This window comes from Phyllostomus hastatus, unplaced genomic scaffold (assembly GCF_019186645.2).
Source record: "Phyllostomus hastatus isolate PE091 unplaced genomic scaffold, TTU_PhHast_1.1 phas_contig_137, whole genome shotgun sequence".
In the NCBI taxonomy this organism is placed as follows: domain Eukaryota; kingdom Metazoa; phylum Chordata; class Mammalia; order Chiroptera; family Phyllostomidae; genus Phyllostomus; species Phyllostomus hastatus.
In genome coordinates, this window is record NW_025333583.1 from 10,342,923 (window position 1) to 10,464,818 (window position 121,896).

The 121,896-nt window shown below is 45.7% G+C and overlaps 1 protein-coding gene across 1 annotated transcript; it reads left to right on the forward strand.

Moving 5' to 3' along the window:
* Positions 1-31,634: 31,634 nt before the first annotated feature.
* MARCHF4 (membrane associated ring-CH-type finger 4) lies at positions 31,635-118,981 on the forward strand. Its single transcript, XM_045852318.1, has 4 exons — positions 31,635-32,156; positions 97,516-97,671; positions 102,662-102,854; positions 118,586-118,981. The coding sequence occupies exons 1-4, from the start codon at positions 31,635-31,637 to the stop codon at positions 118,951-118,953; spliced, it is 1,239 nt and encodes a 412-aa protein (XP_045708274.1). The 3' UTR covers positions 118,954-118,981.
* The last annotated feature ends 2,915 nt before the right edge of the window (positions 118,982-121,896 follow it).

Below are 121,896 nucleotides of genomic sequence, written 5' to 3' on the forward strand. Positions count from 1 at the left end.
TAGTTTTTAATGTTTAACTGGCTTTTCTTTAGTAAAGTGATGAGGGCTATAAATGCCTTCATTTACCAAAATGAAAAGTTGTTTTTCCCTCCAAAAAACCCAATAATGTTTAGTCTATGAATCCAAAAATCTGGCAGACACCATTGTAAGGGATTCCAGAGATGACTAAGATCCAGTTCCCATCTCTTCAAAAAGTTATAGTATTTGGAGGACAGAAGACAAATAGCTAACATTGTCAGATTTAGCAAATGTCCCAAATATTGCATGGCACATGTTTATCCTAAAAAAATATTTGTTTTCTTTGAAATTCAAATTTAACTGGATGTCCTCTATATTTTTTCTGACAACTATAAAAATAGTTTGCTCCTACTATCAGTGGCTCGGGACTTAGTTGAGCAGCAAACAAATATACGTTGCTAGCTAAATGACTCACGGATATATGGATACATGGAATTTTAAAGCTAAGAAGAGACTTTAGGGCCTATCTGGTTTCACAGGTGAGGCAACAGAGGCCAAATCAGCTGCCAGTCCATGTACCGCTACTCTGTGTTATAAAAACCCCGAGAAGTTAGCAGTGCCTGATGTCACAGACCAGGCAGAGGCCAGGCTGAAAGAGGGAACCTCAGTCCCAATGGCAGCTCCTTCTGGACACTAATTAAACAGACAAATAGTTATTGCAGGCTTGCTTTGCCCAATGGTATATCTGGGATTTCATGTCCTTCTCCTTGGAGCTCACATTCAAGTGATGTAGATGCTAAGTTTCCCTCTTTCCATTTCCGATCCCCTAGAGAGGGCTTGGCAGGCCTTTCAGGAGGGAGATTTGACAGCCACTTCAAGGGCATGCCATCACTCAGGTTAATTACACCTAGAGCTGATTGGGGAGCAGATGCAAGACTTTGGGTGGAAAAGGAGGCTGTTCCCTCCTTGACACTGTCAGTCGGCAAATGCATTTGCATATCCAAAGCACAGAGGAGCAATGAGAAGGTTTATAAGCCAAGAAATTCACCTTCCTGAGCACTTGTTCCATTCTGATGGACTTAATAGCTTTGAGTCCGACAGTTCAGTTTTTCTCCCTCCTCTCATCTGCCTGGCCTAGCCTTCCTCCCCTAGAAGGCAGAAACTCCAGTATCATTTCTACACGGTGTATTGCATAATTTGGTGTAAGGTTTCTCCAAATGTCTTAACTTCTCAAACTGTGTGGTCTTGTTGGCTGTGATTACTTCACAAGCTTCTCTCAAATCTGGCACATTTTCTGCTAAGGTGGCTTGTATGTCCTTTGCCAAAAGCATCCCCTTTGATGCCTTGCTCCTGTTTCCTTAGACTTGTACGTTTTCATTTTTTCTATTCCTCCAATATGTCAATTCCACTTGATGCACCCATTCATGCATATATTCATTGAACAACAATCCAAGGATCTACTAGGGGCCACATACTGTGCAAAGGCACTGGGGTTGCAACAGTAACTAAGAACCCAGAGATGTTACCCTTTCTTCATAAAGCTTACAGTCTGGTTGGAGCCAGATAAACTAAATAATGTAAACAGAGGGCCCAGATAGAGCCTAAAGAGGGGACTATTTTGGAGTGGTCAGGAATGGTCTCCTGAAGGGGAAGCATTGAAGCTGAGACCTGAACTGGGAGAGGAGGCAGCCGCAGAAACGTCAGATGGAGGAGGGTTCTCAGCCAGAGGTAAAGACAGCACACTGCACCCAGGCAGGAAAGACCTGGGTGTGTTTGAGGAGCTGAAAGCAAGCCAGCGTGGCTGCAGGGTGGTTGAGAGGAGGAGGGGGACATGAGGTGAGACTGGGGAAGCAAGGAGGACAGATAATTTCAGGGTCCTGCGGGCCATGAGCAGAAGTTTGGGTTTTGTTCCGAGAGCAGCGGGGAACCCCTGAATGGGTTCACGCTGGAACAGTGTGCTCTCACATGTGTCTTAAGAAGATTGCTCTTGCTGCTGAGTGGAGCCTGCTCTGGACGAAGGCAAGCGGATCAACAGGAAGGCCTTGGGGGAAGCCGAGGCAGGAGTCTGAAGAATTGGATGGTGGCCTGTCTAGATGGTTGCTTTGGAAAGCTGCCTGGAGGGGAGATGCCAGCACCAGGCCTTCTTCTCAAAGAGCCGCGATGTCTGAGCCCAGCGCGCCTGCGCACGCGCACACTCACACTCTGAGCCGCATTGCGATGGACCTGAAGTTCGCTCGGAAAGTTAAGGTAGTAAACTGATCTTTCTTATGAACTACTAATCATTTTTCTGCACAGTAAGCAGCTTCTTTACAGGAGTATGAGTTGGAACAATTATGTTCTTTCACAATTGTTCATGGAAAGTAGGGAGAAAGAGTTGCTCAGTAGAGTGTTCAAGGATATAAGGTATTTTGTCATGTATAATGCTCAATTTTTGCACAAATTTTTTAAGGAAAAGCAAGGATGCACATTATACATGCATATAATGATTACATACCATGGGTATAATAATGGGCTAATCCCGTGTGTAATGTGGTGTGCATTATATACAGCAAAATACAGATAACACTGGAGCCCAAACTCCATCTCAGATGTCCTACTTCCTGCTCCTCCGTCCTGTGCTGCTCCATAGGTCCTGTTGCAAGCGGACAGCCACCAGACTTTGCTCAATATTCTACTCTTCATATAGTTTTATCCATCCCACGGGAAATTGCCCAAGTGGTGACGCCCCATTTGTGTCTACAGATGTGATAACGGAAGGTTGGATTGTCATTGACTTGGTGCAATATCCCTGAGGGCCACCAGGGGGCAAATAATAGTCCCCGGAAGCCAGCCAGTGTCCGTTCCCATCCTCCTGTCTGGGCCCCTCTTGACCTCTTGGTTTTCTATAGGTATGCTTTGTCACTTCTTTTGCCGTTCTTTTTGATTTATGTTACATTTATTACTTTTTTATTATTCTTTTTTTCCCTCTCTGCTCCTGTAACCCCATATCCAGCCTGTGCACATCATGGAACTAAAGCTGTTTTTAGTAGCTTTTTGGCTGTGTTGAACAGCTCCTGGTTTTCCACTGTGAAAAAGCACAAGGGAAACACTTTCTATTTCTCTCCCTAACCTTTCCCCACTCTCATTTGTTTGATTTTTACTTATGTGGCCTTCCCTGCTTCAACAGAAAAAGAAAGGGGATCCGCTCCTGCCCCCGCCCTCCCAAAACATTGCACAAACAAAAGGCCATTCAGTTGCTAAGGGATTTCAAGAGTAGGGGAAGATTTAAGAGGCCTTGATGGCTGCATCCTGTCTAAATAACCCTCCAAAGTGTGGGGTTCCTGTGGGTCCAGGGGAAAGGCCACTCCTTCCTTCCCTGACTCCAGTATCTCACATTTCTTGCTGTCAGAAGGTTCTCCTTAGTGTCCACTCCAGATTGTCTGCAAGCTCAGATTTGTTCTGTCCAGGGGAGACAGATATATGGAGGGAGCTGCTAGGTGTTTTATGTTTCTGTTGAGCTGAGGGTCTTGTGATCAATTCCTTCCACGGAGCCATGCTGCAAGCTGACGGTTCAGGCATCAGTGTGCTGAGGACACAGGGCTGGCCATCTGCTTCCAACAGAGCTATTTGTATCTGAATTAGGTGGAGGCACGCTCTGACTAAATCAGACAGAAGAACCAGTCCCATTCATCACGAGGGTAAATTATCCTAATTGAGCGGTTAGGGGAATGAATGCTTTCTAGGTAGTTTACAGTAAGGGGCCCCCTACTCCTGCATGCAATAATGGAAAACCACGGCCGTCAGCTCCATTTGGGAAAGAGCATTAGCCTCCAGTCCGCTCACCTCCTTGGTCCTCCAGCACTTGTTTCCTGGAAATCAGCTCCCTCTTAGCAATCAGTTCAATATTCCTTGAGTTTTTGTTTTCTTTTTCTCTTGTAAGCTTCTGAAAGAGCAGGGACTCCTTCTTAACTCTACTTGTACAGCAAGTGATGTGTAGTCCAGTAAGTGGTACATACTCAAGGCTTTTAGACTTCCAGCTTGAGGCTCTAATTCCATATACTAGAAGGAAACCCACCTTCCACTGCTCAGCGTCCATGAAACAGATAACTCCAGCACTCCTTCCCAGCACCCCTCCAGCTTGCTACAGGCACATCTGTCTCTGCTGGAACAAAAAGTCATTTGCCTTTTGGAAAAGTTTAGAATTCTTTTTTAGGTCGTGTCAGTTGGAGAGATGGCATATAAATATATTAATTTTAGAAACTATGTATTTTTGAACAGGCAATGCATTCACAGGATTCAAACTCCATACGCGTAAGAGCACAACACTTGAAACGTTTTATGCCAGACAGAAGCAGATTTAACATGAAGTTTCTAAGCTTTGACTTTAGGAATCCTTGCTTGTGTAGGCCTGTTTTAAGGTCCTGTGTCTAATTCTGTATTATTTTTTCCTTAAAAGCACCCCATCCCCAAACTGAATGAGCTTTGGTGTCTCCCAGACCTGAATCTGCCCCAGGCCCCATCCCTGTCACTTAGCCACCGCACTCCCTTCCCAACAGACAACCAATACCATCGGGTTTGGGGGTTTTTTTGGCATATTTTTCTGGATATATTTCATGCACATTTAAGTGAAAGTACAGTTATCTCTCCATCCTTTTATAAAAGTGGTGACATGCTGTACACACTGTTCTGCACTTTGTTGTTTGTGTTTGTCTGGAAGTAAGTTGATTTCTTCATAGTTTGGTTTCCTCATCTATAAAACAGAAATAATTGTACCTATCCCAGAAACTTCCTATTAGAATTAAATTTGCCCTGGCTTTTGTGGCTCAGTGGATTGGGTGCCGGCCTGTGAACCGGAAAGTCACAGGTCCAATTCCCCTTAGGGCACATGCCTAAATTCTGGGGCAGGTCTGCAGTTGGGGGTGAGTGAGAGGCAACCGATTAATATTTCCCTCCCTCCCTTCCCCTCTCTCTAAAAATAAAACAGTAAAATATTTTTTTTAAAAAAAGACTTAAACAAAATCACATAAAGCACTGAGCCCACTGCCTGGAACATAGTAAGTTGTCAATAGCTGTAAGTTGTGATTCCATTGTCAATACTTAAAATATGCTACAAAGCTGCAGCAATGAAAACAATGTGGTTGCAATAAGTAATAGGAGACGAACAGAACAAAATAAGAAGCCTCTGCAGCTCAGTCTTTATTATTCGTGCGCAAGATGCCGTCGTCCATGGGTGGAATACAAACACTAACAAGAAGAAGTTTGTCCCAGGGATCTCTGGGTCTAGGGGAAGAAAGCAGACGCGTGACAGGAATGCGGTGCAGAAGGAACGCATTGCTGTGAGGGCCAGGAGCTCCTGGCCGGCCGGTGCGGCCGTGGCACGCAAGGAGCCCTGCACGAGGAAGGCTGAGTTACCCGAAGGCGGGGGGCTTCTGAACTGGCCTTGAGGATAAGTGGGGATTTGGCATCCAAAAATAACAAGGGAGATGCTGGTTACAAGGATGATCTGACAGAATCACAAATGCTAAGGAAACTTTGGTTAATTAAAAGAAATAAAGTTTAAGAGAAAGAGAGAGAGTTAGTGATGGACAGGCTGTTTTTCTGAATAACATGCTCTTCGGGGTCCTCTTGAGAAGTCTGCATGTGGAAGAGGGAGTCAGGAGTCCCTAGGTGGGGTTGTCACGTGGACCCAGGTTGAATTTGATGTGTCAGCCCAACCCTCAACTGCAATGAAAGGCAGGGATATCAATACTAACAAAACCAGTCCCTCGAGAACAAACTCAAAGTCTAAATCTTCAGCTAAGACTTCATCAATAACACGTCCTAATTACATGTGAGGCTTTGAAAAGATGCCTCTGTATGGTAATTTCTATAAAGCAGATTTCAGTCCCAGGGACTGAATTGCACAGAAGAAACAGCTTATTGAAGAGTATCATTTGGATGCAACTGCAGATCTTGGCAATGCTTCGAACACTAGGCACCCCAACTCCCCTTCTGCCACCGCCCCTGTACAACAAGTATATTAGTAACAGTACCTGGGCAAGGTGACCCACAGGCCATCCATCCACTCCCAAGGCTAAATGGGGCTTTGGGATAACTGAGTTTCAAGCCACATATTAAATTAAGTGGAGCTTATATCTTGATCCCAGAAATTCAAAAGTCTTGTGTTAGCTTACAGACAAACACAGGGCCCAGGAAAGAACCAGTACCTTAAGGCTCATTAGACTGAACACATTTCAGACCTGAAGACTGAACCCCTGCACATGGCCCACCTGGCATGTATAGGGTGGGCTGCTTCGGCCCCTCTGGCACCTCTGCATCTAACTCCTCCTCTCAGTCTAGATTCCCCTCGGTCCCCCCATCCATGCTCAGCTCGTGTGTGTTGCTTGTGTGATCAGCAAGTCATTTAGGGAAAAGCCTTTTAATTAAGAGGAGAGCAACACATTATTAAATCAGATGTATTTATTACCCTGCCATCTGGCCGGAACTCCTCCCAGCCCCCTTCTCCTCCGAGGCTGCACAGGCACAAAAAAGGACAAAGAGGATGGAAAGAGAGGAGACCTGCATTTGCTTGACCTTGGGATGGAGGCTCCGCCCCTTCCTGGAAGCAGAGTGAGGGTGTAGAACACGGGTGGCAAACACAAGGCCCTCCGCCTTGTTTTATCCACCTGGCACCTTGTTTCTACCCAGCAGCAGCGCCCAGCTCTTGCTTAACTGTTAAGGAGTATTTACATTTATACAGTCCTAAAATTACATTCGGCCCTTTGAAGGCACTTGTGAGGCTGATGTGCCGCGCCACCCACCCCCCCCCCCCCGCCCCCCGGCCCCGTGAAAATGAGTTTGACACCCCTGGCTCTAGGAGGACTTGGGAGCTTTTCCATGTAGTAGAAACAGAGTCTCAGTTTTCTTGCCTGTGAAATGGGATGACACTGCCTGCCTCGATGCCCATGAGACGTGGGGCACAATAGCTGGCACAGGGGAGACGCTGGGGAGGTGCAAGTTAAACCCGAAGCCTGTAAATAAGCACCTTTGTTCTAAGGTGGGTGGTGATGATGGTGGTAGCAACGGGTGGCAGTGGGGGCAGGAGTTAGACGATCAAGTTTCCTCCCTGCAAGTCCCCCCTGGTTCTCTTTCTGCTGTGACCCGTAGGGCCCTCCCTCATTCTCTCCCCAGAGATGTGCAGGGAGCGCAGGAAATCCAGCTCCAGTGCTTGCCTGTCCCCACTCCCAGCCTGGCTGTCCTGTGCCATTCTAAGGGAAATGCCACTGGAGATGTCGCATCGGCTTTGGGCATGGTAAGAAGAGGGGCTGAGAGAGTATTGCTGTTGCCCTCAGGGAGGGCTGCACTGGGAGACATAATGAAACGGATGCTAGTTCCCAGAAGTACAGTCACCACGGATGTGACAGCGGTCAATGAAGACGAACCCGGGGACATTGGAGACTCGGCTACCACGAGCAGCTTTGCTGTCAGTGATGTGAGTTTCCGCCATAGTGAGCCACTCCTGGAAAGCAGGCGTGTCCAACCTTTGGGCGTCTCTGGGCCACACTGGAAGAAGAAGACTTGTCTTGGGCCACGCGTTAAATATATCCTGACACGTGATCACAAACAAATGTCATAAGGTTTTAGGTAAATTTACAACTTTGTGTTGGGCTGCATTCATAGCCACCCTGAACTGCACGAGGCCCGTGGGCCGCAGGTTGGACGCTGAGCAAACTGGAGCATAATCTTCCTGTAGATTGCATGGTACTGTCATTCTTCGTGTATATTAAAAAGCATTTACAAGTCACTTCTGTTTATATACAAAACCAAATTACATTCTAAAGCTCAGATTATAAACAAGTTTCCGGCCCCATAAGTGTCTAGTGGGGCATGTTAAAGTTGTGTGGTGCACAGGGGAAGGCATTCGCAGGATTGTCACACAGGTTGCAAAAGGTCAAGGTGCCCGGGTCCCAGCCTCTACTTGTCAGGGATGGGACCTCTATCCGCCACTGGGACCACCCATAACACTCCACACGTTCCGAAGTGCTCCTGAAGGGGCTGGTCCTGTGCTAGACGAAAAATTAAAATGTGGATCAAATTAAATTAAATGTAAAAAATTTGAAAGACAACCAAGAAATATTAAATGTAAAAACATTCCCTGAGACAATCAAGAGCTTTTACACTGGATATGAGAGGATATGAAAGAATTTTGGTTAATTTTGCTTGGCATGATAAAATAATTTTATGTAAAAACACAGACAAACACGCATACAAGAATGCAGAAGATAAACCTCAGTAGTGACCATGTTAGTACAACACGTCTACAAGCTTTGCACAAAATACTCCCGGAGCCGACTGCTCCGCTCACAAAGACTCGCTCTTCTCTGGGACCTTCCTCCACACAGCACTCAGGGCAAGCCCTCCGTTGTGGGCTGTGTATCACGTACCCCTCTCCCCAGGGGATTGGTCTAGGCAGAGTGGGGGGCATATCTGTCCTACTCAAGCCCGTCAGGTGCCCTTTCAATGGGCATTTTGAACTTTGCATGGGGCCCGGGGTGTGAGAGAGCTGAGTCCCAGGAGCCGCACTCCTAGGAAAGGCACTCCTAGGAAAGCCGTGCAGCAGGGCAGAGGTCTGCAGATGCACCCTGCTTCCTGCCCTTCCTGGGGTTCCATAATTCAGTCCTTTCACGGTTTCTACAAGACACCACAGGGTCCTCCCCCAAATTTCCATTTCTTTGTGCTCAAGCCAGCTAAAGTTGAGGGCTGTTATTTACAACTAAGGAATTTCAGTAAGATGCTTTCATTCTGGAGACAGATAACATGTCGGGAGAGGATTTACTGATTAAAGATTGACTGCCATAGATGAGGTCTCTTGGAAATGAGAACTGGAGATTTATTTGGTTCCTCAGTGTGGTTGTATTTAGATAAATCCTATGGGGAAGGGGGGTGGGTAGGGTTGAACTGGGCAAATGTCTGTCTTTGCACATTTTGGAAATTGTATTTAAGTGGGATAACTGTGGTAGCCAGTTTGCAGACGGCTCCTGATGATGCTTGCTGCTTGATATTCACATTCTCGTTCAGTCTTCTCCCATACTCAATAGGGCTGACTTGTGTAACCAATAAAATATTGTGAAATACTGTGTGTGGAATAGGACTTCTAAGGCCAGGCCATAAGAAGACATCGAGGTTTTCACCTTCCTCTGTCTTGGATCAGGAAGGGGGGGGCTAGTCCTAACAGAGAGGGGCTAGTCCCTATGTCATGAGGACCATCAAGCAGCCTTAGGGAGAGGTGAGCAGCTGAGGCCTCCTACCACTGTAACCAGAAAAGACACCGGCATTTGGGCTGCCTGTCACTACTAAATCCAATAAGCAATGACAGTGATTGAATCTTTTATAGGCGCTTTATTCAGATGGCTGGCGATCCGGTGATCCAAGAAGATAGTGGGTTCATACCCTAACAAACCATCTTACTCTTTCTTTCCCCGGCCAGATCTTTTATAAGGGGGTTGGGGGAGGGCAAGGTGTCAGCGAAAGCCTTTGAAATTCAACAGTTGCCTCCAAGGGGGAAGGGTAGTCGCTTGCTTCTTCCTGGTACAGATGTCTCCAGACAAGGTAATCTCCAGCCAGTGCCCCAGGAGGTCAACTGCTTATTTTCAGGCACCAGGATGGGCCTTATCTGTAGTTACTGAAACAAAAACTTAACATACACATTACTTGCTAGATTTATGACTATTTACCTTAAGCTAAATTTTCCCAAGTCTTGAGCCCCTATCACCACCAGCCAGCCCCACAGTCCCACCGTGTGAGTGGCCAGCTTTGAAGTGAGTCCTCCGGCTCTTCTCAAACCCTAGATGGGTACAACCCCGGCTCACATCTTGACTGCAAACTCAAGCCTCAACAACTGAAACTGTGAGGTAATGTTTGCTGTTGTTTTAAGCCAGTATGGTTTATGGTAATTTGTTGTATCTCTGTTGGTAAATAATCCAAGAAAACATGAAACTCCCCACACAGAGGTGACTTACACAGGGCTGTCAAACTCATTTTCACCAGGGGCCACATCAGCCTCACGGTTGCCTTCAGAGGGCCGAATGTAATGTTAGGGCTGTGTAAATGTAACTACTCCTTAACTAGGGGCAAGGAGCTCGGCGCTGCTGCCAGGTAGAAACAAGGTGCCAGACGGCTTAAACAAGGTGGAGGGCCGGATTCGGCCCGCAGGCCTTGTGTTTGCCACCTGTGACTTACAAGACCCTAGAGAGTGTACCTTCCCCTCTCCAGTTACATCTTTGACCTCACCTCCTTGTCTTTGCCCTCCCTTTCATCCTGCTGCAGATGCACTGGCCACCCTGGTTTTTCTGGGACATCTCAGGCACACTCCTGCCTCAGATACTTTGCATTTGTTGCCTCAGTCACCCTTTGTAGGAGACCATTCTGTGAGGTGTGGGCCCAGCTCTCACTTGGAGATACACAGGACCCACGCCCATGGATACCTTCTCTCGTGGGGAATTAGGCCTGCAATGTACCTAGGCCGCTTTGAGTCTTGCTCTTGCTGAAAAACTCCTTCTCCCTGAATTGAGGAAATTTACTGCAAAGGAACTTCCTAAAATCCATGCTAAACCTTCCAAGGATGAGTGTAACTGGTTCAACCACTTTTGCCTTTTCATTTGCAAATATCCCTTTTCTGTGATGTGATTAGCAGCAGTGGCTCCTTGGTTTCCTATAAAAGGTAACCACCCAAAGCGAATCTGTGCGTAGTAAATGAGGACCATAATGTAATGTGCTAAGAAACCCAATAAGGGCCTGTCATGGCAGAGGGAGCAGCTTTTGCTCCTCTTGAGAGAAAAGCCATGCTGTCCCTTTTCCTCCACCAGACAACGGTAGTCCGGTAGTCCATGTGAATGTCTCATTTCATCGATAATGACGCCGACACTGTGGACCGGTGTCTGCATCAACCCTTTTCCCAGACACACAAATCACCTGTTCCTCTTACCTCCTTCAAGTCTTGGTTCAAACTTAACTTCTCAATGCAACCTTGCCCGATAACCGTGTTTTAAATTAAAACCCTTTGCCTTACTTGACAATTTCATCTCATTCTTTTACTTTATTTTCTCCATAATGCTTGTCACTATTCAACATACTATCTATTTTATTTATCCATCTTCTTTGGCTTTGCCTCCACAAGGGCAAGGGTTTTTGTGAATTTGTTCATTACATCCTTAGGGCCTCGAACAGTGCCTAGCACATGTGCACAGGACGCTCTCAACAACTGTTCAGTGGATGAATAAATGAATTGATTTAGTTAGCTCAACAGAGTGAAACATGTTATATGGGTTTCTTGTAGAAAAATTAGAAACTATGATAAGCCTGAGGAAGGAAGTCAGAACCACCATCTGGAAGCATCAGGTACTGACATTCGCGATGTATCCTTCTTGACTGCTCCCATCAATGTCCCTTGAGTGGTGAGGAATGGAAGTCTACTCTAGCTGACCTAAACACAGGGATAGTATCAAAGGTTGCAGTGGACTCCAGGGAAAACTGCAGGGCACTGGTTATCCCTGGGCCTCAGGGGAACCAAGCTCCAACTGACCCCAAAGCTGCTCCTCCTGGCTCCACAGGGCCTTAAGATCCACCCCCACCCCCACCCCGTGGCATCTCTGCTTCATCTCTTCACTTGCCCTGATCTCTCTCCAAAGACCACTTTCCTTTGCTTACTCATTAGTTCACATGTGGTCCTCCTGTATGCTCTGGAGCTCCCATGGTTTTTCAGTCTTACCCGTTGAGTCTTTCACTGTCCCAGTGTATAGTTCCAGGAAGACTGATTGTTCTAACTTGGGCCAGGTGGGCTCCCCTGGTAGACAGGGTGACAAATCTGTGTTAGTTTGCTAGGGCTATCATAATAAAGTACCACGAACTGGGTGGCTTAACCAACAGAAATCCATTGTCTACAGTTCTGGAGGCCAAAGTCTAAGATCAAGGTGTCAGTAGGGCTGATTGCTTCTGAGGGCTGTGTCTCTCCCCCAGCTTCTGGTGGTTTGGGAGAATCTTTCTTTTGGGCTTCTACTGCATCACCCCAATCTCTGTCTTCCTTTGCACGTAGCATTCTCTCCGTGTGTACGTGTTTGTGTCCAAATTCCTCTTGTATTGAGTCAGGGTCCACAGTAATGACCTCATCTTAACTTCATCATCTGCAAAGATCCTATTTCCAAATAATGTCACAATCAAAGGCGTGAGGGTTAGGATTTCAACATCTTTTGGGGTGACACAATCTCACCCATGACAGTCACATTGAAATAGCCAATAGACTTACACCTGTAAGCAGCTATGAGTAGTTGAAGCAATTATATTTATCTGGCACCAATGTTGTTTTCTGTGTAAATAAATACAATTTTTCTTCCAAAAATGGAATCATACTGCATAGTTTTCCCTTAACAATATATTGTGAAATTTTCCTAATGTCAATAGCAGATTTTACTTTGTTCTTAATGGCTACATAGTATTATATTATGCAAATATATTATAATTTATTTAAGCAATGCCTTGTTATATTTTTCTGTTTTTTTTTTTTATTTTGTACATTACTGCAATGAGTATCTTTGTCTCTAAATCTTTGAGCACACTAATAATGATTTCTTTATGATAAATTCCTGGAAGCAGAGTTAGTGGTTCAAAGAATATGACATTTTAAAAGCTTTTGATATATACATATTATCAAGCTGATTTTCAGGAAGTTGTTGAGATGCCTGTCTCCCAATATCTTTGCTTGTATCCAACAGAGTATTTTTGGTGAGCCAAAAATCTCTAAGATGCAAGTCAAAGAGATCACAAAATATCTTTGACTACTATTTTTGGACTGAGATTGAATGTTTTCCACAGTTATTAGTCACACAACATTTCTTGTTTGGGGGAATTGCCCATTCATTTACTTTGCTTAATTTACTAGTGGATTTATTTTTCTTGTTGATTTGTATCAATTTTCTACCTTAGAGATATTAACTTATTATTTGTTGTAGCTATTTTTCTACAGCTTTATTTTGTTTACAATGCTTCTGAAATACAGAAGTTTGAACACTATCAAAATCTTCTTTTGTGTTTTTTTTTCAATATTTTTAAGCTTAGAGAGTTTCCTCATCCATTGAAGGAATAAACAATTGTGTTTATTTCTTCTCCCCCTGCCAAATGATTTCTATATTTACATTAAAAATGTTGCTTTGTATGCTCTCATTCCTTCCGGTAAATTAAGTATGGCTGCAAATTCCTTGCTACTCTTACACTTGAGAAGAAGAGTCTAATTCTCCTCTTCTTGAATCTGGCTTTAGTGACTTGCTTAAACATGGTAGACATAATGTCCTGGAATTTGAAGCTACTCGGAGTATACAGTCTCCATGTAAGAGGTCTGACTACCTTAAGCCACCGCATCGGAGAGGTTACATGTAAGCACTGGACCATTCCAGCTGAGCCCAGAATTCTGGCCATTTGCACCCATGCAAACACTATCAGCAGGTAACCTCTGTCGACACTAAATGGGGCAGGAGATGAATGGAGCCCTACCCAAGATCTTGATCCATAAATTCATGATATATAACACATACAGTTGTTTTAAGCCACTAACTTCTGGGGTAGCTTGTTATGTAACAATAAATAACCAGAACATTACCTCTTGCCTAGAGTATTATAACAGAAGCTGTGAGAATCAGGAAAAAGCACTAGAGTTGCAGGAAAAATGGAAGAGTCAGAGCTTCAACAAGAATATCCTCATTAATTGGTAATGACTGATGATATTAAGTAGCAAGTTTTACAGTTGACATGTACTTGAAGCAGGAAAAAAAAAAAGGCAAATCCATCCCACTAGCACATTTTGAGAAAAAGCTCTTTTAAATAACTGAAATCCATGGGGCATTTTTAATGTACTGTTCACAGCACTAAGCCCTTGACACAGATTCTCCTCATTTAATCCTCAACACACTCCATGTGGATAGCTGTCATTATTGTCCCCATTTACAGAGGAGAAAATGAAGGCTTTGAGAGATTCAGAAACGTGCCCGTGGCCACAGAGTCAGCACTAGAATTGAATCCTTGTGTCTGAGCCTGCACGCTTGGCCACAAGACTCACCTCCTTTTCAGGGCGATGCTCTGATACTACTTGCAGAAAGTATCCTTTTGTCTAGGGACAGGTCTGGATGACGTCGTCCCCACCAGATATTACCATTTAGATGCCTCCAAGTCTATAACATCAAAGAATTTAACTAGTCACTCTCCAGTCTCTCTTTCAGATCTTGCAAGCCTGTGGTCCCTAAAATTGAGCCAAGGGCCTGGAGACATGGACAATGGAAATGAAAACAAGTGGTCCCTCTGAGTCCAGGATTCAGATGCCTTTTCCTACCTGGGGCTAGACACTCTGGTCTTGACACTGGGAAGGACAGGGTCAAGTCATGGAGGCAAGAGGGTCCTGGGCGAGGGGATCATGTCTAATTCATCCCTGTGTCCCTAGGTCCCGGCACGATGCTGGAACCCTCAGGATGGTTTGGCGTTATAAAGGGAAGTGCTTCAAACCACAGTGGCCTGAGCTGAGATCCCTGCCTTCTAAGACTCTCAAACCACTTCAGAGAGCTTCCCATATCCAAGAACAAATCTGTGGGTTTATTTCACTCTGCCTTGTCCTGAGCCACTGCCTTGGCCGTGGGCCCTCATGCTATTCCTACTGGGCACAGCTGTCTAGTGATGGCCACTCACTATATATTCTCTGGCCTGGAAGAGGGGATCGTGGTCACTGACCTGTTGCTGGACACCAAACAAGTACTAGCCTTTTCCTTCAGCCACAATAGCATCACTGAGACAGGCTAAAACTCTTAAGGAGACTTTTCTCTAAGTCTGAGATTAAGGAAAGAAATTATGAAAACACGAAAATATTAAAAACTCTTTCTCTGTCTCAGACTCATCCCCTGAGTCTGTTTACTTGCTTGGTTCCTGGCTTGCTGAAGCTGGAAAGGGCAGCCCGCCCCCTTTCCCAGCAGGCATTCATGCTGGAAATATCCGAGGGCCATTCCTGGCTTTGGGCTACCAGCAGAACAGATACGCTACTCCAGGCAAAACAGATATTTTTTTATTCCCCAATGTATATTCCTCTTCCTTAAGGCCTTATATCCAATTAAATTCGTGCCAGGATGATTGACAATGGGAGTATCCATTTGCTTCAAGGACAAGCCCTTTCCCTTCCCCTGCTAGGTGTGTCTGGCCCAGATAAGACAATCACAGAATGGTGGAACGTGAATCCATTACTTCAATTACGTGCTTTAGTTCTAGCCATGTGCACTTTGCTAATGAATGAATACATTATCTGAGCCCGTTGAAGTACCCACCTTGATTCCAACCAATAAGTCCTACACAAAGCATCTTAGGTATTCAGACAGCTTCCCCTTCGTGCCAGAGCCTATAAATTCTTAGCACAACTCCCAACTGCATGAATGCCATCCTCCCCTCCTTTGGCTGTTGTGTGCTCCCCACGCCCAGGATCATTAATCACTCTGCCGCCTGGCAGGCTCTTCCTGTCAGCAGTGGTTCCCTCTGACCCTCCTGTCCATCTCTCTCCCTCACCCCAGCCTCCGACAGAGCAGAGTGAAGGCTCACACCTGTGGGAATGGGGTAGACAGAATCAATCAGCGGGGTCATGAATCTCTCCCACTGCCCCTCCCTGCACACCACCATTTCATCCCAATACTTCTCCAGAGCATGGCAGGATTTTTAATTTCCTTCTGGGACTGGCCAAGGGGAAGTGTTGGCAAAAAGAAATGGGAAATGATTTAGGGGACAGCAACAGCAATCATTGGAGAGCCCTGTTGAGCTTGGAAGCATTCTGATGTCGGGCTGAAGCAAGCACAAGGAAAAAAGTTCTCCAACTTGTGATGCTGACTTTCTGGGAATCCAAGGACTAGAAGGTCCGTGACCCACTGTGGGTTCTTGCCTTCACAATGGAAAGAATTAAAACATGAGCCAGCATAGAGTTTAAAGTGAAAGAGAGGTTATAGTGAAGCAGTAGGACAGAAAGAAGGCCATTCCACACACAATGGAGTCCCCCCCCCCAGTGGGATTTACTTCTTTTATTGAGGTTCATTCAGTTGGGGGTTAAGGTATTCAGTAAGGGGGAGTAATAATCGGGATCTTTTTGAGAAAGAGGTAGCAACTTTCTGAAGAGCTCCAGTGGCTATTTCCTGTCCTTATATGGGCTTTGCCTTTTTGATCATGGTGGTGTGGGGTATGTCATTGAGGATGCTGATGTGTTACAATGAGCACATAATGAGGCTGGGGTTACTGCAAGATGAAATTAGTCACTATGTTGGGTCGAGCTGGTCTTCTGCTGGTTCTAAGCAATGAATCCAATGGCAGTTGTTCTTCTGAGCTCCTTGGTAGTCCTTGTAGCCCTTATTAGTTACAGCTATTTTGCCACATACCATATCTCACTTAGACCCAGATTACTACTGGAAAAAAATCTAAATAGGGATGCAAAGAAGGCAGACTATGATGCTTTGCTTGTAGGCCTCTTTGTCTTATTTTTGTCAAAGCCTGATGCCTAATATCTTCAAAGCCCTGGTCATATGGGCATGAATGAATTGAGTGTCTGGTGTCTCAGTAGGAGGCAAAATTGCAAAGTAGGCCACTCTTGTCTTCTCTCAGCTCCCAGCAGCATTAGGTCTTTGTGCTAAAAGGAGCAAACACAGGGGCCTCCCTTCCATTCCTAGGAAACCTGCTTTAACAGTGACCTGCTGGGAAAACTGCTCCATCCTTTGTCAGCTAAAACCTTCGGGACTCTAATGGCAGGAACTGCAGGCCTGATAAGAAGGGAGGGTGTCCTAGCCAGGTGGGTAGAGAAGATATTTTTAGGCAACCAGAACCTCAGAGAACCCATCAAATCACAGAGGCCCGCCCACTCCACCTGTGTGTCAGCTTTAAATTTGGATTCAATTTTATGGTGGCACAAAAGATTCTGTGCCTCCTGCCACTGGGAGGGCCCATCCTCCCACTCTGCCATCTCCAGTTATTCCACCCTTCAGCATCCAGCTGGCTGTGACTCAGCCTGAAGGAGTGCAGGTGGCCAGACCAGCCTCGCCAGACTGGCCATCTGTCCCAACCGAGGGTGAGGGTCCCTCCAGCCTGTCTCAGAGCTTCCTGGGGCCACCAAGACAGCTTTCCAGAAAGTAGATTGTAAAGAGTGTATTGTCATGGGTGCCACTAATAAGATCTTGATTCTGGGAAAGTCAAGCCAAATGCTCAATTCCTGCATGGACTGTTTCAGGAAATGGAATCTGGGTAGGTAAGGCGAGGATGAATGAATAGGGGTAGAATAGTCAAGACACATGCCTTCTGGTCTTGGTTCTGCTAGTTCATAATTGTGTGACCTTGGAAATCATTTCCCCTCTCTGGGCCTCAGTTTGCTTCCCTATAAAATGAGAAAGTACGATAGGATGTATCTAAGTTTCCTTTTTAACTTTTTCCTCTTATAGATCTAATATCGTCTAATTTGACCAAATATCTGTATGGAGCATATAGCCAAATCCGCACTGAGTCAGCAGAATGTTTTATTGTGACAAGTATTTATATTTTAGGTCCATACATTCCTTAATTTCATTAGTATTTTAGGCAGAAGTGTTTTGTTGTATTTGGGAAGGTGGGCTGGGAGAGGTTGAGTGGTGCTTCATTTACCTTATTTGCTGTTGTAGCCATAGCCCAAGGGGTCAGATTAATTTGAGTGAACTGACATCCAAAGCACCTATGTCTTTTGTCTGTTCTGAGGTAAATTTCTAATGCTGGGGGCTCTATTCCTATTCAATCTGTATCAGTTAGATCACATTTTATTGCAGGGGACAGAAAACCCAACTCTAATGGACGAAATCCAAGCAAAGAAAATGTATCATCTCATATGTCTGAACCATTGCCACTAAAATGCATTTCTTCTCTCTCCTCTCAGCTTTGCATCCTCTGTATTTTCTCGCATTAGGTAGGATTTCCCTTTGTGACCACAAGAGAACATCCAGAAACTCCCAGGGATATATACATTCATGATGAAGTCTATGTCAGAGAATTCAAGCTGCAAATAACAAAAAATCTGACTCAAGTTAGCTTAATCAATAAGGAAACTTTTTACCTCGCATAAGAAGAAATGCAAAGACATAGATCCAGCTTGGTTAATTAAGTGCCTCAACAATGTCATCAAGGACCCAAGTTTTTTCTACTCCTTCATTTTCAATATCAGTTCTTTTTTTGGAATGGCTTCCCTCATAGTGACATAATGGCTATTAAATTTCAGTGTCATGTATAAACATTGCAATGTGCAGGGGAAAACTACCTCTTCTTCCAGGGCTTTCTTTGGAGAAAGGAAATGTTTCCCAGAACTTCCTAGAAGACTACTCATGTCTTACGGAACAGAATTGCCCACTTATTCATTCCTCAACCAGCCACTGGTTGGAATAAAATTACCCTGGTTAGCTTAGACCACTGGTTTTCAACCAGGAAAATATTGTCCCATGGGGCCATTTGACAATATCTAAAAACATTTTGCTTGTCACAAATGTAGTGGGGAATGCTACTGGCATCTAGTGGGTAGATTACAGGGACCCCGCTCAACATCCTAGAGTGCCTGGGACAGCCCCTGACAGCAAAGAACGATCTGGTCCAAAATTTCAGTAGTGCTAAGGTTAAAAACCCCTTGCCTAGATCATCACCTAGGGTGGAATGACTAGTGAAGGGTCAACCATAATGTCTTCTACAATGTTCTATCTGGGAAGTAGCAATAGTTTTAGCAAACTCTCACTATATTTTATGGGTCTGACTGCGTCACATATCCATCCCTGAACTAATTACTGTGTATAGGACAATGAGAGACAATGATTGGTTTAAGCCCAGGTCACATGTTCCACATCTGAGACAGGAATGAGTCAACTCTACCCGAAGACATGAAATGAGAGTGGAGGAGGAAAAGATGATATCCCAGATAGAACTGGAAATCAAGGTAAGGTGAGCAGTGCCGGGCAACAGAAACAGCAGATGCCTACCATTCCATTCCTTTCCACCCCAAGAGAGTACAGAGCAAAAACTGTGTTTGTATTTGGACTCAAAATAGCAGCAGCAGCAGTGGGAGGTCAATGGGACTGTCTAGGAACACTCTGAGCTGGCGCCTGTGAATTGCTCATTCCACATGGTGAGTAGAAGTTCTGTGGCTTTAATTACCTCTATCCAGGCAGCACTTCCCACCTAAAGAGATGCTCAGTCAACCTGGCAAAGTGAAATCAGAAGGAACAGAGGTGAGGGAGGAGGGGGAGCAGGTGGCTAAGAACAGTGGAGAGAGAGAGGGGGAGAGAGAGAGAGAGAGAGAGCACTCGAGCTGGGCTACAGACAGGTGTGCTATGTGTCCCCAACCCTACTTGACTTCTGTGCCCTGCAGCTGAACTCTTGGGACTGCATCACCCAGGCCCCCTTGTCCTCTTGCTTCTGATTGACTTTAGTTAATAGCTGGCATCATCAGGAGATGAAAGGGAAGGAGAGATTCGGATATTTATTCCTCCTGATTCCTCCTTGCTTTGTCATGATTCTGGCAGTGTCTACGTCCCGCTATGCCTAGCACTTCTGTTGGGTGTTTCCCCCACCCCAAGGTGCCACTTTCATTTAAGTTCCATATCTCTATCTCCTCCTTTTTCCCCTTTTAGGCCTAAGGATGACATTAACCCTTGGTGTTACCTTTTTGGGAGGCTCAACACTCCTCCTTGGTTCCCTTAATCTTACTTATACAGAACCTTCATTAGAAAGTCTATGAATGTGTTGTCTGATATACCAAATAATCCTGACTGGTACAGCAGGCAGATGGTAGGTTCAAGATTCATTCATATCGGCCTGCCATACCAGGGTATCAGAGCCTCAATCACACCCAAGTTTCCATAAGCCTTAAGAATAGCCAGTCATACCTGTTCCTTAGGGCTTAGATTTCATGGGAAGCCTAATAGTTAAAATGAGGGATTCAAGGGTTATTCTCTCTTTCTCCTTCCAATTCCTGTCAACCTCTTTGCTCTATTATTTAAGCAAGTAGAAAGAGTGCCTACCATGCTGTATTTGACAATGATGACTGCCACTTCTTGATACTTGTAATATGGATAAACTGTGCCATGCACTTTATATCCTTTATCTCTTTTAATCGACATGAGGAACATATGGGTTCGATATTACTGTTTTCCCCCTTTTATAGAAGAAGCAATTGAGGCTCACCGAGTTAAGTGACTTGGCCAACATAAAACAACTGGTATGTAGCTATGGTGGTTAATACCAGTGGCCACCAATATTTCTGATCCTCTTCTCCTTCCTGGATATATGGAAAACTATACTTCTCATCTCTCTTGTAATTCGAGAGGGTGTTGTGACTAATGTTGCCAATGGGTTGTGGACTTCAAGTGACAAGGTACTCCTAGGCTGACACATCTCAGAGCTGGCATGTGATCTTTAATGTTTGTGTCCTCTGTCATTGCAGTCACATGAATGGGTGTGGAGGGTTGAGTGTGGTGGTGGAGGGCTCCATAAGATGTAAGCAGCCTGGACTTCTGAGCCACTATAGGAAGGCAGCTGCCCCACAGAGTCAAAGTTCTATTGTGTTAAGAATAGAAAATATGGTGCTGTTTGTTACTGCAACTTAACCTAACCTATCCTAGCTGAAATAGTGGAGGAGCTGGGATCAAAACCAAATCTTTTTTGAAACAAAAGTCATTGTTCTTAGGCACTGAGCAATAAGTTCTCTCTGGCCTATTATCCAAGAAGATTTCTCAGAAATAGGGTTGTGGCCTTGAAAAGATGAGATAAGGGGGGCCTAAGAAAGAAATGTGATATTCCTGAGAACTCTTACTAAAGGAATAAAAGATTTAGGAAAGAGATTAGCAGAAAATCATACCTATCTTTCCTTTGCTCATCATATCGATAAAAAGAAAGAAAGAAAATTAAACAATGGATTCCTTAGAGAACCTTATAGTTAGGGCCTTCAGAATTTTTTGCTTGTGGCCAGGGAATTAATCATAGCTGCTATTCATTGAAAATAATTTTTTTCCCTGGCTGGTGTGGCTCAGTTGACTGAGTGTTGGCCTGCTAATTAAAGGATCACTGGTTCAATTTCCAGTCAGAGCACATACCTGGGTAGCAGGCCAGGTCCCCAGTACGGGGAGAGTAAGAGGCAACCACACATTGATATTTCCCTCTCTCTCTCTTTTTCCCTCCCTTCCCTTCTCTAAAATTAAACAAATAAAATTTTTAAAAATATAAAGAAAATAATTTTGCAACCCATCTCTAAGGAAGCATGCATGAAAATACTCTCTGCACTGGGAGAAATGTTCTATATGGCCCTTCTTCAGGCAAGCAGCACGGGATCTTCATTTGGGTCACTGTCTCCCTATGTGGTTTATCTCTTTCAAGTTTCAATAAAAAAAAATTATTCATTTAAGGCTATTTGTTCATCTTAACCACCTTCTCCTCTCAGCCTTCTATCGCCCATCACTCCCAAATCCCAAGGATCAACAGGCTGTGTTTTTGTATCTAAGTCTGGAAAGAACTCAGGTAATGAGGCTGGTGTCCCCAAATCAGAAGACATTTTGTGTAATAAATCACCATCCCTCAAGGTTACTAGGAAACCCGAATTTAAAGGAATTACATCATAAATCTGGGTGCTAAAATAACCTCATTTTCTTGACTGAAGAAGATAATATTTTCTAATAAAAGAAGATTTACAAAGTAGGTGGCCTTAGTGCTCATATATTCACATACCTATGGATGAGAACGCAGCACCCAGTCTTACCCACGTTCCCAAGCATGTGCTCATGGGTCCCCAAAGTGGGAATGGCTATGAGAGGATTTGCTAATTAGCATCATGTTTACACATTTATTGTCAACTATAATTACTTGTTTATTAGAACAGAAGCTTTCCTGTTTATTACAGTCATTATGGTCTGTCAGTAAGAGATAATATTCTTGAATTTCACAAGTATGTGTGAATTGCACAAATCTTGCCAGCCTTAGCCAGGACCAACTCTCAATGAAAATGTTCAGAGAAGGTAATTCTCAAGAAGGCGTGGGATTTTATTTCAGTTAATAAAGAGTTATTCTGCCCAACAGAACTACAAACATTCTCCTACGCAATGGAATTGGCAACAAACTCCTTCTTAGTTTTCCGATAGCCCATGCTTCTCTTCAGCGGTGTTAATGCCAGTCATTGTGCTGGACACTTGCTTGGCATGTGTGCTGTCTGTCCATTCCACCACAACCCTCTAAGGGTCTCATCTTCTAGGTAAGGAAACTAAGGCTCAGAGAGGTCAAGTGACTTGCACTGAGGGACATGCCTCAGATCCATATCCGGGCCCTTTTTTATGACAAAGCCCTTGCTTTGTTCATTCTACACAAACACCCTCACACGTCTGACTGCCACACATGTTTCCCACATAAGTGAATTGGAAGAAATGCTGGCTGGGCTGGTTTTTCTGGGGAAAACACCTGCAGGGGTGTCCATAAAGGGGAACATCTGGGAGACAGGGCAAGGACCAGGAAATAGAGGCTTGAGATTAGGAGAGTAGCGTGTTAGGCAGGGGTACTAGTGATGGGAAGAGGTCGTGTTTGGTGAGGAAGTTGAAAAACTCAATGCCTGGCTCGGGATTTGGGAAACCGAAATTTATTTGTTTTGCTGTTTTGGATTGGATTGGATAAACAGGACATTAAAATTATTAGTTAAGTCTCTGAATATATATTTGCCTTTGCAGATGCTTGGAGGGGGCAGAGTTTGTCCACATAAATGATGCTGTGTCACATAAATGATGCTGTGCCATATAAATGACCCACAAGAAGGAGGTGGGGGTTGCTGCCATCATAATGGGAATACTCAATTGTGATTGAGCATTGACTATGGGCCAGACACCATGTGAAGGGCTGTCCACAATTTTCTTCTTTAGTGTTTATGTCACTGTATAACGTTGGTTCTATTTTGCTTGCAGACAAGGAAACAGGCACAGAGACATTGAGTGAAGTGGCCAAGTTCACACAACCATGAACTACTCAATCAGGACTCAGTGTCCCACCCTATCCGCACAAAGAAAATTCTGAGACATGCCCATGTACTAAGCACCCTTTACTCTCTGGGCTCTGTTCATGAGAATGCATCTTGGGTTTCAAGAGGCAACTTTGTGTTGGTATTTCATTATATGGAGCAAAGGGCACAAAATCTTAAGTGAATAGCTTAATGGATTCTCACACAATTATATACTCATGTATCAGCTCTCTATATCCATAACTATATGAATCTGAAATGGTAGAAATGACAAACACTGTAGAAATGTAGGCACAATAAAAAAATCTTCAGGTAAAATTACTTAGAACATAGCGGTACAGCATGCACATGGATGATATTATAGTCACCTTGTTATAATTCACAGAACCCAAATCTTCCTTATTTTAGAGGGTTATGAATTCAGATGCTCAGGGTGTCTGAGGTATAAGGTGGCATAAACTGGGATGCCATGGGGCTTTCTTTGCGTTTATATCCATTCCGCTTCACATCGCATGCACAGATAAACTTTGGTGTTCTCCCTATAGGGAAGACTTGACATGTCCTGTAAATTTCTCAGGAGAAAAAGGATGTATAAATTCAAGGTTTTATTATTGCTATGCATGTATCTAAAAATCAATATTTCTATCTGTCTGGCTATCGACCTACATGTGCACATTGGGCAGCCATTTCAAACAGGCTCTTTTTTAAAGTCGCACTGCACTGAGTGGGCTCTCTATTAAAACGGGTTCTGTGTACATGGTTAAAGTTCACGGGGTGTGAGCATCAATGCACACACATGAACTGAGGAAGTCTGTGGTATAAATACAGATTATATTTCTGTATAGAACGATGTATGTATGTATACACATGCATTGTAAACACCTAGAATTCTATGATTAGTCACATATCACTAATGGAACAAGATGGTATGTTACCAAGGGGGCAGGTCAGTGGAGAGCTTTCCCCCATGATGCTCTGGGACCAGACTGGGATGGACACCCCGCAGAGGCACACCCAAAGGAGCCTAGGGTATCTTTGGCTGAGACCACCTCCCCCTTCATCCCAGCCTGACTCTGAGCAGGCAAGTGCCCTCTCAGCACAATTGAGAAGCAGCTGCTGTCTTTCATGTCCACTGCCTCCTTGCAAGCTTTTTGAATATTTAATAATACCATTTGCCTTCCCAGAAAGAGCTCGGAGAAGCCTGCACAGTCATTGGTACGGGAGATGGGCAGCAAGGCTGTGGCTGACAGTCTTTCCCTTCCAGGAGCATCCTCAGCTGAAAGGTACAGATGGCTCTGGGCTGAGGCTGTGCCAGCCAGAGCGGGCCATGCAGGTGGTCTCAGGCACCCGTCAGCAGCGATAGAGAGGAAGAGGAAGTGCTGAGCGGGTATCAAGTGACCAGGGCATGAAGTGAGAAGGAAACCAGAGACTTATTTTCTACTCACATCTGAGAGTTTGGCTTGAATTCAGGTTACTGCTGTGTATTTCATAAAATGATAAAGCTGGACTGAACCACATTGCTCTTCTGATCCCAAGAGAACATTTTATAAATTGAGAAACTGAGGCCCAGATTGTAGCCAGTCCTGAAGTCACAGAACTGATCAGTGGCCAAGCTGTTTCTACAACCCAAGGCTCTGTTCCTATTCTTGGAATGAAACAGCATAGAAGTTTATTTGGCCTTTTCTCACTACTTATTTCTGCCAGCCAACCCACATGCCAGTGGGTCATTCCCTCTCATATCACCTCTGTTATAGCACCTGTCACTGTATGAAATTAACTTACTTGTTGGTCTGCTTATCTGTTTTCCACATGGGGATCTGAACTTTGTGAGAGCAAAGTGGAAATGTAGGCACAATAAAAAAAATCCTCACAAAGTCTGTCTTGCTCCCTGATGAATCTCTATCATCAGGAATGGTCCAGAGTCCAGCGATGAGCACATAAATATCTTCTCCGCACCTTTTCCATGTCACTTATCTTGCCTCTTTTTCATATTGATTTGGAACTTGCTCTTTACTCACTCCTGTCTGGAGGAGAATATCAGCTCTTAGCAGGGGAGTGGCCAGTCCTGGTTCTGTGGTGCCTGAAAACTGGAGGGTAAGATCCTGGCTTTGAAATTCATCTTCTAAGCCAGTGCTCTCCACGGTGGAGCTCAAGTGCCACCTGTTTCAGAATTGCCCAACGAACTGGACAAAAAAAATATGTCCCAAGTCCCATGCTAGATAAATAAGTCAGAATCTCTGGAGGTAAGATTCTACCCAGGAATCTGCACTTTTTTTTTTGTATTACAACTTCACAAGCACCCAAGGTGATCTTTAAGACACACAGGCTTGAAAAGAGCTCTCTAAGGCCTTAAATTCAGCTCACCAATGAAGCATACTACAATATTTATTTTTTCCTGTGAGCACTCACATTCACACTTGCACTGTCTTGTGCATGACCAAACTTGGTGTAAGGTCAGAGTAGAGGGCCCTGAGGCACAGCAAGCATGGGCACAGTGACTGGTGTGACCAGATCTCTGAAGGGACAGACCATCAGTTTGGCTGTGTTCTATTTGTTGGAAACAAGCCACTAGGTCCAGGCTATACTCAAGGGCCTGAGTACCAGGAGGTGGGCATCACTGAGAGCTCTTTTAGAGGCTGCCCACCACACCTTAACCTGAATTTTGAACTATCTTTTGACATGGAGTAGTGTGGCAGAGAGATAATAACTGTATGGGGTACTGTATCTTGTACCTGGAAATTTAATTTAAAAGGCAGCCTTGCTTCCTAAGAACAGCATAGGCTTCAGCTCGAGAGAGACTTCTGTTAGAATATAAACTTCGGTGGCCACCGACTATATAACCTTAGACTTGGTTTCTCTGAGCTTCTATTTTCTATTTATCCAAAAACATGTGGGAAATACTTACTACCTAAGTAGTTCTGAGGACCAAAAAAATCATCTGGGCAAGGCACATGCAAAATGCAGGTTTCTAGGGTGCCCCCCCCAATTCTTATTCAGCAAACTTGGGGTGACACCTTAACAATTTCTATTTTTAGTAAGTGTCCAAATATTTCTAAGTACATGTATATGGTAGCTGTTAATATTTTGCATTTATTTTTGAGGAACTTTACATTTGAAGAGAGTCAACTATAACAGAATGGAAAGCAAACTGCATTGAGGATTAGAAGATGTCTCAGTTTTAGCCCTTGTCTGACACTGGCTTTGCTGTAGGATCCTAGGCACAGAGCCACCTAATCTTTCTGGACCTCTTTTTTTTCCCCCCCCAGTCCCTGTAAAAAGCCTTCTAGCCTGAATACTCTCTGTCTAGGTGAAGGAGAGACAACAGCTGCTAGCATCAGATCCTTTTAGGGCTTTCCTGGTTGGAGAAGCTAAAGCAGTGGCCGCCATAAGAAGTCTTCTAGTAACTCCGTGTCTCTTCATATTTCTTCCTGAAGACTATCCCTTGGAGGCACTCATTCCTCTGTCTTCCTAATTCACATGACCCCAGCGTCTCCGTATGTAATGAAATATATCTGAAAACAACCTAATTTAAAAGAATAAATCTATTAAGGAGCTGAGAACTTTCTGGCGTGAAATGAAAAATATTGATTGCTTCTCACCTGTTAGCAGTGAAATCCCATCCAGTTAATTAACCTGCTCAGAGATAAAGTTTATTTCTGCCCTTCACCTTCAGCTCCAAATCTTTAAAACTATTAAAACAAGTACCTGGTCAATACATAAATCCTCTCCCAGAGTGGTGTTCAGGACCTTCTGTGGTCTGGCTCCAGCCTCCCTTTTTGACTTTACTTCCAGCTACTTACCTTCAAGTCCCTTCCACTCCAGCCAAACGGGAGAACTAATGTTTTCAGCATTCCCACTGACGCAAATATGCTTCCCGCCTCTGAATTTTACATATTTTAACTCAGTTCAGGTGTCACTTCTTGAAAAGGGCTTTCCTGAAGCTCTGGCATCTTAACCTTCCACCACCTCTCCTAATTGCTGCCAAGTTGCAAGCATTAATTACCATCTTATTCTAAACACTCCCAAAACTTTGTATGCCTTGGTAGTACTTATTATTTTGTACCTTCCCTTACGATTATGTAAACATTTAGAGTACTACACCCTTGAGGATGCAGTTCCAATTCATTTTTGTGTTTCCTACCTCTTCCAACACAATGCCTTGCCTATGATTAGTGTTCAGTAAATATTTTTTGAATGCTTAAATGGAGACTCATTGATTTAACATTTTCTTTATTGTGGCTTTTACTCTTGGGGCTCACAACCGCTGTTTCATCATCAGCACAAGGAAACTCTAACTCAGTGAACTGCTTTTCAGGATTTACATTGTATTTAAAGTAGCCTTCTCAAGCCTTTCAGTCTTTCTGAAGGCAGACCTGTTGTTGCTTCTTACCCTTAGCAGCTTTCCGCTTCCAGAAATCCTTTTGCTTTTGGTGGAAGGGTTGGGAAAGACAGTCCTCTTATGGATATCGTCCTTTTCTATAGTTCTGAATGCAGGCCTTATGTGGCTTTTCTAGCTTCTGTTCCAATTTACTTGCATGCCACACTTGGAACTAGTATTTCACCAGCACAAAAATCAGATATTCAATTTTAGGTAAAGCAGATATTCAGTCATGTATGAGAACCCTCACATGTATGTGTCTAGCTTGAAGGGAAGAAATATGACAGCTTCATTAAATAATAAGGCCATCATTCATTCATTCAGTGTTCATTTTTTTGACCACCCACCAGAACTCAGGCGTTATATTATATGCTGATGATATAAGTATAAACACTGGTCGTTGCCTTCAAGGAGTTCTAAGTCTTGTACAGAAAGAATGTATGATGAGACCGTTATTATAGAGTGTGATTTGCATAATGTCAGAGGGAGGAGCAGGGTGACGTGGAGCACAGAGAATTTTCTTGGAGAGCATATGGGCTCTTTTTAAACAAAGAACTTACCATTTGCAGCACAGTAGTCATGCTGATATCAATAATATACACATTATTTTGTACTTATTAATAGCATCGGCATCATCTTCAAACCACTCCCTCTGGGCCAGGTGTCAAAAGCCTCAGTGGGTGCTGAGGCATGATGCAAACAAGCAGCCACACTGGGTTAACCAAGACAGAGACTTAAGTCCTTGTTCCTTAGAACTTAGAAGAATGAATTGTTCAAGGAGATGGCAGCAAAGGGGTAATTTTCTTTGATTCAAAGGGCTGAACTTCATGCCAATGATATTTTGGTGCAGTAATTTTGAATGCTATTCTGTCTATGGTTCCTCTATTTCTAAAGACATTACCACAGCTGTGCAAATGACTCATTGGGATAGTTTGTCCAAGCCTATGGCTCTGCAGGGCTGTGTGTGTGTGTGTGTGTGTGAGAGAGAGAGAGAGAGAGAGAGAGAGAGAGATGTGTGTTTATAAGGAAAGGCAAGAAAGCAGTACAGCAAACATTGAATATTTTTACAGACCACTTTAAGTTTTTCTTTCTTTCCTTTCTTTCTTTCTTTCTTTCTTCTTTCTTTTTTTCCCTCTTCACATTCAGGGACTATTTCTCTACTAACTTTTTCCTTTTCTGCTCACTAGAAACTTCTTAGGAAGAATGAGGTAGGGTGACATGGGTCAGATGCAGAAATAAGAAAAGAAATTCAAATCTTTTTCAAATTACCATTTGCCAGCAGCTCAGTGAAAAGCTGGAGATACTGGTGAGGATGAAGCTGTAATATTTCTTTAGATGCTTATGCACTGCATTGAAAGAGGTCTATGGCTTGGAGTTATTAATGATAACTGTCGGGGTGGTGGTAGTGGTCATAATCCATTCAACAAATATGTATTGAGCACCTACTGCATGTCATCGCTGACCTGGACACGTGGGATAGAAATAGACCCCTCTAAACTATTTCTGCCATTTAGATCTTAAATTCTAGAAGAAATTGGCAAAGATTGTGCTAGCATTTCTCTGCTTGTTTGAAATATTTCCTTCACATCAGTCCCTAGTCATGAACGGCTTGTTCTCCATTAAGTCCCAGCATCGACACGAGAGTCACAAAAACTTTATCTCTTCCAAAACTTGCACACTGATTATCTGCTTAAATTTTTTTATGTGAGCAGGGAAATGGACTCTGGTTCAGACGTAGAAGCCTCTACATCTGTGTAGATGTATATGTGTGTTGAGCGGGGCAGTGATAGTGTACAGTGAGGAGAAATTCTACAGCCACGCTACCTACTGACACTTTCCAGCTGGGAAAAAATGCACGTTAATACCTGAATTGCTCTCCTCCACCTCGCTTGCCTTTCCCCTCTTCCTCCATTTCACTCCCTCCGCCCTTCCTTTCTAAACCCCTCCCTCTCCTCTTTCCTTTCTTTTCCCTTGGTCCCTCCCCACCCCTTCCCTCGCTCACTTCTCCTCTTCTCTGGCTTCCTCCCTCTTTAGCCTCTTTCCCTCTCACACCCTTTCCCTCCTCCATCCTCCCCCCCACTCCGTGGCGGCTGCGTCAGGCAGGTGGGGGCCTGACGCGCCGGGTCTGGGCGGGAGCTGTCCACTCGCCCGGGGTGCTGAATGCAGCAGCAGCGGCGGCCTCGGCGGCTGCGGCGGCCAAGACAGCTGAGAGCTCTCTTCGCTCCAAGCACATTGTTTCCAGTCCTCGGACGCTCAACTCACAGCCCACGCCACCTCCCTTCCAGCACCACCCCTTTGGGGACTGAGCCAAGGGGGCAGCATTCGCGGCGGCGGGTGCCGAGCAACGGCGGAAGACGAGACAACACCTGGCAGCAGCCTGGAATCGGATTTGCTTCCTCTCGCCTTTTATAAGAGATATATTTATACACGGTTTTGGGGAGTCGCGGAAACCAAGCCGGAGCCAAGTGCTGACTGCATCTTACCTCGGCCACACTGCTTCGTTTCCCTCTGCCCACCTTCAACTGGCCCCGCAAACAACCCTTACCTCGTTGCATCTGCGAGAAGAGGTAGCAAGAGCAAGCCCAGCCAGCCGGAGGCCGTGGAGAGGACGGGGTGGCGGCGTGGAGGGGGTCGGGGGGAGCGGGCCGAGGCCGCCCTTGGTGGGGGCGGGGGGGCAGGGCTGCCGTGAAGATCCGGCAGCCGCCCTCCTGCGCCCCCACCCCTCCAGAAGCGCTCTTTCCCGACTATTTGAGGACAGAATTGTTCTTCTTTCACTAGTATCATTTCATTTTTTATTACCCCCTTTCCCACTCCTCAGCCGCCCCCACCCCTGCGCCTGCCTCGCCTCTGGTTGCATGGCCGCGCTGCCCCGGTGCGGGGGCGCAGGGCCAGCCCCCCGGGAAGGAGGAGGAGGCGGAGGAGGATCATGAAGCCTGAAGTCGTGGCCGCGCCGGACGGCGAGCAGCAGCAGCCCGAGGACGAGCCAGAGCAGCCCCCGCCCCGGAGACGCCCGGACGTCGTCGACCAGCAGCCGCCACCGCCTCCCCAGAAGCAGCATCGCTGGCCGCGGGCAGACCTGGAGCCCGACGGCGAGGGTGACCACCGCCCCGCGGAGGAAGAGGAGCAGAACACGAGGCCACTCACCCACCCGGACCTGCCCTTCTCCTGGCCCTTGGCCCTCGCCGGAAGGGACCTTTGATGGGGCCAAGGGGAGGGGGCCTTGGATTTACAGACTGCCGCAGGGGTGGGTTGGGGGCTGAGGTCATGTAACTGCTCCTTCCTTCGGTCCCTTCTTACACGCCCCTCGTCTCTACTCCTTTTCTCTGCTCCACTGCCTCCCGCCCCCGTACACACCCTTCTTCCAGCCGGGGTCTTAGTGCTCAGGAAGAAGGCGTTCTGCAAGGGTTAAGAGATCTTTTCTTTTCTCCCCCTTTTCCCCTTTCCCACTCCCTTACTTTCCCACCTCTATTCTCCTAATTGGCTTCCCCCCTTTCTGTGCAGTCTTTTGGCTGCAGAAGCAAAGCACAAGCTCCTGGCCCAGGTTCACCTGCAAACCCTCCCCTGACTCCAACCACTCTCTTAAAAAGCAACGCTGGTGCTTCTGGGGTTAATTGCCTCCGTTTTCTGTCCAGAGATTTAAAACTAGTCCCAACCTCCTTCTTTCCCATCTTACCCCCTAGTCCCCTTGCCCCACCAACACACACACAAACCAATCTCTTGCTACCTGAGGAAAAACAATCTTTTCTCTCTCCCATATGCTGGCCCTCAATTCTTCACTGAGCTAGTTTGCCCCAGTTGCAGCTCGATTCACTCTAAATTTAATTTAAAATTGTACCCACGTTTTTATATACAAGAAAAAAGATTTCCCACTGCCCAGGAATTTGAAAACAACCTAATAATCCTCTCCTGGGGAATTTCATAACAATTAGATTTTTATCCCAAGGCCCTAACAGCCTATCCTCAACATCTTTTATTCCCCTGCTCCTACCAGTGCCCTCAGGTCATAGGCACAGAGGAGGCACCCTGAGCAAAGCCTAAGGTTGGGGTGAGGTAGGTGCGAAGGGCAAGACAAACTTTTTTTGTTGTTGGATTTTCCAGGTAAAGTTCAGAATCAGTGACTTGCAGTCATAAGTCCTGAGGGTAATTTATTTGCTTCTTGGAGGGGGTATTAGAGGAGCCAGTGAGAAAGCAGACTCCTGCATAACACAGCTACACTGTGGACCCCCCAAAATCATTCTATCTTCGGCAAAGACTCCAGCTGCCCCTCCCGGGTTCTCTGCTTCCACTGGGCACATGCTGATGCCCCTGAGCGGGCTGCTCTGGTGGTGGTGCTGCTGCTACTGCTGTGCCTGGTACCGCTGTGGACTGTGCATCCCGGCTCCCCAGATGTTGCGCCACCAGGGTCTCCTCAAGTGCCGCTGCCGCATGCTCTTCAATGACCTGAAGGTTTTCCTGCTGCGGCGCCCCCCTCCAGCGCCCCTGCCCATGCACGGCGACCCCCAGCCCCCTGGTTTGACAGCCAACAACAACACCCTTCCAGCTCTTGGTGCCGGAGGGTGGACAGGCTGGAGGGGCCCTAGAGAAGGGGTGGGCAGGGAGACCCCTCCTCTGCCACCTCCACCACTTTTGCCACCGTCTTCTGTGGAAGATGACTGGGGTGGCCCAGCCACAGAGCCACCTGCCTCACTGCTCAGCAGTGCCTCCTCAGATGACTTCTGTAAGGGGAAGGCTGAGGATCGCTACTCACTGGGCAGCAGCCTGGACAGTGGCATGAGGACCCCGCTGTGCCGCATCTGCTTCCAGGGGCCAGAACAGGTGAGACTGCTTTTCCCTCTTCCTGCTTCCTTGTGATATCTGCAGATCTTGCAGACTGCTGCTTCCTACTGGCCCTGGGGAACCGTTGTGTCATGTCTAATGTGAGGACTGTAAGTTTTAAGGGCTCCTCAATGATGTTTCTTCTGGTTAAGTTTTCCCAAAAGGTGTCTGGTTCCTGGTGCAGCCTGTTTGGTGGCTCAGTTGTATCTCAGTTTTTGCATTTTCCTTCCAATGCTAGTGTCTTCAGTTTCCTGCAAAAATTCTGTAAGTGTCCTCAAAATAGAAGATCCCGAAGTCAGAAGCAATGCAATGAAGGAACCTGGTGGTCCATTCATACTTGTTGTGAAGATATCCTTTGACCTGATGTGTTGTTAGTGGCCTTTTCTCCAGCCTGCCTTCAGTTCCAGATTCAAACTTCTTCCCTCCATGAGAGTGTGTAGAGATCTTGTCCTCTTTCCCTGTTCTCATGGACTAAAACCTAACAAGCCTGTGTCTGATCTTTCATTTTGAGACTGCCCCCTTCCATATGATATTGTATCCTCAGCAGTGTGTTTTAGTCACTGCAGAGGAATCAGAGAAGGATTCTAGGTCTGAGAAGACCACAGCTTGTTAAGACACTTCTTGGCAGATTCAAATTTTTCTTAGGTTGAAAGCAGGTAGGTAAGTGGGGTGAGAGCGAGTATAAGGTAAATAGAGAAGCTAGTAGGAAATCTTGTCATATCTATTCCCCTTCTCCAGCCTGAAGCACATCAACTTAGATGGTCCTGTCAACTCTCCCCATCTAGGATAGGGGGTGGCAAGTGCCTCATGGACCAGAGTCTGAGGGTTCTCACTACCATTCATTCAGATTTTCACAGATGTACTTACCCCACCCTCTCTGAGCTCCACTTCCAATCTAGTGTCTGCAGTGCTGGATAGCACATGCACACGCTTCTAGAGTCACATTGTGGCAACATTTTCCACAGAATCCCAGATCTTAAAATCTGATCTAGTTGATCATGCTGGAGAAAGAATATCCACTTGTACCCTGGGCAGGAATATGTGGCCACATCAGCTGCTTCTTCACTGATTTCCAAGAAGTGGAGGGAAGACTTCCGGGTGCTCCCTGAACAAATGCAATGCATTAGAATGCCATGCCAGTGTTCCTGAGCGGTCCTGATTCTTGCTGAGGGCTTGCCTTGTGAGAGGAGGGCTTAGCTGACATTTTCATTCATTTTTTTCTTTGCTCTGAATGGAGAAAGCACTTCAGGGACAGATAATGACTGAGGCCACAGCCTGGGTGTTATGAAAGGAAGTGATGTAGATCTTGGGGTAAATAAATATCTCTGAGATGTGGTGGGCTGGATTCTGCCTTCTTATGATGAGGACTGCCTGAAGTCCCAAATGAAGTATTGCCCAGAGTTGAGGGCTCCTGTTAAGGGAGCAGGTCTGGGATCCCTGCTCAGTGCCTTTCTTTCTGCCCTTCTCTTCACTCCCAGCGCTGGGACTCCAGCAGACACAAGGTGGAGTGGCTTGGCCGAGCAGAAGGGGTGCCTCACTTTGGAATACACCTGATCAGGATCTCGCCCCAGTAAGGAGCCTCACCTATTCCAAAAGAAGGAATTATTTCATTTATTAACTTCTTAAGCTATTTCTTTCTTCTTCCATATGGGCTTGCTCAGATCTGTATGTCACAAGGGCTGCTGGGAGTGTGGCTTTTGGTAAGAGCACCCTTGCCCATAGAGAACTGCAAGACTTGCAGCTTGGTTTCAATGGTATTTCACCTGCTGTGTGAGCTTGATATTGCTTTAATACCTCGGCGCCCCTTTCCCAACTTCTGTGATTTGAAGATACCTTGTTCAGTTCCCCCTCCTTTTCTTATATGTATTGGGAAGATCCAGGAGATAACGAGCATGAAAATGCCTTAAGAGGAATTGATATATAATAGAATGTATTTTCATCATGAAAAAGCAGTCAGTATTTTGTGGAGAAAAGGAAAATAATGAGATCATAAGAATATTGTGAAACACCTTCATATGCTACAGGGTTGGGTCACAGATTAGGAGGTCTTCTTTCTTGTTTATTATGTTTATTATGTGTCATAAAGAAAGCATGGACTAAAAAAGCTAACACTAAGAAAGAAATGGGCTCTATTGTTATGTAGGAGAAATAGGATATCATGTCGGCATTAACATGGGATCAAATCAAGTAGTTCTTGCATATTATTCTTATATTTGGGGGATTTGTTTTATCTGTGCAGGAACCAGGAGATTAAAATGAGGCTCTATGTTAAAGAAATATTAAGAGCAATGTGGGTTAGATGTGGGGAACACATTTTCCCACTTGTTGTTCATCTTTCTCCACAGCATTTCAGTGAGGAAGGGAGACAAAAGAGAAAGAGATGAGAAAAACTTTCTTGAGAAAGGAAAGAAAGAGGGAGAGAGAGAGAGTGGGCGTGGGGAGAGAAGCTGAGATTTCAGTATCTCAGTTTCTGTTCAGGGAGAGAGCAATTGTCCACAAGTGGCCCTGAAAGGAGTGCCGACAGTCTGTAATTTCAAGGCTGAATGTTTTAGTCTTTTTTTCTGCCCAAACAAAGGAACCGAACAGCTCCCCAGTCATTTGCCACCACTCTAAGGGCTAAAGACTGCCAAGAATGAAGATGTGGTCTCTTCCTGCTAGGGACTTATAATGTATGTGGTGAGGGGCAACTGAAGGATCTAGCTAGTACCACATATCTTTGATGCGTGTTTAAGGACATTGCATCATTCATTCATACATGTATTTAATACATATGGACTGGGTATCTATAGCGTGCCAGATGCTGTTCCAGGCACTGAGGGTCCAGGAGTGGACCAAACAGATGAGAACAAGGGGAAATGAGTTAGACAATAATGAAAGGGAGGGCTTGCAAAAGATGCGGCTACATTAGATACAGTGATCGGGAACAGCCTTCCTAAGAATGTGCCCTCTGAGCTGACACCTACACCATGAGAAGGACCCCCTGAGGTAAAGGTCTGGGGAAGAGCACTGCAGGTGGAGGAACAGCAGGTTCAAAAGCCTCAGTATGAACAAGCTGAGCAGGTTTGAGAAACAGAAGAGAGGACAGGAGGAGGCAGGGGGACAGGTGTGAACCAATGCCTTGAGAGACAGCTTGGCTTCATGCCAGAAAGCCAGCTGAGTACCCACTTTCCCCCTCTCAGCCATTCATTCAGGTGGGTCAGGGGTCAAGGACCCATGACAGTGTGAGAAAGAGCCCAGTCACCAACTCCTCACCCTCCATTTCTAGTTCACTTTGAGGGACCATGCACCTTGGTGGGTAAGCCAAGGTGTCTAAAGCCAGGTGGCCCCAGTTTGAGGTCTGAACACATGGCATAGCCTCTCTGTGACTCGGGAACCTCATTTGTAAAACTGAGATAATGATGATAGTCCCAATTCATAAGGTCATTCTGAGAATCAGATGAGGCAACACAGTTAAAGCAGTGCCATCACAGTGTTGTTGTGGTCGTCGTCGTTGTCATCATTGCCATCATCTCAGTACCATGAGGGTACTCCTCTTGCCTTACTTAAAAGGAAAAATGTGCCGTGGCTTCCAGTCTGGCAGGAGGGGTGCTGTGATCGTGGTCTGTGTCAGGAGACTGTTTCCCATGAGCTCACAATGCTCTCAGTGCTGGCCTGTTTCCTCCATCAAAAGTCTCTACGAAGTGCCCACCTACGCCTGCTGTCCTGCTGGGCAGGGTCTAAAGACACAGGGCTGATGTGGCCCTGCCCTCTGGGAGTTTGACAATCCAACCCAGACATCACAGAGGCTGATAGAGATCAAGAACACAAAGACAGTGAGTCACAGGTGAATTACAGTGATATCGGGCACAAGAAAGGGATGCATGTTTAAAAGCAGCTAGTGTGTGGGGTGCCTATTCAGAGAGGCAGGTGGGAGAATTTGCTACCTTTTCTCCAACTAGGCAGAGAAGGCTTCTTCTCTGTGGCTGCTGAAGACCGAGTGAGATGAAATAGACTTAGGGCTGAGTTTAGGAACCCTGAAGCAGTAGAGATGTGAGACACAAGGGTAGTTTGACAAAGAGGTAGGGCTGCTTCGGAGCACCTGGAGGTGGGTACAAAGATAAAACCCACATGGCAGTGGTAGTGGCAGGGCACCTGTCCTGAACTTAATGGAAAGCAGGAAATGAGTCTGAAAGAGATTGATAGGCTTTGTCTACCTCTCTTATTCTTCCTGGGGTCAGCTTCCCTGGAGCTCTGTGTTCAGAAGGGGCAAGAGTAGTGTGAAATATTTTTTAAACATTTATTTATTTATTCTTAAAGAAAAGGGAAAAATGGAGAGAAACATTGATGTGAGAAAGAAATATCAACTAGTTGCCTCTCATAAGTGCCCCAACAGGGGACTAGCCCACAACCCAGGTATGTGGCCTGGCCCAGTATCGAGCCTATAGCCTTTTGTTCTATGGGACAATGCCCAACCAACTGAGCCTTCACCAGTCAAGGCTAGCATGGAATATTTTAGTCAGTGTTTTGGATTCTTGGGGAGTAAGAGAAGGGCTTTGCAGAGCTTAAGCAAACCTGGAGGCCCCAAGATGCAATTAGAATCTTGGGAATGGAGATGAGATATACAGCATTTTAGAAGTGAGTCAAAAGTGCATTATTTTCTTAGCACTGTGATCCAGTTTTACATTTCTTTGCATGATTGTTTAATTAATATCTGTCTCCATAAGGAACAGATCTATCCCTAACATTCATGGAACCTCAGGCAAGAGTATAGAGGATCACATGGCATAGACCAAGATATTTATTTAAAAGTAATAAATCCAGCAAGTGAATTACAGCAACAAAATGCATTTTATCCTTCTATTCTTACAAATATACCTGCAGATCATTCTGGAAGACAGGTTTGAATTTAGAACTGTAGACCTGGCTATTGTGGCTCAGTGGATTGAGTGTTGGCCTGTGAGCCAAAGTGTCACTGGTTTGATTCCCAGGGTACATGCCTGGGTTGTGGGTCAGGTCCCTAGTGCGGTATGCTTGAAAGGCAACCACACATTGATGTTTCTCTCCCTCTCTTCTCCCTCCCTTTCTCTCTAAAAATAAATAAATAAAATTAAGAAATTAGAATTTCTAGATTCTTCTTAATTCTGTGCCAGCCAAATGGGGATATCTAGCCCTTGGACTGCCGGCTACTCAGATTCCCTTTCCACTGCTGGCTCCATCCTGCACCATGATGAACCTTGTCGATAGGCATGTAGACACTCCAGTTGGCTTGTCCAAGCTCCATCCATGCTGTTCCTTGTCTTGTCCCATTTGAATAAAAGAAACCTGAGGCTTCTGGGAGCAAACTCATGGCACAATAGGCTGAAATTCCAGACTGGCATGTCTCCTTGACCCTGCAGACTCTTCACCCTCTGGGCGGGGTGCAGCTGAAAAAGGGCCAGAGTGGGGTCCTCTACAGCATGGGGCTCTTTTGCCTGGGCCTCAGAGAGGAACTGCAGAGGGACTGTAAAATCTCTGGAAGCAGCGACTTGTGTATTTATTCATCATTGGGTCATCAGCTCCCAATCCACTGCCTTGCACCTGCTTCATATTCTAAAGTATTTGTTGAATGAATAAGTCTCTAGAGCAGGGGTCCCTAACCTGCGGGCCACATATCAGTACTGTTCTAGGCCTGTTAAGAACTGGGCCACACAGCAGGAGGTGAGCTTGAATATAATGTGTTTGAGTCATCCTGAAACCATCCCCCACTCTGCCCTTCCATGGAAACTGCTCCTTGCTTCCAAAAAGGTTGGAGACTGCTACCTAGAGCTCATCCAGTGGGCAGCACCATGGGAGGGGGGGCTGGGGAGAAGAGACTACAAGGGAGAAAAGTACTCACTGGTATCAAAGGCTGGATGTGTGCTGTGCAGAAGAGGGGCAGATCTGCTCTGTGGGATCTCCAAGGGCAGTGCCTTGGCTAGCGATGGGATCTCTAGAAAATATAACTTGGGTTTTAATATTAGAAAGCACTTTCTACCAAAACTGTCCCAAGATAGTATAGGCTGCCTTAGAAGGTGGCTCAAATGAGTGACTTGGACTAGTGACCCTCAAGATCCCTTCTGAGCTTGAGAGTTGGGGTTCATTACAGTGACATGGCTTGGGTGGGTGGTCCAGAGAAAGTGTTAATCCAAGCAGAAAGAGATGAGCCTGCACCCTTTTCCAATTCAAGGGGTTATCTTATTGTAGGGTATTTAGTCCCAGTGTCTTCAGCAAAGATCACAAAGAACAGTCTCCATCCTGTGTTCATAGAAATCCCAAGTTGTTGGTAATCACATGATTGCTGCGATCATGAATTTACACCATGCACATACCACAGGAGGATAGCAAGGATTTCATGAACAATAGGCAACAGATACCATCATAGACCTAAGGATGCAGAACATCCCTTAGGTCTATGATGGTCAAAGGGGAAGCCCCAGTGACCCTACCCCAGAGTCATGAGTGAGCGGTTTTCGTTTTCCCATCTGGGTTCTTCCACTATAGTGTTTCAGTCCCTGCTTCAACCAGTCCAGTCCCTGTAATGTGGAAGCTCCGAGGACCCTTTGGTCACTCCAAATTCTCACCAGTGCTGTAGTTCTTTATTGGGAGATGATATAAGAATCTTAAACCCCACCATTGAGTTCCTGGCTATTTCCCAGATTTAGCTATCTATTATGAACACACATACACATGCAAACACACAGATAAAACGTTGAAAGCATCAGTCTCACTACCATAGACCAGATCAGAGATTGGAGCAGGGCAGATGCCTTGTGTCTTGACAGTTGTGGAGTGATTCTCACCTCAGTTGTCTGAAGATCCTCTAACAGTGTGCATCTTGGGATAATCCTTCTTCCCTTGCCAGCCTGCCTCTCCTTGTGGTGGGCTGGCTCATTTATTGGGTGTGGCTTCTAGCTGAGTCCCCCATACAGAGTTACTTAATAAAGCTGGTAGGGCAGGCGTGAAATATGCATTTTCAAAAGAGCCTTGGAGAAGAAAGGAGAGATATTGGAAATCTCAATAGTTTTCTCTCTCTCCTTGCACCCCGCCCTTCTCTCTTTTCCAGCTGGTATGTTGAAGGAGCCCAGTTGTGGCCTCTGAATTGGGGGAGGGAGAGTAGGTTTGAAGGGGAGAAGATACTAGAAGGAATATGGGAATGAGCAAGCTGCTTCTTGTTTGCTGGGAAGGAAGCCAACTTGGAAGCGAGCCCGGATAGAAAGGAGCTGGCCAGTGAATACTGTGTGGCCTGAGCTGCACAACATTCCCCTCTGAGGTGTATCAGAGGCAAGATAGAGTCTACCTGTACAACTATATGTAGTACACATGTGATACCACCCCCTGCATATGCAAAAAGTAAAATCAGGGTGCACATGAGATTGACTGCCTCATGCCAAAATAGGCAAAATGGAACAAGTTACAATTTGAGTTTCAGGTAGGTGCAAACTGTCAGAAAAAAAGAGGAGATCAGTAGATATGGGCTCTGTCCCACTCTGTGATCCAAGCCCGCAAGGGGGACACACTAGCCCCAATCTTGGACCCAGCTCATCACTTCCATGAAGATCAATCCAGGACTCACACTCAGAGACACTGAAGAGCATAGATCAAATCAGTTTCCTTCTTTATGCAAAGGTTACTTTGGATGTGGTTGAAGAAAATTAACATCAGTTTCTCCAAAAGAAGCCTCTTAAAACTACCTTAACAGCTAGCATAGGGCTCTGCGTACAGTAAGGGCTGAGTATTTGTTGATCCTTTCCCCTCCCTCCTGGCCCACGTTCACTCCAGACTGATAGTGCTATATTTGACCTCTAGTGCACACATGGGAGAAGGTATATTTGTGTGTGCACATGTGTGTGTGTAAATTAAAGTGCCAGACAAAGGGAATATGGATAATCCCTGAGACCCCTTCTACCCTGTCCAGCCTCATTTTCTGATTCTATAAGGACAAGTAGTGATGATTCTTGTCCTGGTCATCACAGTGATCATTATCCTGACCGGAGGCTACCTAGCCCAGAGCAGAGCTTTGCTTACTCTATTGCAGGATGATGGGAAGAACAGAGGCTTTAAAGTCAGAAAGGAATGGATTTAAATCCCAGTTTGGGCCCTTCCCAGCTGGGTGATCTCGGGCAACTTGTTTCAACTCCTTAGTCCTAGATTTCCTTGCCTTCAAAACAGAAATGACATTCTTAACTTGCACACTCGTAAGGAATAGACGTGCTTTGTGAAGGTTCTAGGTGCACGGCAGCTGTTCATTCAGTGGGAGTGATATTTATCCCATTGTCTTAGTGGGGCTTAGAGGCTTGGAGTAGGGCCCCTAGATCCCACTGCTGCCTTTCCCACTCCCCTCTCTTACTAAAGCCTTAAAAATTCAGACATTGTAAGGAAAGCTGTGCTTCACCCATGGTAAATCCCCAGCTGTTTTTGTGCCTGATATCAGAGATGCACATATAGATCCACTGTCTCTGTTCGGCAGACTTTTGCCTCTGTAGTAAGGACTCAGCTGAACCTCTGCCCTCTCCTGCCTAGGTCCCTCATTCCCTACATACCTAGTTGTCTTTATCCATCTCCATCACCACCATGTTCTTGACAGGTCTTTATTAAGTGGCACTCTCTTCTTGGCAGGAGCTGTGCAGAAAGACACTTTCCTGGGCTCTGAGTCCCTAGAGGGCAGGAGCAGGCTGTGCACTGGGAGGAACATATAGAGAAAGTGGCAGAGAAAAACACTTCTTGCTCACAGTGTGACAGCAAGATGTTTGCATTTGGGCCCATCCCCAGATGAGTGTTGCTGAAAGCCTGGGATGGGTTGGGTACCCCAGACAGACATGTTAAATAACGTTGATTCTCAAGTGAGAACATTGTTCTTTTCAGTTTGCTCTCATGCCTTATGATTATGTCCAGGATAGAAATAAACTTCACTGGAGTGATAATATGTCTTTAGCACCTTTCTAACACTTGTCACTCTCCTTAGTAAACAAAGAGAGAAGGCGTCGGGCTCGGAGCCTTCAGATGCACAGTAATAGCTAGCCGGAATCTGTTAATCTTGTTTTGCTTGTGTTCATGTATGTTTCTTCTTCTTTTTTTTTTAAAATTAATAGACTTGATTGTTTTAGAGCAGTTTTAGGGTCAAAGTGAAACTAAGCTGAAAGTACAGAGTTCCCATATACTCACCTGCCCCCCACTCCTCCCACCCACTCCCCAGCTGTCAACACCTGCTCCAGAGTGGTGCATTCGTTACAACAGGTGAACCACCACTGACGCATTATCACCCAAAGTCCACAGTTTACCTTGGGGTTCACTCTCGGTGTTGTATATACTAAGGGTTTTGACAAATGCATGATGGCCTGGATCTATCATTATATACAGTATTATACATAGTAGTTTCAGTGCCTTAAAAATCCATCCATTCATCCTTCTGCTCTGACCTAGAACTCTTGGCAATACAGCCCAGGCTTTTCCAGATTGTCATGTAGTTGGAATCACACAGTATGTAGCCTTTTCAGATTGGCTTCTTTCACTTAGTAATAGACATTTATACTTCTTCCATGTCTTTTCATGGCTCGATAGCACATTTCTTTTTAGCTCTGAATAATATTCTATGATATGGGGGAACTTGTCTATTTTTTTCTTTTTAAATGATTCCAGTTTTTTACTTATGGCAGTGACAAAAAAAATCTCCTTTATAAATAAATTTATTGAAGTAGAAATGCAAGCCACTTAGAGAAAAATGTTAAGTATAAAGAAAATGATAGTATATAGATGGCACATGAACACATTGAAAAGCAGAAGTGACTGAAGTGTGGATAACACTGACCTGAGATGCACACTTCACAGTAATAGTTCTGAAACATCCATGGGGCACCAAGAAGTGCTTCGGGAAGAGGGAAAGTGCAGATTCTCAGTCCCAGGTTGGTGCTCCAGAATCTGCACTCACAATCCAGCTTGACGATTCCGAAGTAGGTCATTGCTTTAGGAATACAGTATACGAGGCTGGAGTTTGAGAAGACAGTAAATGGGAAGAAGAAATGCCTACGCCAGACTTGAGGTTCCTGGGCACACAAGGAACAGGAGTGTGGGCACTGGATGAGGAGGGAGGGCACAGGACCATGTGACTAGGAAGGCAGTGACAATGTGTCCCTCAGGACAGAAGTAGGAAGGAATGCCTCTTTATCTCTCTGTTCCACCTCAGTGATTTGAGAGCTACAGGTTTCAGGTGGGACAGCCACAAGATGGAAAAGCCTAACCCACACAGGAGTGTGCCATGGGAGAGATAAAACTTGTGTTAGACACCGTGAACTGCAGGTTTGCCTGTTGCCCTGCTCATGTTAATTTCCCTGGCTAATAAAACCACCAATTCCACTCCTGAATTATGTTCAGAAGGTATTCCTGAGCAAAGTCAAATCCAGGGCCACCTTGGGGAAGCCCCAGAGCCTCAGAGTCCCAGAACATGACCACGGATAGTGCACAGCTCGCTCCCTCACAGCTCACTGAGAACAAACAATGAAGCACGTTAGCTCAGGAATGACATCACTTTTGCCTCAAACTCATTGGCTGGATCTAAAACATAAGTCTGCCTAATGGCAATGGGGCTGGGGAGGGTCATCATCCTCTTCGGTGCCTGGACAGAGAGTAATCCAGGCATGAGTGAACTCTACAGGTCTCTCCCTCAACAGGGCTGTTGTGAGAATTAATGAGCTAACACACTCCCTGATCCACAGGAAGCACTCAATAAATAGTTTTGTTACTATTTCCTCATTTATAAAAGGAGGAGGTTGTACTCAGGAATGTCCAGTTCCTTCTGGTTCTGCTGTCCACTTTTATGCCACATCAGGTGGAGGAGCCATACCTGGGGCTGGTATGAATCCCACTCCCCACTCTGCTGATAAAGTCTCTCTGGAAGAATGGACTTAGAACTGGGCCTTAAAGACAGATCAGGGTGAGAACTTGGAAAACAGGAAATGAAGACAGCATATGTTCTAGGCATAGGAACAATGGAAGCGAAGAATCAGAAATGTTTTTGGAGAAAATTAGCACAGTGGTTAAGAACATAGGCTTTCATAGCCAAGTAGAACTGCTTTCCAGTTCCAGCATTGCTATGCAGATGTGTGACGTTGAGCAAGTCACTAACAGACTTGAATCCTCACTTCCTCCATTGTAGAATGGGAATGATAGTAATAGTACCTGTCTCAGAGGTTGTTGTGAGACTCAAGTGGCTCAAATGATATAATAATGCATGCAAAAATCTTGGCATAGTGTGGAATACGAACATACAATAAGTTCACAATTGATGTTATTGAACCTCACCAGCTTTCTATTGTTTTCAAACATTTTTTTCAAACTTTCTGGAGCATTTCTGCCTCAGTGTGTGTATAACTCTGGTCTAACCTCAGAAGGAGCTGCCAAGATATCACAGGAGTAGATGAAACTAAATGTACCCAAGCATTGCTGATAGCTTAAATACAAATTCCCTTACAGCTCTGCATACTATTTTTAAATTGCATGGGGAAGCCATTGCGATGAACAAAATCAAAAGCACCTGTCTGCTCTGACTGATGTGTCTCAGATGGTTGAATATTGTACCACAAGGCAAAAGGTCTCCAGTTCAATTCCCAGTCAGGGCACAGGACTGGGTGGTGGGCCAGGTCCCCAGTGGGGGGCCTGAGGGAGGCACATTGCTGTTTGTCTCTCTCTCTTCCTCCCTTTCCCCTCTCTAAAAATAAATAAATAAAATCTTTAAAAAAATTTTTAAAAAAGCATTCTTCACTTGTGTAGCATCTTGTTAATAAGTGTTGTATTCTCAATCAACAGATACTTAAAGTACAACCAAGGACTGCTGGGACTTGGACCTAACCTTTCTGCCCAGCCTCCAGCCTCATTGCTCCCACCTCCCATCAGATGATCCAGCTGATCCCCACTGACTGCCATTCCCCACGTATATCCTGCGACCCTCTGCATTTTGACTTCTATTAAAAGACTTTCTTCCTCCCAAGACATCCTTCCCATCATCTTTTACCAGCCCAAACCCTATCCTCCTCCAAGCCCGACCTCTCATGTCACCTCCGCATCCCACAACTCATCTCGTTCTGGCTGTGCTTCTGTAGCACTTATTCACCCCAGGCTGTTGGCTCTGCTATCCCCTTTGACCCCATTTTCTTCTCTTCAGTAGACACGAGCTCAAGGGATCGTGGCCCACATGTCTAGTTCACCTTTGTATTACCCACCATACCTGGCAGTTGTAGGGGCTCAAAAAGGGAGTATAGTTAATGAAATCAAAATCTGTTAGATATTTGAATACTTTTATGAATACACTAAAAAGAAAAGCAGTTTTTCCCTTCTAACCAACATCCTCCTATTTCTGCTAAGGGAGGTGCTATGCATGGAATGGTTTCCCCCCCCAAATTCCTGTGTTGAAGCTCTAACTCTCAACATGATGACAATTTGGAGATGGGGTTTTGGGAAGCTAATTAGGTTTTGATGAGGTCTGGAGGGTAGAACCTTCATGATGGGATTTGTGTCCTTGTAAGAAAAGACATCAGAGAGCTTGCTGGGTCTCTCACTGCCATGTGAGGACACAGTAAGAGGGTAGCCACCTGCAAACCAGGAAAAGCTCCCACCAGAACCCAACCATGCTGGCACCCTGGTCTTGGACCTGTAGCTTCCAGAACTGTGAGAAATAAATCTCCGTTGTTTCAGCCACCCGGTATGGCAGCCAAGGAGACTAATACAGTGGGGAGGGCGGATCTTATGTTTTTAGCCATCTCAGTGGCTGGCACATTCTCCCACCCCGCAGTCATTTGTTGAGCACACTAAGCACCTACATACTGTGAGTCCTTTACTGGTCCTGGCATGGGGAGTCTGTTGGTGAGCAGCCAGCATCCCTGCCCTCAAGGAGCTTACCTTCTTGATGTCAGCAGCAGAAACCTGAAGACATCAGACAGGCCAGAATTGAGGGACATCCAGCAAACAACCCATCAGTAGTCTTTGGGAGTGTCAAGGTTGTGCAAAACAAGGACTATTGCAGACTGTAAAGACCAGGGAGAAATAACAACAAAATGCAATGTGGGCTCCTGTAACAGCAACAACAAAAGGGTGTTAGTGGGAAAACTAAGTTTGAATGGGATCTTTTGTTTGGTTATGGTATTGTAGCATAATTTCCTGGTTCTGACAGTTGTATGGTGAATATGTATGATGTTAACATTGGAAGAAACTCAAGAAGGGATATACAGAAACTACTATTTTTGCAACTTTTCTGTAAGTCTAGACGCAGTTGAAAATGAAAAGCTAAAAAGAACAAACATGAACATAATCCTCAATTCCTCTATTTGTTTCCCTTTACCCTTTCTCCATCATGAGTGTGTTTCAATCAACATCTTCTTCCATTTCTTTTAATTCCTAAACATCTCTCCAATCCAGCCATTTCCCAGGAACTAAGCTGCCACCATGTCAGTCCAAGCTCCCCTCATTTCTCCCTTGGATTACTAAGCCTCTACTTTGACTCCCTGCTTTCATTTTTATATTCTCCATTCTTTCCTCTACAGAATTGTAGAGTGACTCTTCACTCAAGTCAGGTTCTTAAAATTACTTTCAATTCTGTGGGTCTGCTTCTTTCAGACCATGCCCAGTTCCTTGCCTTGTTTTACAAGGCCATTGATGGGCTAGCCTCCTCTTACCTCTCCAGACTTGATTACTGCCTGCCCTCACTTTTCACCTCCCACTGTATCTTCCTAGAGATATCGACCTCCTTTCAAGTTCAAAGGAACCATGCTCTCTTTTATCCTAGCCTGTGGAACTCCAGTCTCTCTGCTTGGGAGGTTCTCTGCCCTGTCACGTATATACTTTGTGTCTCACTCCATTAACTTCTCTCATCCTTCAGAAGTCCCTGGCCCCATGTATGGGTTGGGCGCTGCTCCTGTAAGTTGCTGTATGTCCCTACATTCATCCTGGTGATTACAGCACTCATCCCACTGCACTGTCATCGCTCCTGTGTTCCCCTCTAAACTATAATCCCCAAGATGGCAAGTGTCCTATCTGCTTTGTGCTGTTGTTTCCCAGCACCTTGCACAGGGGCCCACCTACTAGGGACACTGAATGGATTTTTGTTAAATGAAGGAACCAATATCTCTAAGCACTAACTATATATACAAAAAACACTGTAGCTTCTAACTATATGTGTTTATTGAGAGTGTTGGGTGCTAGAGAAGTAGACGATCTTATTTTGATGGTATGTGTGTATATGTGTGTGGGGGGAAAGGGTAAAATCAGTTTTAAGTGTTACTTAACATAAGGTGGCCAACCATTCTAGTTTGCTGGGGGGATGACGAACTTTCCGAGATGTGGGACATCTAGTGCTAAAACTGGGACAGTTCCAGACAAACTAGGACAGTTGGTCATCCCACAGGAATGCTCCAACTAGCTATACTATAGACTGCTAAACACAGGACAACAGTCCCCGATACTCAGTGTCTGCTTGCTGTAAGTTGGGAAGCACCTGTTGATTGATTGGCTGACAGGTGCCTGTTTGCACACTCTAGGAGAAAGCAGCCATTAGCTGTTTGCCAGACCGCTTAGAGTCAAGGAGGTGTGATCTCTGAGGCACTCCTCTTTGATCTTTCAGAGGGCAGCAGGGAGGGCTTATGATGTTAGATTTCTAGCATGGAGCTTTTCAGACTTGAATGTACATATGAACTGCCTGGACTCCTTGTTGAACTGCAGGGTCTGGACTGGAGCCGGAGGTTCTGCATTTCTACAGGTGCCCAGGTCAATGCTGGTGCTCCTGGTCCCTAGATCACACTGAGTAGCAAGGGGCTCAGTGGTTCTCATCCTTAGCTGGCATATTAAAATTAACTGGGGGCATTCTACAATTACCCGGCCACAAATCCAGACCATGTAAGTCAGTCTCTAGGATAGGACCAGCCATCAGTATTTTTAACTCTTCTATGCAATTCCAATGTGCAGACAGGGCTGTGAATCACAGGGAGGGGAAGGAGAGAAAAATACTGCTTGATGATAAGGACTGATTGATTGGTCCAGATGGGCTAGGCTGTGCTGTCAAGAGCTTTATTGGAAGTAGATTCAGAAACCTAAAGGAACGCTTATTTTGGAAAGCCCACAGGCAAGATTCTTTTTTTAAAAAATCAGGACATAATGGTTTATGTTCTTTGGCTGTTTAGTAGGCAACCAACAACATTCCTTGACCCCTCTGGGTGAACGGGGGAAAGGGAGCCACTGCTCTGGAAGTATCTGAGAGGAGAGAACAGGGGTCTCCAAAACCAGCAAATCACAGGTTTCGCAGACCAGATCATCTAGACTGGGCCTCCAACTACTGCGGATGTCTCTTATTTCCTTGCTTATTGATGCTTCCTGGCAGCTGTTCCAAACATTTCCCATTCTCATTGTGTCAACCTCATTCTCAGCACATGACTTTGCTCCCTACTTTACCGAGGAAATTGGGGTCAGCAACTCACACTGCATCATCCCCCCTTCCACCTGTCATTACTCCCTCTTCACTTCTGCAAGTGTCTGTCTTTCCCTAGTCTCTCCCCTTCTCTCCTGTTTGACTCCTTCCCAAAGGGACTACACCAGTGCTCTCTGTCCTGGTCCACCCTAGCATCTTCCATCACCACGGGGACTTCACTCCACCCATTGCCACTCTTCTCCTGCACTCACACGCATCCTTCCTGAACACTTTGCATAATTTATTCTTCCCTGGCTCTCTCTCCTCTGCATCCAGGCATGCTCAGATCTTCAACACCACTTGCAGGCACAGTGCTCTGTCTTTCGTCTCCCTGTGCCCACTCCACCTCCACCAGTGACTGAAAATAATCCTTGAGAGGTCCCCGATGACCTAATTTAAGAACAAGTGGCCTTTTAGAAGCCTTCCCTTCTTGATTCCTTTGCATACGAGACACTCTTGATGCTTCCCTCCTTGTGTACGTTTTCCTCTTTTGGTTCTGTCCTTGGTGGATGTCCATGTGCAGTGACTGTGCAGACTGGCTGTTCAACACCCATTCCGCCTGCTTCTGGTGAAGTCTTGTCCAGACTTTGGGCCATTCCCCATTTGAGGGTCATGAAATCAAATGTATCATTGAACTGCAACCAGCCATCTCTTTTTCCACCATTTGCCCTACCATGAAATAGACTAGAATAGAATAGGGGAAAATTTGAGTACATTACTTGTCACAACATTAAGCATCATGAAATGTATGTTTTTTTTGCTACAGATTAGTAAAAAGAAAAAAAGAATGGAGAAACTTCTGTTCTAGTTTGCCTTCCTGTACTGCCAAACTGGGAAGTAAAAAGGACACTTCCCATACTTCTGCGACATTTCTAAAATCACAGTTAAGACTGTCTTCTGAAAACTGAGCCCTCCTTCCTCACCACCTGTATGGTTACAATTTCTCCAGCATTCCCATCCCTCACCCAGGTCCTGTGTGACTTCTCCCTCCCACTCCATTTGTACCTAATCAGCCATAGGTCCCATTCTGAGGGCTGCAGTATCCATCCCCTCTTACATGTCTATTTGCTTCATTTGCTGATTTTACTATTCATGCCCAGAATATTACAATAGGCTTCTAACTAATCTCCCAACCACCCAATCAGTGACAATCTCGAACTGTCATTTATGAACTCTATGATCTTGGACATGTTGTTTAGCATTTCTGAACTTCAATATCATTACCTGCAAAGCAGAAATAGTACTTTTCTCACAAGGCTGTTTTCAGGATTAGCTAAAAGATATAGAGAGAATATACATAAGGCTAGGTAAAGGATATAGAAAAGAGGCCAGCACAAGTTAGGAGCTCAGATTTACCCTCTAGCCTCTTAATTCATCAGCTACCCTGCTACCAAACCTTCTATGGCTCCTTATTGCCTGCTGAGTAAAATATTTCAACTCTGGTGCTAGGGCTCTACGGGTCCTTCTACTTGGCCCCAGACTTCCGTTTAAGCCTCCACTGTCCACAATTCCCTGTCCTTATGGACGGTGGTATAACTTGCCATTCCTTTCCCACACACACTTGTTCTTGTCACTGCTCTTTTCCTTGTTGGTGCCTTCTGCCTGGCTGGCCCTTCCCTCTTGTTATTGTCATTACAACACAGCCTTGAAGAAGGAGATCACAAAAGTCCACCCACCAGGAGACCTATGGAAGCAGATAGTTTCAAGCCCAGACACAGCAGACACCTTCAAGGGCAGGGTGTACCCTTACGGATGGTCACTGGCATGCACCTGGGATCCAGTGTAGAGAAGAAAATGGCATGTGGACCTTTTCTGCAAGCATGTAGAAAAAAATAAAACCTCAGTCTACCCCCAACTCTCTCTGTAGGTCCCCGACTTCCCCACCATGACCCAAATTTGCTCCAGACTCTCTCTAGAATACCTACCCCATTCCCACTTCTACTTAATTATACCCCCTTTCTCACAACCCCATGGCCATCCCAGGCCAGTCCCAGCCACCTCCAGCTCCTGTGCTGGTCCCTCTGCAGATCTGCCTTTAGCCTCAGCCCATCTGGCAATGGGACGGGTGCCAAATGGAGCATCAGAAGATTGTTACATCCAAAGGGGGCTTTCTCCCCTTGGAGATAGGCAGTCCTTTGTTCAACCAGCCGCCCTCTCTTGTACCAGAGAGGTGCCCTTCTAGCTCCTGCTCAGAAAACTCATCCCTGGTTTTTCTTATCTGTTAGCCAGAGGGAATAGCCTGAACCTTATGGGCGGTTGTGAGACTAAACTATAGTTCAACCTATAAAATCATCCAGCACAGCTTTTGGTGTCCTAAGGCTAGAGGGCTCAGACTGGGGGTTCTTAGGGGTTGTGTGTGCAAAGATACACTTTCTACATTTTCTTTGACCTGAGTTGGGGATATCATTTATTTTTAATCAAAAGAACAGCCCTGGCCAGTGCAGCTCAGTTGGTTGGAGCATGGTCCTGCAACTGAAAGGTTGCAGGTTGGATCCCTGGTCTGGGTGCATACAGGAAGCAACCAATCAATGCTTTTCCCTCTCTCTCTCTCTCTCTCTCTCTCTCTAAAAGCAATGAAAAAAATGTCCTCAGGTGAGGATAAAAAAAGAAAGAAAGAACACACACACGTACATGCATGCATTCAACTGTTGAATGCACTGTTGAAATTTGGAAGATCTAGGCAGAATCTTTGGGGCCCTTCCTCCCAAAAGACAATTGTGAGCTGTTGCCACTAATTATGGGCAGTTTGCTAATGTCCCTCCCCAGCCCTCTGACGCGACCCTCTGTGTGTATGGTGGGTATTCAGTATCGCTGTAATACTGCAATTCTGTGCCGGCTGGTGAGCAGCTGCTATCTGGGGCTGCACCACCCAGCACCCTGGCTTCTCCCTTGGGACTCCTCCTCTGACCTCGCCAAAAGGCAGCAACAATAGGGGGTTTCTGAGACCCTTCTCAGGGCTACAAGGCAACTGACTGGTTGGTATTTGGGCAGGTCCAGTTGCTAAATGTCTCAAAAAACGTTGATTCCCAGATGTAGTGGAGTTTGTGCCCATGTTCACTTCTGAGTCCCCAGCATTCGAAGCAGGGTCTGGAGCAGAGTAGGTGTTGTTTGTTGACTGACTAACGGACTGACTCTGCTCTTCCACTCTCACCCTGGATCCCGCCCTGTTACTCTGCTCTCCCTCCACCCGTCAGTTCACACCTGCTCAGTGGGGTGGGGTGGGGTCTGGTGGGGTACCCGGCGGAGCTCCTCAGCAGCACACAGGCCTCTTCCAGAAGCCGGTGGCAGAGGAATACAGATGGAGCCTCCCGCCTCATGGGCAGCCCAAACGCAGTCATGCACGAGAGACTGCGGGTGTAATCAGAACCACTTTATTTCTCAGACAATAGAAACAAACAGAACAGCAATCTCAGTCAGGACATGGAAGGACCAGCAGGGAGCAGGCAGATTGGAGGAGCTGCGAAATGGTATAAATTAATGAAAATGACTCTGCCGCCACTTCTCACTGCCTGCCCGCCTCCTTGGAATGGTTCTAGCAACTGCTTTCCCCACGCCCCAGGCACTTGGGGGGCCTGACACTTGGGGAGGACAAAAACTTGGAGATTTAATAGCAGAAGGGAGGGCATTAATTCTTTGAGAAGCTGAGTGATTCAGCGGAGAAGGAGGGGGAGGAAGAGGGAACTGGCAACTGGGGAGCCTGGACAGAAACGTGCAGACGGCCAATCTGAGAAACCAGAAGGCCTCCACGTGAGTGCGGAGCTGCTGCCGGCTCAGTGACCTTGGGCACGTCGCCTCAGCTCGCGGGGCCTGTGTTCCCTGTCACTGGCTGGACTGAGACAGTGCGGCTTCCGAGGTCCCGCCAGCCCCAGTATTTGGTGCCCCGGCACACTCCTTTGTGCACACCTTCACCTCTTTTTCTTCTCTTGAAATTATTTGGATTCTGTATCTCTTTTCTACAGCCAGGAGCTCTCCCCGAGGTCCAAGAATAATTGTCTTTCCCTTTTTTGGCCATGGGGATCCTCGGAGCTGAGTCTGTGCTGGCGTGAAGGACCGAGGGAGGGACAGAGGGACGGCCGAGACTGGCGCAGGCGGCTGCCAGGTGGGCTACTCACAAAGGAAGGGTGGGAGGGGTCAGCTGGAATCTCGGGCTTTGACGGGATCCAGGTGGGGTTCCTGGCGTTCACGTTCACACGGAGACGCGCCCAGAAGGCCCCTCTGCCTCTCCCTCCCCCAGAGACACACTATCGGGATGAAGGAAGGCGACGAGGGCATCACGTGTGAGTTCCTGACAGTTGAACCTGCACTGCCAGCAGTTCGAAATCATTTTGGGTTTTATATTCCTGTATCACCCTAGATTAAAACAAACAACGCAAATGGGAAAGCCCCGCCCCGCCTCCCACCCCCACCCTCCATCCCCCGCCCCGCCCCGCCCCGCCCCGCCGCCGCCACGCCCAGCTCCCTGGCTCACCCAGCGGCCCCTCAGTTGGGCTGTGAAAACAAAGCTGCTTCCCGGAGCCCGGGCTGTAAAAGCCATCTGGCTCCGGGATGCTCCGGGGAGCGACCGCTCTGAGCAGCCGGCCTCACCCTCTCGACTTCCCGTTTACTGGGTTTGGGGCTCGGGGTCTGAGGTGTGGGAAGGAGGGAGGTGGCTCCCGCTGGAAATTCAGCGTCTTCACGGGTGGCTGCGGGGGGCGGAGCCCGTGAGCCAGCTGCTGCTGCATTTAAGGAGTTAAGAATTACCCCAGCGGGACCCCAGAGAAAGGGTGGACATTAAATGCACAATTCCTCCGGAGCTCCGTGGTCCCCATTCACCTGGGCGGAGTTTTGGGTGATAATGGGGTCCCCTGGAGGGTCTCCATGGGGACCACTCCTGATGCCAGCTTTGTACTTGAGAGACCCCGGTAAAACCCAGCACCCCTGCCGGTGCCTGCCCCACAGGGGGCAGATGAATGAACAAATAAGCAGGTGGATGAATGACCAGGAGGGCAGATGAGGATTTGAAAAGGGCTGCAAAACTGCCAGACTCTGTTCATGCCACTTACGCTCTTGCTGAAGAAAAAACACTCCCTGACAGCGCAGCTCCCAGGGAAGAGTGTGTCTTAAAGGAGAAGAGTGGGGTGTGTGTGTGAAAGAATGAATGGGTTTTGTGTTTTGACATGTTTACGAAGAAATGTGGAAGCTGCTTAGCACCTGCTATTAGACTCAGAGCAACCTCAATTCCCTGCAACGTGCCAGTGGCAAGGGAGCAAGAGCTGGGAGGATGGGCGGAAGGTCTGGAAGGGGTCGTGGGCTTTTCCCGATCGAAGATGGAGGAGCAGAGAAGGCGGGAAGGCGGAGAGGGCAGGGTCAGTTAACACTGCTCCAGAGATTTCTTGGCACCTTCTCTTCCCTCGCAAGCCACGCACTTTCTTCTCTCACAGATGCCTGCATGGTGGAGCTTCCGCTGGGGCCACCTGGGAGGGTCGTGGTCTGTCCTCTTTAACTGTAGCTCAGGAACTGCCATACCGAAGGTCAAAGACCGGTCCACGGGCACTCAGGTGTTCTTTCTTTGTGCTAAAGTCTCTCCTCTCTTGAGACTCTCCCCCTCCCTCCTCTCTGCTGTCCAAGCAGAGGACAGCAGAGAGGTTAGGGACAGAGGCCCTGGACTCAGACTACCTGAGCCCACCTCTTCCTGTCTCCAGTTGGTGGCTGTGTCTTTGGGGAAGTTACAGCTCTGTGCTCAGCTTCTCGAATCGTCAGTGGGAGATAAAGATAGCCCCCACTTTAGGGGTTGTTGCGAGAATGAAGCAGATGATCCCTTTAAAGACCTTGACACTTAGCAGATGCCCGACAGAGGTGGACTATCCTGTTTGCAGACTTTGGAGTCCAAGAGCCCAACTCTGATGATGACTGGCTGTGTGACTATGTGGATGAGGGTGTGTTTGGGACAGCAGAGCCCACACCCAGTAGTAGTTCACGGGGGAACTGGTTATGGAGGTGCTGGTGGAGCTGCCAGTCCAAACAGGGGAATTGAGGGCAGAACCGAGAAGCCATGTGGTGAGGCAGCACCATCCCTAAGCTGGAGGGACAGAGGGAGGAGGAGGGTTACTGCAGCCTGAGCATCAGCCTCCTGGTGGGATCTGGGACCACTGAGGAGGGCTGGGGGTGGGGGTGCGGAGAAGGCTACATGACTACTGCTGATGTTGCTACCTGAGGCTGGGAGGGGATGCGGAACTGCCCTGGCTTCTCCCTAATTCCCACCTCCAACCTCCCACTTGGCCGAACCAGCTGGCAGTGGAGCCTGAGGAGCATAGTTTCCAGGGGTCAGTGCCCCATGACATAAAGCAGAACAGGGCAAGGCCAGGAATGACCCCCATAGGGACCTGGGGTACACTCCTTACCCTCTTAAGCTTCAGGGTTCTCAACTGCTTAAGAAAGAGAGGGGAGGAGGTGTCTCATGACTGACCTGGTGGGACTGTTATGAGGCGGATGAGAGGTAATGTGGTGAATATTCCGTCACTGCCAGCTTCAGCTTTTCCTCCCTTCAGGACCCGACTCATGTCTCACCTCTTCTCAGAGTCCCCTCTGACCTCTGGGATCTTACACCACCTTGCTCATACTCTTAGTACAACGATGTTCGAATTTCAGTGCCGTGGGGATCAAACATCTGTCTCTTCCACTGGAGTATGGGCTCCCAGGAGCGGCGGCCTCCTCTTGCTCCCCTTGTTGCCGAGTGCCTGTCGCTCAGCATTAGTGGGTGAGAGCTCTGCAGGACAACATACAACATGTGATTGTTCAGTACAATATGCAGGCAATGCCAGAGTTCTTGAGGTATGAATTCCTAGAAGCAGAGACGCACTAACAGAATTGTAGCAGAGGTAAAGGAAAGACCAGGAGAGAGAGAGAGAGGTGTGAAGTTCAAAGAAAATTAGAAGTATGAAGGTTTGGAGAGAAGCATAGGGGCTTATTCAAGGTCATATTCATGGTAAGGAATGTCAGATCTCCTGGTTTCTAAGAGAGTGGGTGAATAAAACCTTCTTTCTTTCTTTCTTTCTTTTTAGAGAGAGGGTAAGGGAGAGAGAAGGAGGGAGACAAACATCAATGCATAGTTGCCTCTCACATGCCCCCACCAGGGACCTGGCCCACAACCCAGGCGTGTGCCCTGACTGGGAACCGGCAGCCCTTTGCCTCACAGGCCTGCACTCAATCCACTCAGCTACACCAGCCAGGGCTTTTTTCTTTATTAAAGAAACATATTCAGTGTGGAAATTTTAGAAAACTCAGGTAAGCAGAAAGAAGAAAATAAAACTATCCATCATGCCAACCCCACAGATAACCACAGTAAATATTTTGGAGTTTATCCATTCACTCACACACATATGGCATTTTTTTTCTCACTACAGAAGTGTCAGTCTATTTCATAACCTATTTTTAAAAATGTAACAATAATACTTGTGCAACTTTCCAAGACATTAGTCTTTTACAACACAAATTATAAAGCTCCATTGTATACACTCACTGATTTATTTAAATAACCCTCCTGATATGTAAATGTTTAGCTTGTCTTTGATATTTTACTGCACCAGAAAAATTTATTACTATGAAATCTGAGTAGCCTAACCTTTTTGTACCTTCTCATTGTTTCCTTAATTTCCTAGAAGTAAAATTATTGGTCAAAGAACATGCACAGTTCACAGCTTTTAACAAGGATTGGCAAATTCCTCTTTTTTTTTTAAAGATTTTATTTATTTGTTTTTAGAGAAGGAAGGGAGGGAGAAAGAGAGAGAGAAACATCAATGTGCGGTTGCTGGGGGCCGTGGCCTGCAACCCAGACATATACCCTGACTGGGAACCGAACCTGCTACACTTTGGTTCACAGCCCGCGGCTCAATCCACTGAGCTACACCAGCCAGGGCTCAAATTCCTCTTTAAAAAAAAAAATTGCACTCCCCACTTGCTATAGAGAAAATGGTTCCAGGTAAACTTACCAACATTGAATTGATCTAATGCCATTTTACTGAAAATCAGTTCATCAAATGACCAGTTCACCAAATGGTCAGTAAGGAAGACAGATAGATGAGGATAGGTAGGGAGATGGATGGATGGATAGATGGATAGATAGATAGATAGTGAAAGCCAAAGCCAATTCACTAAATGAGCAATTAACAGAATAACTAATTTAACAAATCTGCTGCTTAACATTGCTGTAAAGGCACTTCTGTTGCACGAGGAAGGCTCTCACGCAGCTTTGGAGGAGCACCCCAAGTGTGCGCGGGCCAGCTGTCCCTTGGTCCTGACGGCAGGAGCTGAAGAATTACCCAGTTGGTTGAAATGGTGAGGTTTTGTGTGTGAGTAGCTTTAACAATAAAAAAACTGTATTTCCTCATTAGAAACCACAATGTTGGCATTTTAAGTGGGCACCTTTCTGTTTTGATGGATTTCTTTTGAATTCTTTTTTATACCCATTTCTGTTGTCCCACTTTCAGCATTGTTATGAGTTTTCAGCTAATTTCTCAATAGTCCCTTTGATTTATTTCTAGCAATTAGAAAAGAAAACTTCATATGTGATAGGGGTGCTATCTTAGCTTAAAATTGTCCAGCATTTTTAGGGTCAGTAACCAGTTTACTTTTTATCCTCCCTCAGTCATTGTACATTGATGGTTAATGTCCTTCCAATGTGAATACTCATCATTCTGCTCATTTCTCTCTTCTGGCTTCTTGGGGGTTTTCCCTGCTGCCTGCTCCTTCCTGTCACGTCTTCTACTCACTTCTCCCAAGTCGTCATATCCCTGTCACCCCTTTCTAGCAACTACAATGTCAAGATTTTATAGTAGATGGGACTGTATCCTCCGATTTCTTTAGTGTGCTGGTGAATATTTTTCACATTTTTTCAGTTATATGTGTTTTTGGCATTCATTTGCTAATTACCCAGATTGCACATTAGCCTTTAATGCATGTGCAGCAGTTAAATTTTTAAATTTCAGCATTTCGGTGACAGGAGTGTTTTTGGACACTTTTCAGGTTATTTTCCGTTTATCCAATCTTTAGTCATTTTAAGTGTTCTTTCATTAGCTCCTCAAATGGCGTATGAGCTTTTAAATTTGAATTTCTGAAATTAATGGATGTGATTGTTTCTGCCTTTTTCTTGTTTGGCCTATCTTCTGCAGTTTATAAGATTTAGGGCCAAATGAGGTTTGGTTCCTTTATTAGTTGTTTCATATTTATGGCTAATGTGACAGTAGACTTTGCAATTCTTTTCTGTTATGAAGCTCTAATGTTTTGACCAGTTTTGCCCCAAATTACACACTATATAAGTTTTCAGTAAATTGCTTCCAAGTTGATGATACTATTTATTTTTTCCAGCATATAAATCATCCGTCAGTACTAGAAATAACACATAGCTATCTGGGAATAGTTCTGAAGTTTCCGTCTCCAAACCAATCCTCATAGTACTCAGAATGCACAACTTATTTTTAGGATAAAGTTTGTCAGTTTCCTGACTTATTGAACTAACTGGCTCTTTGGCACATGCACTGTTTCAGCAGGTCCTTTTCTGATAAAATGGCCTGCTTCTTTGTGAAAGCCCTACCTCCTTGTATCTTTGCCACTTAGTTTTCTGTTGCTGCTGGAACAAATTGCTATAAACATAGTAGCTATGAATAGCACAGACTAATTGTCTCACAGTTTTGTAAATACCAGGTCACCGGACTATAATCAAGATGTTGGCGCATGGTGCTCCTTTGTGGCAGCCTCAGGGGAGAATTCATTTCTGCCCTTCCAGGTTGTTGGCAACAGTCAGTTTCTTGTGATTAGAGGAGGGCAGTCCTTGTCTTCTTGTTGGCTATAGACCGAGGGCCTTCTCCACTTCTGGAGGCCACCATGTTCCTGGTCTCATTCACCCCTTTCTTCATCCTCCAAGCCAGCAACAAGTAGCCGGTCTTTCTCAGGGTGACGGTACCTGATCCACTCTTCTGCCTTCCTCTTCCACTTTTTTTTTTTTTGCATTTTCTAAATTTTAATTGTTGTTCAAGTACAGTTTTCTGCCTTTTACCCCCATCCCAGCCTACCCACCCTCAGCCCTCCCCACCTCCCTCCCATTTCCGACCCCAGCCGTGTTGTTGTCCATGTGTCCTTTATACTTGTTCCTCCTCTTCCACTTTAAAGGGCCCCTGTGATTAGTCCTGGCCCATCTGGATGATGTAGGATAATCTCTCTAATTCAAGATCAGCTGATTAGGAACCTTAATTACATTACAGTGTTTATGGTTATTGATTTTAGAGACAGAGGAAGGGAGAGAGAGAAACATTGATGTGAGAGAGAGACATTGATCAGTCTCATTGACTCTCATTGATCAGAGAGACATTGGCCCTTATATGCACCCTGACCAGGGATCGAACCTGCAACCTTGGTATGTGCCCTGACTGAGGATCAGACCCAAAATCTTTTGGTGTCTGCGACGATGCTTCAACCAACTGAGTCACAATGGCTAGGGGCTTAATTACATTTGTTGTGTAATATGTTCATAGGCTCTCTGGTTTAGGATATGGATAACTTTGCAGGGGTCATGTTCTGCCTACCATGCCAACACTAGCTATTGTTTAAAAAGAAAATCACCCCCTGGCTGGGTGGCTCAATTGGTTGGAGCATCGAGCCACACACCAAAAGGTTGTGAGTTCCATCCCCTGTCAGGGCACATACCTAGGTTGAGAGTTTGATCCTGGTTGGGGTACCTATGGGAGGCAACCATCAATGTTTCTCTCTCACATCGATGTATCTTTCTCTCTCTCTCTCTCTCTCTCATCCTTCTCCTCTCTATAAAAATCAATTTTAAAAACCTTCAGGTGAAGATTAAAAGGAAAAAACTAGTTTGGCTAGGCTTACTTTAAGCCTAGATTTAGAATAGTGAGATAGGGGACCCAAAGGTTGCTTTGGCACTATTATAAAATCATTTGTTAGACCTTAGAAGGTTTAAATCTCTTAACCACAATCTTAGTTTAGGCTACTCTAACAAAGTACCATAGACCAGGCAGCTTATACACAACAGAAACGTATTTCTCACCGTTCTGGAGGCTGAGAGTCTGAGATAGGGTGCCAGCACGGTGAGGTTAGGGGGAGAACCCCTCAGCAGGCTGCACACTGCCATCTCTTTGTATCCTCGCTTGGCAGAAGGAGGGCAAGAGAGCTCCTGGGGTACTAATGCCACTCAGGAGGGCTCCACCCTCATGCCCTAATTACCTCCAAGGTCCTGTCTCCTCATGCCATCACATTGGAAGTTAGGATTGCAACATAGGAATTGGGGCGTGAGGGGACATCAACATTTAGTGCACTGAAACCACTTCTGGATGTTTTCATTACTTTTTAAAAGATTTTATTGATTTTTAGAGAGGGAAGGGAGGGAGATAAATAGAGAGAAACATCAATGTGCGGTTGCTGGGGGTCATGGCCTGCAATCCAGGCATATACCCTGACTGGGAATCGAACCTGCAATGCTTTAGTTCGCAGCCCACGCTCAATTTACAGAGCTACACCAGCCAGGGCTTGTTTTTGTTATTTTTATCATGAATTTAAATCTATAAATACTTAAAACCCATGAATGTCATTGTTTTCAATTTGTGCATTCAATATTCAATCTTACTTACCCACATTTGTACTGTTTGAATTGTTCCTCATTTCTTCCAGCACTTTCCATAGACAACTGGTCTGTGTGATAGTCCCATGCACTGAGAGGTAAACAAGGTTCTTGTGGCCCCTGGGACCACAGCTGGGATGTACAAGGACAATCGGTGAAGCAGAGCCATAGATCTGGGTTCTACCAGCAGTGTAGTTTAAACAACTCATGGAATAGTTCTGAGCCTCCGTTTCTTTTTTTCAAATTTATTCTTTATTTTATTTTTTCCATTACTATTTAGTCCCCTTATATCCCCTTCCCCCAGCAATCACCACACTGTTGTCCAGGTCCATGAGTCCTTTTTCCTTTTTGCTCTATCCCTCCACCTCCTAGATCCCTCCATCAAGCTGTTATCTGCTCTCCATCTATGAGTCTGTCTCTGTTTTGCTTGTTAGTTCAGTTGGTTCGTTAGACACTGTGTATGAGTGAAATCATGGTATTTGTCTTTCTCTGACTGGCTTATTTCACTTAGCATAATGTTCTTCAGGTCCATCCATACTCTCACAAAATGTAAAATTTTCTTCTTTTTTATGGCTGAGTAGGATTCCGTTGTGAAAATATCCCATAGTTATTTTTTTATCCACTCATCTGTTGATGGACACTTAGGCAGCTTCCTTATTTTGGGGATTGTAAACCGAGTCTCAGTTTCTTCATCTCTTAAAAACCAGCTTGTGTACTTGCTTGCCTTACCTGCCTTACAGGAATATCAAGGTGGAATGAGACAGCAAATGTGAAAACTGGGTAAATTCCAAAGTAGAGACTGTAAACTGACCCATGGGCTGCAGGCAGGCAGTGGGCATTTGTTCTTTTTGGCCTACAAAGTGCTTCCTTATTTTTTTCAACCAAGCCCATGTTTTAAAAAAATCATATTTCACATAAAAATACAGATTTCTGCCTTTCCCTCTGGGAAAAAAATCCAAAGATCTGGCAACGGGAGACCTGGCTTCACACCAGTGGCCGATGGGCTGGGGCTGAGCAGTTCTGGCTCTCTGCTGGAACACAGTCTCAGCATGGATGCATGTGCACTCACACTGACAAGTTCACACATCTCTGCCCACCTCCTCTTGGTCTGTGGCCCTTGAGAAAGCATTTTTATCAATATTAGTTGTTATTAGTCATTTAAAGCTCAGAGACACACAGGGACAGAGATTTCTAGTGTTAAGTGTTGCTAAGCACTGACACAGGCGACGAGGGAGGTTGTAGAAACACTTTCGCTGAAAACCTAAAAATAAAAGAGGTTTGAGCACAGCCTCTCCTGGGTGCAGGGGAGGGGCCAAATGACTGCGCTAAGTTCCTTTCAGGTTTTAAACTGAGCTGGGGGTGGGGAGGAGCTATCTGAGAATCTGTATGTTGGAGGACAAAAGGGTGAGGATTTTTCACGGATAAGTTATATATTGCAATATAATTCAACATTTGGAAAATAAAAGAAGTTACACGAGAGAGGCAACAGAAAAAGTATACCACCTTTATTAACCAAAAAAGATGCATGTGTTTGTAAAAACTCACAGCAATTTCCAAAAGCACAAAGTAAAAACAAAACTTAAGCCCTGGCTGGTGTAGCTCAGTGGATTGAGTGTGGGCTGTGAACCAAAGCATCGCAGGTTTGATTCCCAGTCAGGGCACATGCCTGGGTTGCAGGCCATGGCCCCCAGCAACTGCACATTGATGTTTCTCTCTCTGTCTCTTTCCCCCTCCTTCCCTCTCTAAAAATAAATAAATAAAATCTTTTAAAAAATCGAATTGTTTTTTAAAAAAACGTAAATGGAGAGGCATGGGGTAAATTACAGTTCTGACCTGTATCAGACACATACACTGTACTAAGTACCTTACATGGATTAATTGAGGATTTTATCCTCACAACACTTCCTAAAGCAGGTAACATCATTTCCATTTCACCAAGTGCTAAAACTGGAGCTCAGGGGGATGACGTAACCTACCAATTTCTCCAGCTGGTACTTGGTAGATCTAAATCTTAAAGTCCAGGTTGAAGGATGCCAGTGCCCAGATTCTCATCCAGATGATTAGAACATCATCTACGCGATTGCGAAGAAGGGAAAATTTAATATTTATAAGCTTGGTAGGTAGGTAGTGATGTAAGTGTAACCCTGGAGTACCAATTTAAACTTCTGCTGATAAATGCACTTTGCTTATGCAGTTTTAGGTACACTCATGCAGCAAACTCAAGCCACTCGGAGTTGCCATGGGGTTCTTATGGGCAGGGTGGTCAAATTCCACACAAGGCCGAAAGGGTACTTTGAAGTCTCAGGAGGTCCTTCTCGTGAAAAATTACAGCTTCCTTGATCTTAATAATAAATAGCCTTGTTTTCTGAAAGGACACCTCATGACGAGCTGTTTCTACCTTTACAGAATACACTCTGACCCACCCACCCAGACAGATCATCAGTGTATCTTGAAGCCAGCAGTTGATAATTTGAACATCTGACACTTAAATGTAGTTGTTAACCCTCCCCATAGAAAAAGTGTTTATGTACACATATGTGCAAAATACCACTACAGTTTCAGGGGGCTAAGAGATCCCCTGATGCTTATTCATGGACCCTGGATTAAAAACCTTTGCTCTAAACCAGGGTGGGGCCAGATTCTAGGGACTCCAGGCCAGCCTGCAACTCATCTGATTTTTCCTGATATCTCATCACCCATCGCCAATCATATGGTTTTCGTTGTTTTCTTTCCTAATAACTTCATATCCATATCTTGCTTTCTTCTTGCCTCTTGGTAAGGTGGTCCTGGGAAAGACATTCCAGGAGAGGCTGGTTCTGTTACTGCCCTTGGACTTCTCTAGCCACCTTTGTTAATTCATATTTTTTCACCAGGACACACACACCTCTGAATATGCAACATTGTGCACAACACTTTGAATCAGTCTAGTTTTCTTTTCACTGCTATCTCAGCTACAGAGACTTTATATGACAGAGCTCTGTTCACAGGCGCACCATGTCTGGCTGTGACAGTTGTCACTGGACAAGAGTAGCTGGTTTGGGTTGGCAGAGCTGGTCACTGGGGGTGGAAATCTAGACCATGCTTCACTTCTCAAGCCAGAGGCCCTGGCCCAAGGCTGGATCTTCCTGGCAGAATCGGCCTCCTTTCTAGTTCAATCCAGTGCAGTGGATGGGACTGTGGCAGCCCTGCCTGACTAGCAGGATCACCGAGGAGTTCAGAAGACATCTATCAGAGGACAAAACACCACTGTTCCTATCCTGGTTTTGTATCACCAGTCACTCTGTCTCTTCTTTCCCCTCAATGAATAAAACTTCCAGTGCGCCCAGGGCTACATTCTCCTAGAAGAACAGGACCTAAAGGATGCATTTGCTGTGCTGCCCCATCTCCATTTCACAGGAGTCAGGTTTCTGCTGTGGCCAGCTAAGAGGGAGGGAAGATGGGAATGGCTGGATCATTCTATCAGGACTTGCCCTTGCCTCTTTACCTGCTGACTTCCCAGCCATCATTCATACCTTGGCTCTAGCGTTCACTCTTACATGCTCTTATAGCTCCACATTGCTCTCTTGCATTGGACTTACAAACATGGCAATTTAATACTTATTTTGGACACTATTGAATATTATAATATATAATTGAATATGTATATTATTGAATATATACATCTCCAGATAACCATAAGGTTCAGGAAAATGGGAACCATTCTATTAGTATCTATCATTGTAATCTATCATTGCTTGGAACATGGTAGATGTTTAATTAAATACTTGTTTGGATGAGTGAATGGGAGGTAGTTAGACCAGTTTGTGGGAAACCTTAGAGTTTTGAATGAAGAGGTAAAGAGCCTGCTTCCTAGGCTGTATGTTCCTTCTGTGTTATCCCAACCTTCTATGTTTGAACTGTGTATGATGGCGCTAGTATTCCAATATAATCATTCCTCTGCAGTCTTACCTAACTTTAGAGAAATTTTTCAAAATCTCACTTAAAGGAAAAAGCTACACTATATATCCCTTATCTGCCCGGAGAGGATATCCAGTGTGGTGGTTTTAAAACATGGGCATTGGAATCAGACAGAACTGGGTTTCACACCTGGGTTGCCCACTTGCTGGCTGTGTGATTTTGAACAAATTGTTTAATGTCTCTTAGCTCAGTTACCTTAATCTATAAACTGGGGATAATAATATCTTCTTCATAGGACTAAGTTAATTAAGCTATAGGAAATGTTTATCAGAGAACTTGACCTATAGTTACTCAATCAGTAGGTGTTTACTTACTAAGAAAGCTGAATGCTCCTAAGAGAGGTGGAGAATTAAGTACTCACAGGAACTGGACCCCAAAGGGTTAACATGTGACATCTGCCTTTCTTATGTATTTCCTAGAAAATATGACAGAAAGAATACCTACAGAGCTGATAAAATTTAAGATTTGTTTCATGTTGAATCCTTTGTGCTCTCTGAACTTGCCTTTGTGTCTTACAAGGGTTCTGGATTCTAAATAGATCATTCATGTACGCTTTGCCACCACCCAGAACACTGGGGCGATGAAGAGCTTCACCAAGGCGTTGTCAGCTTGCACACTGATATGGTCTTCCAGAGTGGCTGGGTGTGTCGGGAGGCGGCCGGGCAGCCAGCTTGTATTTCCCAAAAGGGCAATAGAAGGTCTATAGCTTCTTTGCTCAAAATCATACTCTCTACAGGCAAGGCTACTTGGAAAATTGCAAAACTCCAAGGATGAAGTACAGAAGCTAGTGTTATATCGATGTGATTTAGGTAGGGCCTGGAGAGTTTCCTATTCTTCTGCAACAGGGTTGATATGTAACCCGTGTCAACAGGTTCAGCTCCCCGTGTCCACAAGCATCTGTGAATGTCTGACATGCATTGGGTGCAACTCCAGGTACTGAGGGCAATAAGTAGCACCGTCCTGTCCATGAGGTGGTAGGCTTTTTTTAAGGAAAGCATGTTCTAGAAGCAATGCAGCAATCACAAATCTATTTTTGGGGAAAAAAAATTCCGCTATCCCATCTCCCTAACGTAGACTTACTTTCATTTCTGTGTGTTCTTTTTCTAACGTCTCTGTTTTCAACAATCTCTAAACAAGTAGTGTTGATGATTTTCCTTAGTCATATCATTAAAGTTTGGGGGGAGAAATCTCTTAAACTCTAAATGCTTCCCATTAGCTAATCCAAAGTCCCACCCACAATCAACAAGACCCTGAGTGATTAAACCCCTGGCTGCAGCTCCGATTTCATCTCCTGCTGGTCTCCATGTTAATGGTGGCTTTCCTGGGGTTCTTTGCACCCTCCACAGCCTGTGAACTGCACTCGCCTGCCTGCAGCAGATTTCCCTCTGGCGTTCACACAGCTCACTCCCTCAATTCATTCCCATGCTGCTCAGATTTCATCTCAGGAGAGGCCCTTCCTTGATCACCCTCTAGTAGCTTCTGTCACTCTCTGAGCCTTTATTCAGATTTAATTATCTTCACAGGACCTGTGACCCCCTGACATACATATTTAGTATCTGTTTGTGGTCTACCTCCTCTCATTGGACTGAATCATCCGAGAGCCAGAGGAGTGTCTGGTCTGTTCACTGCTGTATCCTCAGCACCTAGAGCGGTGGCTGGCCTGAGAGACATTCACCTGACCCTGGACTGATGCTTCTGCTTTGGGGCCCCTCCCCCTCACATTTTGCTCAGTGGAGGTAGCGAGGAGGTGGCCTGCCTCTGTTGGTATAACATTCTTTTAGGGGTGAGCTGTGCGTAGGTGAGCAACCTCAAAGGTAAGCTTGCAGAGCCTGGAGATGAGAAACGTGGGGATCACTCTGCTTTCAGGGGGTGGCTGGCAGTGAGCTCCCTGCTGCACAGAGGAAGGTGCTCCCATGAGCAGCTCCCTACCATTTCCGTATCTTGCCTCTGAAGGCAGCTGGGAAGGCCCCATAGCATTTGCCTGGCAAAACCCTTCTTTTTCCTGGTAATCTTATTTTTTTCATTGTAGTTAGAACATGTGACATGAGATCTACCTTCCCAAATTTTAAATGCACAGTATTGTTCACTAGAGGTGCTATGTTGTACAGCAGAGCTCTAGCAGCTGTTAGTTTTATCTAACTGAAACTACACCCAGTGAATGGCAATTCCCCATGTCCCCCTCCTCCCAGCTGTCAACAATCACCATCGTACTCTCTGTTTCTATAGTTCTGAATTTTAAATAAGTAGGATCATGCAGTGTTGGCCCTTCTATGGCTAGCTTATTTCACCTAGCATAATATCTGCCAGGTTCATCCAGGTTCTCACATCTGGCAGGATTTCCTTTTTCTTTTTTTTTTTTTAAGATTTTATTTATTTATTTTTAGAGAGAGGGGGAGGGAGGGAGAAAGAGAAAGTGAGAAACACTGTGAGAGGTACATTGATCGGTTATCTCTTGCACACCCTCAACTGGGGACCTGGCTTGCAACCTAGGCATGTGCCCTGACTGGGAATCGAACCAGTGACCTTTCAGTTCACAGGCCAACACTCAATCCACTGAGCCACACCAGCCAGGGCAACATTTCCTTCTTTTTTAAGGTTGAGTAATATTCCACTGTATGTATAGATCACACTTTCTTTATACATTCATACACATTAGGTTGTTTCCATACCTTGGCTCTGGTGAATAATGTTGCAGCTATTTGACAGGGTCAGATGCCAGTTCTGCGCCAGCTGGGGCTAAAGAAGCTAGGGGATTATATAGCCATATCCCTTCACCTTTCTTAAAGGCAATATTCCTGTCCCACCCATCACATCCTTCACTTGCTACCCCCTTGGATTCGTCTGATGTGCCAGCAACCGGTCCCCCAAACATGTCCACCCTTACCCTTTAGTCTGGGATTCTCAAAGGTGAGTGCATGGACGGCCTGCTCCAAACAACCCCAGCTACTTGTGCCATGCAGATGCCTTGGCAGCACCCCGACTTCCAGAATCAGAATTTCTGAAACACGGCTGTTCGAGAACTTGTGCCTCAGTCTTCAGACCGTGTGCTTTACAGTGTCTTGCACTGCTCTTAGTTCATTGCTCTAAGGGTATGACTTGGGGGAAGGTGTCTGTTTGTTCCTCCTCTGCTGCTCTGACCCCTCTCTCCCCTAGCCCCACACACGCCTCAGGGCTGCATGTATCTTTTCACCAAGGATGCAGTTTCCCTCTTCTACCCTGCAACACCCTTTCCTAGAAATTCACCTTTCATCTTTTTCTTGAATCAGAGAGCTCTCTGTTTTGCAAGGTTTTGCATTCTTGGCATTTTTTTTCCATGTTCAAGAAGAACTGGGGAGAGGATAGGGCCTCCCTTATTACAAGGGAGTGAGAGGGAGGACCCCTTAACAGGAAGCACAATTAAGAATGTTCCCAGCAAGAAGGCTGCTCTCCGGGAAGCACAGACAGCTGTCAGGACAAGTGACCTTTTTAATCACGCCTGGCATTTCACAGCCCGAAGGCAGAAGGGCCACCCTTACTCTGGAGGCGTGTCACGCTGTGGTACCCAGACACCTGTGTCTGAGGCTCCAGTGACTTGGCCCCCAACTGAGTGATGGATCAGAGCAGGCAAGGGGCTTTATTTCTCAGGAAAAGGGAAAAAACATTGAGCAGGGGGCCTACATGGATGGCGTGACTGTCTAAACCGGGGATAGAAAGGGATTGGAAAAGGATATTACTTTCTGGGAGAATTAGTTCCTGAGGGCTCAGGTGATACTGATCAAACAGGCCCGATGGAGGAAGTGAAACAGACAAAGCTATCTTCCAGCTCCTTGTGGCCCAGGGGACTGTGATGACTCACTTTTTACCCACCTCGATATGAACGCAGCTTTATTTTTTCTCAGCATGGAAAACAATGCCTTCTTGGTCTGGCCAGTGTGTGCAGCTGAGCTGGTTGGAGCATCCTCCAGTAACAGAAAGGTTGTGGGGTTGATCCCCGGTCCTGGCACATACGATCTCCAACATAAGGGGGGCAACCAGCTGATGCTTCTCTTTCACGTCACTGTTTTTCTCTCTCCCTCTCTCTAAAAAGCAATAAAAAATGTCCTCAGGTGAGGATTACAAAAAAGATATAAAAAAAAATTAAGGCCTTCCCATCCTTCTAGAAAAGGTCACACAGCACATGCAGGCTTACAGAAGAAAGCAAAAATTACATGTAAGCCTATCACTCAAAGATAAATATTACTGACATTTTAAGGACACTTCTATGTGTGTGTACAATATTTTAAAACAAAATACAGTCCTATCATTAGTACTGTTTTGTAACCTGCATCTCTCACCTTAACATCTTGAACACATCCTTGTCGATAAAATATAAATGTAATGACATCATTCTTAATGATTTTAAGACTGTACAGTATTGTATAATACTACACATTGTACAGATGAACCCCTTGAGGTTGCCTTGGACTTTTTGTCCTGCTAGAATATATCAGCATGAACAGTCTCAGAGTTAAATCCTTCTGCAGAACTGAGAGTGTGCCCTTATGATAAATTCCAAGGAGTGGATTTGCTGAATTGAAGAGTATGCACATTTTTAAGACTTTTGTTCCCTGTCCTCTGGAAAAGTGGTAACAATGTGCATTCCCGCCACCAGGGTCTGGAGTACCTGCCTGTACTTACCCTCCTCAGTTCTGGGGATTACAGTCTTTTCAATCTTTGCCAATTTTATGAGTGAAAAATAGTGTTTACAATTGTGTTTATGTACATTTTTATTAGAAGAGTTTTAACAGCTTTTCCATTGGCCATTTGTTTCTTGTGAATTGCTTTGGCCGCCTCCTCCCCCTCTTTAGAGGTGTTAACCTTTCTGATATTTAGTTAGAAGTAGTTTCTAGACCGTAAAGATAATAACTCATCGTTATACAAGTTAGAACAATTTTGCCTAGTTTACCACATGTCTTTACGTGGTTTTGGCCACGAAGAAATGAAAAGTTCTGATGTGGTCTCATTTCTGTGGTTCCAGCTTCTTTGGAACCACATTTAGAAAGCCTTTCTCTATTCCACGGTTGGAAACAAATACTTATCTGATTTTCTTCTTGAGGGTTGTATCTCTCTCAGCTCTCGTGGCCTTTGACCGCTGTGCCCAGTGTCAGGATGGTCTTTCTTCTGCACGTAGGGGCGTCCTCGCTTTCCTCAGCTCTCAGCTTAACCGACATCTCCCTGGAGAAGCCTTTCCTGGGTATAGAACCTAAAAAGGTTCTCCCAACCCCTGATGCCTTTCTCTTAGCACCTTATTGTTCTCCTTCATAATTTTTATCAGGAATTGTAGTTACACATTTTATTTACCTACTTATTCGATATTCGAGACTAGGCTGTGGAGGGCAGAAACCATATTTGTTTTGTATTTCCGGCCCTTAACCTGGTGCCGGGCACTGAGTAGAGACACAAAAGATGTTCCTTAAAAGTGGTTGAATGCTAAATTCCTCCGGAATCTGTGTTGGTATAAGGGGTTAACTACAGATCTAATTTAAGTTTTTTAAATAGTATCTTGTGATTACAACACACAACTATAATGCAAACTAGTTCTCTTATAATCCCCATTTCACCGGGAACAAAGAAATGGAAACTGGGTGGCAGGAGGGGCATAGAATCAACGGCTCTCCAGCCCCGTCAGCTCCTCTCTCCACCAGGACTTCCCTTTCTTCATTATTGCTCCAGCACTAAGTGCTTCCCATCATGCTTGTTTCAGGGCCGAGCCTAGAGTGGATCCTTAATTAGTGGTATTTACTGGCTGGTTCAAACCTTTTAAATGGCAGGGAAATCAGATATCTTTAATGCATTTTGCACAATATTCACATCGGCCTTTGGAAGCCCTGAGAAATCTTTGCTCTCGCTATAACCCTCCGAGACTGGATTTCTCTACACCTTTCACAACTGTTAGGTGTGGTTCCAAATCTAGGGACTGCATCTAACACTTGTGGATGCAAATGAGAGAAATGGAAGGTTATTCAGAAATAGGAAGAAGAATGTTGCTTGCATGTGCTTTTAAAGTTTTCAAGTGTTGCCTTATGCCACACGCCATTTGCTCCTTCAACGCTGACCAGTAGAGTAGCTGTGGCAGCTTCCCAATCAGGCTCATGGAGGCCATGACTTTGAGTCTTTAAGATCTGATGCCAGTAATTTTTTCCAATTTATGGAAGTAATACACTATGCATAATATAATGGAAGAAATCACAAAAGAATCGACTTTACCCTATTTAAAAGCCATTATAATGAACTAAAACTGTTCAGATTTATTAATAATCAAGGGAAAGCAACTTCAAGGAGCAATTAGATACTTCATTTACCTCTAAAAACTGGAAGAAGTCAAAAAAGAGGAACTAACATTACTCCATTTAAAAACTGTTTTATTAAGCCTAAAAGAATTTCAACTTTACCAATAATACAAAATTTAAAACCACAATTAGAAACCATTTGCTCCTAATAAATTCATTGTAATATAAGAAATTATAATACATAATGCTGAGTAGAATGTGGTAAGACAAATGCTTCATTATGCTATGGGTGGGAGAATAAGTGGATACGACATTTCTAGAATGGAATTTGCCAAGAGGAAGCAAGAAACTGACAAATGTCCATCCTATAATGGTTCATAATCTTACTTTCGGAAATTTCTATGAAAAAGGCCCATCAATGGTTCATTAAAGTAAAAATGTGAGAAAACCTAAGCATTTGACAATAAGAACATGACAAAATTCAGGGTCCAGCCACAGCATGGACTATTAGAAAATCATTACCAATAAAGTTTCCATGAATTAATGAATGACATGGGCGGGACAGGCTCCTGAATCTAGAAATACAGAGTACATGTATAAGTGACCCATGGACAGGGACAACGGCGTGGGGATGGACTGTGGGAGCAGGGGTGGGCTGGGCGGAGGAGGGCAAAAAGAGAAAAACTGGGACAACTGTAATAGAATAACAATAAAAAAATAAAATAAATAAACTTAATAAAAATACAGAGTTTGATTTCAAATTTCATTTTTAAACTATGTATTTTTATAGGAAAAAGGTTAGAAAAGAGTGGGTAGAGTGCTAACAGTGATTATCTGTAACTGGTAGGATTACAGGTAATATTTTGTTTCCTTCTTAATATTTTCCAAATTCTCTAGACTCCAGTACATCACTTTTTACTTTAAAAGAGCCTTTTCTCCTCTTCTCCCTTCCCACCCCATGGTGGTGTTCATGTGCTCATGGACTACACTCATTGAAATATGGAATCTGGAGAAAGGAAGTAAGAGCCCTCCTATGTCCCTCTTGCCAACCAAATACCTGTCAGGTGCAGGAGGAAGGCCTACAGGGGTGTCCACCTTTTGGCATCTCTGGACCACACTAGAAGAAGAGGAGTTGCTTTGGGCCACACATTAAATGCACAAACACTAATGATAACAAAAAGGATCTCAAAACATTTTAAGTAAATTTATGATTTTATGTCGGACCGCAGGTGGCCTGCAGGCTGCGGCTTGGCCACCACTGCAAGAGCATACACCTTCAGAAGTGGGTTAATGAGAGGGTGACATGATAAAGGGACATAAAACCATGACACATGGAAAATGGCTAGAATACACAGGTGGCATTGGGAAGCCTATGCATAATAACCTGAGGTTATTATGAAGCAAAACGAGCAAGCTATTCTGTGTCACCCAGAAAGCAAGACCAACAGCGGCGAATGGCAGACAGCTAGATCTGGGTTCACTGGAAGGAAGTACTGTCTAATGATGGAAACTGCCCCAGAGGGAAAGGCAGCCTCAGCGAGGAGGAACACTCATTGCTGGGGAATGGCTAGGTGACAACCTGGTGACAAAATTGAGAGGGGTCTGGCCTCACTTGAGTGGTTGTATTGGTTAGGTGCCCTCCAAGGTGTTATAGAAGTCAATGATTCTATGCTTTGCCCATAAAATGGGGAGGAGAGTCCTGGAAATACCACTTAGTCATTTCCCCTTCTTTGCTAGTTTCTCAGTTCCAAGCAGGAAAGGACCACAGCCATTTGAGACGAGTGGTGCGTGTTTGTGAATGGGATGGGATGTGGCTTGGAGATCAGGGGAATGGGGCTGTGTCAGTTTGCACTCTTGGTTGTAAGTGACAGAAAGCCAGCTGAAACTGTTATCAAGTAAAATAGAAAGTGCATTAAGCCAAAAAACATGGAAGCCAAAGGGAATGAGACTGGGTACAATGTGGCTGGATTCAATGGTTCTTGTCTCCAGCAATTTAAATTTCAACTAATCGTTAAAACCTAAGGCCCGTTTCCAATTCCAATGGGTATCTGTGGGTTTCTTCAAGTCATTTAAATGGCAGGAGACTCAGATTTTAGATTCCATCCCTTGATCCATGTAGCTGAGTCTGGCTGCACGACTGAAGCCTCTTCCTGTGGGAGCAAGATGGTCTCTGACAGTCTTGAGTTTATGTTGTACTTAACAGCTCATGAACTCAGACTAAAACAGTGTCTTCCCCTGACACGCAAAATCTTCAGGAAGGCTTCCTTAGATGGTTCGGATCATGTGACCCATTCCTAAACCAATCACGGTGTCTGTGTCCCGGGGTAGTTATCCACTGATTGGCTAGGCTGGGTTATATGTACACACCTGAAACCTGGGTGTGATGGAGGCAAGTTAGCCTTACATGGGCCTTCTGGGTCGAACAGCATATAGAAAGGAAAGTGTCTTATGCCCGTTATAGGGAGTTCATTCCCATTTATTTATGTATGTAGTTATTTATTTATACAAAGATTTTATTTGTTTATTTTTAGCAAGAGAGAGAAGGAGGGAGAGAAACATGATGTGAGAAACATCAGTTGGCTGCCTTTTGTCTGTGCTCTGACTGGGAACTAAACCCACAACCCAGGCATGTGTCTTGACAGGGAATTGAACCAGCGACTTTTCACTTTCTGGGATGACACCCAACCAACTGAGCCACATTGGTCAGGGCAGGAGTTCCCTCCTACTTAAAAAAATATTTTGGAAAAAGAGGTGTACCAGCTGCCATAGAAATCTATGTCACATCCACACCATCTGGTAATTCTGACTCTCTTCTAGCTTACATTCCTCCTGCATAATTTCCACCCTTCTTGTTCTGTTCCATCTTCAGAGTAGATTTAGATCAAAACCTCTCCCCTCACAGACACACTGAGAGGATTAATTAGGTTTTCCAGAAACCATCTGTAAAGTGCCACGGGATCTTCCGAACCAGATGCTTTGTAAAGATATTTTGCCATTAGAATCAACTCTTCATTTTTTGTTTTTATGGGGGATGAGTGTGAAGAAGAATCAAAAAGCAAGGACTTCATTTTGGCCATGTTAACTATTCTCTTACATCTCCAAATACCATTCCTCCTCTGCCATTCACCAGAAGCAAAGATGAAGAGCAACCCTGATGGGTTTAGCTGCCCATACCCTTCTTTGAATGGAGTAGAAGTTGGGAACAGGGTCCCAGAGTGGATTGCATAATTTGAACCAAACCAGGGTCAGTGCCCGGAGGAAGATTAGCAGCTGGCTCTGTTGAGTGGCTTTCCTTTTTTAGTTCGGGGTAATGAGCTATGAATGATACATAACTGTCTGGGCAGGAGGCAAACGTCATTGTCTGGGCTCCTCTGTCAACCTGCAAGCTCTCTTTCTGGGGACTCTCGGGGACAAATGGTGGGAGGCACAATGCCGAGTGGGAGGGTTGCGCACAGGGTTCAGGAAGTGAGCTGTCATCCTGGCTCACATGCCACGCCTGAGGCAGGACCAGCACACCGCAGGGCTGTCCTGTCCAGTCTGCTACCGAGGTCACACAGGCCCATCGCCAGCCCTCTGGAAATGGCTTCCGTGTCTGTCGTGTTGACAGACAGCAAGGCCTGGAGTCCAGGACAGCAGCTCCGTGTGCCTGACTTCTTTCCCATTAAAAATATTTTCCCCAAGTTTTAATTTTGAAAACATTCAAACATATAGAAAAGTTAAAAGGAAAGTATAATAAATACCCTATATTTTTACTCAGATTTATTATCTTGACACATACTGTACTATCCATCTGTCATCTATACATTTACAGGTAGAGATCTATATACAATTTATCTATACATATGCATAGATATGTGTGTATATATCTAGTGTGTGTGTATGTATTCATATATATATACACACACACACACACATATATATGGTTAGATATCAAAGATTTTCCCCTAGAGCTTTGAAAGTAAGTTCTAGACTTCATGATACTTTACCCTTAAACACTTCTTTATGTCTGTCCTCAGAACAGCATATTCTCCTATACAAGCACAATACAATTATTGCCCCCAGGAAATTCATATTTATACAACACTAAAAGCTTATATACAATCTATATTCAAATATCCCCTGTTGCACTCACACTGTCCTTTAAGCAGATGTTTTTCTATCTAGCTCTATCATTTAGGACATTGACATTTTTGAAGCATGAAGAGTCCGGTCCAGCTGTTTTGGTAGACTGTCCCTCAGCTGACATTTGTCTGATCACTTCCTCATGATTCGACTCAAGTTCAGAGCGTGAATTCTTAGCTGTGTAACCTTTAGCATGTTACTCAATGCTGCAGAACCTGAGTTTACTGATAATATTACATACCTCATATGGTCATGGTGAGAGCCAGGAAACGTACTGTCTAAAGTTCCTAGCACAGGACCTGACAAAAACAAGCACTTAAAAATTGTTTGCTCTGCAATCAGCAGCATCATGGACATCACCGTCCAAAGCATGATAGATCCTCTTCCCAAATAGGTTTTCATCTCCCTGGGAAACCTCTGGAGCCCTGAACCCCATTCTCCTCATCTACAAATGAGGAATAAGCCCTGCTTTGAATAGGCTACTGGGCTATTGTAAGAGGGAAATGAAAGGTGCGATCAATGGCCCAATGTAAAGTGGAATATGAAAGGAAAATATAGATAGGCAAGCATCATTATTTTCTGCATGTGCCTACTTTTAAATCATCCTCTTGTGTAATAGACAAACCCAAAGTAGGAGTTAAAAATGAAATTAGCATCTAACAAAAACCTAATTTCTGAGATTAACTAATGCAATAGTTCTCAAACTTTTTTTTGTTATCAGCAGAACTTAATTTTGAAACAAAATTCATGGAACCTGAATATTTTAGGCAGATTAAAATAGAGCTACATGGCATGAAGTCTAGATTCAGATAGAGTGCCCAGGGGCCTTGGCCACCCCTGCAGATGCCCCAGGCTCTGAGGGACCAGGTTGAAACACTGAAGACAGGCCCTAGATGCTGTGATGGTAGGGACCTCCTCAGGTTGCCCCAATTACCCTGTTTGCATCTGCTCACAGAGTCATGCCATGACTTATCATCTTTTTCTCATTGCTGGCCCATCTCTGTAAAGAGTGGTAATATCTATGGACCCCAATGATGACTTACTCAGTTCGTTACTAATCATTATTAATGGCTTATAAACATATTTCCTGGAAACCACATTGAATGCCTTGTACTCACAGACAGACACTGACAGGTTACCTAATGAGGCACCCGTGAAGTCTTTGACAGAGCAGCCCCAGCCGGGAGCCTCTCAGCATGTCACTTGCACCTGCATGTTTCACATCCTAAGCTGGAGACTGAAGGTTCCTGTAGCCCCGCTTTGTCTGCAAACCACCAGACCTCACTCTTAATGGGTAGGACTCCCTGTGACAACAGGCTCAGGCATGGCTTACATCAGAGCAGGGCCACATGGTAGGACTGAAAACTGACATGAACCCAGTTCCTACTGTGTGCCAGCTAGGTTACCTACTTCTCTTTTAATCTTCACAATCAGTTCCCCTAGGCAGATAACAAATCCTCACTTAGGTACTTTGTTCAAGGTCATCTTGCTGCAGAAGAGTGGAATTCAAAACAGGTCCTTTACACTTCAAAGACTATGTACTCCTATCCTGAAGGTCTTAGACTCACTTAATGTTTTAGGACTTCCAGAAACACTGCCTGGGCCACATGGTATGAAAGGCTCACTGCCACAGTCATCTCCTCTCATCCTGCTAATATTGTATAAGCCAAAGTATTGGTAATATTAGCTAATGCTTATCTGTGTCCTGCTATGTGCCAAGTGCTTTCTGGACATGAACTCGCGCAGTCCTCCTCGGGACTCAGTGAGGAAGGTACTATTCGTTTGCATGTAAGGACGCTGAGGAACTGAGAGGTTCACGGAGTTGTACAGAAGAACACCACACAGCTAGTGCTACAGACTGCTTGTCTGTGTCCCCCCACCCCCATTTCATGTGTGGAAATCCTAACCCTGGTGTGATTGTATCAGGAGGTCTGGCCTTTGGCAAGTGATTAGGTCATGAGACTGGAGCTCTCATAAATGGGATCAGCGACCTTATAAAAAATAGACGAGACCCCTGAGAGCTCCCTTGTTTCTTCCACTGTGTGAGCACACAGTAGGAAGATGGCCATCTATGAACCAGGGGGCGGGCCTTCACCCAACACTGAATCTGGCGATGACTTGATCTTGCATTTGCAAGCCTACTTGGATTTCTCTTATGAGAAGTAGACGTTTGTTGTTTATGAGCCACTCAGTCTATGGCACTCTGTTATCAAAGCCCAGATGGACTAGGACAGCTAGTAAGGGGTGGAGCTTGAATTTAAACCCAGGAAGTCCAGCAATCAGGCTGTTAATGATGGTGCTAAAGTGGGACGGGGGTTAATTACTGGCTCCAGTGTGCAGACAAGAGAAATGAAAGGTTCAGATGTGTTGGGTAATCTGTTCCGGATCACCTAGCATTCATTACAAAGGGTTGCAGGATAATGTGGACAAGAGGCCTAAACTTGCTCTATGAAATAAAAGTGGGTTCTTTTCCACTGTTTGGAGTCAGGGATAGACTAACACAACAGGAGCTGCCAAGATAGAGCAGGTATGCCCAAGGGTTAAAGTCCGGAGACAAATTTGAAGTCATGAGGAGTAACAGTTGATAAGAAGACAAAGCATGGTAACTAGGACCAGATATTTTTGTTCCTAAGGCAAGAGAAGAAGGAAAAACCCTGGTGGGTCCTATTTTGAAGGGGCTATAATCCCATCTTTTGTCAGTCTGAATTCTTAAAACTCTTGCAAGGTTCAGAACTGCAGTTAATTATTAAAAATTGTGGCCACATTTGGAAGTAACCTGACTTTGATCAAGTTGGAAAGTACAACTTGTGGGACATGGGAGGGGCTCCTGGAGGAGGAGTGGCAGCTGAACTGAGAGGGTGGCTGCTGGGGGACTTTGACGTAAAGCCAGTGAGGGAGACTTTGTTTCCTTTGGTCCCTCTCCCTGAAGTAGCCATCCTTATCGAGACATGTACAAGAATGTACATAGGAATATTCATCAACAGTAGAGTGGATAATACATTATGATACATTCATACAGAGCAACAGTCTACAGCAAATGAGAAAGTTCACATGACTGCTGTATGTCACAATCCAAACCCATTAGTAACTGTGTCCTGCTAAGTCCCTATGAAGGGCTGGGGTGGAGTGCAGGCAAGCCTTCATGGCTCGGTCAGTAGAGCATCAGGTCAAAGCTGAGCCAGGCTGAACCCAGGAGAGAAACAAGTTCATCAGGAAGAACTCAAGCAATCCCCAAGCCTGATAGGGAAGGCTGGCAGGCAGAATCTGGTGAGGGCCAGAGAGTCAGTGTGGCATCAGGAGTAGGTGAGAAAGGGCCTGTCTGGTAGACAAATTGGGACAGACGAGGCAGGCCTGGGTGCTGGAGGGACACAGCAGAGTAGACACAGTAGAATGCCTTTGCCATTGGCCAAATAGGGAGGTTCAGACAAGACAAGCCCTTTGCCCAGAGTGCCTGGGGTGAGCATGGGTGGGCAGAGAGGCATGCCTGGTTTTCAAATGGAGCAAACGTGACCTGTGGCAGTATACCTAGCTTCTGTCTTAGTCCATTGGGGCTGCTAGAACAGAATACCCTAGACTGCCTGGCTTATAAACAACAAACATTATTTCGTTTGTAGGGGCTGGGAAGTCCAAGGTTAAGAAGCTGACCAATTCAGTGTCTGTGAGAACTTGCTTCTTAGTTCATAGATGACTGTCTACTTGCTGTGTCCCCACATGCTGGAGGGAGCAAGGGAGCTCTCTGGGGTCCCTTTTATAAGGGCACTGATCCCATTAATGAGAGCTTCACCCTCATGACCTAATCACCTTCCAAAGGCTTCACATCCAAATACCATCGCATTGAGGGTTAGAACTTTTGACATAAGAATTTTGGAGACACACAAACATTGTATGCAAGCCTACAGTCTCAGCAGAGTCCAGCTTCCAGCCATCCTCACTGAGGCCCCGGATGTGCAAGTGAAGCCATTTTGGACCTTCCAGACCAGCCAACCTGACAAATCACACACTGCCCAGTGGCCGCTCAATGCCACATGGAGCAGAAGGAGTGTCCAGATAAGCACTGACCACACTTCTGACCCACAAAATTGTGAGAGTAGTAAAAGTGGTGGGTGTTTTAAGTCAATGAGCTTTGGATGGGTGGCTAGGCAGGAATTAATAACTCAAATGCTTGCATGCTCTCTCGGCACAGGACCCCAGAGTTTGCCGTCCTCCCTTTTCAGAATGTCACCTCTGCTCTCTGTCTGGTTAGTGCCTGTCTTTCAGCCCTCGGCCCATACATGGCCCCCCCCGGGCAGCCTCCTGTCGGGTCACCATGTCTTCTTTTTCACAGCCCTTTCAAAGCCACAGTTGTGCATTTGTTTGTGTGACTATTTCATGAATGTCTGTCTGCCCTACTAGACCATAAGCAGGGACCAGGGTCTGTTTTATGTGCCACAATGTCCCCCAGCACCTTGCATGGCACTTGGCACATAATATGGATCAACAAGTATTTTGTGAATGAGTGAATGAATGAATGAATGAATACATGGAAATGTGCTCTTCCTACACCTTGTTGGATATGCATGGTGTAATTAGTAGAGCTCTCAGAGGGCCGCTGTGTGCACAGGGCAAGGCCAAGAGGGTGGGAATCTGGACTGTCCCATTTTCATGTCAGTGAACACAGCTCCCCTTTTGTTTTAAATACTGGCATTCTTCATAGGATACATGTGAAGAAAAGGTTCCAGCTACTTAAAAAAAAGTATGTTTGAAAACCACTGTCCTGGACTTGCCCCTCTGTTAGCGACCCTTGTTCCCTCCCATCTTCTCCTGCTTTCTTCCTTTCTCACAGAAACTTCCACAGAGCTAATGCCTGGCAAGGTTTAAACACAGAAGTCCCTTCCCCCTCTCTCTCCCTCCATTTCCTTTCCTTCCCATTCCCCTGTAATTTGTTGTAAAAAAAAAAAAAGAAATTGCCTGGCTGTGTTCCACTGAATAGATGTGTTCATCCTGACTGAATAAAACAACACACTTAGGTATTCCTCTACCCCAGAGGCTGAGCCCCCCATGAGTCACTGTGAGTGGCTGGGCTGAGAGGCTTACCTCTCGGGCAGCAGCCTGCAACCCTGCCCTGGGTGGGGGCCATTTGTTCATACCCCCGCCCCCCCCCCACACACTCACACAGCTACTTCACTCATGTTTCCACTGGAACTTGGAGACGTACATGGAGACCCCACCTAAGGTGCTGCCAACAGGAACCCCTCCCGGGGGTCCCCTGGGATGGCTGTGGGACTCACTAGAGAGAGGAGGAAGGGTGTGAAGCTGCTCCAGGGCGAGGCCCAGAGTCAGATGTCAGTCTGATCTGCTCTGTCAGGGTGTGTGTGTGTGTGTGTGTGTGTGTGTGTGTGTGATGGATAGAGAACAGGCAGTTGGTAAGAGCAAGGTGAAAGGTGATGTCAGTTGTGTGTGCAGCCAGGGGACACAGTATGCTTATGAATGAAGAGATACGATGTGGTACAGTAGAAAAAAATGAAAGCTACAGTAGAACAAATGAATATTCAAAAGCTTAGTTTTCAATTCCCAGGCTCATCACATAGTCACTGTGTGACACTGGGCAAATGACCTCACCTCTCTCAGCCTCACTTCGCTTATCTATAAAATGGGGACAGTAACATTCACCTCTCAGCACTGTTGTGGACTTAAATAGGGTTATGTTCATTTGATGCCTGTAGGTACTAGACAGTTAATAAACTACCCCAGCTCCTCTGAGCCAGGACATCTTTACTCTGATGCTGCTTAGAAACAGGCACTACAAGATAACTGACAGTGGCTAAAAACTGCCCCTGGTAAAATGTGTTACTTATTCAAATCTGGCAGAAGACTCACAGCTTCTTGACAAAATCTGGATCTCTGAACTATGATCCAGAAAAAAATTAAATTTGGAAGGATAATAAAAGCCACAAAATAAAAATGTCAATGACAGAAGCTGTAATTAGTGCATTGTAATACACATTTTACTTATACACATATTTTACTTATAAAATAATTTAGCCCAATGAAAGATTTCAATAACATTAAGTGAGAAATAGAAAAAAGTGGAAATAGTTTAACTGTTCTATATTACAAAAGTTTGATCAAAAATTACATTGGCTCAATGGAATTCTCTTTGGAAAATGCATTCTCGAGAAGAGTTCATCAAAGTATATATAATTCTCATTAAAACGTTGTAATTGTAAACACAGAATCAAAATGCCCTTGGGGTCCAAATGGTGCAATCAAACCAGTCTCTACTGGGATCGCAATGATGAGGACAGTGACTACCGGGGAAAATGGTTAGGTGAAAGAAGGGTGGAGTGCAGTTCGGCAGATGTGTTGGGATGTCCTGATAAGAAAGGAGAGTGTTGAGATACAGGGGGCACCAAGTTAAGATGTGTGTGGCCCCTTTGTCTCTATTCTTTAGGGTTTATACCATGTCATTTTTTTAGGGGTTCAGGCTAAAGAGAAAGGGATTAGTACAGGTAGACAGTTGGTGATGACCAGCCTTTGATTCCTTCCACATAATTGGTCCACTTAGGACACCTAGGACACTCCCAGCACAAGCTGCTCAGTTTCCACAAGGGCCTGTGATAACTGAGCTGAGAAGGGGTAGGCTAAAGATGCATGGAATCGGAGCTCTGAGCCATACCATAGATCCTGAGTCTGTATGTGTGATGTCTGCCGTGTTGGCTGGGGCAGTGAGGGACCTGCCCTTCCATTCCACTACTTTTGTTGGTGAGTCGTTTAGCACCCCAGGTTGGCTCTTTTCTCCCATGTTCCCTTCTTCTCTGCCTCTCTTCCTTTCTTCTTGCTTCTGACATTTTTGTCTGAGGGTTACAGTCAAGGCAAGGCACCTGATGTTCATGGTGAATAGGGATAGAAATTTATTCCAGAAGAGGGAGATAGAGGAGGTGAAGGGGAAAACTGTTGCAGAGGTAATGGGAAAGGGCACTGGGGCACATACCATGACCACGTGAACATTCAGACAAACCCATAAAGTATAACCTTAAACTTACATCTGCCTATCTCCTTTTCTGATTCCATGGGCGTACCATTCTTAACAACACAGGTACACACCACCATATCTCCTTATCATCCTCCAGTCTTTTGTAGTGGTTTTCACCATGGCTTGCATGCAGCCCTGGCCTCCTGCAGCTTGCAATCTAATATTTATTATTCTCCCAGCAAGCATTAGCTGATTAAAGCCATTTAAAAATGTGGTGGGTAGCCTTGGGAAGTAGTGAGCTTCCTGTCATTGAGAAGCTGGTGAATAATTAGGGATAGCATACATGGAAGGCTTGCTTGTTGAACTGAATAGTTTCCACAGAGTCTGTGAATGTTTTCCACACTGTTCTAGAGTCTAAGACAGACTTGGCTGATAGGGAGTTAAAGAGTAAAGACAAAGACAACAGAATAAAACCAAAAACAAGTAATATTGACCTCATATCACATACATGTCATAAGTATTCATTTCCTTTGTTGGAGGAGGGTGCAGGGAGAAGTAGAAGGGAGGAAGGAAGGGGCCAGCAACCCTTAAGAGGAACATGCCCATCCCCTGCAGAGTTGGGCTATTGTATTTGCCCTTGGTCATTAAACTTCTTCCTCTGTGATGGGATCTAGATATTAATTTTGCAAATCTAGGATCTCGATATAATAACCTTTTACTTGGAGGGATCCTATTCTTAAAAGACATAATTTGGGCCAAAGAATCTTGTAAGAAAGTAAGCTAGAGATCAGAAAGTTGATTTATGTTTATAGTAGAAGACCCTCCTTTTCAATACCTAGACTGCTTATGTCCCCATGTCAAGGGACTTCATTCTAGGATCTTATATAGCTGAGAGGCCGAACAAAAGATAAGAAGCTTGCTTAGTGACATGGGGCATGAGGATGTGAATCACATGATCTTTAAAAGTAATTTGGGGCAAGTTATAGAAATCTACCCTTTTGCACTCAAAGGAGCATATCTTTCCAGTGCCCTGAGGACTCCCATGGCTATGTAGCTTTCCTCTGCTCTGTTGCAGAAACACACCCCTAAGTCATGCTCCCTGGGTCCCTTGCTGCAGGGTTCAAGGATGGACAGGGGGTTTCCACTGGCTGGTGGTGCCACTTCCAGTAGACCTCTTCACCTGTTCATGGGGTATGCTCACTTCCATCATAAAGAGCTCCTGCTTCTATGCCTTTGGCCTAGTTCACCTTCAAACAGTTCCTAAAATCTCAGGTTGAATGGTTTTGCAACTACAGATACAAAAAGTCCAAAACTTTCAGACACTTGTAGAGATTATTTAATCCAATGCCCCATTTAAACAAGGAAAAAACTGAGGTCTTGGGACCTCTCAGGGATAACAGTATTGCTGCCTTAGCCTCATCCCTGCTCAAGTGGCCAGCCATGCTTGTCTGTACCTTGGTAGCAGAGAAAGGATAAAATCTGTCTCTACTGACACTACCAATCTATTAGAGAGGAAAGAAAAGTAAGAAAAATCATCCCTTGAAAGGATGAGCTGATTTGTACTTCTCTAAAGGGCTGTTGTGTTAATTTCCCAAACATAGGTGGTCCCATCTGGGAGAAATTAGGCACAGGAGCCTGGGCACCCATGTGTGATCTGGGGATCAGATTTAGATGGAGAAAGGGCTGTTTTCAATAAGGAGAGGGCTTTCTATCTTCTGAGGGTGTGAATCAATGCCATCTTCTTTGGGCTCTTTTCCCCAGAGGTCAAAGACTTCTGTTGCTTTTTTTAAGATATGAATCTCTCACTATTTCAGAGCAGATGCTGTGATTAGCTACTCTTGTATTCTGACTGTAGCAGAAAGACATCTTATTCCCCAGTGAACTTATACCAGAAAGATGTCTTATTTCCCAGTGAGAAAACAGGAGGTAAGAATGGGGAAGGGCTAGTGGGAGTGGAAATAGAATCGAATTGTCTTGTTTTGGTTTTAAAAGCTTGTCTTCATATCTTTATAAATGATAACATTTCATTTTCAACAGTCTCCTTTAATGCATTTCCTTTTCTCTAACTAAATTTGTGATAAACTTTTAAAAAAATTGACAATAACCATCAAAATATATAATAAAAACTATTTAGTATTTATAAGTGATAGTTTATCACTTTAAGTTCTAGTGTTAATAAAGTTATAAAGTATTAATGAAGTTTTAAAGTACTGAAAATTCTGAATTATATCAAGCTATAATCTCACAAAATAGTTTTCTGAAAGCATTGCCTTTGCTTGTATATATATATTGCTTTGCTTTCTGCCAACAGGTTTATTTTATCACTAGGTTGACACAGCACAATGGCCAGTGACCAGCTCCAGCCCTCTTCACTAGCACTCATGAAAACACATTTATTGAGTCCCTGCATTATTTTAAGCTGTCTGCATTATGTTATGTTTTTCAGCAGTCCTGTTATTATTGCCTTCATTTTACCAATAAGGAAACTAAGGCACAAGGAGGTTAAATAACTTGCCCAAAGGTCTTCAAAAACCACAACATGCATCATTATATGTTTATGCTAACAAGTTTATATCATCTTATTTTTCATTGTCACATCCATTGACCTACACATGTAATCACAAGTTATATGTGCGTGCTAGGAACTGCCATGGCAGAAAGAGCACACGCATTACCTCAAGAACATATTTCCCCCCAAACATTATCACATTAATTTGAGTGAAAATATATGAACATCACTCTGAAACAATAGAACAGAAATGCTGTGCTATTGCTTCAAGCCACACAAATGGACAAATGGACACACACATGGGCATGAATACACACACACTTGAACTTAAAGTTGCAGACCTCTCTGAAGTAGGGGATACTGGTCTTCTTGGCTATGCCAGTTACAGTAAGCACATAGTGCTTTTCTCATGAAAGTCAGAGGAAGGCCGGAGATAAGAAGGTTCATAGGCAGAGTGTTCCTGGGTTGGTGGCTCCAAGTACACTGTGCAAGAGGGTCCTTGACCTTGGTTGGGGGCCAGCACTGGACCAGGAACAATGGGTTTGCGCCTGGAAAGGCCCCTGAACGTAGAGGGTCTTTATTGCCCTGTGGCTCCTCAGGACCTTTCCCTTGAAGCTTCTTTCACCTGCTTTCGGGGAGAGGACCAACCTTTCATGAACCTCCTGCCATGATGCTTTCACAGCCAATTAAAATTCTATTCCATTCCCAGCAAGGGAGCTGGCAGCCTTGGATCTCAGCAGCAGGATGAACTGGCGGCAATTAATGTCTCTTCTGGAGCCTGATTAGCTAAGGAGAGGCTAGGATATTCATTCTGCCCCCAAGGCCACCTTTAAATTAGGAAATGGAGGTTTCCCATCCTGTTGCCTCTATTTAGTCATCAGGTAATGCAAATGTGTTAACCCTTTCTACTTCACTCTTGTTAGTGGTGCTGAATCAGACAGCCAAGAGATCATCTCTCACCTGGACAATCCCAGAAAAAAAGGGAGGAGAAATCCCTTGGTTGCCTTAGTACTCAAATTCCAGATTGTTAGAATGAATTGAGGGCCCAGGCACAGGCTAGGGGCTGGGGACTCAACAGAAACCACAGGCATAATGTTTGGTGTTATAATGTTGAAACTTTACATGTAGAAGACAATGCATGGGGATAATACATTGAAGAAAAAGAGAAAATCTCAAATGATAGAAAAGGAGAAGAGAGGGAAATTAACACATAGGGAATATTTACTATGTGCCAGACATTTTACATATAGTATAGCACGGAATCCTACAAAAACTCTGTATTTTTACAGAGGATAAAACCAATAAGGCTCAGAGATGTTCAGGAAAGTGTCCAAGGTCACAGTTAATGTAATAGATTGATTGTACTAATGGCCCTAGATCTTTATGCTTCCCAATAGTCATTTCCTTTTGGCAATTCCTGCTCACACTGACTTGGAGTAGGCGACATGACTTGCTTTGACCAATGGGATATGAGCAAACTACATAGGTGGAGGCTTAAAAAGTACTTGTGATCAGAGTTTGCCATTCCTTGTTGGTGGGAACTCTTCCACCATGATGGAAACAAGAGAAAATTTTTATGTCATAATGTGAGTGGAAAAATACTGGCTGATAAGAGAGCAGAAGGGGGCCATCCTGTCCTAGATCAGCCAGCCTGTCACCAGCTCACAGATACATGAGCGAACCCAGCCAAGACCAGCTAATCCAGATGAGCAGAACCACTGGGCCAACTTGTCAGCTTCTGGAACATAATATATGGTTTATTTTAAGCAACTGATTTTGGGGTTACATATTCAGAGCATAGTTAATTGGTAGCTAGAACTAACTGGTACTAGTAAAGGGCAGAGACAGAAGTTGTTTGATCTTAAAGCCTATGCATTGTCCATTTTTCATGAAAAGATAGAAAAAGATTGAAATTGTAGCAGGAAGACACAGGTTAGATTATGATATGTTTTCTACAACAAAGGTGCCCAGTCACACAAGGGTATTGCTGGGAGGAATGTGGTATTCTCATATTTAGGTATCTTAAAAGGCAATGATGGGTGATTACCCAGGTGCAGCGTGGTTAATGTGGGGCCCTTTGCCCTAGGTGTTTTAGCCATGTAGTATGCCATCTCAGAGACGGGGCTATGCTGAGAATCTTGACAAGAACATTCTGAGTCATCTGTATCATTCATCAGTTCCCTGGAGCAGAAAAAATCCCCACAGTACCCAGACTGAGATTCTGCAGCCTCCAGCTGGCTAGGTGCCTCCTGATTCTCTTTCATGGATGAAACTCTTTCCCAAGAATGTCTGGGTTGTATTGCTGCCAATCCCCAACTTAACTCTGTGCCAACGCTACAGCCACCTCCTGCTTCTTCCCTACAGTGGAAAGAAAGGTAGAAAGGAACAGACGGCCTACATTTGCTGAGCCCTCCTTCTCACAGTCCCAGCTGTGACACTACTAATAGTTGTACATACAATTTTGAAGAAAGGACAAGACCTTGAATATGGGGCAACAGTAGCAGATACTGACATACTATAATGATATGGATGGAAACTGGGGTCTCTCCCGAAGACCAATCTGGAGCCATCTATCAACAGCCTTAAAAATGTCCATGCTCTTTGAATTAGTAATTCCATTCTTGGACTGTCTTTTAAGGATATAATTATGGATATGACCCATGCAATCATGGGTCCCCATGAGAAAATTTTTATGTCATAATGTGAGTGGAAAAATACAAGTTAATAACAGGTTGTATATTTCTGATTTGGGGGAAATTATGTGCATGGGGGGTAGCTATTGTTATGAGGAAAATTTTGATGTATAATATATCTCTACACATTTTTAAGATATGACCTTCTCTCTCCCAGCCTCTGGACATGCAGATCCTTGGCTATCTTAGACATAGCAGAAAAATTTACCTTAAAAGCCTAAGAGATTGGTGAAGATCTAGAAATAAATGACTGAAATAATGCATGACACGAGAATGGAATCTAAAAATAGGACTTTTCAGCATGGATAGATGATGACTGAAGGGAAGATGAATACATTTTTAAAAAATCATGAGGTATAAGTGGAGAGGGAACATGGTGTTGAGTTGCCAAATCCCAGAAAACGATTGAAAATACCATCTTGATTGCTTACTTTACCTCCTTGTTAAATAAAGGGAAATAATATTTTACATAGCAGTCACTAATGAAGTGAAATGCAGACCTAAAAACCAATGGCAAAAGCTGAGAATCCGGATGTGTTTAAGAAAGTGAGTCCTCAGGTGTGTGTGTCTCCTGCGCAGGCGCCCCCTTGAGCTCTCGGCACCAGGGCTGAGTGCTCACCCCAGGCTGCTGAATGGCTCCTGAGTGAAGGAGACTGGGGATTACAGTCTGTCTTCTGGAGGGAAACAGTGCTGGTGCATAAATACCACGCCCCCAATCCTTGAGTCCAGGCACTTGGGCTGTTCTATGAGCTTTAGCCTTGACCTGCATTGGTTCTCATAGATGGATCTGAAAGGGAAAACTGGAAGGCACTGGGAAGCATGGGAGGTTCTGAGGTCCCCTTTACTGGTGTCATCTCTGTACAGGAGCACCCCGTCTGAGCAGAGGCTGGGGGATAGAGAGGAGCGCTGTTGAGGGCCCTCTTTCCCAGCCCCAGAAGTAAGGGATATAAAATTGTTCCAAACAAAAAGTGAAATTGCCAAGATGACAGAAGCTACAACCACTTGGAACAGCTTAGCAGAAACTTGTAGTCAACAGACTGGAGTCTATTCACACGCCATAGTAATTCAGATTCTACTTAGCACGCTTATTCCTGACGGGGAACTGGAGCCAAGACTTTAGGAATAGTATACTTCCTTGAGAGGTGTGAAGAGGACCGGGCTGAATTTGCAGCTGGCTCGGGATTTGGTCTCACCTGGCGAGAGGCATCAATCCCATAGGGATGTGGGGTGAACTCTCTGAAGTGCTGAACCCAGAGCGAGAGGGGCCTGTAACTGTTTCCTGTTTCAGTGTTGCCCACTGCAGCACCCTAAGGAAGGCCACTGCCTTCTCTGGGCTTCAGGCTTTTCCATCTCAATGGAGTATAATCTGAATGAAGCTCATCACAAAGCAGAAATGCAAGTCCCATACAGAGAAAGAATCGAAAGCCATTTCCATGTTTGCTGCAATCTCTTTATAAAGCAGGCAGAGGAAATCATAGGGTGAAGATCTCTTTTTTCCTCTCGTCTTTTCCTTTCCTTACTACACTCTTCCCGATAAAGATCATTTTAGTCTCCCTGCCCTGTTTTTTTTTGTCCTGTCCATTCATGTACTTCCAAGGGCACTGCAGAGCCCTCATGTGGCACCATGAACACACAGGTTCGCCTTGCCTGAAAGGGGAAGGTGGAAAATGAAGTGTTGGCTGTAAACACTCAAAGCTTGATGCCTTTTCCTTGACTCCACCACAGAATCTAGAATCACATGCCTGTGGGGGAAGGAGGCTTGGGGAGGGCGGCTCCTAAGAGATACCAAGGCAGCCAGGTGGATGGTAGCTGGGGTATCTGTTTTGCTTGTTCTTTTATCCCCCTGAAACGACAGGACAGAGAGCAGCACCTGGAGGCTCCTGGAATTCATCACACTGTTATTACCTGTACTCAATATGCAGGTGCCCAGGAGCTTACCACAGAGACCCCTGGTTCGCATGGGGAGAGGGCAGCCGCCTCTGCCCACCTCCTCTTGTTAGGATGTGAAGAGACTCAGGTTAGGTGAGCGAGTGAGAGACCGTAAACAATGCCTTACAGTGAGCATTCACTATATGTCGAGCAGGGTTTGAAGTACTTCTCATTGTGTATTATCTCATGGAATTCTCACGGGACCCTGGGGAAGCAGGAAGTATTTTTGGTCTCGCATTACCTTTGGGCAAACTTGCCAAGGTTGCACAGGTCATCGCTGGCTGAGCAAGGATTCAAGGCAGCCAGTCTGGGTCCACTGGCCCCAGTAACCATGGTATACTCCCTCATGTATGTCAAGTGCTTAGAATAATATCTGGCCCCCAGCACATGCTCAGTAAGTGTGCGCTAGTAAGAGAGGCAGCCACAGTAGCACGTGTAAATCAGTATAGATGCAGATGTGACAGCTCTGGGGCTCCTAGTGGGTAACTTGTTCAACACCCTCACCAACTAAGTGGAGGAACCAGGATTTGAAGCCAGCAGTCAAAGCTTGCATATAGAGCATAGTATGTACTCAGTAAGTTCTAGCTATTGGCGTTTATTTTTATCTTTGTATATGCAAGAGTCTTAGAGTGATATAGGAGACAGAAGGTTTGCTAAGGAGTATCTGGTCCAGAGCTACACAAAATGAGCCTTAGCCAACTTTGTCTGAAGAGAGGAAGAGGAAATCTACATGAAATCAGAAGTAGAGTAGCTTCCCAGGTAATTCTTATGTACACTAAATTCTGAGACCTAGGGAATCAAGGCTGAGATAGCTGAAACTCAAGGTCACCAGCCAGAGGGCATCAGAACTGGAACTGACACCCAGCAAAGACTCTGCTTTTTTGCTTTGTAAGTCAGCCATACATCAAGTTCTAAGTGTCTAGGGCTGTGATTCATAACATTTGTGAAGTGTAACATGTCACCAAAGCTCGGTTACACTTGTAACATTTGCTGTATCCCCTAAACACACTGAATGATATATTAATTACAATAATTGAAAACTAATTTTTGCAGAATTTTACCACAGCCTCTTCAAATGACATGAAGCTTTTGCACAACTGAAGCTGAGCATCACTCTGCCAGTGCAGAGGGACTGGGGAGGGCTGACCCCAGGGGCAACTGAGCATTAGCCTCTTAACTTGCCACTGACTTGTGCTCTTGGCTTGGCCCGGCTGGTGGGGAAGAGAGAGGACACAGTGACCTGGAATCTCTGGAATTTCAGCCCGGTGGCCTGGAACCTTGGAAGTAGGCCCAGCCTGCTGCTCTGTGCAAATAGTGCAATTCTGGCTGGTCAAGGTTTATCGAAATTATGTTTTTCGATTGAGTCAGGCAGAGGTCTGAGGGCAGATTAGCCTTTAATTTTTAGCTCTTTGGTAATGATGGTGATGGTAACTATGGGTTGTACAGAAAGACAAATGGACAGCCTATTGTATATTTAGGTCACTAATAATACAGATATGATTATGAATATACACATAAAATATGACCTTTCTTTCCACCAGTCCGTGGATAGCTTGGTTTGTTTATTATGCAGATCATGTTTGACTTTATGGAACTGAGTGTTATTTAAATTCAATTATTGTGAGGTTAACTTCTTTCTAGTACCAGCTGAGTAAATTTAGAGGCAGTTAGAAGGAATAGGTACATTTGTCTCATACCAGTTAAATTGTAGGAAGAAAAACACTGCCATAATAAAATAATTGTCATGAAAATGAGAAAACATGGTTTGGAGGGTTTGGTTTGTGTCTCTGTGTGTTTTCCTTGTCTTTGTGTTTGTTTGTTTGTTTGATCTGATAAACAGGAAGCCTGAAGTTTTTTCCATGAAGAGGGAGCAGATTATAGGTGTGTGTGTGTATGTGTGTGAATGTGTTAAATAAGCTACTGGTATGAGAGTAAAACTAGAAATAATTATGTAGTTAATTGGATTTTGTATAGATAACTACAGCTCATTAAGGCCTTAAAATTGTTTTTTCCACTTAGTAATAGAGTTCTTTCCTTGAAAATAAAAGTATCTTGCAGCAATTCTTATTTCCTTCCGCCAGTGTCCATACACTGTTAGTCTCTTGAAGCCAGGGTTTGGCTTGGCACCACTGGGAGGGGTGCTAAGAAGCTTGGGCGGGGCCTGGCAGGAAGGGGGGCTGGGGCAGGAAATGTTGTGGATGGTGCCAGAGCGAAAGGCTGTCCTGAAAGGGCTCTGGGCAGAAAACACAGCTGCCCGTACATGGCCTGACACAATATGCAGAGAACTGAGGACGGCTTATCTGTGTACAATAATGGATCCTAGGGCCACAGGATATTGGAAGGTCATCTTGCACATCAGCCTGCCTCCCATAGATAAGGGGGAAACTTGCTTTCCCATCCTTCAGAGAGGCAGGAGTCACACCCTCTCCCATTCGTCTTTGCATCACAGCCTTTGCTGGGAAGTAGGTCTTCATGGTAGGTCATTTTTCTTGATCCCAGTACTAGTATATGCTGACCTCACACAGGTCTGTGGAATCAAAACATCATTGTCTGGCCTCTTGCAGGAGGAAGGCACTTATAATCTTCTAGGTTTCCTTCAATCCACTGGCCCCATAGGTGCTCCCCTTCTGTCTCCTCCTTCCCCAACCCTCCACCATCAAATCAGATTACAGATACACAAACAGTTGGTCAATATCATGGGCCAGTTTGGTTGTACCTTTGAAATTGGGAGAAAGGGTCATTACTGTCCTTACATGATAGTCCTTACTGTTAGTTGGTCCCCCAAATATGTGAAGTCCAAGAGGGTGATCTACAAAGTTCTTTATTTGCCCTATCAAGTCAACTCTCTGTCCTGTAGGTCCAGAGGCTACCTAGGATGGACATTGGGAGGTTCCTACTTTCTTTGGAATCTCTCCTATTCTTCTCTACAGTCCCAGTGAACTTTTTCTACTCTCTCCATCCCAACACACAGGTTCTGGGTCCTCCCTGGAGGGGACCTTCTGATTTTAAGGTCCTCTGAGTCTTCACAGTAGAGCGTCTACAGGCATCAGTAATCTTCCTTATCAATCTAAAATGCAACTAAGAGAAAACTTGAATGCATTGCTATGCTTACAACAGTCTCTCTTAATTTTTACTTAACAAATGCCTCCTCCTCATCAAGGATGGGATATGAGGAAGGAGTGTGGGTGAACTTAAACCCCATCTTACCTCCCCTCCACCACCACATCGATTAGTCCCCAGTGAACACTGCTTGGAATTGGGTTTACAGGAGAGGAAAAGGGGCAAATTTGTGTTTTTAAGGTAATAGGGGAGCCAGTAATATCATCCATTTATCAAAGCTGGAAAGGTAAGGATCTGATGGACAAGGCTACAGAGGCTGACAGAGATGCTGTGGGTACAGGCAGCCTGATGGACAGCACTGGCTTCTGAGTCCTGTTCCGCCTTTCTCTTATACAAGAACAATCTCTCTGAGTGGTTGTCTGCATATGTAAAACAGGAGAAATAATTACTAGCCTCATTTAATTATTGTGGTAGTAAAAGGTAGAATGTCTATGACAGTATTATTAAAACCGTGAAATGCTTATAACATGTGGATTACTAATAAGAAGAGAATGTTATATGAAGCAGGAAGGAAGGAAAAAAGGATATTGATCAATGTTTGAAGTAGGTGAGAAGGTGGGTGAGAAGGTGGGCTTAGAGACAAGAGGATCTTCTTTAACCCATATTATAACCCCTTACATACGAAGCAGCATTTACTGAGAGCTTACTGTGTGCCAGGCATGGTGCTAAATACATTCTGTTACATCTATATATTCTCCAGTTTCATAGATGAGCTGTTTCACTGTAATAGAAAGGACCCTCAGTGCTGCCAGCAGTCATTCTTTATTTCTCTACTCCGATCACTCAGTCTCTCCTGGATGAGTATGTTATACCAATTCTCAGAAGTCAAACACCTCCTCCCTCACATCCACTTCCAACTCATGGCCATGCCTCATATTTCCCCTGGAAAAATAGAAGAAATCAAAGGAAACTCACCAAATGTATGGTTAGCCCTCGGCTCTCAACCAATGTGGCCCATCACCCCACCATTTGACAGGGCAGATCATTCCCTTTTATTTTTTTTTGAAACACATTGTCTTCTTTGGCTTTTGTAACATCGTGTTGTCTTCTCATCTCATCGAGCTTCCCTCTCCCCCTTTTCTACTGGTTCTGTCCCATCTCCCAAGCTCTGACATCCTCTAGGGAGCGGCCCCAGTACCTCGCCTCCTTCCTACTTACACTCACTGCTTGGTGATTCCACCCAAGCTTGTAGCTTTAAGCACCATCAGTAGGCCAATGACTCTCAAATCTGTATCCTAGCCTGGACCTCTCCCCCAAACTCTAGATTACTATACATTGCAGCTCCTATTTCATGCCTCCACTTAGACTTTAATGAGCATCTCAAAGTTGGCATGTGCATAGCTGAGCTTCCAATCTACCCTCCAAACTCTGCCTTCCCTCAATCGTCCTCATCTCAGTCGAAAGCAACTCTCCGTCCTTCTCATGGCTCAGGTAAAAGTCAGCAGCGTTCCTGACTTTCCTCCTCTCATTCATCATATCCAACCCATCTGTAAATCCCAACATCTGTATCTTAGAAACGTATTAAAAAACACCATTGCTTGGACCCTCCACTGCTACCATGCTGGTCTAAAATACCGTCATTGCTCGCCTGGGCCTGGATTAGTGCAGCAGCCTTCCGTCTCCTTGCTCAGCCCTTACTTCCTTCTAGTCTATTTTCAATACAGCAGCAGGAGCGATCCCATCAAATCCAGTGAGATCAAGTCACATCCTCCGCTGAAAATACTCTCATAACTTCCCATCTCATTCACAGTAAATAACCCACTGGCTTCACCTAATTACCACTGTTTTTCATCCCCTGTACATTTCTGACCTTATCTCATACTTCTCTTGCCTCATTCACACTGCCGCAGACACACCAGCCACTTTAGTGTCCCTGGGACGTGCCAAGCATGCTCCTGCCCTGGGGCCTTTGCACTGGATGACCTCCCCCCCCCCCCCCCCCCCGCGCCCTGGAATGTTCTGTCCCTAGACACTTGCATGGCTTGCTTCCTTAGCTTCCTCAAAACTTCACTCAGATGTCTCCATTTGGTGAAGCCTTTCACCTCGCCACCTTCCTGGAATTCCATTTCCCTTTCCCCTGCTTATTTTCCTCCATAGCACATGATAGCAGCTTAGATACTTTCTGTTTCCTAATCTTTTTTATTGTTTGTCTCTCCCTACTAGAGAATTTTGTTTAGTTCCATTCACTGCTGTATTTCTGACACCCAGAACAGAACTTAGAACGTACCAGATCCATGTTTAATGAATAAAAGAATGATTGAATCAGGCCCAGAAAGGTTAAGCGACTCACTCAGAGTCATGAAGATTGTAAGGGCCTGGATACACCCAAGTCTGTCTGAGATTAGAGCCCAAACTCTTACCGACCACACTAGCCTCACTAAAGGAAGAGGCCTCTGAACTATACCCAAAGGCTGGTGTTTCTTTCAGCTCCTTTGTTTTGATCTCCCCGAACTTCACCTTGCGGAGGGCTGGGCTGTCTTTGCTTGGCTCTCCTGGATTTGCTTCTGTCTGCTCCATGGCAGGGATGCCTGGTGTGGGCAGAAGTAGAAGTCTTCGGCTTACCTGCCACTGCCATGGCAGCCAGGTAACCTAAGGACTCCAGAAGCAAGTCCTTTCAGAATGAGAGGGGGGAAAAAAATGAAGCAAGCCCAAAATGAACGGAAAGAATGGAGTCCTTGAGACTCCAATGAAGGAGTTGCCACTTGCTGTGTCACTGGCAGGAAGGAGAACCCATCCTGTTCTCTTCCCACCATCCAGCTCAGCCACGGCGAAGGGTGGTGGCTCACCTTGACCTGCATCCTGACTCTAGAATGACCCCACTTAATCTATCCAAGGGCTCACCCTTTTCTGTTCAGCATCCCCAGGGATGGGGGCCCCCAAACTCTCTCAGTGACCTCATGATAACACAGAGGACAGTCCTGGGCCTGAAGTGAGGACAGTCCTGGGCCTGAAGTCAGAAGATCCAAGTTCTGGCCACTTACCCACCTCAGAGGGCAGACTCTTAGTTCTTTAATTTCAACCTTTCTCCGGGCTCAGTTGATCTTTTACTTAAGGCATGGCTCCCTTCCTTAACGATTGTTTTAAAATTTTCACCTGAAGATATGTTTATTGATTTGAGAGAGAGGAAGGGAGTGAGAGAGAGAGAGAAGCATCAGTGTGAGAGAGAAACATTCATTGGTTGCTCCCATATGTGCCCTGACTAGGTATCGAATCCATGACCTTTTGGTGTACAGGACAACACTCCAACCAGCTGAGCCACCCAGTCAGGGCAATCCCTTCCTTAATTGTTTCGCAGTAGGAAAATCAAGTAGAACTGGAGTAGAAAAAAACCATGAAATTAAAATCCTTAGGAAAATTGAGTTAGAACTGTAATATTTTCAGGAGAGGACTTACCTGTGCCAGGCACTGCATCCAGCATTTTGTGTGCATGATCTCAGTCAGCCCTCATATCCACCCTTGAGAGGGTAAGAGTTGCCCACAATGGGAAGATGAAGAGTCATAGCCTCAGAGAGGTTGAGAAGCTTGCCCAAGTTTGCACAGCCAGTAAGCAGTGAAGAAGTATTCAAACCTAAGGAGTCTGACCCCAAACACCACACTCTTCCCTTCTATCCCATACAGTGTCCCGTGGGAGCCTGGGGCTTAGAGAAGAACTGTTTTTTCTCACCTGAGTCAATTCCAGGGCCATCACTGGGCCCCAAATCTCAAAGTAGATCATCAAGAAAGTGTGTGGCCCTGGCTGGCATAGCTCAGTGGATTGAGCACAGGCTGCCGACCAAAGCATCTCAGGTTCGATTCCCAGTCAGGGCACATGCCTGGGTTGCAGGCCATGGCCTCCAGGAACCGTACATTGATATTTCTCTCTCTCTCTCTTTCTCCCTCCCTTTCCTCTCTAAAAATAAATAAATAAAATCTTTAAAAAAAAAAGAAAGTGTGTGGTACTCTTTGCACTTAACAAGCCCCTTTGATCTGTGGAGTTTGCGGAGCTCCACGGACAAGATCACAATAATCCTCCCAGCCCAAAGGCTGGGGCCTCAGGACCTGGGCCAGAGGGGCCGGTCCTCTCCTACCCGCTGGGACCTGTCCTATGGGGCCCATTCTGTGGGGTATGCCAGAGCAGCTCAAACCCCAGAAGAAACAATGAGAGAATAATTACCAGACTGTGGAAGAGGAAACAAGTTTGTATCCTGGTGGAGGGGCTGGGGCTGGGTCAGGGAAGGTGTGGGATCTGGGAAGGAGAGACAGAGAAGAGACCCAGGGGCAAAGGTCGGGGAGGGACAGCACGGAGTAGGATGCAGAAGGGGAGTGAGCAGCGCAGTGTGTTGAGAAGTTCAGAGTCTGATGTCAGAAAAATTTACATTCTGGCCGTGCCACTGGCTAGGTGAGTGACCTTGAGTTGGTCATTGGACCTCTCTCTTTGATAGAGGTCCCTCTTATATTGAGAGGCGTTTGCCACCTCCGCTTCCATGTTCCACCATGTTAGCCTTTAACAGCTTCCTGCGAAGAACATCCTTGAGTCTAAACTGAATCCTTCCAACTGCTGGCTCATTTCCACTTCTCTTTCTCCTGATGAAGTTCAGGTCTGACCGGTCAAAGACAGTAAAGTGTCTAGTTAAGACCTCTTAGAGCCCTATATATACCAAAAAAAGATTGTGACTCTCCTCCCAATATGTAATATACTAAAACCATAAAATATAAAACTTGCATGAATGCCAAGGTTAAAATAGCTTCTTTGCAGATTTACTTTTTTCCTAAAATCCTGGATTGCTTCCTTCATCAAAGTTAACTTTTTCTAACAGCTTTGGTGTCCTTGCTTTCTACTCTTTGTGGTGCCTGAAAAGTCCCTATTCTTGGGTTGTCCAGTCCTAAGGGAGACAGTGGGGGGCCAGGGGCTCCAAGGAAAGCAGCACACCTTTGACCTCTTGGCTGCACAGCCAGGCACTGGGACCAGGTCACACCCCCAGCACCCCCTTCCCACATAAGTACGCTGGGAATGGGAGCCCTGGTGGTCCCCCATCCAGAGCCAGGATAGAGAGCCCAGGTCTTGTTATTAGTCGTGGCCCAGCTACTCCTGCCCTGTCACATGTCTGCTGCTTGGGAAGCAAGGAGTGCAGCCTTCACTGTCGCCTGGTGCCATTGCCCGGGACCAAGAGTAATGTCTCTTACCTGATCGGCAATTTGACATGGCTGCTTAACAACCCAATTAATCAAACCCAGCTCACCCTGTTAGAATAAATGAGCCTAAGACATGCTGCCATGAATAATGAGGGCTTTTGCCTCTCCCCCAGCACCCCTCCTCACAGCCCCTCCTCCTGTTTCTTTCCCAGAGACACGCAGCGGCAACTCCATTCCAAGGGCTTTTAGCCTTTCATGGGATCTGCGAGTGCCCAGTCATGTGGGCATCTCCTTCCTTCTCTACTCCTCTTCCAGGTGCCACAGCTGCCCACCTGGAGCAAGAGCTGGCCAGGTCCTAGAGGAACACAACCTCTTGTTCATCAAACAGATACACACACATTCCACTGTCAGAGTTGGGCAGAGTGCCTGCTTTCGGCGCTGTACTAGGTGCTAAGGATACAGAGATGAACAGATATTGTCCCCGTGAGGGTTAACAATGTTGTGACCCAGAGACCCGCGGGTAAATGCTGTGACAGAGGTGTGGGAAGGGCCTGGAGCCTCAGTGAAGATGGCCTGTCAACAGTGGAAAAACAGAGTGGGTATTTTGCCTCCTTGCTTCCAGTTCCCCCAACTGATCATCCCAGCCACTCCCAGCAAGGCCTGAGGCTGTCCAGAGGGACCCGGCCAGCCCAACCTCCTCGGGTGCATTGGACTCAAGCCTGGCCCCACCTGCCATGCTTCTGTCACTCTGACACCCGGGTGGAGAGGCTTCACAGAGGGGACCTGGGTCTCTATGAGCTGGTCTGCAGTATAATGCAAAGGCTCAAGACCAGAGCGCTAAACTTTGGCAAAAAACTGTACTAGCTGTCAATATTTAAGTATTGGAGATTTTACATAACAATTGCCACATAGCCCTGGCCAGTGTGACTCAGTTGGTTGGAGTGACATTCTGTAACCAAAGGGTTGCGGATTCAGTCCCCAGTCAGGGCACATACATACCTAGGTTGCAGGTTCGATCCCTTGTCTGGGCTCATAGGAGCCTCGGCCTGGGCAGGTACGGGAGGCAACCAGTAGATGTTTCTGTCTTACATCAATGATTCTCTCTCTCTCCCCCCATTCCTCTCTCTCTAAAAGCAATGAAAAGAATGTCCTCAAGGTGAGGATAAAAAGAATTGCCACATAGATTTCCATGACTGCAGCTGGCTGGAGCTGAGTGGCCATCCCTTTAACTTGAGTCTGGGCCTTCCAATTTGTCCCATTTTCCACCAGCTAGTTTCTGTCACTTGTGTTGCCTGTCTAACCCTGAGAGCATTTGAACTTGAGACCCCTGGCTGAGTCTTTAAAGAGAAGGCAGCTGAGGCTGACACCCCCTTTTAGATGGCAGAAGGCTTCCGTAGGACTCAACTCACTCATTTTCACAGAAACCCTAGGATGTAGGCAGCACTGAACAGGACCCAGGGCCTAGAACTGTTAGTTGAGTTCCCTGAACTTGCCTGGCTTCCACAGTGGGAAGGCTGGAGTCTCCTCTCTGGGGTCTGGTGCCTTCCAACAAAGCCTGTGGCCTGGTTTCAGTGGTGAGCTCTGGCCTACCCAAGCCTACAGCCGGCCTGCCCTCGTGCCTGTCAGCTAGACTCTGGGCCTCACCACCTGTGCCTTTCTCCCTGCAGGGGGAGCTGCTGAGCCCGTGCCGCTGTGACGGCTCTGTCAAGTGTACCCATCAGCCTTGCCTCATCAAGTGGATCAGCGAACGGGGCTGCTGGAGCTGTGAGCTATGTTACTACAAGTACCACGTCATTGCCATAAGCACAAAGAATCCTCTGCAGGTACAACCAGGGGTTGCGTGCTGGCTGCGGGGGCCGGGGCTGCTGGGGTGCTGGAGCCTGTGGTCTCTCCCACAGCCCTGGCTTTCTGGTGGGAGGACCATTTCCCCTTGGGGTCAGGGACGTTTGGAGAAAAAGCATGAGATGGGTTAGGTGGACAAGACCACAGATGACATTTGGACAAGAAGAACTGAAATAACTTTTGTGGGTTTTTTTTTCCTCAAGCTTCAGCAAGAAGAAGAGAAAGGAATGAGGCAAAGAGAGAGAAATAGATATAGAAGGAAAGAAGTGTGGAGAGTCAGACAGAAAAGAGAATAAGAGATGGATGGATGGGTGGATGGAAGCAGAAAGAACAGGAAAAGAAAAAGGAAGGAAGAAGGGAGGGAGGAAAAAAAGAACAGAAAAGAAGAAAGGCAGGAAGGAAGAAAGGTCAGAGGGCAAAAGAGAGCAGGATGGAAAAAAGAGAGGGTGGGAGTGAGGAGCAAGACTGAGATAAAGCTAAGGGCGGGGAAAAGAAGAAGTAAGAGCAGAGGAAACACAAAGGCATTTCCCACACCTTAATGTGCATGCACTTCACCTTGTCAAAATGCAGACGTGATTCAGGAGTCTGGGGCAGGGTCTGAGCTTCTGCGTTCCTGATAAGCTATCAGGTGATGGGGGTGATGCGGATGCTGCTGGTTCACGATCACCCTTCTTGTGACAAGGGGCCAGAGAGGAATAGAGAAGAGACAGGAGAGGGAGGCAGAGGAAAAGTGAAGAATGGGCAATAAGGAAGAGGGAAAAGGGGAGAGGCTACTATGAAGGGCTAGGGCAGGGAGAGCCAGGGCTCGGAGCAGGGGGCGGGGGTGCCTGCCAGACAGATTCAGACAGGGCTAGGCCTGCGAGAACTGAGAGGCCCCCCACCTCATCCCTCACACATCCAACATCCCAGAGGAGCCAGCTGGCCCTGTACCGCCTCATATATCCTCCAACCCAAACAGCTTTCCCTTCGAGGTGCACGCATATAGAGAGCACTCAGCTTCTGAAAACACCTCCACCTGTGCATGGTCAGCCGGTTAAGCTGCCACATAACCTATCAGCCATCAGGCTAGTGAGGATGGGAGCCTGAACAGCCTGCACGGTTGTTTCACTCCTCCTCTCTGAGGGGGAGGAGGGAGTTGATCCTGCAAGCCCAGGAGGGCAGGTGGTTTGGGGGTGATGGTGGGGTGGGGGTCTCTGCATGAGGGGGTGGGGCCCCCTGAATGTGTGGAGCTGCAGTGTCCAGGGCATTTTATTGTAGATAAAACTGCACACTATGCAATTTTACACGGGGCACTGCATGCCCCCAACCCCTCCAGGCACCTTAGCCATCCTGGTGGTGTACTGAGGGGTCAGAACAAGAGGTGCCTCTCCCAGTGCCAGCTCCATCTTTAGTCATTCATTTCAAATCTTGCAGCGTCTTAAAATAGCAGCGTCATGAGACAGCTGATTCCACGCCCTGGGTGCATTAACTCTCCCCTTCCTTCTCAGCTGACTCAAGCCTCGGAGGAGGGTCAGAGTCAAACCTACACGTCTACCCCTAAGCGCCCCCTTGGCTCACAACGGGCACTGGCCTTTGACTCGTAAAATGAAAAACCATTTAGGGATAGCTCTCTCCTGGGGGTGTGTGAGAGAGGAGGGGAAGGTTATTCCAATCTCATAAGTACAGTAAGCAAGTGGCAGTGTTGACAAAATTGCTCTATTAATTTATTGTTAGGTTACTACTGTGAGTGTCACTTTTGGAAATGCAGCAATGTGCGCTCAGTAAATGCCACTTTACTTTTCCAGACAGCACCAGGAGAAGGCGGTAGTTTGGGTTAGTGGCAGTGTTGTGTGGTTGTGGCCCAAGTTGCCCCACTTGTGTGTCCTGGGTCCCTTGGGCCCAGCCAAGTATGAAGCTAGCTGCCTGCTGAGCCTCAGTGGGGCAACTTCTGCTCCCATAGCCCAGCCAGACCACCTGCGAGTGAGCGGAGCAGTAGGTGGGGGCCCCGGGGCTACCGCTGCTCAGTGAGGGGAGGTGTTCTCCAGACCCCATACGAAGTCGTGAGAAAAAGTGGTTGTGACAGCATGTTATCTCAGTGTCTCTCTGCAAGCTGTGGCTCTAGCAGGAGAGCCATTGAGAAAGGAGGAGTTTCAGCGTGGCCCTGTGGCCTCAGCTTCGTGGCTATCTCGGCTATACCTGAACTGCAGTTAGATTAATGTTTGGTGCTTACTGGGGGTTAGCCACTGTTCTAAGTATTCACATACATCATCTCATTTAATATTGAAAACAACCCAGTGCAGTGGGTACTGTTAATATTCCCAATTTACAGATGAAACAATGGAGGCACAGAAGGGTCAGCAATGTGCTCAAGGTTACCCTGGTGGAGCAGGGTTGCATCCGAGGGGTCTAACTCCTGAGTCAGGCCCTTAACCTTTACCCTATAGTGCGCAGCACTGAGTTTGCTGAGTATGGTTACCTTCAGGAAGACCCCATCTCCACATGCCTAACTATTTTTGCTGAAACATAATGAAGTATAGAAATAATGGCAGCCCATACTCTTCAAAGCACTGAGTAGAGAGTTATTTCATTTCACTCTCATAATACTCTAGGAAGTGGGACCAATTATTTCCAATTATTGCTGCTTCCACTTTTACAAAAGGGAAACTTGAGACTTTCTGATGTATTGACTTCTCCTAGGTCACACTCTGCAAGTCGGGGCAGAGCTCAGCTGGAATTGGGTCACCAGGCACCGTGCTCAGTGCTCCTTGTTATAAGGAAGAAAGCAGCCAGGCAGGCCTCACGCTCTTCCCCCTTGGTCGGTGCATTCACTGTGGGGTAGAACACAGAGAGTATCATGATACTGCCTACAGAATCTGCCCTAGAGCTAAGCTCCGGGCGTCTGGTGATGGCAGAGCATGGAACCCCTGGAGCCCCTTCTCACCTTCCCAGCCTCTCTTTGAGATGTCAGAGTCTCTTGTTCTCTGCTTTCTCCTTGTGCTTCTGCTCCTGACACCCCTGGCAGGACCTCCCATGGGACAGACAGGAAGAGAGCCTTGACAGTGACACCCCCACCCCGGTCCTTCTTCATCGTGCTCCAGATTGTGGTCAGGGGCCCTGTTTAGTTTCCATAGGTGGCTTGGGGGCTGGTAAAAAGGGCTTTAGGAATTAGGGGGACCTGGGACCTTTCTGTGCCTCTGGATTTGGGATTTTTGAAGTCTGGAACACGAGAAAGTGAGGGTTATTGATGACTTCATGGTAGAGACAAAAAGCTCAGTCAGAAACCCTCTTCACAGACAGTGGGGCAGGCTCTGTAAAAAGCACTGGTTGTGTGTGAGCAAAGTCTGTAGGATCAGTCCATCTTCTGGAAAAATCCCTTGTTCTGTGTAACCCTAGGCCGAGGGAAGCAGTGGAAAATTTAAAGGCCCAATTACCTGTAATGGGATGCTATCTGTATAATTAAAGGTAAAGGCTGATGTCCTACATCTAGGCTAGAGAGTGGAATGTTTTCCAATGGTTACAGTTCCCTGCGGGCCATTGGTCAGTGCAAGCTAGAGCCAGAATCAGGGCTCCCATCCTGGCCATTTAACACGGAGTGAGGGCTCACTGTCGGCAGATGGAAGGTAGTCTGCTTTTCCCCCAGTGCAGGTGCAAATGCTTTCGGGGCTGTTTTCCACAAGGTGTTACACAAACTCCTTCAATTAGGAGATTGCCCTTCCCTTTACCTTTCCCAGTCTTCTCTTTGTAAAAGTGTTCAACTTCACTGCCTCAAATTGTTCAAAAGCATAGTGTTTACTCTTAGGATAAAGTAAAAAATCTGTGCATATTTTCAAGATTCTACATGGTCTTTCCTTATATTTCCAGCTTTCTCACCCTACAATCTCTTTGGTCTCTCTGCTCCACTCACTCTGGCCTTCTTCCAGGGTTTCACACTCACAGGGCCTTCACTCATGTTCTTTCCTGTGCCCAGAGCACTCGCCCCTCCTCCCTTTCCCTAGTAAACTCCTACTCAACTCAAGCATCACTTCTTCTGGGAAGTCAAATCCCCATTGTATAAACTTTCACAGTGCTGGGTACCTCCTTTTCTTACTCCTGATAAAGTACATTTGCAAGTAATTGTTTGGTTGTCTGTTTTCTAGATTGTAAGCTCCATAAAAGCAGAAATCTAGTATGTTTTTTGCTTACTACTTTGTCTCTTGCACCTAGCAGAGTGGCTGGCACATGGAGAATACTCAGTACTTATTTACTGAATGACAACATGACTAGATCCCAAGCTAACATCCAACTCCAGCCTTATTTAGGCCTCTGTTCCCTAGATCAGCCATAGAAGGGCAGAATTTCTGAATTCAAGCTTACCCACACCGTAGTCTTTAACCCACTCATCAGTACTGCTATTGGTGTAATTCTTTTTCTGTTAAAAAATGAAATCTCAGTGTTCATATATAGTCAGTAAATTATACTGTTCTTCCTATCTCTCCCTCATATTCTGTGTCCTCTTCTTGTCCATTGAACTGGCCATCTCTAGCATGTGTATCAAATGGCATGCCAGGTGCTGCTGTAGGAAAGTAAAGAAAAGCCTGTGTCCTCTCAGCACATATTAGTAGGAAAATAAAGTGTTGCTCTGAAAAGAATATTCCTGGGCCCTGGAACACCGCTTGCACTAGTACTGCAATTTCACTTCCTCCTTTCTATTTCTCTGTAGGTATCATAATCAATTACAAAGGCCTTCCTTCCCAGCCATGCCTGCCCAGAGCCCCAACCCTACAATGACTTTTGATCATTTGGTGTGATATAGGTTTCCTCCCCATCAGAAGTACAATGTAAAACTCAGAAACTTGCAAAAATATCCACTGTATCGGTAGTTGGAAAGCCCTGGTTTAAATCCTAAACCAGAAGTGAGAGTTTGGGACAACAGAAGGAAGATGGGTGGGAGTGGGATGGGAGTGGGGTGAGGGTATCTGAGCAACAGCTAAGCTATCATTCTCTTTCCCGCAGTGGCAGGCCATCTCTCTGACAGTCATTGAGAAGGTTCAGATTGCAGCTGCCATCCTGGGTTCCCTTTTCCTCATTGCCAGCATCTCTTGGCTCATCTGGTCAACCTTCAGTCCCTCAGCAAAATGGCAGCGCCAAGACCTCCTCTTCCAGATCTGCTACGGGATGTATGGATTCATGGACGTGGTGTGCATAGGTGAGTCCGGGGGCCTGTCTCTAAGGGAAGTGGGAAGCCACATGATGGTGGCTTAGACAAATCCCTCAGGTCTCGCCCTCAGGAAGGTCAAAGCAGAGCAGGCACCAGCCTTGAAATCTGTGAGCTTGAGAGGTGCCAGTGGTTTAGATTTGAGAGAGGAGTGCAGAGGAGGGAGAAGCAGGGAAAGAAGGAAGATCTAAATATTTCCCAGGCAACTCTGTCTTGCCTGGTTGAATATAAGGATAAGGAGGCTTGCCACTAAGATTTGTGAAAAGTCAGTTGGTCACCCTATCTGCCTCCAGCAGGATGCTGCAAGCTTCCTCTCTGCTGTGTACCCCATGGCTGCCTAGCCAAACAAGGAACACCTGTACCTTGAATTCCATTCTCTTCTCAGCAAAATGCCCAGAAACAGTATCAGTGATGCCTGCCTCCTCTTTTCAGCTTTCCACAAGCCTATTCCAATGCCCGAGATTTCTCTAGTCATTTTCAAACTGTACGCAGCGCTGGGCTTCCACACCCAGCTTCATTCAGGAGGGAGCAATGGGATGCTGCCAAGACAGGCTCTGAAACTTCACCCCTGCCTCACCCTGAGCTTCTGTTCCTTTATCTATTGACATATGTTTCCTTTTCAGGTAAGATTCTATTTGAAAGGCTTCGGTGTTTAGAAAAAAGTTGGAAATTTACCACTTAGGTTCCTGCTTATCCCATTCCCAAATCTGTGTTCCTCTGTCTTCCCTCATGCTAGGTTGGTTGGTGGACGGCTGGGTCTTTTTGCTTTTCCCGAGAAATGACTGTGGCTATTAACTTGGAAGTCTTTGCTCAAATAATTTAGGGGATGGGGAATGGTCCTGGTTTTCCCTGAGTGACATGAAGAATGCTTAAGCACTGGCTGCACATCCTGACCCAGAACTCTCAGATGACCCCCTAGGCCATAGTACTAACAGCATTAGCATTCCACAGCTGTCTTCTCTGGGCATTGGTTTGTGTATTAGATCAAAATGCTACATTGCCTCGTTTGGCAGAAAAACATCTATTAGCTAGAATTTGGCTGGAATGATATTCATGTGAGTCTCTCTGGGGTCCTTTCATATTAGAACTAGAGAGTTTGGAGACTTGCATACTGATTACAGCAGCCAGAGACCAGTGATGATGGAACCTGTAAACTTATCTAAGCATCTTACTGCCTCTTTGTGCTAGCAAAACCAGTACATCCACTCCCAGTTCAAGAGACTTTTAATGGTGGTCTATAGGCAGTGAAAGAGACAGACTGACCAGGTCTGGAGGATTGTGGAAAAGAGAGGACTGTTAATGGGAGGACTTTGACTTTGAGGCATTCTCATTTAGTTCCCTCTCCCACAAAACTCCCTTCCTACTCCTGCTGAGACCTGGTTTGTTGATGCCAAAAACCAGGTGTGTCTCCATATGGAAGTATGGGGCTCTGGCATGGAGGGGGAAGCACTGGAGGGCCTTCCTGTAGGGGCCCCTCCAGCTGCCCTTCATTCTCCTTCAGGCAGGTTTTTGATCTGTCCCTGATGTGAGCATCTATGACACAAGCTTTCCTGTCACGTGGTGTATTAGTCAGCTTTGGCTGCAGTAACAAACAACTCCAATATTGCAGGGCCTTACAACAAGAATCATTTATTTTCCATTCACGAGTCTATGAAATGGCTGTGGCTCTGCTGGGCTTGGCTGGGCTTAGCTTCCAACTGTGCATTGGGCTTGGGCCTGCTCTGAATGTTTCCTCATGCTGGGACCCATGTTAAATGAGAAGGGGATACAGGGGCCTATTCTTCTAACCAATTGCAGGAGCACAAAAGGACTCGTTGATATTTGCAGTGCTTCTCTAAGCTTCAGCTCAGTACTTGGCATACTGCTCCTTCTGCCCGCAGACAATGGCCAATGCACGTTACCAACAAACCTTACATCAAAAAGGTGGTAGGGCAGGGAAGTATTCTCCTCCCCTGGTGGAAGCCTGGGTGAGATAGAGGAGCATCAGTACTGTCTACCACTCAGGGTTCCATAGATCTGAAGACTGAGAGAATTGAACAAGGAAGAGATTGTACAATCAACCAGTGCAGCTCCTTTGCTTTGCAGTTGAGAGCCGGGACCCAGAGAAGGGAAGCAGTCTGCTCAAGCTTGCTCATCTGGGATTCGAAGCAAGGTCTCCTAACTGGCAGTCAAGTGCTCCTTCTATGAGCTCTCTTGCATCAGATAGCAGGAGTCCCATGGCGTCACTTATGGGATACCTGCAGATGCCATCTGCCACTTTGGTACAGCTGGGCCCACTTACAGGAGGAGCCCTCACACACAGGCCTGTTCTGTTCACTGTGACTCTCAGCCACCCAGCACACCCACTCTGGCCTGCTTGGTGCTCTGGTCTCTCCTTCTCCTAGTATCTCCTCCTATCTGCCTGCCTCTCCCTGGTCCATTTCTCTCCCTCTAATTCTTTTTCTTCTTACATCCATCTTGCATGTAGTCACTCAATTTCTGAGAGAAGCAAAGTGAGCTAAATATTGAGAGTTTTCACATTGTTTTCCTTCCTTCTAAGCTTTTAGGAAAACACAATTTCCCAGATGCATAGCTATACCATGATCTATCCATTCTGGTCTGACAGGCCAGTGACTGCTTAGAGACAGTCAGTGAATGGAAGAAGAATGCATAGGGATCCTAACTGCTTTTGGTGCCATCCAAATGTGGTCAGATACAGTTATATTTAGGCTATCTCATCTTTTTTTTCTTGAAGATTTTATTTATATACTTTTAGAGAGCAAGGAAGAGAGGAAGAAAAAAAGGGAGAGAAACATTGATGTGCAAGAGATACATCGACCGGTTGTTTCTCATGAGCCCCCAACTGGGAACCTGGCCTGCAACCCAGGCATGTGCCCAAACTGAGAATTGAACCAGCAACCTTTTGGTTCACCGGCTGGGTACTCAATCCACTAAGCCACACCTGCCAGGGCCCATCTCATCTTTAAAATGTTTAGATTGTTCTGTCATTTTGTTGGTTAGAACTGGAGCTAATTCAGTGTCAGAGCATGTGCCCAGGGTCAAGAATGATTCTTCCCATGTTTTAGATGGTAAAACATTGAGACTGAAGGATTTGTCTTAGACTGAGTCAGGCAGCAGAGTAGGACTCTCAGTTCAGTGTTTTTCTAGGACAGGCTGCCCACAGGCAGAAATGCTGGGAGACAAAATCAAAATGGGAATAATATTGACAGAGAAGGGAGAGAGAGGTAACAGGAAGTAGTTGAAATGCAGATTCTTATGGTGGTTGCGATGATGATGATTTTGAGGATGGTAATGATGACCAGTAGTGATGGTGATGGTTTTCAGGGTGAAGTTTAAGTACAGGCCACTCCTCCTGCTCTGCAATGTGCTGGCCAGTTGAGGAAAAACACACAGCACTGCACAAGTAGTTTTAGAGTATCAGCTTTTTAGGGGTTCTCTGGAAGGGAGAATCAAGTAGAGCATGCAATGTCTACTAGATGTATCTTCATTTTTAGACTCAACTAGATATTCAGACTCATAGAACTACCAGTGAGCACACTTGACACCAGATTCACTTAGAGGAATGTAGGACAGGAACCATGGCCCCACAAGGCAGGTCTGGCTTACCTCTTCAGGTGAGTCCTTGCAGGATGCTCCACATTCTAGTCCAGGGCTAGTCTTTTGGTCCCCAAATAATAGCTCAGGAAGGAGGAGATGAGATTCACAATGGTGGTTGCAGGGTCCACGTTGGTGTAGGTTCCAGGGTCCCCGCAAAACTCTCTTTTCCTTTCCTTATCTGTAAAATGGAATGATAACACTGTCTTCAGAACTGTTGAGAGGATTGAATAAGAGGGTGTATGCAAAGGAGCAGGCACTCCTAAACACGAGTGGCCAGGCTAGGAGGCACTCAGATTCTGCTCATAGTAGGCACTCAATAAATGTTTGCTGAATCCAGTCACAGCCTAGGGAGCCTGACCCCGTGTCCTCACATAATTGAGAGTCTGCTGTTATTTGGAGCAGTGCTTCTTGAAGGTTTTGGCTTCCCTCACCCATGTCCCCCCAATGAGAAGATCTGATTACATCGAATGTCCTGGTTCCACCCGCCTCCTCTTCCGTCATCTCTAATGACGCTGTCTGCCCCAGCAGAGAAGTTGACAGAGCCTCACGGAAAACAAATGGGACGTTCTCTGCTCCAGTGGGTCAAGTTATTAGAATTTAACAAGAGCAAATTAATTAAGGTCTTTGGCACCAAAAACATTTTTTTTCACTCCTCAGACCCAAGAGATTGGCCATCAAAAAGTCAACTTTGCAAAAATGAGGACCTCATCCTCCCCGTTTGTTTTGTGCTTGTGAGTGGAATGGGGTCAAGGGGAGGAAGGAGAGCAACCTTTCTGATCTTGTTCCAAATCTTTAAAACAGTGGAACATGGTAATTAACAAAACTATTTTTGAAATGCTTTGTTAAAGCTTCCTCTGTGTGCTGTCCATTCAGGACCTATGATTACCTATGATTACCATTTATCTATGATTTAGAGCTACCTGGCACCTGCCCTCTGAAATAAAGGGATTCAAACCCTGATTTTTAGCAAATGGGCAGGGGGTGGTGGCAGCAGAGATATCAGGACTACAGAACTAAAAACATTATTTTTCAAACTTAAGTTTAATTCACATGAACTAAAAATACATGTATGCCACAACAATTCCTTGCTTTGGGCTAGAAATGGCCTGTCTGTCAAACCTTTTCATTCCCTGATCAGGAAACTTGGAAAATATGGGGGAGGCCGCACGATGCAGCGGGAGAGACGAGGAAATGGAAGATCTGGGTCTGAAAACCAGATCGGCCACTAAGTACCTCTGTGGCCTTGGGCAAGTCACTTCCACTTTCTACAACTCAGGTAACACATCTGTAAAATGAGAGGGTTGAACCTACTAACCTCCAAGGTCCTTATAGTTCTGACATTCTAGGATTCTGAAGTTACTTCCATTGGGAGAAGGTGTCATAATTCTCAGAGGTTGAAAGCTGTGGCTGCCGGGGATTCTCAGTGATGGGGGGCCCAGGCCAAACAACCAATAGGCATCAACCATGTAAATAAGCAAGTGAGGCTCAGTCTATGTGCTGTTATCTGCATGTGGAATATCGAAATTTACAAATTAGCTATGAACTCATATCTCACCCATGCCCTCCCTCACCCCCATGGCTTCCCATGCATGACCACCTCTCTCCACAGCTGATCTGATGGGTGCTTAAGGGATGAAGATGACTGATTTAGAAGCAGACCCAGCCCTGGCTGGTGTGGCTCAGTGGATAGAACAATGGCCTGTGGACCAAAGGGTCACTAGTTCGATTCCCATTCTAGAGCACATGCCTGGGTTGTGGGCCTGGTCCCCAGTAGGGGGCATGTGAGAGGCAACCACATATTGATATTTATCTCCCTCTCTTTCTCCCTCCTTTCCCCTCTTTAAAAATAAATAAATAAAATCTGCCCTGGCTGGTGTGGCTCAGTGGCTTGAGCACTGGCCTGCAAACCAAAGGGTCACCAGTTCGATTCCCAGTCAGGGCACATGCCTGAATTGCAGGCCAGGCCCCAAGTAAGGGGCGTGTGAGAGGCGACCACACACTGATGTTCGTCTCCCTCTATTTCTTCCCCCCTTCCCCTCTCTCTAAAAATAAATTTTAAAAATCTTAAAAAAAAAAGGAAAGAAAAGAAGCAGACACAGCAAGTAGGCACTGTCCCCCTCAAAGGAGACTCCTTGGGAGGTAACTTGCTTAAAGCAGTTGTACTGACAGGCTCAAATTTTTTTAGGAACACCTCTTGAGAACCCAGTGCCTGCATCACAGTCTTTGGAAAAGATGCAGAGTGGCATGTCTCTCGGTTGACAGTGGATTTGTGGCCAGAAATAGCCCAATCTGATACATTTTGGAGACCACATGGAACACGTCCACATTTACTTTTCTCTTGTGGCCTCTAGCCTAGCGCTGAAGTGATTTTAGTTAGGGTAACTCCAGCAGATGTACATTTAAAATAACCCCCCAAATTTCAGTAGCTTAATGCAATAGAAGTTCCTGATCAGTAGGAGGTTCTCCTCCCGCCTTGGGGCTCCACAGCCTCACAGGGCTTCTGAGTCCTTTATCTCCAGCTAGTAGAAAACAACACAAATAAAGGACACACACACACTGCCCCCCTCAATACTCATTTCTTAAACCTTGGCCACATTTGCATAAATAAACTACTGTTGTAACTTTCTAGTAACTCCTTTAAAATGAAGTTCTGAGATACTTATTTAATAATAATGATAATGAACTAATATTTATTATTCATTATGTACTAAGTACTGTGAAAAGTGCTCTATGTACATATCTTATTTACTTCCTACAACCCTATGCTATAGTTACTATTATATGCCCATTTTCTTGAGGCGAAAGCTGAGACTAAGAGTAAGTTACCCAAGGTCATACAATTAAACCCCAGCTTCATCTGATTCTAAAGCCCACATTCTGAACTACTCTGTTATAACCATGTGACACATATATTAAAACACATCTTTGACGGATTCAAATAGAAATTATATATACATATATCATTTCCAAAACAAATGATCTCCTCCGTAGCTGCACTCCCTCTGGAGGGAGCATCGGCCTTCGAACACAGAGGTGGAAGCAGCCCAGACACATGGCCCTGTTCTGTTTCAGATAATCCTAGGTTTATGTCCTGCTTTATGTACAAGCTCTGTGTCTTTGGGCAAGATATTTAGCTTCTCTGAGCTCAGTTTCCTCTTCTGTAAATTAAGAGATAATATCACCCCTCTCATAGGGTTTCTGTGAAAAGTGCACTATATTTGCAAAGCTGTTTTAGAGTGACAGACCATAGTAAGTATTCAGAATATCAGCTATCATCACCCTCACCACCATCACCTTCTTCATCACCATGCAGAGTGGCTGAGAAATGCAGTTCTCTCTGTACCTGTCAAGGCAGTGAAAGTTCTAAGCCTCATAAAGAAACCCCACAGGAAAGAACCCACAGTATCTTAGGGCATGATTCACACACACTTCCAGAAATGGACCTCTCTATTATACCAATACAGAGATATGTAGGCTCCAGGCTATTTCTCTCCCCTACTCAGTCCTCCTGAGTTAAGTGTACTTCATGTCAAAGAGTCTCAGTACTCAGTGATTTTCCTGCAAAGGTCTTCTCTCAGGTCTCTGGATACGTTCTCACTCTGATGCATTGAGAAACACTCTGTACAGCTCAACCAATGTCAGCTGGCCCAGCAGGGGCCCTGCTAGCATGTGAACTCTTTCAGAAGTCACCTCAGAAGGGACAACTTCTCCCTGGGCATGGACAAGATGGCCCTGAGTGATGGAAACAGGAGGTGGCTTTGCATTCACCCTCACTGAGTGCTTTCAGTGTCCTCTGTCCTTTGGATCTCTGTTGAAAGAGTCAGATCACTCAAAGCACTCAAACTAAGACTCAAAGCCTTCAAGTCCAGGAGAGTCTGCCCAAATAGGGCCCCTGGACCCACATCTGGCCAATTCCTCAGGAGGCCCCCGAGCAGAACAGCCTGGCTACACTTGAGAAGCACAAAGCTGCCCCCCACTGGAGAATGCTAGGCAAGTGACACTGCTGATCTGGCCTGTCCCAGAAGCATCTCTGAACCCACCCCAGCTAGCTGGTGATAGTGAGTCCTCTCCCCCACTTGCCTGATAAGTTCTTTGGTGCAGGTTCTGATAGGGCTGGCCCTGGGAGGGGTAGCATCTGGAAGGTGAGTGTTGGCAATGGTGGGGCTTTGGAGGTAAGTCTTGTTTCACATCTGTCTGTGATTCTGCAGGGGGGAGTGGAGCACCCCTCCAGGTCACCACTGAAGGCTCTTGGTGGTGGGAGAGCAGGCACAGGCGTGAAGGCTTGTTTCTCCTCCTGTGGAGTTGGTTGGTCGCTCATGCTTCTTTCTGTTGCAGCGTGCTTTTCATCAGTAAATGATGACTCAGACTGAGGATTGGGAAGCACACTTAGGAGACAGCAGAACAGGTGCTTGTGTTTGGGGATGGGGCTGGCAATGAAAAAGGAGGAAGAAACAAGAGTGGGCATTTTCTATCCTATGATCTCCTTTGGCCCCTCAACAATCCAGGTCACGGAGCCTTGAGTGTTAAATGTGTGCCCGGCATGTGCCCGGCACCAGCATGCAGGGCTCATTACCTCATTTATTCTCATAACGATCCTATAAGGAAGGAGTGTGAGCCCCAATTTACTCAGAAAAAGGAAGTAGCTAACCTAAGGCCACATGGTTAGTAAGGGACGGTGCTCTGAATGTTCAGCGCATGTTCATTGGCAACTTGACTCTAAATTGTGGGACCCAGAGGTCTTAGGGTCTAAGAGAGGAATGATCCTTTTCTCCAGTTGCCTTACATTGTCATGTCTGTCACATGTGGAAGTGGGAGGATTTTTGAAATTACTTACAGTTACATTTTTGTTTAAAATGTAGAGCCTTCAGAGAGGCAGTGGGCCAGGATAGGGACCGTGTTCTAGGCAGTGCAACACAAGTGTGGTCCACACACAGGCAGCATCAGCATTGCCCAAGAGCACCTTAGAATGCACATTCTTAGGCCTCACCCCAGACCTACTGAGTCAGACTCTCTGGGGGGCACCTGGAAATCTGTATTTTAACAAGCTCCTTGGTTGATTCTGGTGCATGCTAAACTTTAAGAAGCACTATTAGAAAGCTGTCTGCAACTTTTGTAGCATTTCACCAGGATACCAGCAGGAGATAGGGGTAGGGAGAGGGATTCTGGCATTGGGGAGGGCACCAGAGGCTTCTTTCCAGACTTCTTAGTTAGCTTTGTCCTCTTAACTCCATATGTGATGGGAACTGGGAGCTCATAGAAACATATAGTAGGTACTCAGGAAATACCAAATGGCATTAAATTGTATCTCAATTCTGTGGACACAACAAGGGTCGATGGCCAAGATGCAGCAAGGGAGGATTGGGATGCCATGTCTGAAAGAACTCCTGACGTGGCTGTGGTGAGCTAGGGCATGGGAGCCATGCAGGTAGGATCACCTGATGTGTGCACAGGCCCTCAGTGTCCACAGTGTTATGAATGAGATATGAGATAAATTCACATGGACTACCAAGTCCTATGGAGGAAAAGGGATGGCACAGCTACTCACTCAAGGGGAGAGAGCCTTGGAGTGGTCTGGTCACGCTCTCAAAGGAGAGTGCCTGGACCCTTGTCTTGATAGGTCTTTATTGGGTTTCAATTTGCATAGGAATACAGGTAAATGTCATTAATCATTGTCAGGCAGTAAGGATCAAACAATAAATAGCATACAAAGAACTATGAGGGTTTATTCTGAGTCAGAGTCTGTTAGCTAAAGGGCTACAAAGCTTTGGGAAACAAACTCATTTCCTGCTCGGACACTTATCATTTAATTGACAGCATTCTTAGCAAAGTAGGTTTCACAGGATTTTACATATTCTTTCTTAGGCCTGATCGCCCGGGGAACTCACCCTTTCCAGCACAGGGCTGCACTGCCCTCTGTCATTGTTTCAGGCTCAAGCCAGGCAGGGGAAGTAAGACAGCCAAGAGATTAGGAGACTTCTTGTAGACAGAATGAGGACTCAGGCTTTGTCAAAGCTGAGAGGCAAGGGTCCATCATCCCCTTTCTCCATAGCCCCCCAAGTCCTTCCCTGGGGACTCCACATGATCATGCCTGTCTTAGATCATTCCCCCTTGGGGAATCTTACCCATCATTGGCTAACTGACCAAGCATTGGGGGCCAGGTAGGGTGAAGAAAAAGGAGCAGAAGCGGTGCCCCAGCCAGGGAGATAATGTTTGTCTCCTTAATGGCTTATGGTCTGAAGGTCGCCCACTCAGCATTAGCCTTGGCGGTGTTACAGCTCCTGAAACCAGGCAGGGCGGTTCCCAACAACCACCCACTCACAACAGCCGTGTTCCCTCCCATCCTGTGGGCTGAGCAAAGGGCCATTTTAGCTGGAGATCAGGGGGAGGTGATCTCCATCATTTCCATCAGGTGACAAATGAAACGTTCTGACAACCTAAGGAATCTACAATTTTATGAGGAAGAGGAGGCCAGAAAGGTAGAGAGATGTTAGAAAGGCAAAGGCAGCAATTCTGCAACTGGATTTTCCACAAATACAGCCCAGGGTTGGGCACCTTGTAGGTGGTTACCAGGTAACTATTAAATTAAATAGAGAATCCCAGAAAAGGACTCAATCAAAACATACTGGCTTTCTAATACTACCATGCCCTCTGATTTCCCCTTTTATCCTTCTTCTACTTCTCTGCCTGCCTTCACCAATAACCCTTTTTCCTCCTATTCTAATTTCAGTCTCTCTGTCTTTATCCACTGCCATTTCTCACCCATCTCCTTTCTCTTCCATCTCTTCAAACTTGCCCACTTGACCTGTTCCCATCAGATGATCCCCACCCATTTCCCCCCCATTTAAAAACAAAATTCTGCCACTCAATGAATCAGTAAGTAATTTGTAGAGCAGGAAGTTGAGGGAGTGCTAGGAAGTAGATGTGAATGAGGTAGTTTGTGCTTTTCCCACTTTTGTCAAATAAGCATTATCTACAAAAACAGGTGCATCTTCCTCCCCTCCAGCCAACTCTCTATTAAAATGGTTTAATTGCTTCCTGAACACTAGACAGTTAGATAATTAGAAGGCAGTGTTCAGACTAAAAATTTGAGCCACCCTACTCAATCAAGGTAAAACTGTCTGATCAAGAAGCTAATTAAGACTCAAGTGCAGTGGCTCTTACTGGAAAGAGTTAGTTTAGGGCTTCAGAAGCTCCTGCCTTTTCTCTTCCCGAGGACCCTGTCCCCTCCATCATCACCAAGGCTTCGTTAGTCTCCCAAAACTGTGTCAGCTGCCGAAGCCTCCACCATATCACCATACCCTCTTTCCTCAAGGGGCTTATGATCTAAGGGGAAGAGCATAGCAGCATTCAAGCAAGGCTTGTGGAATAAATGAACAAATGAATGCTACAGTGCCAAGAGTGCACAGGCACATATTCAAAAGGCTGAAAGAAGTGATGAGAGTTGGCACATCGGGAGAGGGTGAGAGACTGGGTAAAGAAGAAGTCTCCTTGTCCAGAATGAGGTGGGTCCACGGGTGGCCTGCAGAAGATTTATGAACCTCCTAAAATCAAAACAACAATTCATGTGTCTGGTTTGTTCCCCCCCAGGAAGATGGCCTTTAGCTTTCATGAGATCCTCAAACACATTAGGATCCACTGGGCTACAGGGAGACTGTTTCTCTTTCAGTGAACCCTTGAAGACTTGTTGCACAAGGTGCAATTTCAAGAGCTGTTGGAATCCTGGTGAAAACAGTGGCAGTGGGTAGCTGTCTCGCCTTCTCGAGTCACAGTGTGTGGGAGGCTGGAGAGGCTTTGTGGTGTTCCCATCCACTCTCCGTGTTTCACATCAAGGAGGCTGGAGTGATGCACTGCTGTTTGCTCCTGTGAATCAGCTCTTCCCCAGGGACCAGACCAGCTGCCTCTGGATTTACAGTTGCTGTAAATCCCATTGTGCTCTATCTCCAGTCACACCATTCACCATCACAGGTCCCAGGCTCCAAGACCACCCTCCCAATAGGGACAATCACCCCTTTCCTGTTTTTTCTCATCCCTGAGCCGGCCCCATCTTCCCAGCCCTTCTGTTGTACCCTCTGGACCGCATGGCCTGTCCCTGGCAACATTTTCTCTGAGTGTTACTTTCATCGTCCCTTCATTGCAACAAAACTATTTCCTGGAGGCGGTGTTCCTTGCATGGCACCCACGTGGTGGCTGCTTTTGCTCTCAAACACTATTCTGTGGGGTTGGGGGTCAGGTTCCATGTTGTCCTTGCTCCCTATTACCACTTCCAAACCGCCTCTCTTCCTTTGTCCTTCCGAAGCCCCAGTCCCTTTGCAGTGCATGCCATCATATATCCCCACCTCTTTCCCCTTGATGCTGTTGGCTGCTGACCCCCTACTCACATTCCTTGATGTGCTTGGATCATCCGCTCCCTCCCACCAGTGTTCAGCATCTCCACAGATCGGTGGCTCTCTTAGCAGAGGTGGCCCCATCCCCTAGGGTGAATTTTGGAAATGTATGAGGTTTTTTCATTTGTTCTCTAATGCAGTTGTGCCCCAGTGTTCATATTGAAATTTATATAGTCTTGTTATAAATGACTTCCCTTTTGTTTTTCTTTACTTTATCTGTTAGGGCATTATATTATTATTTTTAAAGCAACCATAGTGATTTATGTTATCTTATGAATCTCATTTCAGAATAAGAAAGGGAATATTAAAATATATTGGTTATAAAAAAGGAGGGCATTTTTGTCTGAAAACACTGAGGATGGCTGATACAGATAATCTCTCCAACTGCTCATTACTCCAGCCCACCTCAGCCCACTCAAGTGGTCACCTTCTAGACCTTATCATCACCAAGAACCATGTCACCCCCCCAAACCTGGAATTAAATGTCCTGCTCTTTGATTATCAACCCTCCATCTTTTTTAATGCATTTTTAAAAGGATTCTATTTCTTTATTTTTAGAGAGGGAGAAGGGAGGGAGAAAGAGATGGAGAGAAACATTAATATGTGGTTGCCTCTCACGTACCCCCATCTGGGGACCCAGCCCACAACACAGGCATATGCCCTGACTGAGAATTGAACTGGTGACCCTTTGGTTTGCAGGCCAGCATTCAATCCACTGAGCCACACCACCAGGGAAAACCCCACCCCCAATCCTATAAATTTATGGGTTCCTTGCCCAATGCATAGAAGAGGGAAGGGATGCAGGTGACTTCTAGAAACTGGAAAAGGGAATTCTCCAACTTTATAGAGACCTCTTATTATTGACAATACAGCTTTCCTTTATTTTTTTTTAATGTTAAATGATTCCTTATCCATCTTGTGTCCTTATTTCCCTCCTCCCCAGTCTAGGCTCCATGGGCCAGTATCATAACTACTCCCTTGCAAACATCCACCACCCTCTCTCCTATCTCACTTGCCCAGACAAACAGTCTACATTAATTAAATCTAATTCTCTTACTCCACAAATGCACCTAGCAACCAGCTGAAGGTGCAGAGAAAAATCACACAACCAATGACTAGACTCACTTCAAATTTATGGCCACAAATTTCCAGTGGACACCCAACAACGTTAGATAATTCTGTCACAGCTCCCTTTTCTCCTCCCTTACTCCTTCTCCCTTAGCTGATGACCTTCATGGAAGGAAAAAAATGCACTTGGATGAGAACTACCTGACTTTCCCACGATCAGCTTACCTCCTCAGTGGCCACTCCTAATTCCACTGACCTCTCAGCAACATTTCAAAGGGTTTTCACATTCTCTTACCTGAAACATGTCTATTTCTAGCCGTCTGGGTCTCCGCACTTGCTGCTCTTGCTTCTACACTATTTACTGCTCCTCCAGAGCCTACTTTGCTGGTTCCACCTCCACCAAATTGCCACTGAACCTCTATACATCACAGGCCCCAGGGCTCTGTCATCAGCCCTCTTCTCTGGTCTACCTTCTCTCCTCAGGAAATCCAGGCATTCCTAAGGCTTCAAATTCTGCCTCTGCACTGAAGACTTCTATCTCCAGGCCACACCTCTCACTGAGCTTCAGACTTACATGTTCAACTGCCTAGCGGGTCCTTCCAGTGAGATTTCTAGCAGACGTCTTAAATTTACCATGAATAAAATAAGAATATTACTGTGGCTAAATAATGGCCCCCGAAGGGATTTTGCAGATGTGATTAATTTAAAAGTCTTGATGTGGGGAGATTATCGGGTTGATTCTTATGGGCCCAATGTAATCATGGTGTTTTTAGAAGAGGAAAAGGGAGGCTTGGAGACAGAAGAGCAGCAGGTGATGTGACATTGAAAGGAAGAGGTGGACTGATGTAGGGAAGAAGCAAGGTGACTTCTAGAAGCTGAAGAAGGCATGGAAATGGATTATCCCCTCAAAGCCACCAGAAAGAACCAGCCTTGCTGACACCTTCAGATCAGTCCAGGGAGACTGGATTTTAGACTTCTGGTCTCCGGAACTTCAAGAGAATACATTTGCGTTATTTTAAGCCACTAAATGTGTGGCGATTTGTCACAGCAGCCATAGGAAACTAATATAGTCACTGCCACCAGCACACAAATCCATACCCCTGACCATGGTGCCTTTCACGTCTACTAACAGCTGAGGCCAGAAGCTTCCATGTTGTTCAGATTTTTCTCTTGACTCACACCTCACCTGTGAGCAAGTCTGTCGACTCTACCCCCAAAAGACATCCTGACTGCAGTGATTTCTCACTGTCTGCCCTGCTGTTCCCCTAGTCCAGGCCATGGCATCTCCAACTTAAATCATGACATCACTCCTGTTTGGTCTTCTGCCCCTGCTCTCGTCCTCCTCAGTTTATTGCTTCTCAGGAGCCAGAATGAACTTTCTGGAGGGTAAATCAGATCACATTATTCCCCCTATTAAACTCTTCAGTGGTCTCCCATTATACTTGGGATAAGATATGAATTCCTTGCCATAGCCTACAAGGCCCTATCATAGAGTGGTCTTTGCACTTCCTGCCCTGCACTTGCCCACTCTTTCCCGGCACCCTGGCCGCACGACCTCTTTCTGACCCATTGCATCCATTCCCACCCCCTGGCCTTTGCACATGAAGTTCTTGCCACCAAAATGCTCTCTTTTCAGACCTTTACATGCATACCTCCTTATCATATAAGTATCAAATCAAATATCACCTCCCGCAGAAGGCCCTTCCCACCAACCACCCTCTTGCTAAAACAAGACCTTTAACGTCTGCAGCCAGTGGCTCCTTAACCCTATTTTATCTTCCTTGCTGCATTTTTTCAGCACCTGAAGTAGTCCTGCTGGCTTCTTTCATGTCTGATGTGTGTCTCTCCACTAGAGGGGATGTGAGCTCTCTGAGGGCAAGGTTCTGCCTCTTCGGCTCACTGCAGTATCTCTAGTGCTTGGCATACAGTAGGCAAGCAATGAAAATTTCCTCGCCGGATTGCCTGACATCGCTTGTTTCTGACTCTACCTCCCCTCCCCATTGGTCAATATAACTGCGGCTAAGTTGTCTCTCCCAGGGGTGTGTGTATTTCAGTAGCATTGGGTGAGGACTATCTGGGTGAGGACTTAACCAGTAGAACTTCAGACACCATTCGGCAGGTGTGGAATGACCATGGGGTTTCTTTTATGGTGCCATTGAAGGCGTACAAGTCATTCAACATCAGCTCAGTACTGGGTGCCATGGATACATGGCAGAGGGAGGAAAAAATACAGGATGAAGCAAAAGCAGATTTACAGTTGTGAGGGCTTGAAACACAGAGTTTATTCTTGTATTGTTATTGGTTATTGCATACGAACAACTGTAAACCTGCTTTTGCTCTATCCTGTATTTGTATGATGCCTTAATGGACAATGAGTTTGGATTTTGTGAAGCCAAGACATGAGCAGGCAGAGTAGAAATAGGCAAAGTTATCCCATGCAGGTGCCCAGCTCTTTCATGGATTTGGTGTCATGGCCTTGCACCCACTGAAGACTCCCTGAACCTAGGAATGTCGGGACGGGACCCACATGACTCAGAGCTGAAAGGTAGATTTGAAAAGCACAAACAAACAATGTAAACAGCTTGCTCCCATACCTACATCCTTTTATAAATGAAGGGAGACTATGACTTGCTTTCCCTTATGTGGCTTTTATTCTTCTCGCCGCTGCCTCAGGTCTCATCATCCACGAGGGACCCTCTGTGTACCGCATCTTTAAACGGTGGCAGGCTGTCAACCAGCAGTGGAAAGTGCTGAACTATGACAAGACAAAAGACCTGGAGGATCAAAAGTCAGGAGGCAGGACAAACCCCCGAACCTCCTCGTCCACCCAGGCCAATGCCCTCTCCTCAGAAGAGCAGGCTGTGGACACCCCTGCCCTTGAGGAAGGCCCTACCCGGGCAGCCAGCCAGCCCTCAGGCCCTCTGTCCGATCACCACTGTGCTTACACCATCCTGCACATCTTGAGTCACCTAAGACCTCATGAGCAGCGGAGCCCCCAGGGCGGCAGCCGAGAGCTCGTCATGAGGGTCACGACAGTGTGAGAGGAGAGACCTGGAAACGAGGCCTTGACCCTGCACAGGAGGGGAGGGGAGGCTTGGAAGGGGCTGGGCCCACTGGGATGCGGGTCTGGGGAGCAGGTGGGGGGAGGCAAGGTTACTCCCCAGGGGCTGGAACAGAGGGTAGGCAGAGGGTGGGGAGCCTTGAGAGGTCTGGGGGCAGGATTGGAGCTAGAGTGAGTGAGGCTGGTGCGGTTTTGTGGTTTCCAGTCGGTCAATACCATTCTCCAACAAGAGCAAGGAAAACCAATGCAAACTCGACAACGAAGTGCAATACAGACTGAGCCTATCAAAACACAGGGACAACACTGGCCAGATGTTCCCATGCACAAAACACCTGGGAGAGTGGAGGCTGCAGGAGGTAGAGCTGGCCTAGGAGTGGTGCCCACATGTGCATGTGTGAAGAGAAAAAAAAGGCAAAGGGCGAGGGAACGTAAAGCACTGGTGGCCTGCCCTGCTTTACCCTTGAGTTTGTTTGGGTTTCTCTCTGCCATGATCCATGGGCAGTTAGGGGGGAGGGAGAGGGATGGGTGCGGGCTGGCAAGGATGACACGAAGATTTTGCAGCCCCTGGCTCACCTGATGGGCAGGATTTCTAACTCAGATGGCTTCAGTGACTCTGGGTGGATGGTGGAAGGAGGGGCATGTTGGCATGAGCGGCCAGAGGTTGTGGGGTGGAGGGGGGTGGATTCCTCCCTTCCAGACCTTCCAAACTGGAACTCCCAATTTCAGGTGGGCTCAAAGAGGGCTTAGGTTGGGAGATGGGTGTCTTTTTGTGCCCTTGTTACTTTATTTTATGGTTATTTGGCTCAAAATGTTTACAGGACACACACACACACACACACACACACACCTAGAGAAAAGTACAGATTTCCCCTGGGTATCTCAAGCACAGTGCTGCTGCTGTGGCTTCAGCCTTCCAAGCTGTCAATCCAGGAGCGACTGTCCCTCCTGCCCACCCCCACCCACGGCCAGGACACGCTCAGTGCCATGCCCCTCCAGGCTCGGCACATGCTGAGAGCCACTGGATGAGTCCCGGGGAGTGGGGTGGAGACCAGTGTAAGTGTTCCCTGCTGCTGTTCGGCCAGGCCCTCGGCGCTAGTGCTCCCTGGCCCTTCCCCAGGGCCAAGGCAGCGCCAGGGACCCCGGCAGGGAGCACTGTCCCTCAGGCCTGCCTACTGGTTCCTGGGACCCTGCCAGAGAAGGCCACTGGGTGGTCACCTGCAGAGTTTCCTGTTGTCATTGCACAATGGCTGCGTCGTCCATGGGTATTCAAGGGACACTGTCAAGTACTTTTTTAAACCAGTTTTTAGGGTTTTTTAAAACTCTCTGTTGTTTGTATTATTCTCTTAAAAGCTTGAAAATAAAATTTCTTTCCCAACCACTTGTGTCCTCTTCTATATGTGAGCTTCCCTTCCTCTGTGCTGACCTCCCTCCGTGGTAGGACCCTGCCTGCCTCCCCCATGTCCACCCCTAAGTCTCCTCCATGGCAAGGAATCATGAGTGTTTTCACTTCTGCTTTGAGGGTGCAGATGGGGCAGGGCAGGTGTGTGTGTCCCTGCTGCGAAGCACTGGGACTCCTGGCCTCTTCTTGGCTCCCTGGCAGATGGATTCCTTCAGGTCAACAAGAACAACTCCCAGACCCTGCCCTGGTTTCTGCCCAGGAAATCTAGAAGCAGAGAGAAGAGTGCTGGAGGGAAATCTGGAGAGCTTTCACCCCATCAGTTCATTTTACAGAAGCTGAGAGAACCACAGGAGGGGAGCGGAAGTGTTAGTGAGGACCCCATTCTCCTGACACTTTTCCTTTGACTATCAGAAAAAGCCCCCAGGGCAGGGTCCCCAGAGAAGGCTTGGACACATGAAGAAGCAGAAGAGGTCTCCCCTCCCTTCAATCTGACCTGCCCTCCTTCCTCAGGCCGGCAGCGGGTCGAGCAATGTCATCAGTGGGATGTGCCCAGGCTCAGGAAGGCTCCTCCTCTGATGGATGTAGTAGCGGGTGAGAGACCAAAGGATGCGTACAAGCAAAACATAGGAACAAGCGAAACCCAACAAAACTGTACAAAACTTTCTATTGTCTCCTGTAGAGTAAAGGTGTGTATTTTTCTGTGCGGTCTCAGACCAGGCCATTTGATTCAATTAAATATTTATGGAAAACATAGATGTCTTACAGGGACTACCTATTTTCAAAAAAAGTATTAGAACAGAACAAAATGTGCATATCACCACAACTACAGTAACCATTGTGTTGTCCTTGGTGACTCACAGGGCACGTCAAAATCTTGTGGTCATGCAGGGTCATCGTTCAGAATATGCTACTGAAGAACAGGCAATTAATGAAAAACCCTTGTAGAGTGCTCAAGTTTGTGCGATCTTGATGGTGTAAGCTCCAAGATTGCAAAGACCTTGCCTGTCTTGTTTACTGCTATCCATCCATGATGCATAACTGTGTGTGGCATATTATAGGTACTCAGTAAATATTTGTGAGTGAGTAAGGCATTCTTGGAGGAGGATGGGACTGCCTTCTGCATGCAGGAGATAGGTCTCTTTTCCTTTTAACTTTTACTTGAGCTCCCAAGTTCAATCACAGAGTAGAAAAGGAAAGTCTGATTTTGACTTCTCTACCCAACAGGATGGTAGACTCCCAGTGCCTTGGGAAATGGAGCAAGACCTTGACCCTCTGGCCAAAGGAAAAAGGGCTCCTATAATTCTTGCCATGATCGTGTAAATGGCATGTCCCCCACCACACACACAGACCACTTTACTGCCACTACTATTGTTGTTACTGGGTTAAGTAAGCCACCCAGGGCTGAGTTTAACAATGGGACCTATGGAAGCAGCTAGAACTAGGTCAGAATCCTTTGTGAACCTGGTCTGGGAATTCAGCTTTATTGGTCTCTGGCTTCTTTATCTTTAACATAAAGACAATTTG

Coding starts and splice junctions, on each gene's coding strand:
- MARCHF4 (XM_045852318.1), top strand. CDS start 31,635: ATGCTGATGCCCCTGAGCGGGCTGCTCTGGTGGTGGTGCTGCTGCTAC. Junction 32,157..97,515: donor GCTTCCAGGGGCCAGAACAG/GTGAGACTGCTT, acceptor TTCTCCCTGCAG/GGGGAGCTGCTGAGCCCGTG. Junction 97,672..102,661: donor GCACAAAGAATCCTCTGCAG/GTACAACCAGGG, acceptor TCTTTCCCGCAG/TGGCAGGCCATCTCTCTGAC.